Source organism: Podarcis vaucheri (genome assembly GCF_965113315.1).
Source record: "Podarcis vaucheri genome assembly, chromosome: 14".
In the NCBI taxonomy this organism is placed as follows: Eukaryota; Metazoa; Chordata; class Lepidosauria; order Squamata; family Lacertidae; genus Podarcis; species Podarcis vaucheri.
The window spans coordinates 1,484,700-1,628,878 of record NC_138752.1 but is presented as its reverse complement, the minus strand read 5'-3'; the positions used below and the strand labels follow the sequence as shown (position 1 = coordinate 1,628,878).

General features: G+C 44.7%; 1 protein-coding gene across 5 annotated transcripts; it reads right to left on the bottom strand.

The window, feature by feature from the left end:
* Window positions 1–51,921: 51,921 nt before the first annotated feature.
* CHRFAM7A (CHRNA7 (exons 5-10) and FAM7A (exons A-E) fusion) lies at window positions 51,922–134,565 on the bottom strand. 5 transcript variants are annotated; one of them, XM_082198085.1, is made up of 10 exons: window positions 133,377–134,563; window positions 127,807–127,946; window positions 83,714–83,758; window positions 77,258–77,367; window positions 68,832–68,911; window positions 65,613–65,780; window positions 61,973–62,167; window positions 55,901–55,987; window positions 54,802–54,911; window positions 51,922–52,692 (listed from the first exon to the last, which is right to left on the bottom strand). In XM_082198085.1, the coding sequence occupies exons 1-10, from the start codon at window positions 133,429–133,431 to the stop codon at window positions 52,174–52,176; spliced, it is 1,509 nt and encodes a 502-aa protein (XP_082054211.1). In that variant the 5' UTR covers window positions 133,432–134,563; the 3' UTR covers window positions 51,922–52,173. The 5 variants fall into 5 exon arrangements, with proteins under 5 accessions (XP_082054211.1, XP_082054213.1, XP_082054212.1 ...); XM_082198087.1 differs by having other exon boundaries at window positions 133,939–134,560; XM_082198086.1 differs by lacking the exon at window positions 65,613–65,780 and having other exon boundaries at window positions 133,377–134,565.
* Window positions 134,566–144,179: the final 9,614 nt, after the last annotated feature.

The following is a 144,179-nucleotide window of genomic DNA, read 5'->3' as shown; positions in this document are numbered from 1 at the left end:
TTAAATGGTTTTTGTTTTGTTTTGTTAGTTGTATGTTAGTGTTTTGTAGTGTTGTTTTTTGTATTGTATTGTTGTATGTTTTTTCTCTTTTGGTTTTTTTGTAGTGTTGTGTTCAATTTGTTGGAAAACTAATAAATATTATTTTTTAAAAAAGAAGAAAGAAAAAAAAGGCCCTCACGATTCTAAACTCTTCTTGATCCAAGTCCAAGTCCCAAAAGTCAGCAAATTCCTGTGTGAGAAAGTCTGTCAAACTTTCCTTCTCCAATTCAGGTAAGGTTCTGATCCTCAAATTCGTCTGTTTTTCTTTCAGTTCAATCATAGCAAGTGTCAACTTATGCTCATCAAGTTGCCTCTGCAGGGCTGGGACTCTCTCTCTCTCTCCAGTTGTGTTACTTTACTTTCCGCAGCGACAGCTTTCTCCCTGTCCTCCTCCGCAGTCTGCCGTATCAAAGTAGATTCCTGTATCAATTTCTGGATGGTCTCTGTATTGGGATTCACTTTTTGTCCCAGATTATTTATACTTTCTGTATTTAAGTCAATTTTAGTAGTTGCAGCATCCACTTTCACATTTGTCGCATCTGCTTTCTTGTTAAGCTGTTCCAATGAATCATTTATCTTAGTTAATGCAACCTCTAAGGCCTCTTCTGTTGACATTCCTCTTGATTTGGATTGTACTGGTGCAGAAGCAGCTGCCGAGGAGGCAGGGAGACCTTGTGTTGAGCCTCTCCTGGATTGCTGCCAAGTCCTCCCAGACCTTAATGTTTTTTCCCCAGTTGACTGATCTATTTTTTCCTTTCCATTTGCCATAACACTCAAAAGATTCAAGGTCAATCCCAGAGTCTCACAAATTTTATCTTGCACCTGGAAATTCCCCCAGCCCGGCTCTTGTAAGACAACCAGTTTCAAAGGCTTCCACTAGGGGGAAACAGTTTCTATTTATATTAGTCAATAGTGTCCTCTTTTAAGCACAGTTCAAACAGTCCAAAGTTAGTTTCAATTTTCAGTTACTTTCAGTTACTTTACTCCTTTTTTAAAAAGCAGCCGGAGACAGTAGAAACAATGTATTTCTCTTGTTCAGTTAGCTGTTAATGAACATTCTAAAAACTGTCAATGAACATTCCACAAGACGTCAGTCCTGCTAGCAGCCCGTTCCCAGGGTCAGAGCGGCGGTATTTTAACTCTCTTCGCTCTCTCCTGCAGGCATACTCAGTCCACGACTTCCCCCCCCTTCTCCTGCCTCCAAGGGGGGGATTCAATGTTCTTTACTGATGGAAATTTAGTCTTTTGCAAAAGGCTTTCCAAGACTTCAGCTTGCAACCTTACTGCCTCAGTCTATTTACAAAAGGGGAAGGCGGACTTCCTGTTTTGAGCCTCCCCGTTACGATGCCCAATTAAACGTTTAAGCATCCAATTCTCCCACTCCAGCTCTACTCACGGGTAATTACTTTAGAGTCGAATTGCCCACAGGAAAAAGTCAGCGCTCTCCGACAACAGCTATGCGGCTTCGCTCCGTGGAAGAAGCAGACGATTCGAAGCACCGCACCGCTCACCCCACGTCGCTCCGGATCCCCGAAACCGGGTTTCCCCGCGAGTAGGGGAGGCACAAAAGGTGCCTGCCGAATCCCACACTCACAGGCTTCCCCCGCCTGCGATTTTTACGGGTCTTCGCCTTCGCCGTGGCGGCCAGACCCAGATTCCCACGGAGCAAATTCCTCCCGGTCAGAGGAATTCCGCCATTACCGAAGGCACCTTCCTGGAAGTCCCCTGAGTTTCCTGTCAAGCAGGATATATCACTGAGAATTGTAGCTCTGAGAGGAGCTCTCAGCACCCTCAACAAACTAAAGCTCCCAGAATTCTTTAAGGGAATGTGGCCTTAGACCTACTGAGAAATGCCTGGGATGCATGCAAAACAGATGCCCTAGCTTCATCTCTTTCCTTAGGTCTTCCTAAAGTGGGAATGAAGATTTAGAGAGGACTCTCAAAAGGGAGAGGGAGAGACTCTCTGGTGCTTCAGGAGAGTGTTACAGACATGAAGGACAGCAGCAGTAAGACAGTTTTGACCTATGAGGACCCTGTCAAAATGAACATAAGCTGCACCAGAATAATACAATTGATTTCAGAGCTGATGAATTCTGTGAAACCCCACTAATAATCACATATCATTTGGTACCCACACCTCACAAACTTGCAATGCCAGCAGAAAATCAATAGCTAGAATATGAGAAAATAAACTTAACAATGATGTATTTTGTCATAATATACTTTTTGCATGTTCCGCGGGTCATAGACTGCTGCTACTACAAGATGACACTTCCATCATTACAAAGCAGTCTAGAGGTGCAGCGATAGATTATTTTCTACACATCATAAAGCACGGCATTTCAATAGGCTTGGATAGTACTACAGATTAGTTTAGAGTGTGGAAGTGGTCATCAAGGATATAATGAATTTTTTAGAGGCCATCTTCAAGCCTTGTAAATATGCCAGTCTTGTTGGTGGTGAGATGTGATAATTAGGAAAGAAAAAAAATTGGCGATTGTGTCCCCATCTATTTTAATGTGATTTGTGCAGGATAAATTCCTTTGTGGTTGTTTTTTTTTTTTGTTTGTTTGTTTTGTTTTGTTCTGGCAACTGCAGCTTGCAAATAGAATTCATAAGAAAAAAGTAAGATGGATTTCTCTCTCAATTTTAGAAAAAAACCTTTTCTTATATCATGAATTGGTCACCTTAGTCTTTTATCACTAAACTCACCCTTTTCCCCATTGCTAAGATAAACATTTTCTTTCATCTATGGGCTGCAAAGAAAGATGGAGACAATTAAAGTCAGCATAGGGCAAAAGAAAAAAAAAGAATGCAAGTCCTTTAAATGGGCTATCCTGTACATTAAGATGCTGTACAATTGCAACACTTTGGAAGCAAAATGCAGCATGACAGAGGTGGGGAATCTCTCCCACCTTAGGCCTGCGTTGCCCTTGGGCAGGCGGTGGGCAAAGTGACCAGACTAAGGAATGTGATTCTTACCTGTGTACACCAGGTGACATTCCAGTCGCACAAAAGTAAGAGGTTTCAACACACCCAGAACCTTCATTCCTGCTAGCGAGAGGCATTACATTCTCCCTGTTCAATAACACACCCCAGCCAAGCCAAAGCACTCAAGGAGGGCAGAGAACAGGATTGAGGAGGGCTGAGCCTTGGCCAGAAGGGTTGTGGTCAAGGCAGAATCCAAGGGGGAGACAGAGAGACCTGGAACATCTTGTTCAGTACCTACTCCTGAGGTCCACTACCCTTTCGTCTATGAATTTACAGATATGTCTGTTTTAAAAGACAAGGTTGGAGACAGAAGGCAGAATCTCAAAGCTGGAATATATGGTTTGAATGCAGAAAGTCCTTGGTTCAGTCTCTGGCCTCTCCTAGGGACTGACTCCCCATTTTATATCACCATGGGGCTTTTATGTTCTTAAGTAAATCCTGGTGAAATATGGGAGTCATAGTTTGTTAAGGGTGCTGATAGTGGTTAGGAGGTCCCTGTTCTCCTCCCAGAGCTACAATTCCCAGAGTTCCCTATGGCTATGGATTGATTGTTAAACCACTCTGGGGACTGTAGCTTAGAATCATTGAATTGTAGAGCTGGAAGGGACCACAAGGGTCATCTAGTTCAACCCCCTGCAATGCAAGAATTTTCTGCCCAACATGGGGCTCTAACCCACAACCCTGAAATTAAGTCCCATGAGAATAGGAGCCTCCTAACAGCCCTCAGCACCCTTAACAAACTACAGCTCCCAGCATTCCTTGGGTGAAGTCAGGGCTATTTAAAGTGGTATCCTAGTGCCTTCAATGTACAGTATGGAGGTGGCCCTGGTGTCCTCAGCTCCACACTATGGAATGCTCTTCCCACAGGGATTTAGCAGGCATCCTGGCTACTGTCGGATGTCTCATGGAAACCTTTTTATACCATTCAGTGGTTTAAACTTAGGAAGGTGAGGCAGTCAATTTTATAATAATTCTAAGTTATGTTTATAGGAGTTACACTTTTTGTAATTTTTTTGTTGTACACCAACCAACATCAGGGGTGAGGGGTGGTATTCTCTTTCTCTCTCTCTCTCTCCACAAACACACACACACATTTGGAATGAAAGATTGAGGTTGGCTGCATTTTGGGAATATTTCTGGTGAACTTTGATAATCAACATAATCAAAAATGGACTCTTCTGATAAAGTTTGAATGAAACTCCAAATCTTACTATCCTGAACTGCACTGTACAGTCAATCTCCTCTGTTAATAGTTCTCTGAATTCTTCAAATAACCTGAAACTGGGTACTTAAAATCAGTTGCTAGACATGAACAAGGTTGACAGCTAAGGCATTTGACCTTCAAAAGAAAAGAAAAAAACACCTTGTGGGTTACATACTGTGGCGTTCGCACAGGGCCCCCAGTCATTCCACGGACTATTTGTTGGAAAAACGCCGCCACCTTCCCAAGACACCGGGCGTCTCTCCAGTGGTCACTCTCTGGCTGTAAATCTCCCTCAGTCCAGAGAGACCAGTGATAAGCGACCCCTCCCTCCAGAGAGGAGCACGCTCGTCTTCTGGCATCTCATTGCAGAAGAAAGAGACAATCAGTAGCTATAAACTACTTTATTTCACAGTCTATATACAGAGCATATCTGCTCTCTCCCAGCAGCAGTACAGAACAACAACTCACAATCAGAAGTGAAAGTAACTTCTCACAGTACTGAGACTTCCTTTCTCATGCTCTCAGACACTCACATGATATAAACAACCATAGTGATACTTGCTGAGCAACTGGTGAGATAAAAATCCTAACACTAAAGACCCTGCACCACCACAGCTTATCTTTTCCACTGCCATCACCCAGGTTTCCCGGTAATATATTCAGACTCAGTCAGGTTGTAACGTATTAACAAAGATTCCAGTTTATTGTGAACGCGAACAAGCTTTAAATACTTTGAAACACTGTAATCTGATTCCCTCTCTCTGTCTCCCCTCTGTCTCTAACTCACTCTGACTCCTGTGCCTCCCACCTACAAGAAACCAACCCACCTAACTGCCAAAACCCCTGTGTTGAGCCTTAAACACAGTTCGGCTCCACCCCTGGGCTTTCTTATTGGTCAGCCTATTAACCCTTTCTCTCCCTCCCCAAGTACGACATCTCCATAATGAGTGGGCAAACGCCACACATACTTCCTCAGAAATAGTTTCCAGATTATCATGAAGCCTCACAGATTCTCTGCTCAGCCTGGAAATATTTACCCCTCCCTCATAAGTGAACATTTGTAGATCTACATAGCTATGTTGGTGTGTGAGTCAAGACGCAGCAAACAGTGCTGTTGGGTGTAACCCTGATGGGGACAAAATGACTAGGTCAAAGATGGGGAACCAGTGGCCCTCCAAACGTTGCTGGACTTTCTCAGTCCCAGCCAGCACAGCCAATGTCCATGAAGGATGGCAAGGGCAGTCCTACAACATCTGGCAGGACATAGCATCCTACCTCTGAGCAAAAAAACTGAAATTTGGGGTGAGCTAGCAAACACTGTGAGCTGCAGCAGTGCAGGTAGAAAAGAAAGAGGTCCCATCACCCAATATCAAAATTGGAAGGTGAGTTTACCTTCCAGCAGGGGAAGCTCTCAGACTCATACCACCAATGAAGAAGAGGAGCAGCCACAAGACTGAGAGAAGTTAATGGTATCAAGATGATTTCTTAGTTGCATTTTGAATTTATAGCCCATTTTTTTTACTCTGAGGAGCTCAAGACAGTGTTCATGGTTCTCCCTCTACCCATCCTCGCAACAACCCTGTGAGGTGTGTTAGGCTGAAAGGCAGCAACTGGCCCAAGGCCACCTTGTGAGCTTTGTGGCTGAGTGGGGACTAAAACCCTGGTCTCTGGGGTCTTAATTGAACACTGTAACTGCTGAGGAGTGCTGGGCTCTGGGCTAGAGGACGACTCTGTCAAGACTCTTCCATCTTCAGTAAGGGTAATCCTCTGCCTTGGGAGGGGTAGCCAAGCCCAAAACAGATTTAAAAAAAACTCAGTTGTTCAGTTGCTAGAGCTGTCCCAGATCCTGAAACCTGGTTTGACTATGCCATGCTCAGGTAGCCCCATCACTTGTGGTCATGGTCAGGACAAGACAGCCTTCCTTTATCCCAGCAGAGAATCATAGAAACCTGCAAGGCTCCTCTGACCTCCACCTGCACCGCCAATCCTAGAGTTGGGGTCTTGGGAAGGGCTTCTAGACAGGATCGCCCCCTCATCTCTCCATGTAACATTTTGTCATGGAAATACCTCAGTCTGATCAACCTCAAATGACACTCTCCTGGTGACAACAGAGGGGGAGGGAGGAGTCTCCTGCCCCAGGCTCTTTATTCAAGCAAAACTGAAGCAAATTCTAATTCCCTGTTTCCCTGTCTTCTTGATGTACTGGTTTTTATATTGTGTACTTCAGGAGGACCCGTGTGTGGCTGTCTGGGGACTTTGAGGGATGCTCTTTACATGTCTTCTTCAATCAAATGATTGTGGAGATGGAATCCTCCCATCATTTGTTTCGTTTAAATGGAAACACCTCTAAGGCATGCAAAGTTGAATACTGAACTTTTTCGGTCAGACTCTCATGCAGCTCTCAGGGTCACATTTGTCAAGAACAAGGTGTGAAATGCATACAGTGAATGCTAATTGCATTATGTTTCTGAGAAGATCTGCTTAGCAACTTCCTTTCAAAAGAAGGCCCAGGGACTTTCGTGAGTGAATTTGTCACAGCAGATACTGAATTTCTTCTTGTTGAAAACATAGAGAATACACCAGAAAGATGAAAGGTACATCAGCTTCTGCTACTGCCCCTCTCCCCCGCCCCCCAAAATGGTAGAAGTGCATATGGTGGAGCTACAAAGCTGCCCTCCCAATACCTAAAAACATAGAATGGTAGAGCTGGAAGGGACCTCCAGGGTCATCTAGTCCAGCCCTCTGCAATGCAGGAATCTCAGCTAAATCACCAGCATGACAGCTGCTTGCTTGGGCAGAACAAGGGTGGGAGTGGGACATGAGCTTGAGGCTGCATGGATGCCCTGAAGGGAGTGCTGGAACCATTTAATGCGCTGGCCTTGCCTCTGCCCTGCTCCACCCCAGCCTTGACGAGGGAGCTGCTACTTATCATTTAAAAGAGGAGTGGGGGTGCTGGACCTGTTTGTTTGTTTTTAACTGAATGTTAATAACAAACAGGTGGGTTTCAGAAAAAAAGAAATGACAGAAAATATAGTTTCAAAATGTTAAGTTGTCACATTTGCCAATAAGGAAATAGAGGATCCAGCTTCGCCATTTACCTTTTGCTCTGCTCTTTCCAGGCACAGTTCCATGCCTTAATGCTTTGTGTCCAAATGCCCCACCCCTTTTTTATCCTTCAGAGCTTTCCCTGTGAAAACCTGCACTTTAAAGCTGAATCAGAGCAAACGGCTACTCGGGTTTTTGCTGTTTGCTCTGATTCAGCAGGCAAAGAGCAAAAAAGCACAAAAAAGCACTTGGACACAAAGCTTCAAAGTGTAGAGGAAAGGTGGGTGTGGCTAAGCCCTGAGCCAAGAATAAAGCATACCAAAAGTGAGAGGATGTCTTGTCTATGGTTAGAAAGTCATTACCAGTAAAGTGTCATTCTCCGGTGTAGATTGAAATAAATCCAAAAAATATATAATGAATTCAAAAACAAGATGAAATGATAACCTTGCACTGTACTCAGTCCAGACATAGACACATAGACCTGTGGTAGCTGATGCTCAGATCTGCACAGAATTCAGTGGCGAAATGGAGGAAGATATGAATAATGAAATCTTCGTATGAATGAACTTCCTGGGTGGGGGTGGGGTGAGGGAATAAAGATAATTTATCACAGCAAAGTTCACCTTGTATATTACTCATTTTTCATTGGCTAATACCTGAACTTCTCCACCCTCCACCCTCCACCCTCTCCCCACTCATCTGTTCATTACTCTGGAAACATCATGCCATGTTACGGGACATGTTTTACATTCCATGTTTGGGTACCAGGCACCCATTTGGGGCGAATAGGTTCAGCCACCTATTGAGATATTGTCCCCAAACTCATCACAAGGCTTCCTGAGGTGAGGGCAGCAGTCTTTATTTAGATGCCAGGGGCCATTATGAATCAATATTTCAGAGGAAAATGTGACTTTGGCATGGCATCAAATGATTTTTTTGGTGTATGGATTCTACACATTACTATGCAGCACTAGTTGTGCGTATTAGTGAAATTCTTCTTCTTCTTCTTCTTCTTCTTCTTCTTCTTCTCCTCCTCTTCTTTTCTTCTTCTTCTTCTTCTTTGGCAATCCCTCGTAGCCGAGTAAGATTGTCTTCCATAAACACGGTTTTAACAATGAGTCCATAAGTGACTGTGGAGGCTAATTCTGGATCCACACATCCTTCCATAGTGGTGTTAGGGAATGGGAGGGGGCATATGAATAGAATCTTACTCCTGAGTAAGCGATGTAGAGCCTGAGGCGATGACAGGGAGACAGTGCTCCTGAAGGTAGGAGTCTATCAATTGATGAAGATGGTCATCCAAATGTCATAGACCAAATGGAGCAAACAGCACGCAGACCTAGTGGTGGGAGGAAAAAATCCTTAAATAAGAGACACGGGGGAATGATTAATGGACTTCAATATCTGTACACTAATGCGCAAAGCATGGGAAATAAAGAAGATGAGCTTGAGCTCTTGGTACAGCAAACTAACTATGACATAATAGGCATCACTGAAACCTGGTGGGATAAGTCCCACGACTGGAATGTAATAATGGAGGGATACAATATATTTCAGAGAAACAGACCAGACAAGAAAGGAGGAGGAGTGGCGTTATATGTCAGGGATGTGTATACCTGTCAGAGCTGCCCGAGGTCCCAGCTCACAAAGGACCAACGCCGGTTCGTTGTTATATACAAAAGTCTTTATTGAAGTTCAGTTCTGCTTTCACAGCCGCAGCGCGCAGCTCTACGTCCGAAACTCTAGACCGCTGAAGCTCCGTCTGAATCTCCTCCCCCCAGACACCAGTTTAAGACTCTGGCCTTGCTCCACCTCTTCCTTTGCTCTTTCCTCCTCTGGTTCCGCCCGTCCGCTGGTGTCTTGCCGCTCCTAGACTCTTCTGATGCTGAGTCCCCTGAATCTTCCCCCTGCCTCCGGCGGGCTTTAGGACCTGGTTCCCAATCCGGGTTTTCTGCTGTCTCACATGCCTGTACATTCGAACTTGGCGCGCGCGCCCAGCCGGCAACCTTCCTCCTGACCGTTACACTGCTCCTGTCACTGCTTCCCCCTTCGGGGGGGCTAGCTGGACCTGACCTCCCCTCCGTTCCCCCACTTTCCGATAGAGGCATGGTCAGCCCTGACTCATCTTCTCTCCCTGCTGGAGGAGACGCTGGCCCTGACACATGGGACTCTTCCCCCCCACTACGCTCTGGTGGGGAAGCTGGTCCTGATCTCCCGCTGCTGCTTTGGGAGTCCCCGCTGGCCCCTTGTTTCTGGTGCGTCCCCCCTGGGACCCCCCCTTGCCCTGACCATCGGCACCTCCTTCTGGGAATCTTCCGATCCGCTGGAGAAGCTCATGGAATCTCTCGGGTCACTGTCATACTCCCCTACGCTGCCCTCAGATTCTTCCCCTTCGCTCTCCATTTCCTTCCTCCCCTGTGCCTCTGTTCCTGAGCCCCTGACAATACCTGTGAAGAGATCCAAGATTTAGAACCTCAAAGCCAAAGTGAGAGCATTTGGGTCAAAATTAAGGGAGAGAAGAATAACAGAGATCTCATTGTGGGAGTTTATTATAGATCCCCAAGCCAAACGGAGGACATAGATCATGCCTTCCTGGAACAGATGGCCAAGCATGCAAAAGGAAGGGAGGTAGTAGTAATGGGGGACTTCAATTACCCAGATATTTGTTGGATGTCAAACTCAGCCAAGAGCATAAGGTCAAACAGATTCCTCACTGGCCTTGCAGACAACTTCATTGTCCAGAAAGTGGGAGAAGCAACAAGAGGAACAGCCATTTTAGACCTGGTCCTAACCAATGTTGATGACCTGATTAGTGGGGTAGAAGTGGAAGGATCATTAGGCACGAGTGATCATGCTCTTCTGAAGTTTACTATACAGCGGAAAGAAGCAGCCAAGCATACTAAGACTCAATTTCTTGACTTTAAGAAAGCCGACGTCATAAAACTTAGGGAAGTGCTAGGTGAGATCCCATGGACAGTAATACTAAAAGGAAAGGGAGTTCATGATGGCTGGGAGTTTGTTAAGAGGGAGATAGTAAAAGCATAACTTCAGGCAATACCAATGAGACGGAAACATGGAAGGTGCCTAAAGAAGCCAGGGTGGCTATCTAAAGAACCTTTAACTGAGTTAAGATTAAAAAAGGATGTGTACAAAAAATGGAAAAGGGGGGAAACTACCAAAGAGGAATTCAAACAAATAGCCAGCACGTGTAGACACAAAGTCAGAAAAGCTAAAGCACAGAATGAACTCAGGCTTGCTAGAGAGGTTAAAAGCAACAAAAAAGGCTTCTATGGGTATGTCTGTAGCAAAAGGAAGAACAAAGAAACAGTGGGGTCACTCAGAGGAGAAGATGGTGAAATGCAAACAGGGGACACAGAAAGGGCTGAACTCCTCAATGCCTACTTTGCCTCAGTCTTCTCCGATAAAGAAAACAATGCCCGACCTGAAGAATTTGGAGCAAATGATTCAGCAGAGGAAACACAGCCCAGAATAACTAAGGAGATAGTACAAGAATACTTGGCTAGTTTAGATGTATTCAAGTCTCCAGGGCCAGATGAACTGCATCCAAGAGTATTAAAAGAACTGGCAGATGTGATCTCAGAACCACTGGCAGTCATCTTTGAGAATTCCTGGAGAACAGGCGAAGTCCCAGCAGACTGGAGGAGGGCAAATGTTGTCCCTATTTTCAAAAAGGGGAAAAGAGAGGACCCAAATAATTACCGCCCAGTCAGTCTGACATCAATACCAGGGAAGATTCTGGAGCAGATCATTAAGCAAACAGTCTGTGAGCACCTAGAAAGGAATGCTGTGATCACCAATAGTCAGCATGGATTTCTGAAAAATAAGTCATGTCAGACTAACCTGATGTCGTTTTTTGACAGAATTACAAGCCTGGTAGATGAAGGGAACACAGTGGATGTAGCCTACCTTGATTTCAGCAAGGCATTTGACAAGGTGCCCCATGATATTCTTGAAAAGAAGCTGGTAAAATGCGGTCTTGACTATGCTACCACCCAGTGGATTTGTAACTGGCTGACTGACCAAACCCAAAGGGTGCTCATCAATGGTTCCTCTTCATCCTGGAGAAGAGTGACTAGTGGGGTGCCACAGGGTTCTGTCTTGGGCCCGGTCTTATTCAACATAGAATCATAGAATCATAGAGTTGGAAGAGACCACAAGGGCCATCCAGAGAAGCGGACACGGAGCAATGGATCCAAATTACAAGAAAGAAGATTCCACCTAAACATTAGGAAGAACTTCCTGACAGTAAGAGCTGTTCGACAATGGAATTTGCTGCCAAGGAGTGTGGTGGAGTCTCCTTCTTTGGAGGTCTTTAAGCAGAGGCTTGACAACCATATGTCAGGAGTGCTCTGATGGTGTTTCCTGCTTGGCAGGGGGTTGGACTCGATGGCCCTTGTGGTCTATTCCAACTCTATGATTCTATGATTCTATGAATCATGCCATTTGCAAACTATATGCTGGGATAAGATAGGAACTTTTAAAATTCCTTGTCACCCCGTTCTCGGGGTTCAATTCCTCTTTGAACCTGTTGCACAATAAACTTTGATCTACAGCTTTTTGCTCTGGTTGGTGGCTGGACTCCTTCTTTGTTCCGCAGGGACGCATGGGCTTAGCCCGATGAGCTGGGTGGCTGAGCAGCCTCGCACCCTGATTTTTTTCATAACATTGGGAACATTGGTTTCTGGGCGGGAATTGATCACAGTGTGGATTTGCCAAGCATGCCTTCCTCTTAGCACGTTTCTCCCTTGCATCCTGAGTTCGAGTGTCTTCAAAGCCCAGGACACCTTTGGTAAAGGCTGTTCTCCAATTGGAGAACAGTTCCCAGATTTGTTCCCAGAGTTTCCTGTGAAGCAGATTTGTTTATTTATTCGGAAAATTGCTTACACAAATGCATACATTCAGAGAAATGTGCGTGAAAATGCATAAGATTTCTGTATAGCTAACAAAAAAAAACCAAGTTGATGCAGAAATGGGACAAACTGAAATAAAGATTGGAGAAATTTAAAACTGAGAGAAACTGAAATTTGTTTGTCCCTAAAACCTACCATCAGCTGCTGGTCAAGTGTGGAAGGCATAGCTGAAAGGGCTTTTGACATGGCAAAGTAAGTCGTGGCATTACCACGTTCCGAACCATGCAGCTTTTTGATAAAATGAAGCCTTGTTTGCAGGATTTTATTATCCCTTGAGTACTCATACATTTCCACATAATCTTAAAGTGATGTGTGGCAAGTCAAGTCCCACAGCCACAGCCAGAAACCCTACTTTATTGATTTTGTTTAGGATTTTTTCTGTCTCCAGTACTGTACTAACTAATCTATGACAGAGCGCGCTCTCTCCCCACCCCCTCCCCATCATAATCTTTCTGCCGGATAAAATATTTTCTGCTGATAGGAAACAGTTGGTTTATTAAAGGGAAGATCAATATGAATTTTCTCTAGCATGACATCCCACCATTTATGAGCCTGTGATTTGTGCATTTATTTAGTTTGCTTTATCAACTGCCAAAGATAAATCACCTATTCATCTCTTTTCTTTCTGTGTCTTTGTAATTGCATTGTAATGGGGAAGGAGAGCTGGAAATAATGCCAATATATTTCACATCTGGCAACCATGAGTCCCTTTGGTTTCAGATAGTACATGGGTAGATGAACCTAAAAAGCCTGGGACAGAAATTTTCACAGTCCTCTGGTGGCTCTGGTGGCTCATTTACCAGCAGTAATGTACTGTATTTAGCGTTAACTCTGGAAGTGTAGACTCAATTCTGACCAAACTCACCCTCCTTGTGCATATTTTGCTCTCCCCCCCCTTTGAAAATGGAGAGATTTGCCTGTCTCCAGTCTGCAGGGACCTCACCTGTTCCCTAAGAATTCTCAAAGATTAGACTGAGGTTCCCAGATAACATCCCTTGGATGCAGCTTATCAGGCCCTGGTGATTTGAATTCATTTAAATTAGCTAAGTGTTTCCTTACTACCTCTTTTCCAATCTTGGGCTGCAGCTTCTTCCTTCCATCATTTATTCTCTTATCTCCAGGCTGGGCATCACTTTCCTTTTGAGTAAAGACAGAGGCAAGGTAGGTTTTGAGCATTTCTGCCTCCCTCTGCCCCCAGTAGCATTTCTCCATCTTCTACAGGCAGCGGATCTACCACTTGCTTGTTCTTCCTCTTGCTTTGCATATAGCCAAAGAAACCTTCATTATTATTTTTTACCTCTCTTGCAAGCCGGAGCGCATTCTGAGCTTTAGCCCACCTGACATTCACCCTGCAACTGTTGGCTACTGGTTCCTATTCCTCCCATGTGATGATTATGTATTGGCTCTTTTGCATGTGATGTAAATTATTTAAAATGTGACACGTCATGCAGAAGGCAAAAGCATGACTAGGTCAATGAATTTTTTAAAAATGCCAGATGGCAGGGCACATCAAAATGTAAATTTCCTCAAAGATCCCACTCATGTGTTAACTCAAAACTGGTTACCTTTGCAAGCTCTATTAAAAAGAAGAAACCTTCACAGAATGATTAATCTCTCTTGAGAGGCAGAGAGAGGGGTCTATTGTGCATGATAAATATATATTTTCTATGAGGGTGTTGTTCATGTATCCAGGAATTTTTAGTTGATTAATCATCTAGATACACAGGTGGGTTGGGGTTGATAAGTCCATTAAGACCAGGATTTGAAACTGCCTTGCTACATCACTGCCATTGGCCCAGTATTGCCTGCTCTGACTGGTCTTTCCCATCACCTGCCACCTGACCCAGCTGACCATGCAGAAGATCAGACCCACCACCTTGAATGTGCAAAGGACGTGCTTTACTTCTGAGCTCCTCTCCATTCATCCCCCTCTCCATCCCACATGTTACATTCCTGCACCTGCCCTTTCCTCCTCCAAATACTTATTTTGCTTAAAAGCCCTAGAGAGGTGGCAGGTGATTCTTATACTTGCCACTTGACAATGCTCAGATGATCACTTTCTCCACAGAACTATGCACTACAGTCATTTTAAACATCCCCCAATTTCTTCTGTGGGCTTTCAAATGCATGTTGGGTTTAATCCACATTTCAGGAGGTTCATTTATTCAATAATACAGTTTGAATAGACTTTTCTTATTTCCCTTCAGAAAAGAGGAAAGATCTTTTTTCTAGGAAACATCTCTGAAAAGATTCTTTAATTATGAAGCATTAATCCATATTTGCTACCACCATCATCACCCCAGTGTCAGATTAGGAATTGTAAAAGAATTGCTAAGAAGGCACCAAGAGTAACGGCTTTGCCTTCTGCCTCCTTTCAAAGTGCTCCATTAGTTCACCCTGATGCTCATGCAAGTAACTTCTCTTTTTAAAGGGCATTCGTTGCCAATGAAGTCTTACGTTGGTTGGAGAGTGATTCTCCTAGGGAGATAAAGTTGCAGGATTTATGTGTGGGAGAGGGGGTGGGGGCGAATTTGTGTGAATAAGCAAATACATCTTTGCATTGCTGGGTTTTAAAATAACAATATAGCAACAAGATTTGCAGGATTCACCAGTGACATTGTCTCACTTGGTCACCAACCTGACCCACAGTAGGGGGCATACCCTCAATCTGATTTTTGCTTTGGTGTTGAGGTTAATGGTCTGGAAATAGGGAGGGTTTCGGTGACCCCATTGTCATGGACAGACCACTTCCAGTTGACGTTTGGGCTAACAGTACCAACTTTCCCCTGTGTGGATGGGAGACCTGTCAGGGTGGTCTGTCGTTGGAGACTTATGAACTCCAACGGATTCCTGAATGCTCTGGGGGATTTTCCAGCAGATACAACTAGTGATCCTGCCCAGATCCTGCCTTGCTATGGAACAGCAAGATGTGGAGGACCATAGATGCGGTTGCACTGTGGAGCTACATGTGATGAAACACACTAGGGTGCAGGTGACGGAAGTAACACTATGAAGATGACCAAACACATGCTAGAGCCCATACGGGTACCTACTGAATGGCAAGAAGAGGGTCTTCTTCATTTCTTCCATCCATTGGCCAGTGAAGCTCTTCAGGGTGTCAACAAGTATATCAGAAGATGGCGCATGGGACACCTCTATGATTTGCTTCCTGGGCACTTTGAGGACAGAGTCATTTGTCTCTACAGAGAGTGAGATACTAAAACTGATGCAGCCCCAAATGAGCTGTCCAGTCCATTCCATAGGTCAGGTGGCTTGAGAAAGTAAGTTTGCCATCTGTTCAAAATTTGCCAGAGACTGGACTTTCGGTGCTTCCTGCCATAATGGAGGCAGCCCCCATGTTAGCAGAGACTGACAGCGGATCGCAAACAAGGATGAATGAGGGTAATTGTCCTTGCAAGCCCCCTCCAGGGTCGAGGGGGGTGAGCTTCACTCGCAGATCTTCTGATACCTGACCCTCGTCCCGACACGGAGACAGGATGCAGGAGGCACTGAGTGCAAAGCAATTTGCTTATTGGTAACCCTCCAACACAGCCATTATAGGCAGGGGTTCTTCTGTTTATTGGAAAGAAACTGGATCTAATTAACAGACATGTACTGGACTAATGAGACAAGATAATCTACTAAATGAATCAGCCACTGAGCGGCAACATTTTGATCTGGAGAGAAGAAGATTTTCTTCATAATGAAGTGCGGTATGTTGGGGGAGGGGAGCCTTTACCCTGTCTTTTTATATACCATGTTTGCTGCTTTAGTGATTTGGCAAACCTCCTCCTGAGAGTTAATGGAGTGATAAAAAGCAAGAGGAAATCACTGAGAACAAGATAATATTTATGGATTATTACAAAATATATGGAACCGTGAGATAATATTGATATGGTTAAAGCATCAAGCTCCTAATGAATCACAATGAGGGTTTTGAAGATCTACCATAGCTTTGCTGGGATGCCAGTTTGTTAGCTGCTGAATGTGGGATGAGAAAGATAAGCTGGAGAACTACCCGGGGTTATGGCGGGATGCCAGACCTTTTGTTAGGCTTTGACAAACAAGATGGCGTTTGACACGGAAAAATGCAACACTTGTGAGCAAAGAAGAGAAGAGAGAGAAAAAGTGGAAGCAGAGAGCCGTATATGGATTACAACATGAAGAATGAAGAAATAAAGGGAAAATAAACATCTCACAAAGAAATTTGCAGGACATAAACTCCTCTTGCAGAAATAAAATTTATTAAATATGCAGTTACAAATGAAAGTCATGGAACTAGTGGTTGTAAAATAAAGAATCAAGATCAGAGCTGTTCTAATTGGAATAATCAAGACTATGGAATCAGAAAGAAATAATAACTTTGTACCCTTCAATCCAGCACATGGGAAGTCACCCAAAATTGTTTAATTTGTTATTTGCATAATTGGCTGTTTACAATTACAATTACAATTACAATTGCATTGTAATTTGGTATTGTGATAATGTGGCTATTTTGGATCATTGTACGAAATTAATTCATTCCAGAGGTCCGTTCTTAACCTGAAACTGTTCTTAACCTGAGGTACCACTTTAGCTAATGGGGCATCCCTCTGCCGCCGCTCAATTTCTGTTCTCATCCTGAGGTAAAGTTCAAAGTGTTTGTAACCCGAAGTGTTTGTAACCTGAAGTGTTTGTAACCTGAGGTACCACTGTAATTAAAAATTAATAGAAGTTGTTATACAAAATTTGCCAGAGACTGCTAATGTTTGGTACCAGATCCAATCTCCAGAATCTCCAAATATTGCCAAGAAAAATCCCTGTCTGAAACTCTGGACAGCCACCATCAGTCACTGTAGACAATATTGCGCTTGGTGGACTTGGTTTAAGGCAGCTTCCAAAGTTCCTATGAGATGCTACACGCGATGCTTTCTATTTAAAAGAACAAGAAAGCAAACAGGGCAACCCTGTGCCTGCTTCCATTGAAGCAACTTGCACTGGGGTCAGTACGATTTACTCCCATCTGGGCATCGGATGTTGCAGCCATATCCTCACAAGATGCTTTCAGATACAGTGGTGCCCCGCAAGACGAACGCCTCGCAAGACGGAAAACTCGCTAGACGAAAGGGTTTTCCGTTTTTTGAGCTGCTTCGCAAGGCGAATTTCCCTATGGGCTTGCTTTGCAAGACGAAAAATGAAAACGTCTTGCAAGTTTGTTTCCTTTTTCTTAACATCGTTAATACAGTAGCGACTTGACTTCAAGGAGCAACTCATAGAACGTGTGTGGTAGCCTTTTTTGAGGTTTTTGAAGACTTTGGTGATTTTTGAAGCTTTTCCAAAACTTCTTTTAAACTTTTAAAACTTTTTTTGGGGGGGTTGGATTTTGGGTTGGGGTGTTTGGAATTCAAGGACTTGGTGTTGGGGAGGGGTTTGCAAGAATCTGGAAGCTTGTGTGTTTTTCCCCTGCATTTTTATGATTTTCTGTGACCATTGGGCCACTCTGCTGTTTTTTTAAAAAAAATCTGGATTTGAATTTCTGTGTGGTGGGCGGCTGGGGGAACAGTTGGGGAGGGGGGTTCTTCAGCAAGAAGCAAAAAGTGGAAGAGGAACCTTCTTTGAGTTGTCCCCCAGAGTCTTAGAAAATGTACTGTACACTTTGTTGATTTTTAAATGTTTTTCTGTCATGTTTAGAAACTTAATTTATTGTTCCTTCAGTTTTTGAAATGCTCTTTACAGTATGTGTGACTTTAAAGAGCACTTAATAAACTCTTGTTGTACCAAATTTGGCTTTGTTTGGACTTTTTTTTGACCATAGGAACACATTAATTGAATTTCAATGAATTTCCTATGGGATTTCGTGCTTCGCAAGACGAAAAATTCGCTAGACGAAAAAACTCGCGGAATGAATTAATTTCGTCTTGCGAGACACCACTGTACCGATATTACTTGGGAGGGTACATCAGTGCCTGTAAAAGGAATGAAAATACTGAGTGCAGTCAGAGTCAATCCACATTCGTTACTGTGAGTTATTATAAGCATCCAGTAAGGGAAACTAATCCATTTTGAGTTTCACAGTCTGTGTGTGTTTTGTCATTCAGAGCCCTGATTATATACTTTCCTGGTTTTGACAATAAATGTTCCCTTAGTGAACAGTCAAAGAAGCCTGTGATACCATAAATAAATTCATGTCTTTGGAAGTATTTATTGTGTATGGCAAACTAAGTAGCTGATTTAAATTCACAAAACTAGCAACCTGTTTTATTATTTCTCTCTCCACCCCCCACCCCCAACTGCTCATCTCAGTGCATTGCAAAATTATTATTGCATCTGTCAGGGGCTCAGGGACAGAGGCACAGGGGAGAGAGGAGATGGAGAGCGAAGGGGAGGGATCTGAGGGCAGCATAGGGGAGTATGACAGTGACCCGAGAGATTCCATGAGCTTCTCCAGCGAATCAGAAGATTCCCAGAAGGAGGCGCCGATGGTCAGGGCGAGGGGGGTCCCAGGGGGGACACACCAGAAACAGGGGGCCAGCGGGGACTCCCAAAGCAGCAGCTGGAGATCAGGACCAGCTTCCCCACCAGAGCAGAGTGGGGGGGAAGAGGCCCAGGTGTCAGGTCCAGCTAGCCCCCCCGAAGGGGGAAGCAGTGACAGGAGCAGTGAAACGGTCAGAAGGAAGGTTACCGGTTGGGCGCGCGCGCCAAGTTCAAATGTACAGGCGTGTGGGACAGCAGAAAGCCCGGATCGGGAACCAGGTCCTAAAGCCCGCTGGAGGCAGGGGGAAGACTCAGGGGATTCAGCGTCAGAAGAGTCTAGGAAGGGCGAAATCCCAGCTGACAGGCGGACCCAGCGGAGGAAAGAGCAAAGGAAGAGGTGGAGCAAGGCTAGAGTCTTAAACTGGTGTATGGGGGGAGGAGACTCAGACGGAGCTTCAGCGGTCTAGAGTTTCAGACGTAGAGCTGCACGCTGCTGATGTGAAAGACAAACTGAACTGCAATAAAGACTTTTGTATATAACAACGAAGTGGCGTTGGTCCTTTGTGAGCTGGGACCTAGGGCAGCTCTGACAGCATCCTATGAAGGGAAGCCCATTTTTAAATTTCTATTATTCAAGCCTATGTAGACTCTGCTGCAGGGACAGGCAACCATTCTCAGGCACATTCACCTCCATGCAACCCCACAAGGGCAACAGGCGCATGGTGGGCATAGTTAAACTGCAGCAGTGCAAAGTTAAAACTATGGAACTCACTGCCACAAGAGGCGGTGATGGCCACCAATTCAGATGGCTTTATAAGAGGATTGGACAAATTAATGGAGAAGAGGGATCAGTCCATGCTAGGAAGCAGCAATGCATCTGAATGGCAGTTGCTGAAGACCACAGGAGGGGAGGGGGCTTGGCGGTTCCCTGTGGAAGCATCTGGCTGGCCCCTGTGAGAAGAGGATGCTGGGCTAGATCGGCCCTTGGCCTCATCCAGGAGGCTCTCCTTACGCTCCTGGTCCTGCAGCCAGCAGGTGGGCTTAGCAAAATGGAAGGGCCCTCTAACTCAGCCGTCAGATGAAACGAGTGAATAGTAAGAGAACCCATACAAGTAACGCTGACACAACCCCCCCCCCCCAGTAGAATAATAGAAGCATAACCTCCCAACCCCACCCCATTCACTATTCCCCCCCCTCTGCCCCCTTTCTCCTTTTTCCTACTTGTTTAAATCAATTCATGAACCAAGAACTTATACATTGACCACTAATAATGGAACATAAGTTGTAGATATTTTTCCACATTTATTATGCTATTTTTGTGATATACAAATGACATGAGAAAACTTGGTATACTTATTTGCATAACATTATTCTTGTTTATAAAACCCAATTAAAAAAAAAAAGCTCTTTTTTTCAGCAAGCTCCCAGTTCATTTCCTTCTTTGACTCTTCTCATTCTCCCTGTTCTTAGCACTTCTGCCTATCATACCTTTCCCCCTCAGGGCACCAAAATTCTTCATAAAATTTAATTAAGGCTTCATAATGCTCCATACAAGATAACCCAAGTTTATTTTTACAAAAACCTTTAGGATGAAAGACTCAATGTGCTGAGTCAAAGGGGAATAGCCCTTTCTCTGTGAGGAGGCCACAGATACGGAGACGCCAGGCTAATCAACATGCCTGCAAAGCCTCAGTCAAAGCCTTGCTGGTATCCTGCCTGCCTGCCCCACATCGCTGGCTGCGTATTGTCACTCCAATCTGACACTTGCAGGAGTTGGTCTCACAGTAAACCTTTGCTCATCTCCAGCCGCAGGAGAAATGTGGGTGTCTCAGCCGTGCCAAAGGGACTGGAACCTCGGGAAGATGGGAGAAGCCTTGGATTCAGCTGTGGAACACTGCGAGTGCTTGCATTCTTGTTAAATGTGCAGGGACTACCTCACCTGTTCTCCATGTGCTCACTTGCTTTTTCAAGGTACCCTCTAAAGTTACATGTATAATAACATTTTTTCAAGTTAAAATTATAACAACCATTTCACATTATTAAACATGAGTCATCATCTGTTGAATTATCTCTGACAAGACAAATAACGCCATTATCATTGATATTTTCCCTCCGCAAATATGCTTTTAAAAGAACAAATAAGTTTAAATGAAATAACCTCTTTTTGACATTGATAAATAGGGAATAAACAAAGGAGAGAAAGTCTTGGCTGTGTTTGCTATGTCCTTCCTTTTTTATCGTAATCTCTGCTATTATTTCCTTTTGCTAACCTGCTGTCTGAATGACCCTGAATAACATATCCCCGTGGTTTTTGTGTTACACAAAAGAGTAAATCAAAACAGGTGGACCTCTGATGGACAACCCAATTTGCCTGCTGCCTGAAATCAGTTCTTCAAACACCATGAGGCTTCCTATTATGCATTGCTATCTTCCTTTCTCTCTCTCACTCTCCTTGCTTTGCTCCACTAAGGTTGGTGGACAATTTTGTGGTACGTGTATAAGCTGACGTGGTTGGATTCCTGGAGAAGGGGGGAGAGGGTGCCTGGAGGATATATATACTGCCTGAAATTTCTCATTTCTTTGGACTTGCTGTGGACTGACCATGCAATTGCCTTCTGCTATCCGGAGAGCAGAATAAACTCTTTCTCTGAACCAAACCTCGGTGTCATTTGACTTCCTTCCTCCCGTCTGAGAGCAACGCTCACCAACCAATCGGTAAAGTCCAATAAGGCTACATTTCAATTTTGTTAGTTGCTCTGAGCCCGGTTTCAGCTGGGGAGGGCGGGATATATATATATATATAATTGTTAGTATTTATTAAGTGGGGAAATGGTTGTGAGAGCTGTCTGGTGTTGAATTCAGTCAGTTTCAAATATATAATTGAATTTGGTGCTCAACTTGTATTGGATGTAGGATTTTGAAATTCTGAATCCATTGACATTGTTGGAATGAACTGTATCTGAGGCAACTATCACGCTATAAACAACCACCAACACTTCAATCCTATGTACAGTTATTAATGGGACATATTATTTCATCCCATCAGGGTTCCTTCCTGTTTGTTTCCTGCTTAATTTTCTTAATGTTCAGCCGAACTTCCTGGACTGTTCAGTTGGTTGGAGCAGGTGCTGATACATTTGATTCCCATATGGGACAGCTGCATATTCCTGTATTTAAGGGAGTTGAACTAGATGATTCTCAGGGTCCCTTCCAGTTTTACAGTTCTATTATCCTAAGTGCCCTCCTTTCTTTCTAATTTGAGAACAAGTGGAAGGGTCAGTATTTTATTTTATTAAACATGGATTGATTTTTTATAATAATAAAAAACACCAATGATCATAGAGCTTGGGGAAAAGAATAAACCCCCCCCCCAAAAAAAAAGCTGTCTGAGAACAAATTGGTAGACTTCTGCTGTGCATGTGTGTGTGTGCAGCACACTAAATTTAGAAAACAATTACTTTCACCTGCTTTTGTCTCTATTCTTATAGAGAATCCATGGTCAAAACTGAAACAGAGCAATCTTTATTCTGGATGAGTCCTTCCAGAACCCTTTGCCTCTGGCCCCCTGCTGGCATGCAGCCCCACAACTTCCGCCTGGGGGAATGGGACCCTTGACAGCAAAAGGCTGCCCATTCTTAAGGAAGGGCTCGACGGCTGAGCGTATTGCATGCAGAAGGTCTCTGGCTGAGTCCCTGGCATCCCCAGGCAGAACTGGGAGAGAACCCTGCCTGAAACCCCGAAGAGCGGCTGCCACTCCGTGTGGAAAGTGCTGGGCTAGTTGGATCAAAGATCAGACTCACTAGAAGGCCACTTGCTACATGTTCCTATGTTATCATAGAGCAATAAACCCTATTAGTTTAATTTTTAAACTAATCAGGATATCTATCAGAGATGCAGCCAACCTTTTACAGACATCAATTTTCACAAATGAATGAATTTTCAAATAAAGTTCTGGAAAGTTTATAAATTTTGGCTACATTGTGTTCTGACATTTTAATTTCATGAAAGTATTTCTGATACCTTTTTGTTATAATAGCTTCCCTCTAAAAAAAGTGTTAAAATGTCTTCTAATCCTCAAAATAGCAATCAGTGTCAAGGGTTCCCGAATTGAAATATCCCTGACTGTATTTAAGAGATGATATAATAAAGGAAAGCAGTATATTCATGGTCTGCAAGCTGGCTGAACCACAGAGACACTGATAATTCCCTAAGTTTTGGAGAAAGTTGCATTATTCATCAGGTGGCTGATAATGAGCTCACATTACTTGAAACTTTGCATCTGTTTATAAGCCACATTGCACTTTATGAGACTTATCATGATACTCAGGGCGGCTCTTCAGTACAGAGCCCTGGGCCTGACCTCTGATTGTCTAACATACGCTACCACAACGCAAATAATGAATTCCTCACTATGGAGATAAAAGTGTGGTGCAGAGTATATTTTTTCAGTTATAAAAAGTTCTTTGTTGCCAAGCTAATAAAATGTGATAGCTCCCCCACTCCCAAGATTCTCTCGGTAATTTTAAAATTTTATGAATGCTCGGATGTCTGAAAAGGAATTAAATGGAAATTGTGAAAAAGGAATCGGATGTGCTTTGTGTACCAATCAGCTGTTTTTCATAGCTGGGAGGATCTGGTTTAGGGCTCTGAATGCAGACGTGAAATGAAGATTCATCAGCTTCTGATGTTGCTACGGCCACTCAAAAGCAGCATAAGTGACTGCACCATAGAACTTGAGCTAAAGAGACTTCACCTTAGATTGGCCTCCCCTACCCAATGTCCTCCAGCGGTTGTTGAACTGCAACCCCATAATCCCAGACCACTGGCTAATCTGGATGAGGCCAATGGAGCTGGCAGTCCAACAACATCTGGAGTTGGGGAAAGCTGGGTGAGATGCCATTCAAGAAAGGACTTACAAAAGTTGACAGATTTAGCAATGGTTGTTTAGCAATGCCTTATCCAATGTTCTCTGCTAATCATAGAATCATAGAGTTGGAAGAGACCACAAGGGCCATCGAGTCCAACCCCCTGCCAAGCAGGAAACACCATCAGAGCACTCCTGACATATGGTTGTCAAGCCTCTGCTTAAAGACCTCCAAAGAAGGAGACTCCACCACACTCCTGGGCCGCAAATTCCACTGTCGAACAGCTCTTACTGTCAGGAAGTTCTTCCTATTGTTTAGGTGGAATCTTCTTTCTTGTAATTTGGATCTATTGCTCCGTGTCCACTTCTCTGGAGCAGCAGAAAACAACCTTTCTCCCTCCTCTATGTGACATCCTTTTATATATTTGAACATGGCTATCATATCACCCCTTAACCTCCTCTTCTCCAGGCTAAACATGCCCAGCTCCCTTAGCCGCTCCTCATAAGGCATCGTTTCCAGGCCTTTGACCATTTTGGTTGCCCTCCTCTGGACACGTTCCAGTTTGTCAGTGTCCTTCTTGAACTGTGGTGCCCAGAACTGGACACAGTACTCCAGGTGAGGTCTGACCAGAGCAGAATACAGTGGCACTATTACTTCCCTTGATCTAGATGCTATACTCCTATTGATGCAGCCCAGAATTGCATTGCCTTTTTTAGCTGCCACATCACACTATTGGCTCATGTCAAGTTTCTGGTCAACCAAGACTCCTAGATCCTTTTCACATGTACTGCTCTCAAGCCAGGTGTCACCCATACACCCAGGCGGCGTAGAGAAAGGAGGCAAAAGTGGGGTTGTCGGGCTGGCGTCCTGGTAAGATTGCAGAGGAGTCCATCTAAACCACCGCTCCCTAGCATATTTCTTGCTAATGTGAGATCTCTTACCAACAAGATGGACGAATTGAGGCTGCAGGCAGCAAAAAACAGCCTTGTAAAAGATTGCTGTGTTTTATTTGTCATTGAGACATGGCTTCAACCATCCATACCAGACACAGCTATTCAGTTGGAAGGCTGTGCGGTACATCGTCATGACCGAGGCATGGACTTCGGAAAAACCAAAGGAGGGGGGCTGTGTGTATATGTGAACAAATGCTGGTCCAATAATTCGAAGACTGTGGGCAGTCACTGTTCACCGGATTTGGAATATGTGGCTGTTAAATGTAGACCAGTCTATCTCCCTAGGGAGTTCACAGCTGTTATGTTAACTGGTGTGTACGTGCCACCAGATGCCAATGCCAACTTGGCTTTGGGATGCCTGCAGGACCTTATCAGCAGCCAGCAAGACAAGTATCCTGAAGCTGTGCACATCATTGCGGGAGACTTCAACCATGTTGAACTTAAAACAGTGCTCCCAACGCTCTATCAGCATGTGAAATGTCCCACAAGAGGGGACAAGACACTGGATAAAGTTTATTCGAATGTAAATCACGGCTATAGGGCTTTACAGCTGCCACACTTGGGCCAGTCCGACCATATGTCTCTGTTCCTGGTACCAGCATATATCCCACTCAGGAAACGGGCTCCCACAATATTAAAATCTGTTAAAATCTGGCCTGAAGGTGCTATTCACCAGCTGCAGGACTGTTTTGAGAGAACCAATTGGGATATTTTCGATAGTTCAGACCTGGAGGAGCACACGGCGGCAGTTCTGTGCTATATCAATCACTGCACAGACACTGTCACAGTAAATAAATCCATCCGGTTTTACCCCAATCAGAAACCCTGGATGAATAGAGAGGTCCAGTGCCTGTTGCGGGAAAGGAACAGGGCTTTCAGGTCGTGCGAGGTGCAGCTTTACAGTGTAGCAAGAGCTAACTTGAGGAGGGGTATTCGACGGGCAAAATTGGATTATAGGCTGAGGATTGAGGATAATTTAAGGAGCAACAACACAAGACAGATGTGGCAGGGGATTCAGCATATTACCAACTACAAACCTAACCTTGGTGCTGTCGACGGTGACCCCTTGCTGGCAGAGGAGCTTAACCTCTTCTTTGCTCGCTTCGAGAAGGAGCCACCTGAGACGCCGGTATTACAGCCACCAGCCCATAGGGGCCCCTCATTCACGGTAGAGGAACATGAGGTGAGACAGGTTTTGAGGATGGCGAATCTGAGGAAGGCGGCTGGACCTGATGGCATCACTGGAAAGGTGTTGAAGGGCTGTGCGGATCAGCTGGCGAGGGTCTTTACTAAGATCTTCAATAAGTCCTTACACCAGTCTATTGTCCCACCCTGCCTGAAGTCGTCAACTATTGTCCCTCTGCCTAAAAAATCCACAATCAGTAGTTTGAATGACTATAGACCAGTTGCACTGACTCCAATCATCATGAAGTGTTTTGAGAAACTGGTGCGCCGTCACATTATCTCCTGTCTTCCATCAACTTTTGACAACTACCAGTTTGCATACAGAGCAAATAGATCCACAGAAGACGCCATCAATACCACTCTCCATGCTGCTCTGTCCCATCTGGAGCAGCCGGGGAGTTATGTGAGGCTGCTGTTTGTGGATTTTAGCTCTGCTTTTAACACTATCCTCCCCCATAGACTGGTGTCCAAGCTAGAGGCGATTGGACTCTCCAACTCCACCTGTCTCTGGGTTTTGGATTTTTTGTCAGAACGTTCCCAGAGGGTTAGAGTAGGGTCACACATGTCCACAGCCCTTAGCCTTAACACCGGCTCACCACAGGGTTGTGTGTTGAGTCCCCTGCTCTACACTATCTATACGTATGACTGTACAGCCATCTATTCCGGCAACAAAATCATCAAGTTTGCTGATGACACTACGGTGGTAGGGCTCATTTCAGGAGGGGATGAGTCCGCCTATCGGGACGAGGTGGAGCGGCTCTGTGTTTGGTGTGGAGAGAACAATCTGGCTCTCAATACGGCTAAGACCAAGGAATTGGTGGTGGATTACAGGGAAAAAAAGGCGGACATTCAGCCCTTGTATATCAACGGGGAACGGGTGGAGAGGGTGGCGGAATTCAGGTTTTTGGGAGTAGCTATCGATCAGGGCATGACTTGGAGCGCACATACCACTGCTCTGGTGAAGAAGGCCCAGCAGAGAATTTATTTCCTCAGACTTTTAAAGAAGAAGAATCTGAGTGAGAGACTGCTGGTGTCCTTCTACCGAGGCTCCATAGAGAGCATTCTTACATACTGTATTTGTGCTTGGTTCTCCAGTTGTACAGCTAGGGAGAGGAAGGTGCTCCAGAAGGTCATAACCACAGCCCAAAGGATTATTGGTCATCCTCTCCCATCTTTGGAAGAACTGTACGGTTCCCGTTGTCTTAGGAAAGCAAATAACATCCTGCAGGATTCATCTCACCCGGGACACTGTCTGTTTGCACTACTGCCTTCTGGCAGAAGATATAGAAACATCAAGTCAAAGACAAATAGACTGAAAAACAGTTTCTATCCAAGAGCTGTGGCCCTTTTGAATGCTGTAACTCGTTAGTGTGACCTGGGAGTTTGATGGGTGTGGTGTGGGTGTGGCTGGAATGTGGTTTGTTTGGTTGTTGTTGTTGTCTTGCTTTTGTTGTTTTAAGGGATGGCATCCAATTTCGTTGCACTTTGTGCAATGTTGCACTTGTGTAATGACAATAAAGAATCTATCTATCTATCTATCTTGTATTTGTGCCTCTCATTTTTTTTTGCCCAAGTGCAATACTTTACAATTCTCCCTGTTAAAGTTCATCTTGTTTGTTTTGGCCCAGTTCTCTAATCTGTCAAGGTCGTTTTGAAGTGTGATCCTGTCCTCTGGGGTGCTAGCCACCCCTCCCAGTTTGGTGTCATCTGCAAATTTGATCAGGATGCCCTTGAGTCCATCATCCAAGTCGTTGATAAAGATGTTGAATAAGACCGGGCCCAAGACAGAACCCTGTGGCACCCCACTAGTCACTCTTCTCCAGGATGAAGAGGAACCATTGATGAGCACCCTTTGGGTTCGGTCAGTCAGCCAGTTACAAATCCACTGAGTGGTAGCATAGTCAAGACCGCATTTTACCAGCTTCTTTACAAGAATATCATGGGGCACCTTGTCAAATGCCTTGCTGAAATCAAGGTAGGCTACATCCACTGCATTCCCTTCATCTACCAGGCTTGTAATTCTGTCAAAAAACGAGATCAGGTTAGTCTGACATGACTTATTTTTCAGAAATCCATGCTGACTATTGGTGATCACAGCATTCCTTTCTAGGTGCTCACAGACTGTTTGCTTAATGATCTGCTCCAGAATCTTCCCTGCTATTGATGTCAGACTGACTGGGCAGTAATTATTTGGGTCCTCTCTTTTCCCCTTTTTGAAAATAGGGACAACATTTGCCCTCCTCCAGTCTGCCGGGACTTCGCCTGTTCTCCAGGAATTCTCAAAGATGACTGCCAGTGGTTCTGAGATCACATCTGCCAGTTCTTTTAATATTCTTGGATGCAGTTCATCTGGCCCTGGAGACTTGAATACATTTAACTAGCCAAGTATTCTTGTACTATCTCCTTAGTTATTCTGGGCTGTGTTTCCTCTGCTGAATCATTTGCTCCAAATTCTTCAGGTCGGGCATTGTTTTCTTTATCGGAGAAGACTGAGGCAAAGAAGGCATTGAGGAGTTCAGCCCTTTCTGTGTCCCCTGTTTGCATTTCCCCATCTTCTCCTCTGAGTGACCCCACTGTTTCTTTGTTCTTCCTTTTGCTACGGACATACCCATAGAAGCCTTTTTTGTTGCTTTTAACCTCTCTAGCAAGCCTGAGTTCATTCTGTGCTTTAGCTTTTCTGACTTTGTGTCTACACATGCTGGCTATTTGTTTGAATTCCTCTTTGGTGGTTTCCCCCCTTTTCCATTTTTTGTGCACATCCTTTTTTAATCTTAACTCAGTTAAAAGTTCTTTAGATAGCCACCCTGGCTTCTTTAGGCACCTTCCATGTTTCCGTCTCATTGGCATTGCCTGACGTTGTGCTTTTACTATCTCCCTCTTAACAAACTCCCAGCCATCGTGAACTCCCTTTCCTTTTAGTATTACTGTCCATGGGATCTCACCCAGCACTTCCCTAAGTTTTAGGAAGTCGGCTTTCTTAAAGTCAAGAAATTGAGTCCTAGTATGATTGGCTGCTCTTTTCCGCTGTATAGTAAACTTCAGAAGAGCATGATCACTAGCGCCTAATGTCAGGGAACTGCCATCAGTGTCCGAAGGAGAGAGCAAGCTCCAAAGGGGTCCCAGAGAGTGTCCCGGGATTGGGAGAGGCAGCCCATCTTCTGGGGAAGGGAATCAGCTCAGCTCCAGTGGAGAAGGGGGGCAGATGGGGGAATCTGAGAGGGAGTCACAGGACTCCTTGCCGGGGACCAGCGGGGAGAGGAAGAGTCCTCCGCTGCCTATGCCCTCCTTGCGCAGAAGGCTTCCACGCAGGGAGAGTAGGAGGAGACTGGGCGTCGAAGAGCTTCTTTGCTGGAAGAAGTTTAAGAAACACCCACTGACGGATTCTGCCAGCGATTGAGACAGCCATGGGAGAGTGGCTGTCCGGACAGAAAAGGTTCACTTTGGCAACCCAGCCAGGTGTTTGCACCGGCTTACGCACGAGTAACCCCTAGAACCATTACAGCAATCCGTCAGTCCCTGACGTTGCTTGTGCGCAGCCCCGGGAAGGCAGCACGATGAGCCAAACAGAGCCGGCCGGAGGGACAGAGCAAGAAGCCCTGGTGCGAGGTCTGGTCGAGAGGAACCGAGACCTGGAGGCGCACGTAGCTACCCTGACGGCGCGGCTGGATGAGAGATGGGCTCAGGATGCACAGGTCAGAGCCACCCCGATAGGGAGGAAGGTTCAGGGGCTGGTACACAAGTTTGGTGGAAAGCCCCAAGACTACAATGCCTTCTGAACGGAAATTCAGTACACTTTGGAATTGCAGAAAAATGACTTTGCTGATGACGGGGAGAGGGTGGCTTACATTGTTTGACATCTGCAAACACAGAGCGGGTGCCACTACCAAGAAGGCCCTCTGCCTGGTTCCCTGCAACCTCACATCTTCGAGTGAGGGAACTACCAGAAGACCCTCGGAGCTGGATCTCAGTGTCCAGGCTGAATGATGGGGGTAGAGATGCTTCTTCAGGTATACTGGGCAGAGGCCATTTAGGGCTTTAAAGGTCAACACCAACATTTTGAATTGTGCTCAGAAATGTACTGGGAACCAATGTAAATCCTTTAGGACCAGTGTTATATGATTTTGGCGGCCACTTCCAGTCACCAGTCTAGCTGCCGCATTCTGGATTAGTTGTAGCTTCCAGGTCACCTTCAAAAGTAGCTCCATATAGAGCACTTTGCAGTAGTCCAAGTGGGAGATAACTAGAGCATGTACCACTCTGATGAGACAGTCCACAGACAGGTAGGGTCTCAGCCTGCGTATCAAATTGAGCTGATAGACAGCTGCCCTGGACACAGAATTAACCTGCACCTTCATGGACACCTTTGAGTCCAAAATGACTCCCAGGCTGCGCACCTGGTCCTTTAAGGGCCCAGTTACCCCATTCAGGACCAGCAGTGTCTGGGCCCCCTTGTAATTGGAGAGGGCACTTCGGAGCCAGACAGTCAATAGCCCTGGTTAACTCCGCATTCCAGTGGGCCACCAGGGACTCAGATGAAATACCATCAATATGGGATAAAGCATCCCCTACCACTCTCTGGAAACCATTTGGATCCATTAAGTGGCAGGGGTGGACTATCTGAATCGATCCCACCTCACTGCAGAGGGGAAGGGTCACGGAGAAGTCCAGTTGTACCAGGAAGTGATCTGACCATGACACTTATTTTGTTTCTCTTTTACTTAATGTCAGATCACCCACATCAATAGAGGTGAACACCAGGTCTAAGGCAACTATGAGTTGGACCAAACTCATTCAGGGACAACCCCATGGAGGCACTGCTTTGCACGAAGTCCCGAGCGGCCCCTTGTAAGGTTGTGTTGACATGGATGTCAAAATCCCCTAGGACAACCAAACTAGGTGTCTCCAGGAGAACATCCGCCACGACCTGAAGCAGCTCGGACCTGGTGCAGCGGGGAGGTTGGTACACCAAAAGGAATCCCGTACTATCCCTATTGCCCAACTTCCAGAACATGCACTCAGAAAACTGGGTCTCCCCGACAGGACGCCTGGTGCAAGCTAATGACTTCCTAAAAATCACTGCAACCCACATCCCCACGCTGCTGCCCACATGACCTGGGTTGCTGTGCATAAGAGAAACCTGGTGGACAAGCAGCAGTAAGGACAGGCCCATCTGCTTCATCCAACCAAGTCTCTGTTACACATCAAAAGATGGGGCTGCAGAATTTCTGGTTTGAAACCCTGGAGAGTCAATAATATCAGACCTCTCAAGGATTACTCATTCTGACACATATCTGGTCCTATTACCTCACTCTCATGTTTACTGAGGCAGGTTGCCACACTTGCCACAGGCTTCTTCCTATGTTCCAACACGAAATGCCCATTATCCCTAGAAGCATCTGTCTGGCCCTTGTGAGAACGCTGAACAACACAGATCTCTGTCCAATCTGAATAGGCAATTATTATACCTTTCATAACAAAATATCCAACTGTCTTCCATATTTTACTTGTCTGCCTGACTTAATCTTGACATCCTGGATGAGCACCCAAATTTGAATATATTTATCCTATGGGTTTCATGCCAAATGCATGCACTGGAATAAGATACATATTCAACTGTAACATGCATATGTAAATCTGGTTTTTGTTTTTGCTTTGTATGGACTTTTGTTTTTAAAAATGACAGATTAATGCAGAAGGACAAAATCAATGCAAAACTGACTGGAAATGGACCACTTGTGGGATCAACAGGGCGAGCTTGCAAATTTCTGGCTTCAGCATTTATGAACTTTGAGAGAAAGATTCTCAAGCACTCCTGAGACCTAAATGTATCAGAATTTATAGAATGAAAGTACCTGTCTCTGCACATTTTAGGCTGCCAGTATCCAACTCAGGTCACCAAGAAAAAAAAAAAAAAGAAGCTTCCATTTGAGCCTCTCTATTAGAGCTGGAGATTGTTTTCATTAGGTTGCTGGATGTGTTTAGCCAGAGGAAAGTATTGCTCTCACCCATATTAAGTCTCTGCCTGAAATGAACATCAGAAAATGCTATAGTTGCTGGCCAGAAGCAAGGCCTCTCCCTTCCCTGCGTTTAGAGCTACACTAGAGATCTATTGTAGCTCAGCTGTAGGTGTGGGTGAGGATTATTCACTCACCAGAAGACAGGGTGGTAATGAACACTCCATGGCTTTTTGTGATCCGTGTCAGAGGTTCTACAACCCCTGTGGGGACCAATGAGGTGGGGCACCAATTCCTGTCACACTCCCTGATGGGCTGCAGTGAGGGACCAGTTCAGGTGCTAAAGCTCAGGAGGGCAGTGAGAAGTGACCCACAGATGGGCTGGAAGTTAGGTAACAGGTCAGGCGGGTGAGAAGCAAAGACCAGCAATAAGGACAGAGTCAGAACAGAGTATGTACACAAAGGGGCATGTTCCTTCACCTTCAGTGGGAGTGCCTGGAAATTAAGACATTCTGAGATTAAATTGGCTCCGAAATACAAAAACATCATACTTGGTCATGTTGAACTTACACCACAACTCCTTTTACTACCTATCTTTGAGGGTGCTAATAAACAATAAACAAAAGAGCTGTTAACTTATCTGTTAACTGCAACCTGTCTATCCATTGCTCCAAAATGGAAAGAATTCAAAAGGATTCATACAAAAACATCTGGAAATGGGCTAACACACAATCTCCATGTTGCTATAAGCACAGAGAAGCCAGACACTTTCTTTATGATTTGGTGGCCTTTTATTTCATATATTAATGACAATCATGGGACAGACAAATTATCATCCATTCAGCCACAGATATGGATATCATAGCATAAACAAATGAACATCAAATAGCATTGCTGTGACAGGCTGCTGGCCTTTCTCTTCATTTCTTTGGGGAATTGTAGTCAAACATAACTATGCATGTGTGCTATGTTAGTGCACAAAGTAGTTAAGACAATACAGCTGGATTCCTAGACTCAGCTAAGTCACACACCCCTTCTCTGACAAGGGAGGAAGTGAAGCCTTCTTTTGCTACTCCCTCTCTCATCCGTGCCATGTAACTCACCAAGGAAGATGTGCCTAAGCAAGCTCCAAGCTTAGAGCATGAGTTTGAAACTATCTTTCTGTATTTTCTAACCAATAGTTTCTGCCTATGTTCTCCTTGCTGCTGCTTGGATAAATGCATGAATTTGACCTTCAAATCTGTAAGTAAAGCATTTTTTAAAAATATTTTTTATTAAGTTTTCAAAAGTTTAACATATATATTTCAATACATAATTTTGTCTTTTTCTGAATTCCCATCCCATTTTCCATGGTGTTTCAATTTTTCCCTTCTGCTGCATAATACCTTCTAAAGCATGTTAAACTCACTTAGCATTAGAGAGTGAGTTTACCCCCCTGTGTTTTGAATCCAGGCACCCAGCTGATTCTTTTGTTATTTACTCCACACACAGTGATTCATATTTTCCACCCACAATTTCCACTACGATGGCATGTGAAACTCTACCCAGACTCATTCTGATTACTTGTAGTTGCACAATGAAATGAAACCAACAAGCATTAGAATTTTTAAATGACTTGTATGTAATTGAACAGTACCACCGAGGGCTACAGAGATAACCTCTCTAGCAAGCCTGAGTTCATTCTGTGCTTTAGCTTTTCTGACTTTGTGTCTACACGTGCTGGCTATTTGTTTGAATTCCTCTTTGGTGGTTTCCCCCCTTTTCCATACTCCAGGGATGGAGAACATCTGGCTCTCCAGACGTTGTTGGACTCCAACTCCCATCAGCCCCCACCCAGCATGGCCAATGGTCAAAGATGATGGGAATTGTAGTCTGGAGGGATCATCACTTGGCTTAGAATTCCCATCATCTCTGAACTGCATATCCAGCTATTCAGTGTTGCTGATAGTGTTTAGATTTGCAAATAATATATAATAAGCACAATCAGTTTCATTCTGAGGCAGAACATTCTATTAAATGTTTTCCCCCAATTTTTTAAAAGCTATTTTTGAAGTTGTCGATACACCTCAATCACCGTGAAGAAAATGAAAATGATTTGTTATTTATGGCTAAATGCTATATAATTATTTCCCACAAAGGGCATCAAAGTTCATTCCATAACTACTACTCTGCCATGAAAGACCCTCTTTTTGCTTGAAGAGCAGGAAACAGATAATTTAGGTATTAATAAGGACTGCATAATAAGTACACCAGCTCTTTGACGACAAGAAGGTTACACATCCAGATGGCTGGCTACCATTTCATGATAGCACTGAGAGGAGGGGGAGATATATTCCCCAAATGTTTATACAGACAAAATCTGAAGTGAAGGTAATGAAACATGAAGAATTGACAGGAGTAATGAAAGCCAGGGGAATATGAATGAGACTAGTGAAGGGCATGGCAGCCAGTTCTTCCCCCATATCACCGTCAAAATACTTACACCAAACGACAGAGAACTTGGAAGAGGGCGACTGGTTAGAGAAAAGATTTATGCTTTGCTGTACAAGTAATATAATCTACCTTCTTTAAAACTCAGTCATAAAGGTATCATAAAACCCTTTAAAGCCATCTTCAAAAATGCGTACAGAATGATCATTATGTGGCCATTGTTAATAATTTCTCTTCCACCTCCAACCCTTTCCTTGCACTTCCATGTGTCAGCAAAGGGGGAGTGATGTCTCTTGAAAAGAGGAGCATCAGCAGGTGACCATGTCAGACCACTGGACCATCTAGGCAGGTTTTTTGTATTCTGACAGGCACCTGTTCGCCAACCCATTAGGCTAGTGGAACCCTTTGCCGCAGGTGGCAGATTGTGAGGGCCATGAGTCAGGGTCCCCTGGCTCATTCACATCTGCCACCTCCACCCACCAAGAGAACCACTCAGTGCTGTTTTGCCAGCTGGCCAATTAAGTGTTGCTGTGGTGAATGGAACTGCTGGTCAACCAGCCACTACTCCAGCCCAGATACAGCTGCCTAGGACTCTAAGAGCAGCAGCACCCTTCCACTGAAGCAGAGTGGCTCTAGTGCTCATAAATCCCTGCCTCCCTTACCCGTGCCTTGGTCCAAGGAAGGGACCTTCTGTGGAGTGAGGTGTTTGGAGTGAGGCAACCCTGGAGAGCAGGAGGAAGGATACCATGTCTTTCAGAGCAAGACAGTACTGAGGTTGGAGGAGGAGGTGGGGGCAGGTGGTTAATGGGGGGGCTATAGCTGTCACTGTGTATAGGGAAGCGGAGGCAGCTGGTCTGCCTCTGCTCAGGTGGCAGAATGTCTTGTGCCAGCCTTGGAGGCCTTTATAAGCATCATCCATTTTAACTGAAGGTGCCTGGCATTGGATTTGGGTCATTTGGCACACAAAGCATGTGCTCTGCTACTGAGCCAGGGTCTCTCCCCTTGATAGGAGTTTGAGCTGAAGGCCAGGAGTTGAGGTGCTGCTTCTTCTCATACCGCGGCTAAGCACTTAACTAAAGAGGAATGTCAACAGCTGCATCTGTGATTAAAAGAAATGTGAAAGTTGCTTTGGTTTCTCAGACCCCCTGTTCTAGAGAATGGAATCTACTGAAAAGATTTTTTTCTCTCTGCTCCAACCTAACCTTGTTTTCTTGTTTAAGAAAACCAGAAACTTAAACTGTCATCAAAAACCAATATGGCAAGGCAGAATGAAACTCTAGAAAGAGAGAAAAATATTTCCTTTGGTGCATGGGGCTTAAAATAACCTATTTGCTTGTGCAATTTATTTCTCTATTTACTCTGTTTCACATGCCTCATATTGACAAACCAGAGTGAGAAATATTAAAGACTATAGTGTGTAAATCGTTTTACACTCCATCTGAAATGTAAATGTGTTTTAGAAAAGATTTCCCTGTCTGACAGCAAAATATAAAGCCACTGATTGTTCCATTGCTGTGGAGAGCAGAAGGCTGCAGAATGTAAATACTTATTTACATTCATACTAATTATATGAGTCTTCAAGATATTTCTGATACAGTTGTGCTCTGTTTTCATGTGAGGGAATCAATACTGCTGTTTTTATTTTTCCTGCCTTACAGAGAATTTGGGGGGTGTCAGTAGGTCTTGGGAGAGATTGTCCCCATCTGTTGAAGCATCATCAGAGGGCACTTGAGCACCTTCAGAGACAACCAGTTTAACTAAGGCAGGAAGGACTCCTTTCATCCCCAGCCATTTGTGATCTCCCCACCACTTGTGGGGCAGTCCTATACATATACTCCCCACTGAGTTCATATATGCAGCCCATGTGGTTCACAGGGGGGAGAAGAATGAATCCCACCCATCTTGTAAGTCCCCATACACACATTGAACATCTCTGCAAGAAGGAGGCCTATCTCCATACAGTTCAGTCATGCCACACAAGGCAGCATTTATTTTCATGTGCAGCCAAAAACATGGAATATGGGGAGTGTGTGGTTGCAGTGAAGACTAGCTGTGCCCTGCCCTCGGTGTTTTGCTGTCTTCTTTGAATGCCCCAACGACCCTTTCTCTTCTTGCTAGAGACAACACTTTCAAATCTTCCTCTATCTTCAACACCATTTCTTGCCTTTGACCACTGCCCCCCATGATGGTGGTGGTGGTGTTATTTATACCCCTCCCATCTGGCTGAGTTGCCCGTCCAGTTCAGCACTCTGTCCTCACAGTGGCCACCCAGATGCCTCTGTGGGAATTCTGCAAGCAGCACCTGAGCCCATCCGCATTCCCTTACCTGCCTGAAGTTCCCAGCAACTGGTATTAAGAGGCCTGACACCTCCAACAGGAGAAGATTCAGGACAGGTAAAAGGAAATACTTCTTCATACACCACATAGGTAAACTATGGAACTCACTCCACAGGAAGTGATGACCATTAACCTGGAGGATTAGACAAACTCATGGAGGAAAGCCCCGTGAATGGTTACAAACCAGGATGGCTCTGCTCTGCCTCCACAGTCAGAAGCCGCAATGCTTCTGAATCCCAGTTGCTGGAAGCCGCAGGAAGGGACGTCTGCTTTTGTGCTCAGATCCTGCTTGCGGTTTTCCCAAAGGCATCTGGTCAGCCACTTTGAGAACAGGATGCTGGACTAGAGGGGCCAGTGGTCTGGGCTCCTCCCAGGCTCTTATGAGACAGTGCATGAGGTTGAGGTGCTAGACCACCCTTGTGGTCCCACCCCTCCCTGCTTGAAGACTACATCCTAAAACCTTGTCCCATCCCATGCCCACCATCCGCATAGGAAGAGATCATGCCTCTGAGGTGGGAATGAAATTTCTCCTAATCCCATTACCATTTTAATTTTTCTGCATTTTAACTGTATTTCTGGTCCAATGAGAACTTGTCACTAGAGATTTGTTATCATTCCCCACCCCCACCCCGGCGGCCTTCATTTATTTTGCTTAAGCAGCTTGATTTTTAAGAAAGGACAATCTTCAAACCAAATCCCTTCAAATGATTCTCTACTTCTCCATGCCTTCTTTCCCACTCCCCCCTATGCCTCATTACATGAGATAAAGTTAGAAAGTCAGAAATGTCTATTTTGGCAAACGCTATGAGGTAAATGATAAAAGTTCTGGTAATATTGTGACTTCAAAAAGAATAAAGTAAAGGTAAAGGAACCCCTGACCGTTAGTTTCAGTCGTGAATGACTCTGGGGTTGCGGCGCTCATCTTGCTTTACTGGCAGAGGGAACTGGCGTACCGGCGAGTCATGTGGCCAGCATGACTAAGCCGCTTCTGGTGAACCAGAGCAGCTCACGGAAACGCCGTTTACCTTCCCGCCGGAGCGGTACCTATTTATCTACTTGCACTTTGATGTGCTTTCAAACAGCTAGGTTGGCAGGAGCAGGGACCGAGCAACAGAAGCTCACTCCGTCACGGGGATTCGAATCGCCGACCTTCTGATCGGCAAGTCCTAGGCTCCACCCGCCACCCACATCCCTCAAAAAGAATAGATCTGCCTTAAAACATAAGCATAAAATTGTCATTAATGGGCTGGATTTCGGTTGTTAAGATGAATGTATTGCCAAGGATGTTCTTTCTGTTCTAAGCCCTCCCAATTATAGAGAATGTGAAATGTTTTAAAGAACGGCAAAAAGTTTTATCTAGATTCATCTCGCGGGGGGGGGGCGACAAGAATTAAATATAAATTACTTATAGACTCTAAAGAAAGATTTTCTCTGCCAGATTTGAAAATCTATTTTGAAGCTGCGGCGCTTTGCTGGATTAAGAAATGGATACAACTAGAAGATACCAACATTTTAGATTTGGAGGGATTTGACAATGTGTTTGGATGGGATACATATTTATGGTATGATAAAGTAAAGGCCCATAATGCTTTTAAAAACCATGTAATTAGAAAATCTTTGTACAATGTATGGATAAAATATAAAGATCTCTTGGAAAGGAAGACACCCAGATGGCTTTCGCCAATGGAGGTGAAGGCCCAGAAAAAGTTAAATATAGACACCACGTGGATGAGATATTCAGATTTGCTAGTGGAGGACAAAGAAAGTTATAAATTAAAACCATTTGACCAAATTAAAGACAAGTTAAATTGGTTACATTATCACCAGATTAATGAATTGTACAAATTAGGTAAGAAAAATGGTTTTGCTTCAGAAAAATCTAAGTTGGAAATGGAGTTGTTGGACTCTAAAGTTAAAAAAATTTCTAAAATGTATAATTTACTGTTGGGGTGGCATACAAAGGATGAACAAGTTAAATCAGTAATGATAGACTGGACAAGAGGTGGGGGACTTAATATAATGTTTGAAGTGGGAAAGATTGTGGAAGATAGGGGTCAGGTTCACTGCATGTACGGTGTTAAAGGAGAATATAATGAAAATGATGTATAGATGGTACTTAATCCCTGTAAAATTAGCAAAGATTTATCACAATAGTGATAATCAATGCTGGAAATGTAAAGAAAAAGAAGGTGCCTTTTTCATATGTGGCAGTGGCGTAGCGTGGGTTGTCAGCACTCGGGGCAAGGCAAGTAATTTGCGCCCCCTAACCCGTGGATTTGCGCCCCCTAACCCGTGGATTTGCACCCCCTAACCCTAACCCCCAGATGTTGCGCCCGGTGTGGCCGGCCCCCCCTGCACCCCCCACGCTACGCCACTGATATGTGGTGGACCTGCCCCAAGGTGAAAGACTTCTGGGAGAATAGTTATAATGAACTGGAAAAAAATGTTGAAATATACACTAACTAAGAAACCAGAGGCCTTTCTTCTTGGAATAACAGGTTTGGAATTGCCCAATAAAGATGTTAAATTATTTTTGTATGCCACAACTGCAGCAAGAATTTTGTTAGCGAAGAATTGGAAAACACAAGAAGCACCAACAGTGAAAGATTGGCAGATGAGAGATTTTTTGGAGCTGGCCGACCTGACTGGAAGAGTCCGTGAACAGAAGGAGGAGGAGTACCAGGAAGAATGGATGAAATTTAAAGACTATTTAGCTAAATATGTTAAGATAACTTAATTGGAAAAGCTTGCAAATAATAGATAGGTTTAGGATTTAAATATGTAAGGATAGGATTTAAGATGTTTAAAGCTAAATTAGAAAGAATGAAAGATGTTAAGTGATCAAGTTAATATTATGAGAAAATCGATTTTGGAAAACTGTTAAAATAATATATAATGAAATTCAACCAAGGGGATTTGAGGATGTTTGTTTGTTTGTTTGTTTGTTTGTTTTAAATTTTTGGAAAATCAATAAAAAATTTGGGGGGGGAACCATAAGCATATGAGAGAAACAGCATGGATATTACTGTAATATGCTATTCAAGCTGCTATCTGGGTTTTTAAAGAAGGATAACAAGTTTGAATGATATGAAATGCATTTTGTAGTGATTCTACAGTACAAGCTACCTGGTTTAATCCTCGCCCTCCCCACCCCCTATGACCACCATCCAGGCAACATACTCTGAGCTTAAATTTTAATTTTGTTTTTCTCCTAGAAAATTGGAAACATGTATACAGTAAGGCAATCTATGTGACCTTTCCAAAGCAGCAGTTATAAATAAAAAATTTCCCATTGATTTCCTCACTGGAAATTAGTACATTATTACCAGTCCCCCCCTTGTTTTCCACAAAGAAGAGCATGCATTGGCAGATGAGACATTTACGGTCTATGAAACTTTTGCATGTGATCAGTCATTAGAAGGGCTTTTTTCAGCTGGAACTCACTGGAACTCAGTTCCGGCACCTCTCAGGTGGGCACCATTGCCATTCTAAGAGAACAAGGGAGGTGTTCAGGGTGAGTTCCGGCACCTCTTTGTCTAGAAAACCCCAAGGAAGGGGAACCTTATGCCCAGAGGTGAAATGCCACCCTCTAAGTCTAAGCCTCTTCATCTGGCTCCCAGGACTTCCCCGAGGCTATAAGTCCGCCTCAGCCCCACCCCTTACCCCCAGGCCATGCTGCTCACCAGCCCCACTTTGCAAAAGCAAAAATGCTACCTTTTAGTGTTTCTTCCTGGCTGCACACTTTCCCTGCACCTCGGAACACTTTCCCTGCACTCCGATACTGACTCTTGTTTGCCTGGATGGGCACCTCACCCGCCTGACCCTGTTCTGCTGCTCTACTGTCCTCCTTGCCAGGCCCCTCAAAGGCCATTTTAGTGGCAGGGATGTGCATTCCAAGTCACTGCATTTGGGGTAAATAAAAATGGCAGATAAGCATTGTCAATGGCAGTTGAACCGGCTGCCCATTCAAAAGTGTTGCTGGCCCCCCTGCTAAAATGCTGCCCCTTGTGGAGGGCCATAAGTGATCCTGCTGCTGTGGTGAGTGAGATGGTGGGAGGGGTTGACAACACTCCCCCCTCCCGAGACATGCCAGTGTGGTGTAGTGGTTAAGAGTGGTAAACTCGTAATCTGGCGAACCGGGTTCGTGTCTCCACTTCTCCACATGCAGCTGCTGGGTGACCTTGGGCTAGTCACACTACTTTGGAGGTGCATTACCCATACAAGTTTTCTCCAAGGACATCTAAAAAGTATAGTCAGAATTGAGACTAAGGACTGCAGTTCATGAGTTTCCCTTGTGCCATAATTAGTGACCTTGTTTTATGTGTTTTTCTTACCACTGGTGGCAAAGCCATGAAATTCAGAAAAGTGTCTCCAAAATGAATAATTGGTTTATGTCAGTACATAAGTTCTTTAACCCTTGTAGGAGTTTACTGAGCACATGTGGATTAGTTGAGCTTTAACTGTTATTTTACTAGGCTGTTTAAAATTCAGCCATTGTCCAATCTGATATACATTCTTTTTATGAATCACAGATGTTGGCTGTCCTTGTTCAAGTGATACATCATTGCTGCACACCTCACAAGAAGGCAACTAACTCATTGTTCTGAATCTCATAGCAACTTGGGTGAGAGTGCTAAGAATTACATTGGTGAGCACAAGTGCCATCTGAATGAGTCAATGCAGTCTAGTGGTCAGTGTGCTGGATTAAGAGCAGAGAGATCTGGGCTTAAATCCAACTTGTACATGAAGCTTGCAGGAAGATCAGTCTGACCTCTCTGGCAGGGTTGTCTTGAAAATTGCATGGAGAGAGCACCTTGTCCCTAGAGGCCCTACAAGAGCAGAACAAAGCCAAGGCCAGTCTCCCCTAGGCTGGTGTCCTCCAGATGTTCTGGACCACAACTCCCATCCTCCTTGGCCATTGCCCATGCAGGTAGAGGTTGCTGGGAATTGGAGTCCCAAGCAACTGGGCTGCACTTAGGCTGGCCTAAGACCTGAATATTTTCTGCTAGCTCTCTATTTTGTATCCATCCCCTGGAAAGAGCTCTAAAGCCATCTGGAGTTATTGTATGGACTGTGGGAGACCTTTGTCTTCTTTGATATATTTAATGTAATTGTCCACCCTCTCTTTCCAAGCAGATTTAGTCAATGAGCTCTATAAATAATGGTTCCTGGTGACTAACTGTCATTTCCATCCTCACATATTTCCAAGGCTTTGCTAACTCAGCAAGGACACATTCTGCACTTCGCCAGAAAATAACAGCCTGATTGCATCCTTTTTTTTGTAATGTGATAACTGAAATATATTAGCACATGGTTTCCTCTGGACCACTCTTCTGATGAAAAATAGAGCTGGCATCCATGGGTTTTTTCTAAATGCAACCTTTGGACATCTGTTTCTTGTTCCAACTGTCTCAGCCATTTTATCATCCTCTGTTAAACACAGCACAAATCAGAGACATACCGAAGGATTGCAAGTGTTTAATTCTTATGGGGCTGGGAAGAAAGATCACAAGGAAGATGAAATAATGGCTTTATATGGAGGGGCTCATAGCATCAACGCCCCAGCAGAGATGGCTTCCTGCCTAGTCACAGCTTAGGAGGCAACATACAGAGCAAGCCTGCTTTCTAACCCAGCTGTCACACAACCAACCTAGCTGTTGTCCTTCTATTTGCCACCCAGGGGGAAGGGAGGAGCCCACCTATTTATCCTCCAGCACAGGGTAATACTAATGAAGGTACTTAGCTAGCAAGCTGAGTCATTATCTTAGAATTGCCTAGTTCAACCAAAGACTCTTCCATCAGATTTTAACCCTTGATGAGTACAGGACCCCAAGAATTGGGAGGGACTCAAAGCATCATGCAGCCTGACCCCCTGAACCTACAACACTCTTTCTGTGTGTATCTCTGTTTATATTCTGCGATAGCTCAGTTGATAGAGCACGAGACTCTTAATCTCATGTTTGTGGGTCCTGCATTGCAGGGGATTGGACTCCATGACCCTTGTGGTTCATTCCAACTCTACAACTCCTTGGTTCTATGATTATATCATTCTGCCCTGTCCCAAGATAACAAAAGCAAAGCAGCAAACAACAACCCTACAGCAAAACACAGCACAATTCAATTTAATCTGATGGCATTTCTCCTTTGTTCCTCTACTTCAGGGGTCGGCAACCTAAGGCCCATGGCCGGAAGTGGCCCACGGAGGCCATTTAACCAGCCCACAAGCCACCCCCGAACCAAGCCACCCACTCGGCGAGTCCCCACGTGCTGCACTAAAGCAGCCCAGCACGGCGTGAGGACTGTCTTCCGTGGCACCGGAAATCACTTCTGCGCATGCCCAGATGCCAAAAATCGCTTCTATACAGGTGCAATTTTTGGTGTCTGGCCATGCACAGAAGCGATTTCCAGTGCTGCGGACATGCGCAGATGCACTGGCCTGGACCACAGAGGATCTCTATGGGAGTGATCCGGCCCATGCCCGGTAAGCCTTGCTGACCCCTCTTCTACTTCATCCTCATAGGTCAGACTCTGAAAAACCAGTTACTCAAATCTGGACTTTGGTGGACCTTTGGTGGGAAGAATTTCATAATTTGGGGTGGGATAGTGTAGCAGCCACTGAGAACAGCTGCTCCTCCCCCCTCCCCATAACCCTTCAGGGTCTGATTCCCTGTGTATGCAAAAGGGACCCTAAATTGTATCCTTTCTCATTATTCTTCCAATATTGTCAAGGGTGGACCACTAGAATTTTTAAAACAAGTCTCATTCCAGCCTCAAGTCAAGGCTTAAAGTTAGGTTCCTCTGCCATGGGCCTTGATCTATTGCATTCACTCATGCCGCTTGAGTTTCAGTCAGATGAATAGATTTGACATATTCCTTATTTAAGGAGAAGGGGAACATTTTCAAATGGTTTTTATGGCATGTCTAGTTTCCTCCCCTCTCCCCCCGAGGAGAATGGGAAATCAATGTTGCTACCATCTGTGGAAAGGGGCTATAGATTATTTGTAGACTTGTGACAGTTCCTGGCATACATCATTTCGCAATTCAATTATGCAGTTTGTGACGCTGCAGCAAGGGATATTGATGGCTTCTGAACTCAACTCATGGAAGGGATCCGGGCCAAAAGTTGGGCCAAAGAAGCAAAAAATATAGCAGGGGATTTTGGGGGCCTGGTGAAATCCTGAGGTCAAGAGACTGAGTTCTCAACTACATATCTTGTTCGACATCTTTATAAATTACTTAGATGAAGGAATTGAGGGAATGCTCATCAAATTTGCAGATGACACCAAACTGGAAGGGGTAGCTAATATGGCAGAAGACAGAATCAGAATTCAAAATGATCTTAACAGATTGGAGACCTTGGGCCCAAACTAACAAAATGAATTTCAATAGGAACAAATGTAAGGTTCTGCTCTTAGGCAGGAAGAACCTGATGCACAAATATAATATGGGAGACACCTGTCTTACTAGTGGCATATGTGAAAAGGATCTAGGGGCCTTGGTGGACCACAAGCTGAACATGAGTCAACAGTGTGATGCAGCTGCAAAAAAGCTAATGCTATACTGGACTGCATCAACAGAAGTCTAGTGTCCAGATCAAGTCATATTACCTCTCTATTTTGGCTTGTTTCTGTCCCCATGTGGGAACTATGTCCAGTCATGGGCACCACAGTTTAAGAAGAATGTTGCAGAGGAGGGAAATCAAAATGATAAAGTGTGGGGTAATTGAGCATTATGATGAATGGTTAGAAGAATTCAGTATGTTGAGCCTGGAGAAGAGAAGATTGAAAGATGAAAGGATCTTGTTTTCTGCTGATCCAGAAAGTAGGACCTGAACCAACAGATACAAATTACAAGAAAGGAGATTCCAACAAAACATTTGAAATAAGTTTTAGTTGGTAAAAGCTGTTTGACAGTGGAACCAGCTCTCTTGGAAAGTGGTGGACTCTCCTTCATTGGAGATTTTCAAACACAGATTGCATGGGATTCTTTAGCTCTGATTCCTGCATTCAGGGGGATGGACAAGTGACACAGGGTTCTTTCCAACTCTACAAATTCTATGATTCTGTGAAATCAAGAATTCCAGGTTCAAATTGTACCTCAGCCATAGACCTACTAAGGAAACTTAAACCTGGCTGCCCTTCTGTAATATTAGGAGAAACTGTCGTGTTTTACGAGTTTATTGTAAAGATTAGAAATTAATATTTCAATGTTAGGTTTTTTAAAGAGGTCTTTTACACCTAGAATTTTAAATTTTTGATGGCTGTTGAAATCTTGACTTAAAAAACCCAACAACATCCAGCTTCCTGGTGAGTGACTGAGGCCGTTTGAACTGTGCTTGGAAACGTACTGAGAGCCAATGTAGGCCTTTTAAAACCAGTGTTATGTGGTCTCGGCGACCACTCCCAGTCACCAGTCTAGCTGCCGCGTGACCTTAGACTGCAATTTGTACTGTGATGTATGGAACATATAAAATTGTCTTATACAGAGTCATACCATTGGTCCGTCTAGTTCATGGGTAGGCAAACTAAGGCCCGGGTGCTGGATCTGGCCCAATCACCTTCTAAATCCAGCCGGCAGATGGTCCAGGAATAATCATTTTTTACATGAGTAGAATGTATGCTTTTATTTAAAATGCACCTCTGGGTTATTTGTGGGACATAGGAATTCATTCGTGTGTGTTTTTTCAAAATATAGTCCCCCCCCCCACAAGGTCTGAGGGCAGTGGACCGGCCCCCTGCTGAAAAAGTTTGCTGACTCCTGGTCTAGTTCATTGCTGTCTACAATGGGGTGAGGTCCTGTTGCTCTGTGCCAGCTCCTGCCAACCTAGCAGTTCAAAAGCATGTCAAAGAGAAATAGGTGCCACTCTGGAAGGAAGGTAAACGGCATTTCTGTGAGCTCTGGCACTTGTCATGGTCCTCTGTGCACCAGAAGCGGTTTATGACCCGGAAAGCTGTCTGTGGTCAAACGGTGGCTCCCTCGGCCTGAAGCGAGATGAGCGCCACAACCCCATAGTCACCTTTGACTGGACTTAATCGTCCAGGGGTCCTTTACCTTGTTTACCTTTACCTAGGGCGGTCTAGTTCCCAAAGTTGTCAATGGAATTTCAAATCAGACTTGGAAGCATCTCTTTGAGCAAAATCTTTAACGAATATTGAGGAAAGCCAAAAAATTATTGAGAGTAAGAATATTTTTTCAGTAAGATTTCAAATGCCACATCAGTTATTTATTCATGATGCATTTATATCCTGACCTTCTTATAGATTAGAACTCAGGGCAATGGACATGAGGTTCCTTCCCATGTGGTTGACTTGACTTCCCAGGCATTGACTTGAAACAGACATGCTTTGCTTCAGAAAGTGTGGTTAGATATGCCTTCAGACCATAGCTATCCTTTGTCATCAATAAGATTTTTATCATGAACCAGGACAAAATTCAGGATACGAAGCCATGTACATGAGTGAAGTGTCAGAGGAGGAGGAAGAACCAGCTTCAGTGATGAGCCCAAGTGACGCCTCTTTGCACCAAGAGCCCATCTCTCTACCATCTCCCAGTGTGAGGAGGTTGTACTCCCATCGTCCAAGGCTTTTTGCCCAGAAGTCCCAATGAAGCCACAGGGGCCACCATCCCAGTGAAGCTGATGGTTGCTTAAGCAGGCTAACCATCCAGACAGGTATCACTCTGGGACTCTAGCTGAAGCAACATTTGAACCTGCTCATGCAATTTTCCAACTCGAGAGCCTGCATGGGAGCGCTCTCCAGGGCACTAGCTAGAACCTGAACTAACCTTTGCATTGCTTTGCCCTGAGCTTTGCTTTAGTTTTGTTTGCTGAGCCTTCAGTACTAGTCTGTCCCTCCTCAAATTGCTTGGTTTAAGGGAGCTGTTTGCTTTTGCTGTTGAGTCTGTGTACATTTTTCCACCTGCTGTTCAAACACTGTTTTTATTTGGTTGTTTTATAGTTATTGTACTATCCCTTTTATGTTCTCTACACGGCTTCCAGAGGCCTTTCTGGGGTGGTTTATAAACTATAATGTCAACTATCAAATAATAAATAAATGTGATGTGTCTGACCTAATGTAGGCCCATTAGCATCTGGTTCAACATGAAGGTGTTTTGACAGAGCCAAATAGCATTATTGAGCCAAAAAGAGCTGTTAAAATGTGGTTTTTAAGAAGGCTGAACAAAAGATTATCCACAAACAGCTTCACACCTAAATTTGAGCACAAGAGACATGGAAAAGCGGGGCTGAATGCTACCTGGCAATTTTTAAGGGGGTAAAATTGGGAAAACCATTACTTCACATTACTATTGAGCTCCTCTCAGAAGCCCCATTGGTGACCACACTTTTCTCACCTCAAAACCCCTCTGATGTTACATTACTTGGTGATGTAGTGTCACTGTGATGGAGGCTTCTGGGGACAAAAAAGGGTGCAGCCATTTTGTTACAAGAGTCCCCACCAGATCATTACTTTGTCATGATGTAGCATAGTTCCTGGGAGGGGGAAGGCAAAGAATATCTCAGTGCTGGACATTATTATTATTATTATTATTATTATTATTATTATTATTATTATTATTATTACTACTACTACTACTACTATTATTATTTATTATTGTTATTATTTATATCCCGCCCATCTGGCTGGGTTTCTTCCAACACTCTGGGTGGCTTCCAACAAAACACTAAAATACAATAACCTATTAAACATTAAAAACTTCCCTAAACAGGGCTGCCTTCATATGTCTTCTAAAAGTCAGATAGTTGTTTATTTCCTTGACATCTCACAGGAGGGCGTTCCACAGGGCGGGCGCCACCACCAAGAAGGCCCTCTGCCTGATTCCCTGTAACTTGGCTTCTCACAGCAAGGGAGAAGGCCCTCAGCGCTGGACCTCAGTGTCCAGGCAGAACGATGGAGGTGGAGACGCTCCTTCAGGTATACTGGGCCGAGGCACAGAAGAGTGACTGGTGGGGTGCCACAGGGTTCTGTCTTGGGCCCGGTCTTATTCAACATCTTTATCAACGACTTGGATGATGGACTCAAGGGCACCCTGATCAAATTTGCAGATGACACCAAACTGGGAGGGGTGGCTAACACCCCAGAGGACAGGATCACACTTCAAAATGACCTTGACAGATTAGAGAACTGGGCAAAAACAAACAAGATGAACTTTAACAGGGAGAAATGTAAAGTATTGCACTTGGGCAAAAAAAAATGAGAGGCACAAATACAAGATGGGGGACACCTGGCTTGAGAGCAGTACATGTGAAAAGGATCTAGGAGTCTTGGTTGACCACAAACTTGACATGAGCCAACAGTGTGACGCGGCAGCTAAAAAAGCCAATGCAATTCTGGGCTGCATCAATAGGAGTATAGCATCTAGATCAAGGGAAGTAATAGTGCCACTGTATTCTTCTCTGGTCAGACCTCACCTGGAGTACTGTGTCCAGTTCTGGGCACCACAGTTCAAGAAGGACACTGACAAACTGGAACGTGTCCAGAGGAGGGCAACCAAAATGGTCAAAGGCCTGGAAACAATGCCTTATGAGGAACGGCTAAGAGAGCTGGGCATGTTTAGCCTGGAGAAGAGGAGGTTAAGGGGTGATATGATAGCCATGTTCAAATATATAAAAGGATGTCACACAGAGGAGGGAGAAAGGTTGTTTTCTGCTGCTCCAGAGAAGCAAACACGGAGCAATGGATCCAAACTACAAGAAAGAAGATTCCACCTAAACATTAGGAAGAACTTCCTGACAGTAAGAGCTGTTCGACAGTGGAATTTGCTGCCAAGGAGTGTGGTGGAGTCTCCTACTTTGGAGGTCTTTAAGCAGAGGCTTGACAACCATATGTCAGGAGTGCTCTGATGGTGTTTCCTGCTTGGCAGGGGGTTGGACTCGATGGCCCTTGTGGTCTATTCCAACTCTATGATTCTATGATTCTATGAGGCCGTTTAGGGCTTTAAAGGCACCAGCACTTTGAATTGTGCTCGGAAACGTACTGGGAGCCAGTGTAGGTCTTTCAAGACTGATGTTATATGGTCTAGGCAGCCGCTCACAGCCACCAGTCTAGCTGCCACATTCTGGATTAGTTGTAGTTTCACCTTTGTAGGTCACCTTCAAAGGTTGCCCCATGTAGAGCGCATTGCAGTAGTCCAAGCGAGAGATAACCAGAGCATGCACCACTCTGTCAAGATGGAGCTGATAAACAGCTGTCCTGGACACAGAATTGACCTGTGCCTCCATGGACAACTGTGAGTCCAAAATGACTCCCAGGCTGTGCACCTGGTCCTTCAGGGGCACAGTTACCCCATTCAGGACCAGGGAATCCTCAAAACCTGCCCACCTCCTGTCCCCCCAAAACAGTACTTCTGTCTTGTCAGGATTCAACCTCAATCTGTTAGCTGACAACCATCCTCCAACCACCTTCAGACACTCACACAGGACCTTCACCGCCTTCACTGGTTCTTATTTGAAAGAGAAGTAGAGCTGGGTATCATCCGCATACTGATGAACACCCAGCCCAAACCCCCTGATGATCTCTCCCAGTGGCTGCATGTAGATGTTGAAAAGCACGGGGGAGAGGACAGAACCCTGAGGCACCCCACAAGTGAGAGCCATGGGGTCTGAACACTCATCCCCTACCACCACTTTCTGAACACGGCCTAGGAGGAAGGAGCGGAACCGCTGTATAACAGTGCCCCCAGCTCCCAGCCCCTCTAGATGGTCCAGAAGGATGTTATGGTCAATGGTGTCAAAAGCCGCTGAGAGATCCAGCAGAACTAGGAAACAGCTCTCACCTTTGTCCCTAGCCCGCCGGAGATTATCGACCAGTGCGACCAAGGCAGTTTCAGTCCCATGATGAGGCCTGAATCCCGACTGGAAGGGATCCAAATGGTCCGCTTCTTCCAAGCATGCCTGGAGTTGTTCAGCAACCACTCATTCAATCACCTTGCCCAAGAATGGAAGATTTGAGACTGGGCGATAGTTGGCCAAATTGGCAGCATCTAAAGATGGTTTTTTAAGAAGCGGTTTGATAGCCGCCTCTTTCAGCGGGTCTGGGAAGGCTCCCTCACAGAGAGACGCATTCACCACCCCACGAAGCCCATTGCCCAGCCCTTCCCGGCTAGCTATTATAAGCCAGGATGGGCAAGGATCCAGGAGACAGGTGGTTGGTTTCACTCGTCCAAGCAGCCTGTCCACATCCTCGAAGGTAACAGATTGGAATTGATCCCACGCAACTTGACTAGACAGGACTCCAGCACTCTCCCTCCCCAGCCCCGCTCCCACGGTGGAGTCTACCTCTTCCCGAATCTGAGCGACTTTATCTGCAAAAAACTTTGCAAAATCATTGTAGGAGATCATGTGGCCCGTACTAGGCCCCAATGTAGCAGGTGGTTCCACTAAATTGCGAACCACCTGAAAGAGTCTCCTGCTGCTGTTTTCTGCAGATGGAATAGAGGCGGTGAAGAAAGTCTTCTTCGCCATCGCTACCACCACGTGGTAGGCTTGACATTGAGCTCTAACCCGTGTCCGGTCAGCTTCAGAATGAGTTAGCCGCCACCAGTGCTCTAGCCGTCTCATTGATTGTTTCATTGCCCTCAAATCTGTGGAAAACCACAGGGCTGTCTGGGCTCCATGCAATCAGAGAGGGCGCTTCGGAGCCAGACAGTCGATAGCCCTGGTTAACTCCGCATTCCAACGGGCCACCAGGGAATCAGCTGAAAGGCCATCAGCATGGGATAAAGCATCCCCTACCACTCTCTGGAAACCATTTGGATCCATTAAGTGGCGGGGGTGGACCATCCGAATTGGTCCCACCTCCCTGCAGAGGGGAAGGGTCGTGGAGAAGTCCATTTGCACCAGGAAGTGATCTGACCATGGCACTTCTTTCATTTTGCTTTTACTTAATGTCAGACCACCAACATCCATAGAGGTGAAAACCAGGTCTAAGGCATGTCCGTGGCTATGGGTTGGGCCAAACTTATTCAGGGACAGCCTCATGGAGTCCATGCTTTCCACAAAGTCCCAATCGGTCCCTTGTAAGGTTGTGTCGGCATGGATGTTAAAATCCCCTAGGACAACGAAACTAGGTGTCTCCAGGAGAACATCCGCCATAACCTGAAGCAGCTTGGGCAGGAAATCCTTGGTGCAGCGGGGAGGTCAGTACACCAAAAAAGGAATTCTGTACTGCCCCTATTGCCCAACTTCCAGAACATGCACTTGGAAAACTGGGTGTTCCCAATAGGATGACTGGTGCAAACTAGTGACTTCCTAAAAATCACTGCAACCCCCCCTCCCCGCCCACATGACCTGGGTTGCTGTGCGTAAGAGAAACCTGGTGGACAAGCAGCGGCAAGGACAGGCCCATCTGCTTCATCCAACCAAGTCTCTGTTACACATGACAGGTCAAGTCCTCCATCCATGATGGCAGTGGATGGCAGTGGTCTTATGAATCAATGACCTGGCATTGCACAGCAGCACCTTCAGGTCATGTGGGTATCCCTTGCTGATTCTAGTATCCGTCCAGTCAGGACCAGACCCGGAGGCAGGGATAGTCCTCAAACAATGACTAAACCTGCCTCCTCTGTAATGACACGGTCTGGTCTTAGCATAACTCCTCCTCCTACCCGTGATCACTGAGATCAGTTGTCCCAGTGCATCCCCCCTTGTGGAACATGCTCCAGCCATTTTGTTAGCTGGGACCCACTCCCCGGCAGCCCTGACCCCTCCCCTTAAGAACAAAATAAAACTCTTTTTAAAAAACACAATAAAACAATACTAACAAAAAACTAAAAATTACAAGCACATCAAAATCAAACAAATTCCGGAGCCCAACCAAACATCCATCCCACCCACCCCCCAAAAAAAATTCCAAAGGGAAAAAGAAAATTTCAAAACATTTTAAAAAGAACTCTGCGCCCCTCCGAGTCCTTATGAGGCAGGTCCCGCCCTGGGCCAAGTGGTGAGTGGCAGGAGCAGGGCCCTTAGGCACTCACGCAGGAGTCCTTCCTATGCACTGGAGATTGCTGTCCATTGGGATTTGTGGGGTGGAAGGAGGAGAGGCCAACAGGATGTGGAGCCAGAGCCAATGACAGGCAGAACCAATTAATAGCTTTGTCCCAGTCTTCCTCCCTACTGCTGAGATGTAAAAGGGGCAATACTGAGATCAAGGAGGATGGAGATGGCAGACAAGGCAAGCCCCTTGACTACTGTAAGTAGGAAGGAAGGCAGGTGGGGCTGGCTGAGGGCAGGCTGAGGTTGGTGGGGCAGTTCCCCCTGCCCCCCAGTGGGCCAGCCTCCACTGTTCCTATCAGTGGTCATCAAGACCAAATCTGGTAACCATTTGGCAGGAACACAAATGATCAGAGTTGCCTACATTCTGTATGTACTCCAGGTATGCTAGCTTTCCATGTATGGAAATGAGGACCTGGCCTCTGGTTCTCATCTCTTTTGAAATAAAGACAGTGTCTAACATGTGGGGTGGGAAAGTGTGAAGGCATATAGGAACATAAAAATAAACAATGCAAATAAGATGCAAATAGACTTAAATAATTTATTCTGGGCACCAGATTTGGTAAATTGGTGAGATGGTGCAGTATACAGAAGGCCCCAGCAGTTGCCAAGGCTATTAACACTGATACTGTCCGTTTCTTAGACTGTACCTCCCAAAAGAAGTTTGCATCCAATCATCCTATATAAGCCAAGTGCACTGAATATGCTATTGCTACTTAACATATTTTAATAGATTGCCAACATAAAAAAAAACTTTTTTGCAAGTCCACAAGTGCAGGTCAAGCAAAATCTTTAGAAACAGCCTCTACAAAATTGGGGGCCGACATTAAGATGCCAATGGTACAAATTATTGTGAAGACCGAAAAAGCCATCAAACAGAGGCGGTCCACAACAGAAGCAGCAAACTTCCATTCATTGCAAATGGCTTCTGCCTCATCCTGGTCTCGGAACCGGTTGGCAATATATCGGACCTCCTCTAGGATCTTTGCCAGTTCTGGGTCAGTTTCAGACGGATGTCCACTGTGAAGGAGGTTGTCTTCGTCAGTCGCGGAGCAAGTCATTCTCCCACAGATCACACCGGAATCAGTGGTAGGGGTGCAATGGACACCTTCCAGGCCTCTGAAGCCTATGTAGAGCATATTCCCATTACTGGATTGCTGCCCACTCACAGTGTTTACATCTATGCTGGACATACTGCATCGACGCTGTTTATGCTGGCATGCTGGTCGCACTTTGTCCTCCCCTGGTCTTTTCATTCTCAGGAACCAGGCACACCAGTTGAGAAGGATGATTCTGGTCTGGGAAACATGTATAAAAACACACCGTAGCTATTATATCTTGGAAGATATCTGGCCCCTTGCATGTTACTTGCTTGTCTAGCAATGGTAAGGTCATTGACCAATGAGCCCTGTGCCTGCACTCCACTCTGGTTCATACATTCAGTTGGGGGCTAGCACTACAAGAGTGTGGAGGAGGAGCAGTCTTTAAAGGGGAGCCCAAAGCACAGTGGAAGAGCACATTCTTAGCATGCAGGAGGTGCCAAGTTCAATGCCTAGAATATCCAGCCGAAACAGGGATGGGCGCCTGTGGCTCTCCAGATGTTGCTAGATAACTTTAGGAAGAAAGTAAGTGCTGTTGGACTATGAAATGGACTACTGTAGAGGGTGGTGGACCCTCCTTCACTGGAGGTTTTTAAATGGAGGTTGTATGGCCATCTGCCAGGGATTCTTTAGCAGTGATTCTTCATTGCAGGACATTGGGCTGGATGACCCCTGGGGTCCCTACCAACTCTACAGTTCTATGATTCTTTCCATCCCTACCTGTGACCCTCCAGATGTTATTTGACTCCTGCTTCCATCAGCCAACATGGCCAATGGTAAGGGATGATGGGAGTTTTAGATCAGCAACATCTGGAGGGCCACATGTGCTAGTTACATGACTAGCCAGTCACATGAAGGTCAGCTTACACAATTCTCCCCTCAAAAGAGTGAGGGAAAGATCATATTAATTAGGTACACACTTGGATGGCCCGGGTTGTACTAGATGCTACAAAAAGGCTCCTGTTGCTTCTCTACTTCTTCTACTGCCAAACTGTCCTAGCTGAATGTATGAGCAGGGCCAGCCCACCCATGAGGCAAGATGAGGCAACCGCCTCAGGCAGCAGCAGGATCCAATTTAGATCTTTCTCTCCCCTCCCCGCCCCATTCCTGATGTAGTTCTTCCCTCACCCTTTCTTCCCTAGTGAGGAGAGGGGCTCCATTTTGGGGTCCACCTCAGGGGCCAAAATGTTTTTGGCTGGCCCTGTGTATGAGCCAGGGTCTTGTGAAATCAAACCTCCCCATTGGCTTCTGAGCCACACATGTGCAAAGTGTCTTCCAGATAAACTACTTTACAAAAACCTTTTTGTTCAGATCTCTCTCTCTTAAGACAATAATGTCTAGGCTTTGCAATTTGCCCAGTTTCCTCCTGTTTTCATCTCAAACTCTCCAAAATCAAAATACTGTTTTCAATCAAATTTAACACACTATTTTTAATCATCTTCAGTTTTACATTTTTTATTGACAGTTCAAACTCTCTCGGTGCAGGAATGTTTAAAAGCTATTCTTAAACCAGATGTTGGGGATATATATATATCACCTAATGCAAAAAAAAAGATCTCACAGAAACTCACAAACCACTTTTGAATATCCTGTCTTCATCCTCTTTACTGTTTGTTAAGAAACTACCTGGTGATTAGCAAAATCAATGCTCCATCTTGCCTAGCACACTCAGCCCTGACTGGTAATAGCTCACAAAGGTCTCAAGCAGAAGTCCTGAGATCATTTTTATGGGAGGGCATCATGATGGACCTTGATGCCTTATTCCATACAGCCTAACATACTGCCTTTCATTTGACAACATAGGAGTATGTATTTAAACATAGTGAAGTCTGAAGACACAAATGCATACATATGTTTGTTGGGGATGAGTAGAATCTGCTCCAATGGCTGAGATCTGACTGCAGTTTGAAGCACGTCCAGCCACTTCATAAGTAAAGATTTTTAGAAATGTTTTTTGAAGTTAGAAGGATAGGAGACCAGGGACCAGGCAGAAAAATCCAAGGTTTAGGTCCCCTGAGCCACTCACTAGCAATGCTCCTGACCTGTTGCCTCCAGAACTCCACCTCCCATCATCCTTGACCATTGGCCATGGTGGCTGAAGGGCCACATGTCCCCCATCTCTGATGTATGGCTGAACTATGCTTGCAAAGACATATGTGCTATCAAACCATTTCCGTTTGCTGCCTCATCCAACTAATATCTGGGGAATAAGAATGACTTGCCTGCTCCTGTAGCAGGACTGTGATCTGCAGGGTTTCAGTTATATAGAGACAGGGAGGGGAAAATATGCATCATCTGGGCTCTTACCCACTTGGGCATTTTCCCCCCATCTGGATCATGGTGGTGATACTGCAAAACGATCACGGTAACCACAACTGAAAGTCCGACAATAATCATGGTGCTTGCAAAATACTGTGCTGCAAATGGAGAGGAGAAGAAGATGAAGAGGAGGAGGAGGAGGAAATAATGACCAGGTTATGGGGAGAATTTAGGCTGCAATGCCACTTCAAATAGCTGTCATTCACCTAATAGTCTAACATTGTAGTCCAAACACTGTTGGACTACAACTCCCAGCATTCCTGGCCATTGGCCATGCTGGCTGGGGACTGATGGAAGCTTGAGTCTGGAAAGCCACAGGAGAGAGGACAGTGCAGTTGGTAGAGCATGAGACTTAATCTCAGGATCAAGGGTTTGAGCCCTACATTGGGGAGATTCCTGCATGGCAGGGAGTTGAACTAGGTGACCCTTGTAGTCCCTTCCAACTCCACAATTATTGGATAGCCCTACATCCTGGATCCAAAGGATGGAGTGCACAGAGCCCCCTGTGGATATGGGCATTTTATTCTATCCTGCCAGAAAGTTAGCACAGGATGAGTGCAAGACAGGAAATACTTCTGCACATGTGCAGTATTTAATTCCTTTTATTTATTCATTGCATTTATACCTCACCTCTCCTCCAAGGAGCTCAAGGTGGTGTCTCTGGTTCTCCCCTTCTCCATTTTATCCTCACAACAAATCTGTGAGTTGGGTTAGACTGAGAGGCAGTGACCCAAGGTCACCCAATGTGGATTTGAACCCTGGTGTGACCACACTGACTCTCTTTTTATAGAATGAATGAAGAGATTAGAAGCCCCTACATGTTGGAGGCTCTGGGTCATGGCAGTAGAATTAACCACTTAATTGGCTCCCAGCACCACAGCATAAGCCTTTTACTTTTAAACATTGTAATTTCTTCCCTCACCAAATATTTGCCAACTGTGCAATTTCCTACCCCCAAACCATAAGCCAAGACTTCTAAACCAGTAAATCTACTGAACACACACAATTCCTGATCTATATTATTGTGGCCTTGTTGCAAGTTTGAATATAAAATTGCTCACTGAACATTAATACTGCTGTTACTCACCTATTAATGGCACTGAATCAGATGTCGCTGGCATAATTTCGGCCACCAGGAGCATAAACACTGTGAGGGAGAGTAAAACGGTGATTCCTGAAAGGCAAAGTATTGGTATGGAATCAGGACATAAAGGCACTCTCAGGGTTGAGGAAAAGAGGAATGAAATTATTAAGAGGCTCACATACTAATGAAAATATGTATTTCTTCCCCTACAAGGAAAGGTTGCAGAGCTTGGGGCTTTTTTATTTAGAAAAAAAGGCAAGTAAGAGGTGACATGATAGAAGTTTATAAAATTATTCATGATATATAGAGAGAAGATAAAGAAAAGCCTCACCCGTGGGTGAGATCCTGTGGTCAGAAATAGTCAAAAAGAAGGGAGTCCAAGAAGGATGGGAGTTTCTACAAGGAGAAATATTGAAGGCAGACAATTCCAAAGGCAGGCAATTCCAACAAGGATGTGTAAGAAATGGAAGAAAGGGGAAATCACAAAAGAGGAGTAGACACAACTAGCCAACAGTTGCAAGGTGAAGGTCAGGCTGGCTAAAGCTCAGAATGAGCTTGCAAGAGAGGTTTAAAATAATTTAAAAGGTTCCTGTGGCTGTGTTTGAACCAAGAGGACCAACAAGCAAGTGGTAGGTCCTCTGTATGGAGAAGATGGAGAAACGCTATTGGGTGACAGAGAGAAAGCAGAACTGCTCAACATCTGCTTTGCCTCTGTCTTCACCCAAAAGGAAAGTGATGCCCAACCTGGTGATAAGAGAATAAATGATGTAAGGAGGGAGCTGCAGCCCAAGATAGGGAAAGAGGTGGTAAGAGAGCACTCAGCTACTTTAAATAAATTCAGATCTCCAGGACCTGATGAACTTGATCAACCTGATGAAGAAGCTTGCGGGTGTAATCTCAGAGCCTTTGTCTATGACCTTTGAGAATTCTTAGAGAACAGGTGAGGTCCCTGCAGACTGGAGGCGGACAAATGTCCCCAACTTCAAAAGGCGGGAGGCAGAAAAACCAGGTAACTACTGACCGGTGAGCTTGACATCAATACCATAAAATGTCCTAGAACACATAATACAACAGTCTATCTGTAAGCACTTAGAAGAGGATGCTGTGATGACTAAGACCCAGCATGGGTTTCTCAAAAACAAGTCATGTCAGATGAATCTCATTCCTTTTTTTGAATTTGCTGCCAAGGAGTGTGGTGGAGTCTCCTACTTTGGAGGTCTTTAAGCAGAGGCTTGACAACCATATGTCAGGAGTGCTCTGATGGTGTTTCCTGCTTGGCAGGGGGTTGGACTCGATGGCCCTTGTGGTCTCTTCCAACTCTATGATTCTATGATTCTATGATTCTATGATAGAGTTACAAATTGGGTGGATATGGGGAATGCTGTGGACATAGTGTATCTTAACTTCAGTAAGGCTTTTGACAAAGTCCCCCCTGAGGAAGCTAGTAAAATGTAGGTTGAACGAGGTAACTTTTAGGTGGATTTGTAGCTGGATGATTGACTGAACCCAAAGAGTACTCATTAATGGTTCCTCACCATCCTGGGGGAAAGTGACAAGTGGGGTGCTGCATGGTGGTGTCCTGGGCACATTGTTGTTCAGTGTGTTTATTAAAAAGACTTGGACAAAGGAATTAAGGGAATGCTCATGAAATTTGCAGATGACACCAAACTGGGAGGGGTAGCTAATAATGCAGAAGACAGAATCGGGATTCAAAATGACCTTAACAGATTGGAGAACTGGGCACAAGTTAACAAAATGAATTTCAATAGGGACAAATGTACCGTTCTGCATTTAGGCAGGAAGAACCAGATGCATAAATATAAGATGGGGGACACCTGGCTTGCCAGTGGTACATTTGAAAAGGATCTAGGGGTCTTAGTGGACCACAAGCTGAACATGAGTCAACAGTGTGATGCAGCAGTGAAAAAAATAAAAAAATCCAATGCTATTCTAGGCTGCATCAACAAAAGCCTAGTGTCCAGATCAAGGGAAGTAATAGTACCACTCTCTTCTAACTTGGTCAGACCACATCTGGAATACTGTGTCCAATTCTTGGCATGCACCACAATTTAAGAAGGATGTTGACAAGCTGAAATGTGTGCAGAGGAGGGCAACCAAAATGATCAAGGGTCTACAAACCAAGCCTTACGAGGAGTGCTTGAAGGAGCTGGGTATGTTTAGCCTGGAAAAGAGGAGAATAAGAGAGATATGACAGCCATCTTCCAATATCTCAAGGGCTGTCACATGGAAGAGGGAACAAGCTGTTTTCTCCTGCTCTGGAGGGCAGGACTTTCTGACAGTAAGAGTTGTTCAGCAGTGGAACAGACTCCCACAAGTGGTGGTGGACTCTCCTTTCTTGGAGGTTTTTAAGCAGAGGTTGGATGATAATCTGTCATGGATGCTTTAGCTGAGATTCCTGCATTGCAGGGGTTGGATTGGATGACCCTTGAAGTTCCTTCCAACTCTACGATTTTATGATTCTATGAGTTGTTGGAGGCTGAAGGGGCAACAGGATTTGGTGAGCAAGGAGAGCCTGTGACAGAGAGCAGTTCTGACTCAGAGGCTGAAGCAGAGGTGGGGGTGGGGCAAAGGCTGCAGAAGAACACAGATTGTCCTACTGTGACAAGCTCCCCTCCCCACTTGTCTCCAAGGACACACAGAGTGATGCACAGAGTGGAACAGAGATTGGAGATGCCCCGTTGCAGTTTGAGACTGCTTGGGAAACTTCTGGCAAAGTAGGAGGCTTAGAGGTGGGTGAAGGTGGGGAACCTCAGTCCTGGCAACTGCTCTACTGGGGCAAAACTTGCTGGGATGTATTGCTGAGTTGTATGCCGTTTCTTTGAATAAAGAGTTAGCTTCTCGGAGAAACACTTGTTTCTTGCTTGCTGACCTGCATCTGACTCCAGTCCTGACAGCAGGCTTCCTTTGTTTCCTATATGTGCAGCCTTAATTGCATTACTACTACTACTATTACTATTATCATATTCATTATTGACTTGGAAAGAGCCCAGAATGTTTCTCCTCCCTTCTGTGTATTTTTGTAGGGTTGTGAATTGTGACCTTTGGCACTTTTTTTTCATTGCTCATCACTTGCACAGGGAAAGATGCCAGTGTGAGCCATCTTTTGCAGATGTGTCCTTTCCCAATAATAGCAAACAAAGCAAGAACAAAAGTTTAACCCTGAACAAATGCCCATTGTTGTGGTTGTTTAGTTGTTTAGTCGTGTCCGACTCTTCGTGACCCCATGGACCAGAGCACACCAGCACTTCTGTCTACCACCGCCTCCCGCAGGCTGGTCAAACTCATGCTAGTAGCTTCGAGAACACTGTCTAACCATCTTGTCCTTTGTCGTCCCCTTCTCCTTGTGCCCTCCATCTTTCCCAACATCAGGGTCTTTTCCAGGGAGTCTTCTCATGAGGTGGCCAAAGTATTGGAGCCTCAGCTTCAGGATCTGTCCTTCCAGTGAGCACTCAGGGCTGATTTCCTTCAGAATGGAGAGATTTGATCTTCTTGCAGTCCATGGGACTCTCAAGAGTCTCCTCCAGCACCATAACTCAAAAGCATCAATTCTTCGGCGACCAGCCTTCTTTATGGTCCAGCTCTCACTTCCATACATCACTACTGGGAAAACCATAGCTTTAACTATACAGACCTTTGCTGGCAAGGTGATGTCTCTGCTTTTTAAGATGCTGTCTTGTTTGTCATTGCTTTTCTCCCAAGAAGCAGGCGTCTTTTAATTTTGTGGCTGCTGTCACCATCTGCAGTGATCATGAAGCCCAAGAAAGTAAAATCTCTCACTGCCTCCATTTCTTCCTCTTCTATTTGCCAGGAGGTGATGGGACCAGTGGCCATGATCTTCGTTTTTTTTGATGTTGAGCTTCAAACCATATTTTGCTCTTTCACCCTCAATAAAAGGTTCTTTAATTCCTCCTCACTTTCTGCCATCAAGGTTGTGTCATCTGCATATCTGAGGTTGTTAATATTTCTTCCAGCAATCTTAATTCCGGCTTGGGATTCAGTACTTTTATTTTTTTACAGAATAACTGTTTCTCTACAATATATTTTTGAAAGTTATTTGTTCACTATGGATTTGGACACTTCTTAAAAAACCAGAAGCAAATTTTACATGATTGTTTTTGAGATCAAGAAGCAGGCTTTCTTCTATGTTGGGATACGGTTGGATGCCATTTTGAACCAAGATGATGGACTGGGGCTGTGTATACACCATACATTTTAAGTACGACTCCTCCCCCCCCCAAAAAAAAAAATCCCTGGAAACTATAGTTTACCCCTCACAGAGCTTGAAATCCCAGACTACAGCTCCCAGGATTCTTTTGGGGATGTCGTGTACTTTCATGGTATGTACACAGTTTGGTCCTTTCAAAACCTGCAATTTTTGAGGGGGCGGGGAGGCTGCTGTTCTTTTCCTACATCTATATTTCCCTGGGTTCATGGCTGTTGCAAGAAGTACCTGTGGGGCACTGAGAGCCTGGGATTGTTTATTTGTTTGCTTTTTTCTTAAATTCAGCCACAGTAGACTTTAAAAAAAGAATTAAAGCTTCATCTAAGTTATATAGAGAGAGATAATATAGATATAGATATAGATATAGATATAGATATAGATATAGATATAGATATAGATATAGATATAGATATAGATATAGATATAGATATAGATATAGATATAGATATAGATATAGATATCTTCCATTCCTCTGCTATAATGATGGTGGTGGTGATGATGATGATGATTGTGATAAAAAAAATCCACACGAAGAGCTCTTGTGAACTCCACAAGGAGAATTCTAGACAATTGAAAGGCCTATATCAGAGGACTGTGGTCTTTGGAGGACAATTACAAGGCCTCTACAATCCATCATAGAGATGTAGAGTGGGAAGGTATCCCAAGGGTAATGCACTTCAACCCCCTGCATCGCAGAAATAATTATAACCAAAGAACCAAATCTCTTCCCATCTGAAAGTTATTCCTATTGTTGAACCCAAACCTCCTTTCTTGTAATCCATTGGTTCAGGTTTTGCCCTTTGAAGCAGCAAAAAAGAAGCTTGCTACATCTTCCATATGGCAGCCCTTCAGATATTTCAAGATAGTTCACATCTCAGTCTTCTCTTCTTCATGCTAAACATACCCCGCTCCCTTAATCATTTCTCATAAGGTTTGGTTTCCAGACCCTTGATCATCTTGGTCATCGTGCTCTGCACACCTTCTAGCTTGTCAATACCTTTTTTAAACTGTGCACGCACAGCCGCCAGAGAATTTTGAGGAGGTCCCTTCCTTGAAAGAAATTGGGGGGCTCAATGGCACACCTGCCCACACCCACACAGCCCTCTCACACCTTCCCCTAATTGAAGGCGGTTGGAGTATCTTGACTTCTCCTGTGGTGGGACTGAGTGGCTGTGCAAAGAACAAACAGCAGCACCATGTTTCTGGGTCAGAGGGAGCAGGTGGTGGAGGTACGGGGTGCTGCTATTGCCTGGGTTTAGGGTTAACGAGGCATGGAATGGGGTGCAGCCAACATCATCCTAGGAGAGGGAGGGGAGACACTTTATGTCTGTTGTCCCTACTCAGCCACACATCCCAATACATTAGCAGAAAAATAGTACAATATCCCTCATGAGGGTGGGGATACTTGAAAAATGTCTAGCCATAATTCATGCAACAAATGGATGAATTTAAAATCTGCATTAGAACTACAGACACATTTCCTTCTTTTTAAAAAATGCAAACTGGTGCAGAAATGTAGTGAACTGAACTTCAGAATGGGGGGGGGATGAAAGTGAAAGAAATTGCATTTGACAGATTCATCCATCCGATTTCCAGGGTACATATACAGTCTGCACTGCAGTATCCCTCCTTCTGTGATTGTGCCATGAATAGGTTCTGTCCCCTTTTCATTCATCTTCCTTCTCTCTCTATCCCTGGGCCATGCATTCTGTGACTTCTTGAGAGTTTCCACTTGTAACTACTTTCTCCTTGCCAGAAACTGGCTGTGACATTTAAGCTGAAAATGCATGCAAAATAGCTTTGCTTATAAACAAATAAAATAATATGTTTACCGAGTGAAATCTTCTCCCCAGAGTCAGCTGGAAGCAGGAAAACGAGAAGGGCAAGAGCTGAGATCAGCACACAGGGGATGAGAAGATTGAGCCCATAATACAGAGTCCTCCGTCGCATCGTCACCGTAAAGGTCACATCTGGATAAGGCTCTTTGCAACAGTCATAGAAAGATTCGGTTCTTTTCCCGGGAACACCTGTGGGGGTGGGACAAAAGGTCTCCTGTGAATTTCACCAAAGCAATTACTAAGAAAAGTCTCCCAGGGTTATTGCTGAGAGCAGATGTGGGCACCTCATGGCTCCCAGGCCATCTGTGGCCCTGGCAGAACTTCACTGAAGCCCACATGGATCCTCCAGCTGCCCCTCTGTTACCACCAACATCACTACCTGCTTCCAAAGGTTGCTGCCTCCCCATTCAGGGAGCTTAGCAAAGGACAGCAACTGATACAAATAAATGATTATCTGTCACCAGAAATTATCGTTCTCCAGCCTACCAAATACTGCTTTGGTTGTGTGATACTGGCACCCTGTCTGGTAAGCCATTGAGGCTACAAGTCAGAGTAGCAGTATGATTGTGATGGGGATGACAGTGTGTGTCAGGAGAGTCATCCCATGTGCTTCCCCCACATGTAAAACTGCTCTGCCTCCCATCACCCCACCAAGCAGAGGTTTAGCAGCTGAGGGAGCACATCTGTAAGGGGGAAGATAAGGCTAGCAGTGACTACTAGCCATGATGACTATGTTCTGCTTCCACTATTGTCGGTGGCAGGCCTCTGAACACCAGTAACTGTAAATCACAAGTAGGAAGAATGCTGTTGCCTTCATGCCCTGCTTGTCTGGCATCTAGTTGGCCACTGTGAGAACAGGATGTTGGACTAGAGGGGCCATTCAGCAGGGTTCTTCATATGTTCTTAGGAGGATGCAGAGGTAGCAGGGCTTAACCAACACTCTCCTCCCTGCATATCTCCTTCGTGTGTGTGTGTGTGTGTGTGTGTGTGTGTGTGAACCCAGGTCCCACTCACTGCTGACTCCAATCATAGCACCCCTGATCACTCAGCCACTACCTAGTAGCAAAAAAATGTTACTCCTTCCTGGTCAAAATACTCTTGAGGTATCCACCTTCCTGAAGCTAAGCAAATCTAGCTCTGGTCAGTGGTTGGTGGAGGAAACTGCCTGGATTTTGTCAACCTTTGCTGCCGCTATGTGTAGGCCATCCCTTGGTAGAAGAGGCTTCTTTGTTCTGTTTTAATTTGTTTTGCTAACACAACAGGCAGTGCTGCTTGTAATGGAACAATTCCACTTTCGCTGTCCTAACCACCATATTGTTAACCCCCAAATGACCAAGATTTGTCCTGAGACGTATTGGGGAAGGCAAACTTTTGTGGCCATCAGTGGAGGGTGATCACCCAGATGTTACTCCGACTTGTAGCCTCAATGGCTCACGAGACAGGGCATCAGGATGAACAGTGGTCTCCTCTTCCTCACCCTGGTAACTCACTCTCTTTCCTCAGAGTTAGAAACACCTGGGAGATGTACTTCTACAAGAGACTTCTCAGCACCTGCACCAGTCTACAGCTCCCAGGTCTCCTTGGGGGAAGGCCAGGTCATTCTGGGTGTGACCTGCACACAAGGTGACCAGAAGCCAAGAAAACAAGAGGGAGGTAGAATTACATCTCCTTGGCAGTACACTTCTAAGGTCTTGCAGAATATGGATCCCCCTGTGAGATCTCATGAGGAAAGGGAAGGCTGTTTTGCCATGAGAATTACAATTTCACTGGGTCTTCTAGGCCACTGGTTGACAGGGTTAGAAAGGATTTCCCCCTCCCAATCTCAGTTGGCCCCCTGGTTGGGATGGGGGTCACCTTTCCCCAAGTGGACTTATGTTTAGCATTGAATGAATTCTGTATAATTTGGCAGAAATGACATTGGGCAAGAATAGCATTGGAAAGGTGGGCCCCCATAAGGGGCCTGAGGGGAGTGCTGGCTGAGGGATGCCCTAAGCTCATGCTGGGGCCTCTGCCTGACTGGAATCTCTGTCTCTGGATGCCCAGTGGGAACCTGGATGCTTGGCTTACACCTCAACAGGGTTCAATGCTGTGTGATTCCCATGGAGCGAGGCTGGCACTTCCCCAACCCAGTAAGGTGCCTTTGCAATGGCAGGGGCTGAGGGGAAGGAGGAAGTGATGCTTACCCTACTGCCATGCCAACTCTGCTTACCTTCTGTATTCAAAAAAGATCGGGTCTGATTTCACCCAACACCTGTGCCCTTTCTCAGTTATTACATCACTCTCACTGGGCTGCAGTTTGCATCTACCTGGGCAATGCAAACTCCAGGTAAGTGTGTGGTGCAGAGCAGCATGTTCAAACTGTTTAGCCTGTTTTGAAGACTTGTATAATGCAAGGGGCTAAATTCATCTTCAGGCTTATGAGAATTAAACACTGATAATGCAGGCAATGTATAAGAGCATTAACTGAGATTCTGCTTATCCTTTAGGTGCTTTAGAGAAGAAAGGCCCAAATCCCTTAGCCAATTTTTGCAAGTCTTACCCCTAAGCCCTTTCATTCAAACAGAGCTGTAGCTCTGCAGTAGAGCATCTGCTTTGCACAAAGAAGGTCACAGGTTCAATTCCCAGTGGCATCTCCAGGTAGGACTGGGAAATCCCCTCACCTGAAACCCTGGAGAGCAGCTGCCAGTCAGTTTAGGAAACACTGAGATAGATGAACTAAAGGACCAACTCAGTATAAAATAGCTTACTGTGTTTTAGTTTACTTTCCTTTAAACTGTTCTGAATATTTCATTATAAATTGCTACAATACATTCTGGGAACTTATGGTGAAGGGAGAGTAATAAAACAATTAATAAAGTTTCTACTCTGCCAGACTCATGGACATGAAGCTGAATGTTGGAAGAAAAAGTACTTCTTCATCATGCCGCACTCTGAACCTTCTTCCCCCAGGAGGCAGTGATGGCCACCAACTTGGATGACTTTAAAAGAGGATTAGATCAATACACAGAAGAGGGCTGTCAGCAGCTGCTAGCAGGGAGGGTTATGCTCTGCCTCCTGTCAAGGGCAGCAATGCTTTTGCATATCAGTGGCTGGAAATCACAGGCGGAGAGAGGGCTCTTGGGGTCAAGTGCTGCTTGAGGGTTTCCGACAGACATCTAAGTGAAGAAGAGCCTGGGCAAAGAGAAACATGTTGACATGACACTGGGTGAGATGGGCCATTGACCTGATCCAGAGGCTCTTCTAAGGTTCTTCCAGCAAAGCACTGGACCACGGAGGGCTAGCGTCCTATTTTATTTTTAAATTAAACATGTAGGAGAGAGGACTGGCCCACCCTCGTATTGTTCAAGGAATATTATGATCCTTCCCTAATCCTTGGAGCACTCTCCCACAATCTGAAAATCCAAGGAACAGAAATGTGTGTGAACATGATGACAATGATCTAACACTACTTGTGTTTCAGATGGAATTGAAGATTGACATAAAAAGGCTCAGCTAAACATTTAAACAGGACCCAAGAGAGTATCCCGATGCCACTGACAAGGTTCATTCTAAGGCACATCAGTTCCATCTCTGGAAGCGAATCTCCCTGACTGAACTGAAGGCAACTGCATTTAGGAATATCCATACAGCTTACCGACTAAATCCCACTCGCCATTTGAAATGTATCCAGATATTTCTGCTTCTTGCATTTGCAAATCCAAAGACCATCCACCGTAAGTCCAGGATCCAAACTTCAATTTACATTTCTGGACATCAAAAGGAAACCAGCGCACATCTATGGAGCAAGAACTCTTGAATATTCCTAGATGGATGTTTCGGATGAAGGGAATATATGTATATATATGAGCAGACATTTCTCAGCAATTCTCTCTCTCCCTTTTGTATAGCTGCTCGCAGGAAAATGCCCCCACCCTCTGACATTTAAAACAACTGATCTGCTTGAAAGTGTTTTTTCCCCAAAGCTGAATGAAAATAAGGGTATCAAGGTCAGCACCGTCGTTATCAAAACAGTGACATTCTGTACTCTCTCATTTGAGGATTGTTGTTCATTTCGCTTTTATTTCACAAAACAACATTTCCACTTACACCCAGCCAGCCAGCCACCACTGAATTATTTCATACGCACATAAATGCTCAACCTCAGGTATTTCCAAATGTGAACCTCACAGATCCATTGCAGCTGCAGGAACAAAGGCATCACTTCACATGATTATTTGCAGTTGTGACTAATTCACACCTTCAGTGAATTCAACACACTGAAATGATCTTGTGTGAATTGAGATGCCAGAAAAATTCATATGGTTAGAAAATGAACTCTCATAAGATTTATTTATGTATGTTTATTGCCTGTCCATCACTGAATGGCTCATGGAATATCACAATTTAAAACAACATACAAACTGTTCAAACTATTTCATTGAAACTACAAGCTTGATACCATTGCAAGGGCAGCAAAACTGGAGGGCAACCCAAGCATACCAACAGGGTAAACATCCACTCACCCAAAGCCCTGGGTAAAGAAAAACACTTTGACATGATGCCAAAAATGGTTCCATGATGGTGCACCTCAGAAGGGAGGGCGTTCCACAATCTGGGGGCCACCACCACCAAGAAAGCATTCTCACTTGTGCTGAAATCTGTCCTCCAATTTCTCAAAAATGTATTCCCCTGAGAAAGAGGCTTCCATTTTCATTATTAAAGAACATAATATTCTTTCTAGCTTCTTTTGAATACAGTATTGGGGATAATGTTGAATTCATCTGCTCATTGCAGATGAATTCTGTGACCAAGGTATTTGCATGTGTGTCTATTTCCAGGAAGCTGCTCTGGTCTGGTCAGACCACACCTGGAGTACTGTGTCCAGTTCTGGGCACCGCAATTCAAGAAGGACACTGACAAACTGGAACGTGTCCAGAGGAGGGCAACCAAAATGGTCAAAGGCCTGGAAACGATGCCTTATGAGGAACGGCTAAGGGAGCTGGGCATGTTTAGCCTGGAGAAGAGGAGGTTAAGGGGTGATATGATAGCCATGTTCAAATATATAAAAGGATGTCACATAGAGGAGGGAGAAAGGTTGTTTTCTGCTGCTCCAGAGAAGCGGACACGGAGCAATGGATCCAAACTACAAGAAAGAAGATTCCACCTAAACATTAGGAAGAACTTCCTGACAGTAAGAGCTGTTCGACAGTGGAATTTGCTGCCAAGGAGTGTGGTGGAGTCTCCTACTTTGGAGGTCTTTAAGCAGAGGCTTGACAACCATATGTCAGGAGTGCTCTGATGGTGTTTCCTGCTTGGCAGGGGGTTGGACTCGATGGCCCTTGTGGTCTCTTCCAACTCTATGATTCTATGATTCTATGATTCTATGAAGCATTTCCATCACACCCATAAAGGAGACCCAAGGCACAATGACTAAAGTGGGGAAAGGTTATATCCATTTAAAACATAGCAATATAGAGGATCTGCAGGAAAAAAAACCATTCACCAAAATTGAACATAGTCCAAGCAGAAAAGTTCCCTAAGGAGGGAGGAATTAACATTAGGAAGAACTTCCTGACAGTAAGAGCTGTTCGACAGTGGAATTTGCTGCCAAGGAGTGTGGTGGAGTCTCCTTCTTTGGAGGTCTTTAAGCAGAGGCTTGACAACCATATGTCAGGAGTGCTCTGATGGTGTTTCCTGCTTGGCAGGGGGTTGGACTCGATGGCCCTTGTGGTCTCTTCCAACTCTATGATTCTATGAATCATCTCCCTCCCAACTCCTGGGCATGTTTCCAGGTGTCCCATGTGGCCACACAGCAAGGGCTCAAGCGAATTCTTCCTCCCTGCTGCCAAGACCTTGGGTCTGTTAACCTGACAAGTGCATCATGGCTCTGCTGGCTTATCATTCATCCTGTGCACATGCAAAGCCCACAGGGCATCCCCAATAACCCACCAAGCAAATGCTGTGCAGGGTGGTCAAATAGTGCCCTCACTGCATAAATGCCTAAGGATTTTAGCCCACTAGATCTTTAATTTCTCTTTCCTACCCAAACCAGACACCAGATGTAAAGAAATTAGATGCCATTCTGAATACATTACTCCCAACTGTATGAAGCAGGCAAAAAGAGGAATTCCAAGGCCAATGAGGAGCTATAAAAAAGAAAATCCTACTCAGTCCCTTTTACGGGTGACTAGCAAAACCCACACTGCATAGGGAGGGAGGGTGCCACAGTGAAGAAGAGGGGGAAGTTTGGGGAAGAACTGGCTTATAAATTCACCCCAGGAGTGGGAGTGGTCTTTCCCCAGCACTTTGCAGCCTCCCTGGCTGTCTAAACTTCCTGATCTGAAAAAGGAGGCACTTCATGATTTGACTGACACATGGGCACCAGGAAGGCTGCATAGAGCTGGCGAAATGATTTGAAGAATGAAAGGAAGGACAGTCACAAACACCTCTTGGCCACCTCAAAAGAAAAAGAAAAACACGACACACACAAACAAAATATTCCACCCAACCCAATCAACTAAATTTTCTCTCTCCTTGCATAATTTTTGAATGCAATTTCATTTTTCATTAAATGATGGGGAATGGTTGGGTAGGAAAGGGGGGGGGTTCAGCACAGGACTACCTTCAATAAAAAGGCAACCACTGATGCTTTGAGTTTTCTCTATCTTGGGTTGCATTTAATCTGAGCCAAAGAAGAATGTCTTTCTTCTTCCATCCTGACATTGCTGAGGTGGTGGCAAAAGCTGTTATGGCTGTATAAGGGACTTCTGTCTGCCTATTGTCTGACTGATTCCTGATCTCCTCTCCTCATCTATGAAAACACACCAGGTTCCCTGCAAAGCAGAATTTTCACACGGCAAAATAACATTCTTACCTGGGGGGAGATACTGGCAGTATCCTGACGAGTTCACCAAAACATTGGTATGAAACGTAGCATCAAAGCGCTCATCGGCACTAAAATGAATAATGAAGAAAAGCAAATTTAGTCCTTCAGTTTAAAAATAAAACATGGTTTACTGCAAGGTGTGAAGCCTGGGTGGTATAGCAGTTTGAGTCTCAGACCAGGAACTTGGAAACCAGGGATCAAATCCTCCCACTTGGCCAGGAAGCTCAATGCCTCTCACCTTTGGGCAGTCATAGAATCATAGGATTGTAGAGCTGGAAGGGATCTCAGGAGTCATCTAGTCCAATGCAGGCAATGGAGGAATTTCAATTAAACTATCCCTGACTTGTGGCCGTCCAACCTCTGCTTAAAAACCTCTAAGGAAGGAGAGTCCATCACATTCCAAGGGAGTCCGTTCCACTGTCAAACAGCTTACAGCCATAAAGTTTTTCCTTTTTAATTTATTTTTATTGAAACTTTTCAGCATATATTACAATAAAAAACAGACTAGTCTAAAGAAAAAAGAAAAAAGAAAAAAGAAAAAAGAAAAAAGAAAAAAGAAAAAAATACAAAGCCCTCTGTCAGAGGTAGATCTTAACCCTTGTCTCACACAAAGGGTGTGGCCCCTCCCACCTCTCACCTGGGAGCTTCCCTTTCTTCTCCCACCCTGGGAAATCTTCCCTTCCCTGCCTCTCACGCAGGGTCTTTCACCCAACATTCATCACCTTCCTGTGTGTACTCTCCTTAACCCAGAATAGAGGACCTCAAAAAACAAAACATAGGCAAATAGAATGCATAGGAGAAAGAAAAGGCACAAGAAATAAAGAAAAGGGAATAGAAAAGGAAAGCAAGAGAGAAGGAAAATAAATAAAGAGAACTTCCGATTCACCATCTGTCAATTATGTGTGTAAGTTATTCAAAGTTTTCACTCCAGAATGGCATCCAGCTATATTCCAAGGTAATATCCAGCTGTTCCTCAATCTGCTAGACAGTATTTTCCTAATCTTCAACCCCATTCATTTTCTTTTCCACACAAAAAGTCCAAAGGGGGCTCTTCAATTGTTATTGTTGCTAAATGTTGAGAATAGTCTTTTTCCAGTCCAATATAATGGCTTTATCTTCAAGGAATTCCAACACCCATTATTAGGATAATAACCAATAGTTATTTATTTGTTGTATATTCATTCATTCATGCCATATCTTCCAATCCCATTTCCTGTTGGTCATGATTTCCCATCCTCATTTAGAAAAAAGTTCCTCCCCATTTCCTGTTCTTCCATTATTTTTCCAGAATAATTGCCAGAGGCTTGCCAGGTTTTTCCTCTGAAGTCACTCCAACTTGTACACAGGATCCTTTCTCTCTCGGCTCGATCTCTGCCATCTCAAGATGTTTCTTACTATCTCTGTCAATAGTTTCATCTCACTCCTCTGGCATCACAACTCTGTCATTTGCCTGTTTCACTCCTCCAGGCAGGTGGAGGTCTTCTCCATTCCATCCTCTGCTACCATTTCACTCTCCTGCCCAGGCAATCTTGATCAGTATTTTCCCCCAAAGGCCCGGTTTATTATTTGGTCTGAGCATTTTACACATCTTAGCTCTGAGCTCTTTCAGTTGCTCATCGTATAATTGTCACATGATACCAACAGTGGGATATTGGGCAATATCTTTGCCATATTGGTCTCCACCTTAACCGTCTCTGCCTTGAAAACTTGTGTCTGTCTCTTTAAGACAGAAGTGGCTTCCCATGCTCAGGAATGTAGCTTCACTTCTGTAGCCAGCATCCCAAAGAAAGGATGGTTTTCAAAGTAATATAAAATAACCATTCTTAATAAGCAGAGAAACCTTATCCATTTGTAATCTTTCTTACTCTCAAATAATTAGATACACTTTCGCATTATTTTTCAGCCTGCTGGTTAATGTTAGTTCATGTATGTTTATGCCAGCATTCAATTCGCTTTCTAGGTGAAGTTTAATTGTCAGACAGATTACCCAAATCACAGCTAGTCCCAATTCCAGAAGTAGTTAAAACAGTGGAGGCTTAGCTGACCTGATGCTAACCTTCAAGACTATTGGTGTCTGGGCACAAACCTATTGTCCTCAGTTTGAAGAACAGTCTTCTTCAGAGCATGTGAGGTTAACCCTTTATCTCCCTATCTCCCTTTATGTCTTGGTTGTCATTAATCACCACATAATTACCGTATCTCTGCCAACAACTAGCCAGGGATCTTTTCCTCCTGGAAGTACAGTCAGGAAATTCTCCCTGGTGCCACTCATTGTAACCCACTTCACAGGGTTGTTGGGGGGATTAAATGAGGATGGGGAAAGCGGGTACAGTGGTACATGCGGAAGTTGAACAGAATTCGTTCCAGAAGTCCGTTCGACTTCCAAAACGTTCAGAAATCAAGGCACAGCTTCCAATTGGCTGCAGGAAGCTCCTACAGTCAATCAGAAGCCACAGAAGCCCTGTCAGATGTTCGGGTTCCAAAGAACGTTCAAAAACCAGAACACTCGCTTGGCGTTTGGGAGCCAAAACGGACAAGTACCAAGGCGTTTGGGATCCAAGGTATGACAGCATTGCACTTGAGCTCAGTCAGTAGAGCATGAGACTCTTACTCTCAGTGTTGTGGGAACAAACCCCATATTGCACAAAAGATTCCTGTGCTGCCATCCCATCAAGTGCCTTTATCCTCCATGAATTTGTCTAATCCCCTTTTAAAGCCAAGTTGTTGATATCCATTAGTACATACTGTGGTGGAAAATTCCATGGTCCAACTATGCACTATGCAAAGAAAGTGCTTCCTTTTGTCTGTTTCATTGGATGACATCCACCCCCCTTTTGAAAGATAAAAACTTATTTCTGCCTACTTTCTCCACACCATGCATGGACACTTCTATCATGTTCCCACTTTCTTGCATTTTTTCTAAATTAAAAAGCTCCAAATAAAAGAATTATTGTTGATGTAGTTGCTCCAGCATCCTGATAATTTCTTTTGCATTTTATGCAACTTTTCCAGCTCTCTCTCTCTCTCTCTCTCTCTCACACACACACACACACACACACACACACACACAAACGAGCTTGACCAATGCACAAAGCCCCTATGGTATTCCTTCAGTTTTCTTTAACTTGGAGAGAAACCAAATTTACAAGGGGCAAATGATTTCAACAAGATTAATCTAGAACAGAACACCTGCTCTGAACATCTGCTAACCCATCTCACACCTGAAAGGTTTCAGAGGACTCTGATTTCCTCTCCTCCGAAACTTATCTATGCAGAACCCAAGCCATGACCCAAATGCTTAAGCTTAAAACAGCCATTGGACTTGACAGATGGATGTGGTAGGCACAGTGAACCTTAGAGCAGGGTTCATCCCAAATCATTTAACATAAAGCACACTGCAGGGAGAGGTTCTCAGAGTATATCAAAAACAAAGTGGGTTTGTCAGCTTTGAGAGAAGGAGCATTCAGGAGGGTGACAGAAGATCCATCTTCTCCACACACAGTGAAAGCAATATTACGAGTCAACACCACCTGGAAGAGCAACATTAATCAAGTGGGTGGATGGAAGGAGGAGGCAGGTGCAGCTGTAGCTGACATATTGGCTATTCTAAGTAGATGGGAAACCCAAAGAAAGATGCTCTTTGAGATGGAGAGAAGCAATGTGGTTTCTTTGTACCCAGCAGGGACGCATTCAATCAACAGACATATGGCAAAGAGAATTGAAACCTCCACAAGGCAGCAGGGTGACCACAGAGTTGTGTTGCACCACAATGGATGAAAAACGGTGGAAGAAAAGCATACTTTTGATGTGGTGCAAAAACAGATGTCCTGATTGTTTTATTCTTTCAGTCTTGGACCTGGGACATGACAGGAGATGGGAAGATAGTGTCAGTTGCTCAGGGCCTTTGGCGTGGTTCCTCAACTGCAGTGTCCAATCAACAGTGCTTCTAGTCTTGGACACAGATCCTAGATAAGATGTGCAGCATCTGCTTCAAAGCCCTGTTGAGCCAACGCGGTGCCAATGCTAGAGGGTTGGGCTTCGATGGGAGAAGGGGATAGGTAGAAATGCCCAGTACCAATTTGAAAAGTTTTAGCAGAGGCAGGAAGGAATCCATCCTCCTCTATCTAAAACAGGGACAGCTTATGAACATCATCCCTGACCATCTGCCTTGACACTGGCCATGCTGGCTGGGAATGACAGGGTGTTGGAGCATCTGGAGTGTCACTGGTATTAACATGGCCTGGGGAACCTGTGGCTCTCCAGATGTTGCAGGACTCAAGGTGCTATACATGGTTCTCCCAGTCCTCATTTAATCCCCACAACAACACTGCGAGGCAAGTTAGGAGGAGAGAGAGTGACCAGCTCAAGGTCCCACCTTGTTCCCAGGGCCCCCACATTCACATTTGCACTAAGTAGCTTGTTGCCTGACTGCAGCTGAGGTTTTTTTGTGCACCCCACCAAGCTGAAAGGAACTTGTTTCTCTGTTAGAGGGCAAGGGATTGCTGTCCAATCCACTCACAGCCTAAGATGAAGGATGAATGGGAATCTTAAAGCAGCCTCACCCCCACTGGCACTGTGGCACTTTCGCTTTCACCAAAGGTAGCAAGTAAAATCATATGAAAACTAACAGGGGCTTTTGATCTTCAGCTATTCAAAGCCAGTAATAAATTAAAAAACGGTTCAGTGCAGAACACAGACTCCAGATGAATCAAGGGCTATGCTGCTATGGAAATGTGTTGAATTGCTAAAGAGAAGCAGGGATCCCTTTGATCCTGCAAAGGCTACCCAAGAAGAACTGACATCCCCAAAAAGCTTATATTATTCTATGTTTTTACTCTAGCCAAGGCAGGACCAAAGAAAGCAAATTTTCTGTATCCTCACAAAGGCAGGCTCCAAATTATAATGCAGTTCTGGTAGTTCACCTTTAAGGATGTTAGCCAGGCAGTGTCTGCTCCGGGTTTAGGGTGGTCCTTGTCTTCAGGGACCTCCCTTCCTGAGCAGACTGTAGCTGTAGCTCAGTGGTAGAGCATTTGCTTTGCATGCAAAAAGTCCCTGGAGAGTGCAAAGGAACAAAAGAGTGAAAAGCAAGAAGACAAGCGACCTGGGAATATTTAAGCACCCTGTCAAGCTTAATCCCACTCTCAGACATGCAGTCACAAGGCAGGCACTTCTCTCCAGCGCATAAATATCAGTCACTGTGCATGGATACAGTGTCCAGCTTGGCAAGATAAATGAGCATTGACAGCCATGAATGCAGAACATCATTTCCAAAGGGCAATTTGCCAGCTAAACAGCAGGAGATGAGAAGGCAGCTTTGGGGAAGCTATGGCATAAGTTTTTTAATGATGTGCCTCAGATATTTTTATATATGTGCGCACACACAGAGGGAGGGAGAGAGCTTTGCCATTTCTCAGCATTCAGCAAGGAAGTTTGAAAGAGCACAGGGGTTCCATGCTGAGCACCCAACTCTTGCATCCCAATAACTGCACTTCCCATCTACCAGTATTTGCAGAAGCACAGCCTGTACACGGTGGCGGAGAGCACCTGTGGGGGCAGCCACTATGGAACCCCACCGGGATCGCGCTGCCCGGGGCAGTGTGCTCCCCCCATCCCCTCTTCCTCCACCAGTGCCTGTACATGTCACAGGAGCGATCAGTATAGATCTGAAAGGCTTAGAACTGCTGTAGCTGCCCTCCAAGCTAAAGGTTTGCTGCCTCTATAAGGGATTTCCAACTGCCAAGGGGGGGGGGTCACATACATAAGCTAACATAAGTCCGCATGCAGATACTTGCAGATATATGGGTATACAGTGGTGCCTTGGGTTACATACGCTTCAGGTTACATACGCTTCAGACTCTGCTAATCCAGAAATAGTACCTCGGGTTAAGAACTTTGCTTCAGGATGAGAACAGAAATTGTGCTCCGGTGGCGCAGCAGCAGCGGGAAGCCCCATTAGCTAAAGTGGTGCTTCAGGTTAAGAACAGTTTCACGTTAAGAATGGACCTCCGGAACGAATTAAGTATGTAACCAGAGGTACTACTATATGTTTTTCATTTATTTGTGTTTTCTTTTGTAGTTTTGCCATTTGTTTTCCACATGCCGTGTGTGTATGTGCTGTAATAATAAGTTAATAAAAAGCATTTACAAAAAACCAAAAAAGCTACATGAGAATCTATGAAATTTCATGCACATTTCTCTGAACACACACGTTTTTGTCCAACAGATGCATTTTTGCAATCCATTTCCCCCAATATTATTCATTTTTGCACACCAGTGGCACTAGTATACATTTTGTGCATTCTTTCTCCTGAACTACTCATTTTTGGTTGTCGAACTGCATCAGAAAATTCAAAAAAGTAAGAATTTTGAACAGCAGTTCCAGTTTCTCTGGACAACCTGTTTATTCAGCTTTCATCCAGAACTGCTTGCATGAAGTTTGCATGGTGAGTAGGCTTTGTCTGGTTGTTCTTGAGAATTCATTGTCATTTGTTTGTAAGGAACTTATAGATCCTAATTTGCTTGCAGGTATTTATCTGGGTTCCTGATCATCATTCATTCATCCATCCCACACTTTTCAATGCATTTACTCACCACTTTCAAAACCAAAGTGGATTTGCTGTGCTAGGTTGAAAAAGCACACTTAGGACTCTTCCACACAGGTCTCAGCTTTATAGCTCCTTGTCCAAGCATTGTTGCTTTTTATCCTGGTGCTTTCCCTGGGAAAGCCCATGTTTTACCACTGAATCAGAGCAAATGGCAACCAGGTTTTCCATAGATTGCTGTTTCCACCAATTTAGTGAGAAAATGAGGGTTTTCCTAGGAAATCACAGGGATAAAAAATTGCTTGGACATAGCGCTTCAGTCTGGCTTGGAGGTCTATAGCAGACACCCCCCCCCCCGTAAGCACACCATTTTGATTATTTATTTGATTTGATTTATTAGATTTCTATGCCATTTTTCATTCAAGTGAATCCCTAAATGGCTTACAAAGAATAAATAATAACAACATGATATAACATAATTTTTACCCATACACTCTCTATCTGCCTTCCATGCTGCAGGTATTGGATTTCTTCACAAGCGTACACATCCCTTACATATAATGCTGCTGCTTCTCCCTTCCTGTTTGGTTGACTCCTTTTGAACAGATTATGCCCCTCAATTCCTACATTTCAGTCACGAGTCTCATCCCACCAGGTTTCAGCAATGCCTCCAGGTCATATTTGCCATCCTGTAATAAGAGCTCAAATGCTTGTTTCCCATACTATGTGCATTTGTGTAGAGACAACTGAAACCATGAGTTGTTCCCTCCAGCTGCCTCCTTCTTGCAGTTTCCTCCCCTTTAGCAGGTTTCAGCAGCACCACCTCACTTTCCTGTGCATCAAAGAAGCTATTATTCCCGGTACCAGGTACTCCCCTTTTATCTGTAATACTGTCTCTATCCTCCTCAGGATTTAGTTTAACACTCTCCTGATCAGGTTCACAAGAGTCTTAGCAAACACATTCTTGCCAACCATTGTGAGATACAACCTATATCTTGCCAGAAGTTGTTCCTCATGGAATTGGGACCATGGTCCAAGAAGCCAAATCTTTTCTGACAACATCACCTGGAAGCATGGATAAAGCCAGGAGGCAGCTGCCCCCCCCCCATCAAGTAAATAAATAAAAATACCGAACTAACTGCTGTCCTTGCTCCTCAGCAAGGTGTCTGAGGTGAAATCGATTTTGAAACTACAGTGACATAGCATGGCTCCTGACAGTCCCACTTCTGCGTATCACATTCTTCCAGGGATTTGTCTCCTGCATGGAGTGAACGCCCTCCTCCCTAGAGGCATCCCCCCCTGCATCTCTGTCCCAAGAGAGTCCACTCTGGTATCGTGATAATTTCTGCATCTTGCCCAGTAGCTCGAAATGTGGGTAGGAAGACCTCAGGTTGCTGTACTTTCTCTTCCAGCAAGGCAACCAGCTTGCACTTGCTGCAGGTATAGTTTTGCACTTTTGCCAGCAGAAATAGAAACATGGCACAGGTGTGGAAGGTCACTGCAACAGCTCCCTCACCATCCATGTTTCTTGGCCCTGTACACACAGTGAGGCCTCCTTCTCAAAACGCCCTTGCAAATGCCCTTCGTACAAGTCCTGTTTGTGAGCTCCCAGAAGCTGTATTCAGCTCAGTATAACATAAAGAGATGGTACTTATTACTTGATGCTGCAGATTTGTGCTTAAAGTGTCTTTGATCATGGATTTGAGACTGATTTTATTGTATATTTTTGCACTCTGTTGCATATTCTATGTCATCAGCTATCCTGTGTTCCTATCTTGGAGTAAGGGCAGGGTATGAAAACTATGTATAACAACAACAACAACAACAACAACAACAACAACAATTCCCACCTTTTGCACCATGTAAGCCTACCTGTTATATAGAAGGATATCCGGCTTCCATATCTGGCCATCAGGAAAACGGACGTTCTTCACTCCAGGATATTCTGACATATTCCACTGTAAATAGTAGTCTGTCCAGTACTGGAAAATTAAGAATAATAAGCAAACACGCACGGGTTAATTTAATTTTCTACTAGCAGTAGCTTTTTCCTTCCAGAGTATGGCAGAGTTAGGACTCAGATGAGTGTCTTGCCTGGAACTCTCAAGAAGTGGCATTTTACTTGCAAAAAAGCCCCAGATTCTACAAATTGTGCATTTAGCAACTGAGGCGGGGGTAGAGGGTTGGGAGAACAACTGAAGGCATTACAATTTCATTTTTAGGTCACCCGGTTGCACACAGCAGCCTGTAAAAGAAATGCCACTCTGCTTGTGACTTACAGTTTGTGCCATCTCAAGCGTGAAATTGGAATATATATATTAAAGGTCCCACAGAGGAAATAGGAAGCTTCCTCAGATGGTTCATCTAGCTTCTCTCCTGCAGCCTTCCCGAACAAGTGTCATCCAGGCGTTGCTCAGTTACAGTTCCTATCAGCCCCAGTACGACTACTGGTAAGGGATAATGGGAACTGTAGCACGCTGGAAGTGGCTGGCACACCAGCCCCCCACTCATGACGTCAGCCTGATGGTCAGCTGTAGAGAGATGAACCAAACAAACCAGGAGAGGCTAGGCAGGTTGGCCCTGCCAGAGAAGAAGCAATGCTCAGCCAGCTGGAGGATGAAGGTGTGGTGCGTGGCACATTAATAGAAGGACTCAAGCTGGGCGGAGGAGAAAGGTGGAGTGGTAGAATAAGGAAAGAGGAAAGAGCTAGGCTGTTTAGCAAGCCTTGCCACAGTGACTTAGGACACAGCAGGAGAGAAAGGAAAAGCCAGCAGTTCTGGAGCTAGCCAGCCCAGTGGTGAGTCAAAGAAGAACATAAGAAGAGCCTTCTAGATCAGACCAATGGCCATCTAGTCCAGCATCCTGTTCTTACAGCGGCTGACCAAATGCCCCAGTGGGAAACCCACAGGCAGGATTCAAGTACAAGAGCAGTCCTCTCCCTTCCTGTGGCTTCCAGAAGCATGGCTGACTCCCACTGTGGAAGCAGAGCAGAGCCATCCTGACCAGGAGCCATCACTAGCCCTCTCCTCTTTGTCTAATCCTCTTTTAAAGCCATCTAGGTTGGTGGACATCACCACTTCCTGTTTAACCATGTTTAACCATGTTAGCTGAAGAATGCAAGTGGCTTCGTACACACCTGATAGAGGGCTTAAGGGGGAAGCAAGAGTGCTTAGCTAAGCAGATCTCAGAAGGGCATCTGAGTGAAGAGCTCACGTGTTGTTTTCTGAAGGAAAGTTAAGTCCTGGGGCTCTGAAGACCCTTGAGATCCCTAGTGGGAGAGTGGAAGCTCTTACATAGTCTGACTTCATTCAGAGAGCATCAGGTGGAGAAGACTGGTCTACTCTCATCAGCAGTGAATCTCCAACATTTCATACAAGGGTCATTTCCCAGCCTTGCCTGGACCTTTTACACATCAGGCCCTCCCATTGTGGCATGTGATGTCACACATGTGTGAGATGTCACGTGTGTACGCTGGGCACCCACAATGATGGGTGGAACCTGGTGAGCCTAACCTGAGTTGCTGTGCTCATTAAGCCTGACACTCCTGTGCAGATCCTGTTCTGCTAATAAAGAGTTAACTCCAGCTTGCTTGGTTATTTACTGCTGGCTCACCCTTGTTGCTATAGGAATGTTAAGGATTGTAGGAAAGGATATATTGAATAAATATTATCCTTCCTTCACTCACACTAGTGAGTGATGTAGCAAAGCAAATTCCCCTTAATTTAGCTGGAAGCTAGTTTGCAGATTTGTTTGAATCTCTTAGTTAAGATTATTTCCTGGTGTCCCCTTTGATCCCTCTTAAAAGAATAAAGACACAAGAGTCTTCCTGAGTAAAATAACAAAAAGTTTACTCACATTTCGGTTCACGATTTGATCCCTGAAAGGCAGGCTTTTCTTAGCAGTTACAGAAACAAAGGCAAGCAAGAGGCCACCTTCCAGCCGGCAAGAGCACTTGAACAGAGCATGGTGTGGGGCTCGTGAGGGGCAGGGCTTGAAGAGAATCCTGTGGGCCAGAAGAGGAGCCTGGCAGGCCACATTCCCGCCCTAAACGTTTGCAAGGCTCCTCCTCCTTTGCATTGTGTTTGTCTTGACTGCAGCCTTGTGAGCTACCAACCTCAAACAACGGGGGACAAAGAAACATGGTGGGCTGAAGATCCTGTACTGATTTGCACTACCCAGCCAGCCTCTGCGCAAGGTTAAGTGGAGATCACCTAAGGCAGGTTCCTATAATTTCACACCATAGAATCATAGAATCATAGAATCATAGAGTTGGAAGAGACCACAAGGGCCATCGAGTCCAACCCCCTGCCAAGCAGGAAACACCATCAGAGCACTCCTGACATATGGTTGTCAAGCCTCTGCTTAAAGACCTCCAAAGTAGGAGACTCCACCACACTCCTTGGCAGCAAATTCCACTGTCGAACAGCTCTTACTGACAGGAAGTTCTTCCTAATGTTTAGGTGGAATCTTCTTTCTTTTAGTTTGGATCCAATGCTCCGTGTCCGCTTCTCTGGAGCAGCAGAAAACAACCTTTCTCCCTCCTCTATGTGACATCCTTTTATATATTTGAACATGGCTATCATATCACCCCTTAACCTCCTCTTCTCCAGGCTAAACATGCCCAGCTCCCTTAACCGTTCCTCATAAGGCATCGTTTCCAGGCCTTTGACCATTTTGGCTGCCCTCCTCTGGACACGTTCCAGTTTGTCAGTGTCCTACTTGAATTGTGGTGCCCAGAACTGGACACAGTACTCCAGGTGAGGTCTGACCAGAGCAGAATACAGTGGCACTATTACTTCCCTTGATTTAGATGCTATACTCCTATTGATGCAGCCCAGAATTGCATTGGCTTTTTTAGCTGCCGCATCACACTGTTGGCTCATGTCAAGTTTGTGGTCAACCAAGACTCCTAGATCCTTTTCACATGTACTGCTCTCAAGCCAGGTGTCACCCATCTTGTATTTGTGCCTCTCATATTTTTTTTGCCCAAGTGCAATACTTTACATTTCTCCCTGTTAAAATTCTTCTTGTTTGTTTTTGCCCAGTTCTCTAATCTGTCAAGGTCGTTTTGAAGTGTGATCCTGTCCTCTGGGGTGTTAGCCACCCCTCCCAGTTTGGTGTCATCTGCAAATTTGATCAGGATGCCCTTGAGTCCATCATCCAAGTCGTTGATAAAGATGTTGAATAAGACCGGGCCCAAGACAGAACCCTGAACCAGTGCTCCAATCATTGGTTTTAGCTTCAGAAAGTCACACATTTCCCCCAGATGATTGTTTTGCTCCACGCAATGCATGAAAGCCTCATTCCGGGGAAATTTGACCTCTTCTTTAGCTCCAATCTGCACTATGCTTTTTCCTTTTGTTTGTATTGGGCAGTTCTTTTGCAACTCAGTATGCTGTTTACAACCCTGTCAAAGCAGCAAATGACCAAAGCGGTTCTCCTGTGTGTCCTCCAGCTCTACAGATGTCAACTGCTGGAGGTCATCTCCAGTCAGGATGCCCAGTGATTAGCTCTTGTCTCTCCCAGTGCTTGTGACACTGATAAATCTGTACTTGATTAAACTGCCTGGGTTCTTCTGGGACCAGTTTTTAAAGCTGATGAAAAGTTTTCTTACTTTTATAAATAACTTGTGCCTTTTCCACATCTTCTTTTAAAATGCAATGGCAGCAAAAGACAAACTTCTTTTTTTGTCTCATCAGTATCAATCAGCCAATATGTTTAACTATGCAACACATGGTTAAACCTTGGAACTCACTGCCGTGGGAGGCAGTAATGGCTACCGAGCTAGATGGCTTTGTAACAAAAATAAATATATGAATAATATATGTGAGGCTGACATAAAAACCCTGCAGAAGCACTATGCAACAGAACGAAAGATCATTATTCCCCCTCCTCTCACTTTCCCCCCCAATAACGTACAGTATATAACAGTGTCTCATACTGAATGCAAATGAACTGTGAAAAAGACTATGAATTGAAAGTGGAAACACTATAGGTACCCCTTTTTGTTTATTTGTTACAGAGGAAAATCTTTAATAAAAACTATAAAAAAGAGGATTAGAGAAATTCATGGAGGAGATGGCTGTCAAAGGCTCCTCTCCAGGATGGCTCTGCTCTGGCTCCACAGCGAAGGCAGAAATGCTTCTGAGAGCCAGTTGCTGGAAACCACAAGAGGGGCAGAGAGCCCTTGTCTTCAGATCATGCTTTCCCCCTTTTCTTCCTAATGTCTCAACAAATGAAACTGATATGTAGAAAATGTAACTTGACATTGCACACACTTTTGTAAACCAAGAAATCTTTAACAAAAAAATGTTTTTTTAAAAAAAATCCAGCTTGTATACTCATATTTCAAATAATCTAATTCAAAGTAGTGCAAAAGCCTTGTCTTCATTTTTCAATAAATGCTTCCTAGTTTGTTTCAAAAATATCTTGCCACTGTCTTTTTCTGGTTTATTCTTATAAAATGTGTTAATGCTGTCATTGACACAAATTCCCAGTGTTTATCAATCCATTCTATTGATTGGTTGGTTTGTAATCTTCACTTGCTTGCATACAGTAACCTTGATGCTTTCAACATATAAGAGACAAGTTCCTTGTGTCCATTCCTTATAATGCAGTGTTTTTTTAAAATCATACGTTGATAAAAGTGCTGTGAGTGCCAGCACAAAATGGCTGCCATGGGCAACAAAAACAGAACTTGGTACTGGGGAGGACTGTAAAAAGAAAGGGGAGGAACCTTGCATATATGTAGCTGGTCTCTTATTAAACTACAACTTTTCCCCATTTTTAAAATATACTGGTGTTTCCACCACATATGAAAATAATTCCCATTTTTTTGGCATTTCCAGTTGAATAGTTCTTTATCTTCCGCAGTGTCCCCTGTTCTGCATCCTGTAACACTCCCCTCAAATTGTTTAAAATGGAGTTGTGTAAGTACACTTCATGTCAATTTATAGTAACACCGTTATGTCACTGTGTCCTGCTGCTCAAAGCACCGTGCAACATCTGAAATACAGTCAGCTGTGAGCAAAGAGCTCTTTGATGTAACTGATGGTTGATACTGAAGGTGTTATGTACTGAGCTTGGATCCTAGAACAATAGGCAGGTAAGTTCCTAGAAGGCAGCAAGTTGATTGGTCTGCAGGAGCTGCCCAATCTGGGTCCAGGAGGAAGTCAATCAGCAACCTGACTGGGCTGCAGGAGCTGCCCAATCAGGCTCCAGGAGGGGAATTGAATCAGCCAATCATGCGGGACCCATTGTGTAAATAATGTATATATAGCCAGAGGTTTTGGGGGAAAACTCATTCAACTCACTGATGACCATGAGCTGAAATAAAGAGCATGAAATCAACACTCAGCTCCAAGTATATTTCAGAAAGAAATGAATGCAGTGAAAAAAGTGGAGGGATGGGAAAAGAGAGTAGAAATTTATGAAGTTAACTTCCAGATTCAGACGAATTCAGGAGTCCTTGTGAGCACTCCTCGCTTTTGATTAAGGGATGTTTGCTCATTTGATGTGTGTACTATCCATGTCAGTGGCAGACCTTGGGGTTTCAAATTTCAGTGGTGCTCTGTACAACACCAACATTTGGCACGCCCCCCCCGCCTCTCACCTTCCATTAGACATCGTAGTTGTGGCGCCACCAGAGGAAGGTGAAAGTCAATACTGTCCATTTGGGACAACATCTGATAGTTGGCCTACCATAGTATTTGGGATTTCACAAGAGTGGACAGCTGACTTACTGACACACGCAGCATGTCTGACCATATTTGACAGCTGGCATGCAGTAACAGTTAATGTCTGACACTCTCTGATATATATCTTACAATGGAAAGGAATCAATATTTTATTAAATGAATTCATTCACTAAACCAATCACAAGGAGCAAATATTGGGCTTGTCATGTTCTGTTAGCCTTTAAGGTCTTTTTGCTGTTTTTACTGTAGAACATCTGCTTTGCACGCAGAAGGTCCCAGGTTCAATCCCCAGCATCTCTATGTAGGACTGAGGAAACACTCCTGTCTGGAAAACCGGAAAGCTGCTGCAGGTCAGTGTGGATGATATTGAACTAGATGGACCATTGGTCTGGCTTGATATAGAGCAGCCTTCTGGGTCTCTGCAGTTTCACTTTCCATGGTGCCCACATGTTTCTTTTAAAGGGAGGAGCTGTAGCTCCATGATAGAGCCTCTGCTTTCATGCAGAAGGTCCCAGGTTCAATCCCCAGCATCTCTGGGAAGGATCTGGAGCTAGATCTTGGCATATGAGAACTTCCTAAGTTACTGATAAAATCACCCTCTTAAAGGAAACTTCTAAACTTTAACACTCACCATGTGTAGCCAAATGTTGGTGGTTAAAACTTGGTTCTTTTCATCCTGCCAAAGGAAAGGAAAGGAACAAATCAATGTTGGTTGTTGTTCTTTTTATTTTTATTTTTAAAAAGCTGTTATGAAGAGTTATTGAAATAGCTTTCCTCTGCTATGAATCTCAAATAGCTGCCTGCTCAAAACCAAAGGATCCTGTTTGAAAGGCATCTAGTTCCTTCATAATACCTTGCATCAAGCACTTTCAGAAATAGGTCACTGACTAATGTGAATTATCATTCTATTTTATTTTTTTTAATAAAATTTTATTGGTTTTTCACAGTTTTTCTAAACACAAATACACAAAACAAACAAACAAACACACAAACAAACATGTATAATTTCATATCCTTTTTTTCTTAAACTTACTTCGCCGACTTCCCCATACCTCCCCTTTCTACATCCCAATTTCCGAACCTATTTCAGCAAATCCTAAATGTGAATTATCATTCTAGTTGATACAGTTGATACAGGGCATCAGGCTTATTTATTGCTTATGGGTTATCCTGTGTAACAGCTCAACCAGATCCTCTAGAGCAGGGATGGGTTCAGGCTTTTCAGATCAACTCTGGGGTTTTTAATAGATCTACTGGAGGTGCAAAAAGCACACAGCTAGAATGAATTAACTGGGTTCCTTTGCACACATTCTGAACCTAAGTTATTGTCTGCCATGCCAGAACTAAACTGGGGCCACAGTCTTTGTGCACAGAAAGCCCATTCCTGGTTAGCATTCTTCATTTCAGCTGCTTAATTGCAGTGGCAAAAGTCATATCATTGTTAAACAATTTGGAAGTCCAGAAACACTCCTTGATCAACTGTAAAGCACCCAGAGATTCCACTCTGCCTCCTGCCCAACCCTTCTCTGGAGAAGTCATCAGGTGAACTTGGAGACCAGAAGCAGCCAGCAGGGTGCGCTCCGGCTGTTACTGGAGTACTGTTCCCATCATCCTTGACTGTTAGCCATGTTGGCTGAGGCTGCTGCAAGTTGGAGTCCAAAAACATCAGGAGAGTGCCATGTTGGCTACCCCTATCCTAGGCTGAGAGTTGCTTTCAGACATTGAACAAATTAGCTCCCCACCAGCTGAATCCACAAAGCCCAGGAGAAATTAGGGATGTTTACATGTGTTAAGTGAAGACATGAGAGGGACTGGAACTCAAACTGGAATGTGTCCAGTGGAGGGCAACCAAAATGGTCAAAGGCCTGGAAACGATGCTTTATGAGGAACAGCTAAGGGAGCTGGGCATGTTTAGCCTGGAGAAGAGGAGGTTAAGGGGTGATATGATAGCCATGTTCAAATATATAAAAGGATGTCACATAGAGGAGGGAGAAAGATTGTTTTCTGCTGCTCCAGAGAAGCGGACACGGAGCAATGGATCCAAACTACAAGAAAGAAGATTCCACCTAAACATTAGGAAGAACTTCCTGACAGTAAGAGCTGTTCGACAGTGGAATTTGCTGCCAAGGAGTGTGGTGGAATCTCCTACTTTGGAGGTCTTTAAGAAGAGGCTTGACAACCATATGTCAGGAGTGCTCTGATGGTGTTTCCTGCTTGGCAGGGGGTTGGACTCGATGGCCCTTGTGGTCTCTTCCAACTCTATGATTCTATGATTCTATGACTGGTGGTGCTCACCCATCCTGTACTCTAATGCTGCTGTGTCTACTGGCCATACACCCTTGCCAGGTATACACTTGACATTGCTAAGAAATAAGGATCACTTCCACATGTGTCCACTTATAATTCCATTCCACTACATTTCTGTATTAATAAGATTTATAAAAAAACAACTGCACAATTTATTTAAATAGGTAAATTTCTAAATACATTTTCTCTTAAACTGCACATTTTTTTAAAAAAATGCAGTTTTCATTTTCTTTGCTTCTTCACTGCATCAGAAAAGCTGAATCAGTTCTACTCTAGTCCAGAAGGTGTGGAAAGAGTCAGTTCATAGCAGAATCAGAAGATCAAAATCCTCAAGAACTCTTTATAAAAAGGGGGGTGGTCTTAGATGGTGGGAGGGAGAGGCTGAAAGATATGTTGATGTATCTCATCCCATAAGATACAAAAAATGTCATAGGAGAACTTTTGGTTCAACTCCAGTCTCACCACCTGCCTCTCAGGACTAGCCCCAAACTAGAATGAGAGCAAACAGGTCATCCTCTGAGGCCTTTGCTGTCACCAGCCCTACATGTGGGGAGACCAAGTGAAGACAGAGGCCTGACAAAAAGAAGAGCCAATCTAGACCCATCATAATTAAGACGGAGAAATGTTACAGAGGAGTGATGGCAACAAGTGAATACCGACTGACCCATCCACAGCTGGGTCCAGCATCTGCCCATGCATACCTATGTATAGCTGGATCTACCCACCCACCCCGCCCCACCTAACAATGAATAAAAATACAGAGGTTCCATATGGGCAACAGACCAAGAAAATGAGCCTCTGGATTTGGGTTTGCAGGTCAATTTGGCATCTGTGCCTCACAGCTCAGGTGTCCTCTTGGGTGGATATTTTGTCCACGAAGGTTAACAGCAGCTGTACCCACAGTCCATCTGTCACAAATAAGCACTGCCTTTCAGCCAAATGGTTATTTAAGAACCTTGGTGAAAATAGACTTTCTTTACCACCAGGACTCCCACTGATGCCTGAGGAAAACAATCCATCACTCTTTATCTGTGTTCTGTTTCCTTGAAGGCTTTGTTCATAATGGCTTCCTAAAGGTGTGGCTTGTTACCACAGGGATTCACAACCATACCTCATCCATGTTAATGGCAACATTATTACTTTCCATGCATACAGAAATGTGTGTAATTCATCAAACAAGCAAATGGCTATTGAAGGGAGTAAAAAAATGGAATAAATGAAAACGCTGCTTCCCAAGGGGATGAATCCATTAAGCCTTGAACACCTGCCTGGTTAATGACATCCTCAGAAAAGCTCCACGTTGGCTGCCCAGATGCTTCTGAAACCAATTCAAGGTGCCAGTGCTAACTTTAAAGCAGAATGGGAGGGGTGAGCAGCCCTCCAGATGTTCTTGGACTCCAGTTTCCAAGAACATCAGACAATCTGCCAATGGTTGGGGGGGAGGAGTTGGCTGGCATTCATCTGTCTTGGGAGACAATGGAAGAGTGTGGCTTTGGGGGTGGAGTCAAACTATTGGAGAGTTACAGAACCTGCTGGGGCTGTAGAGACTGATACGGGAGAGAGATGTTTTCTGGCAGCTGGGGCAGGTGAAGGCATCCGGTTGTGCTGATGCAGTTGTGCTGTGGCATTTCTTCTTTCTGTGCTCCTCCCACTAGTCATTCCATCTCTGGTCACTGCTGTAGATACATGACCTGACTGAGGCACTGCGTCTTCTGCAAGGCATTCCCACATGGCAGTGTTAATGTTGCCAGCTGTCATATCTCATTTGCAGATTTTTTTTATAATGCAGAGGTGGTCTGTCAATGGGCTTGGTGCCTAAAGCCAGCTCCCCATAGAGCACGTCCTCGAGGATCCTGCCATCTTCCATTCTGTGGACATGAGCAAGCCAGCATAGATGTCACTGAGACAGGAGTGTGAATGTGCTGGGGATGTGGGCTTAGGGGAGCACATCTTGGTTTGAGACTGTGTTAAGATCAGTTGAGAAGGCCCTCCTGGTCATTTCACCATCCTCAAAAGTCTGTGGGTGGCAGTTAAGGACAGGGCATTCTCTGTGGCAGCCCCTAAGCTGTGGAATCTCCTCCTCGTTGAGGTGCATCTGGCTACTTCATTGTATTGCTTTGCTCATACGTTCAAGACATACCTCTTTAACCTGGCCTTTGACACCTAGGAGAGATAGAGCCGAGCTGATGTCCTGGACTGGCTGGATGCAGAGGAGTGGGGGGAGGCACCAGGTAGGGAACCCCTAGGGGAAGAAGTGGTGGTGGGATGATGATAAGTGGTCAGAGGGAGAAGAAGGAGCAGACTGGGAGGAGAAGGTGTTTGAAGCAGAAGAGGTAACAGGGTTTATGGAGCAGGAAGAGGCTGTGACAGAGAGCAGTTCAGACTCCAAGGCTGGAGAGGAGAATGGCCAAGAAGCAGAGCTGAGACAGCCTGCTGAAGAATCCAGGGAGTCTCCCCCTCCAGCTCCCCTTCCCCCTGCTCTCCCAGAACTGCATCCAAGAGTATTAAAAGAACTGGCAGATGTGATCTCAGAACCACTGGCAGTCATCTTTGAGAATTCCTGGAGAACAGGCGAAGTCCCGGCAGACTGGAGGAGGGCAAATGTTGTCCCTATTTTCAAAAAGGGGAAAAGAGAGGACCCAAATAATTACCGCCCAGTCAGTCTGACATCAATAGCAGGGAAGATTCTGGAGCAGATCATTAAGCAAACAGTCTGTGAGCACCTAGAAAGGAATGCTGTGATCACCAATAGTCAGCATGGATTTCTGAAAAATAAGTCATGTCAGACTAACCTGATCTCGTTTTTTGACAGAATTACAAGCCTGGTAGATGAAGGGAACGCAGTGGATGTAGCCTACCTTGATTTCAGCAAGGCATTTGACAAGGTGCCCCATGATATTCTTGTAAAGAAGCTGGTAAAATGCGGTCTTGACTATGCTACCACTCAGTGGATTTGTAACTGGCTGGCTGACCGAACCCAAAGGGTGCTCATCAATGGTTCCTCTTCATCCTGGAGAAGAGTGACTAGTGGGGTGCCACAGGGTTCTGTCTTGGGCCCGGTCTTATTCAACATCTTTATCAACGACTTGGATGATGGACTCAAGGGCATCCTGATCAAATTTGCAGATGACACCAAACTGGGAGGGGTGGCTAACACCCCAGAGGACAGGATCACACTTCAAAACGACCTTGACAGATTAGAGTACTGGGCAAAAATAAACAAGATGAATTTTAACAGGGAGAAATGTAAAGTACTGCACTTGGGCAAAAAAAATGAGAGGCACAAATACAAGATGGGGGACACCTGGCTTGAGAGCAGTACATGTGAAAAGGATCTAGGAGTCTTGGTTGACCACAAACTTGACATGAGCCAACAGTGTGATGCGGCAGCTAAAAAAGCCAATGCAATTCTGGGCTGCATCAATAGGAGTATAGCATCTAGATCAAGGGAAGTAATAGTGCCACTGTATTCTGCTCTGGTCAGACCACACCTGGAGTACTGTGTCCAGTTCTGGGCACCACAATTCAAGAAGGACACTGACAAACTGGAACGTGTCCAGAGGAGGGCAACCAAAATGGTCAAGGGCCTGGAAACGATGCCTTATGAGGAACGGCTAAGGGAGCTGGGCATGTTTAGCCTGGAGAAGAGGAGGTTAAGGGGTGATATGATAGCCATGTTCAAATATATAAAAGGATGTCACATAGAGGAGGGAGAAAGGTTGTTTTCTGCTGCTCCAGAGAAGCGGACACGGAGCAATGGATCCAAACTACAAGAAAGAAGATTCCACCTAAACATTAGGAAGAACTTCCTGACAGTAAGAGCTGTTCGACAGTGGAATTTGCTGCCAAGGAGTGTGGTGGAGTCTCCTTCTTTGGAGGTCTTTAAGCAGAGGCTTGACAACCATATGTCAGGAGTGCTCTGATGGTGTTTCCTGCTTGGCAGGGGGTTGGACTCGATGGCCCTTGTGGTCTCTTCCAACTCTATGATTCTATGATTCTAACAGAGATTGGTTGTGCACAGACACAGTTTGTGAATGCTTGGGAAAGACCCTGGAGAGCAGAAGCCTTAGAAAGTGGTGGGAAGGTGGGGACTTCAGTCCTCACCACTGCTTTGTTGAGGCAAGACCTACTGGGAAGAGCTGCTGGGGTCACTAGACCTGCGTTGTTTTGGTTCCTTTGAATAAAGAGCTGCCTTCACATACACCATGCTTTTCATTGCTGACCTATACCTGACTCCAGCTCCTGGCAGAAGCAGAGATATAGTGATGGGCAGGGTGGGTGTATTTTTATATTGTTGTCCCCTGCCCTGGAGCCTTGTGCTTGAAGGGCTGGTAAGTAAGTGAAGTGGGACTCAAATAGCTGAAGGAGCACCTCTCACAACGCTAGCCTGCCCATGTCTTCAGATCCACCATGGGGGTTTTGCCCCGTCACTGGGTGAAGTTTGTGATGTGGCCACAATGACTGCTCCACGCTTAAAACGGGGGGTGCCCTTTGCGTGGACGCGCGCAGCCCCTGGATCTGGAGCGGCTCCAACAGCATAGGCTTGGTTTGCCTTCCCTCAGGTGGGATACCTGGAGGTCTCCGCCTACCTCAGTCAGTTGTCCAATCCCACCTGGGGGAAACGTTGCCAAGGAGACCAGGCCAGGTAGGGGAGGGATTACCTGCCCACACAATAGAGGGAGGATCTTACCTGGGAATCCTCACTTGGCTCCAGAGCTTCTCCCACCCTACCCACCCTCAGTTAATATCTTATTTGCAGGTTAACTTTTCTTCACAGGTTTTGCAGGTTAACTTTTCTTCACAGGTATGGGAAGCTGCTACGTTAAGGTTGCTGTTAAAAGGCCAGAAAGGAATTTCCCTGCATTGGCAGGTTTCGCCTTTCCTGTAGCAAAACGTCACAACTTTGGCGGTATCGGGCCTTGGGCGGAATCCTTTAGTCCATCTTCCTCTTTGTGGCGGTGATATCAGGATTCCCCGTTAAAGGGGTTTCTGAAGGGAGGCTTTGGCCGTACGCCGAAAGGTCATCATTGCTCTCTGCTTGAACATATGTTCTCTAGAGCCGGCCCATTCCCCCCCCCCACTGGATAACCCTGATGCTTCCTAGATCCCCGGCTGGGGACTGGGGAGGGAGAACGCCCAATGCCTGAGCCAAGGTCTACCCACATTTGAAATTTAATAAAGTTGTGGCCAATTTAATCCCATAGCACGTTGTCATGAGTCGTTATTCCACATGACGGGGGGGGGGACCGCGCGGGATCTGGGGACTCCGCCTGTCCACGCAAGGGAGAGAGACTTCTCATCCACTGGATAATGTTTGTGATGTTGGTGCCAGGTCAAAACTCACTTATTTGTCCAGGTTTTGTGCTTAGTCTGACCTGTCTGCCGGCTGCCTGTAGTGTTTTTATTTACAAGAATGCTGCTTTGTTTTAAAATGTGTTATATTGGATTCATTTTGTTTTTCCTTTCCCCACGTACTACTTGCCCTCTGGGGAAACAGGAGAGGAGGGCAGGCAAGGAGGTGAGGACCCCATCCCATACCTGCCTGTGGATCAACTCAGAGCTGGCCCTCCTGCTGCTCTTTTCCTTCTCCATTCATGTCCTCCATTTTCCCAGGAAGAAGACTTAAGACAACTTATTAGGAAGTACGGGAGGAATCAATGATGACATAAGAGGGAAGCTGGGTTTGTAAGCCAGCTGGTTATTTGCTCCTCAGCCAAGGGTGGGGAAAGTGCCTCCCTGCTGTCCAGGGTTCACCGTGATGTGCAGACCAAGTACCTGCAAGCCTCCACCTGTGCGTGATGACACAGGAGTACCCCTTACTCTCCCCATCATGCCTCAGGGGAGCTGTGAATTAAGGGCTCACCTTTCCTCACCTGCTGCACTGAATGCCAAAAAAGGCAAAGAATGCCAAATCAGCACAAACTGAACAGTGTGAAACAGGCAAAAGCAGGAAGTCCCAAGTTCCAATTAGGAGCTCCCCACCCCCCGTTTCTACTCAGCACCATAAAAGACGGCTAGCCAAAGTCCACACTATAAAGGGAAGGAGGGAGGGCAGTGTAGAAGAGTGGGCACAGTAGCCTGCACACTCCCACTGGTCTCTCAGGCCCACCTGGTTTCAGGCCCTGTCCCAAAGAAAAAGACCACCTTGAGGTCTCTTTCCCCAAGTGGGGGGGGGGGCATGAGGCAAATCCACATGCACCACTGAAATCCCCACTCAGCCATGACGCTCATTGCGGTGAGCTTTGGCCCATCACTGCCTCTCTCAGTGTAAGCAACCTCACAGGGTTGTTGTGGGGATTAAATGAGGGAGAGAAGCATGAAAAGCTCCTTGGAGAAAAAGGTGAGAGACAAATAAAATAAATAACACAAGTGTGGAAAGCCATTAACTTTCACTTCTTTCTTCTTCTTCTTTGCCTTTTATCATTCTGTTTTTCAAAGGCTCTCGTCTCTCCCCACCCCAATGCATTTTCTTGTGGGCCCATCCCTTACATGGCTTTAATTTTTAAAATGAAAGATTTGTAGCTTAACCACTGCATTTTAAAAATGACTGTTGTACATTGCTTTGGGGGCTTTGGTCCAGCCAATGACTGGGATATAAATCAAATGACTGTCTGTCTGCCTAGCTGAAAGAATGAAGACTCAAGTGCCTAGATTATTGTTTTTGATTCTCTCGGGGAGTTATCCTGAGTTTACATGAGCTCTTAAGAGCCCCATGACTCAAATGTCATGACAAGGCATCAAGAAAAATGGGAGTGGAGAACCATGTACCTTACTCTTGTTCCTGAATCACTAATTTGTACAGTTTGGCAGAGCTCACAACTGAGCATCAGTGACAAAGAAGCAACTCCAGGCAGTTGCTGCTCACTCTCTCCTGTAGACATGTTATTTCTATGTGCCTAGTATAGTAAAACATTGGTTCTTTTCCTCCTGCATTCTGGGAATTATTTCTATCTTCTCTTTGCTTCTAAAACAGACTATAAGGCCTGTTTATAATCAATCACGCTTCTCTCTCTCTTTCACGCACAAGGCTAAAGGTCTGTGCCTGGCACAGATCTTTTTGTATATCATTCCTTACATACCACACTTGTCTTCTTTAGTTCACCTTTAGTTCACAATGATGTGTAAATCACAATGATGTGTTAATCCTCAATGTATAATTAATTGTGTGAGTTTATATAACAATCTAAACATTAGTAAACACCTTAGTCATAACATTATCAATCTTAGTCATAGGTGGATTAAGAGCTTATATGCCTGTCTAAATACAGCTCTAACATTCTGTCTTTCATGTGCCAAAGATCTATGGAGCTATGTAAGCCCGCCTTACATACAAATGAGCCAATAGGATTTCAGTTTCTTTGTCTTGTATTGAGCCAATCAGCCACTGGCACATTCGTGGCCATGCTTGTTGTAACTTTGAATAAAAGGAGATGCTGTGAGGCTAGAGAGAAAGAATCTCTCTCTCACTCACTTTCATCTGGCACACACGCAAGCTCTCTGAAAGAAAACATCTCGTTGTCTGTCTTTATTCATCTCTACAAACCCCCAAAATCCACATCTGGTGACCTCGACGTGATCCTGAAGAAGGGTAAGTAATCAGATCCCAATAGAGATCCCTTTAGAGCCAAAAGCATTCCTCATACTAATCCGACTGGGAAAAAGTCTAAAGCGCTTAATTCGTTAGTATGGGAGGGGATTTAAGTAAGGTGCAAAAGGCTCACGCGAAAGAGCTTCTTTCGTTAGTAAGACAGACAATAGACAAAGTCCAAATTTCTCTAAAAGAGATTGAACAGCTGCTGCAGGAGATAAATCATCAATGTCCTTTTTATCAAGCAGAAGGTTCATTGCAAATTAGCACATGGGAGAAAATCGGCAAAATTTTATTTTCTGAGCCACGTGCTCAAATCAGCTGCCTACTCACATGGCAAAAGTGTGCTACCGCCATAGCAAAATTAGAACAATCTTCTCTTTCAATTTCTTCACTGCTGGTAACTGAAGAAATCCCTTCCCCCCCCGCCATACCCTCTGATTTTGCCTCCTTTGTCTCCCTCATCACCTAGCCAAAATCCCCCTCCCTTTTCTCCTTCCCTTGCTCCTGCGTCGTCTCAGTTTACAAATTCCCCCCCAATCCCCCCTCACCCCCCTTCTCTGCCTGAACAAGCAAATCAGCATGCCTTTGTCCCTTCCTCTTTGTCTTTAGACCATGCTGCTTTGCCAAAACAATATGGAGCCGTCCGTGCTGGGCTTTTACAGGCTAAGCAAGATGGGCTTTTTTCATTGGAAGAAACAGTTGCATGGGCTGGTGAAATGCCATTAATTTTTCCTCTCACTTATCAAAATGCTCCTGGAGGTCAGCAATTACAAGTTTATCATGAAAAATTGCCTTATGCTGTCATGAAAGATCTCAGGAAAGCCATTAGTGATTCAGGTCTTAAATCTTCTTATGTAATGGGAATTATAGAGGGAATTTCTACCTCTTTTACAATGATTCCGATTGACTGGAAAGATTTGATGAGGATGATGTTATCTCCAGCGCAATTTTTAGTTTTTGAAAATGAATTTAAACATGCCGCCATAGCTCTGGCTGATCAAACGCATACAGCAAGCCAGCTTTTCGGCGCTCCTCCATTTGAGACCCTGGCTGCCCAAGCCGTGTTGTCACCTTCACACTTTCAGCGCACTGCAACTTGCGTGCAGCGTGCATTTCGTAAAATTCCTGTCTCAGGACAGCCACTGAGTTCTTTTGTAAATGTTAAACAGCAGAATACAGAGCCATACCATCAATTTGTGGATAGACTGAAGGAATCTATCTGTAGACAGATAGATAATGAAACGGCTCAGAATGAGTTGCTAAAAAAATTGGCTTATGAGAACTCTAACACGGACTGTAAAAAAATGCTGCAATCAATCATAAGCCGTTCAACATATTCCCTTGCAGATTTGATAAAAGCGTGTTCGGAAGTAGGGAGTCAATCTCATACAATGTCTTTGTTTGCCAATGCACTTCAGGCTTCCGTGATACAAACAGGAAACTGTTATAATTGTCACCGTCCTGGTCATTTTGCAAAGCAGTGCAAGGCCCAAGGTGGGACTGCACAGAAGAATAATAATGCAAATACCACAACCAGACCTTCCAAAAAATGTCCAAAGTGTGGGAAAGGCTATCATTGGGCGAATCAATGTAGGTCACAGGGAAACTTCAGTGGGCCCAGACTCTCGGGCCCCAAAGAATAGAGAGATGTCAGCCTTTGGTTTCTGCTGCTGCAAAAGTTACTAAAAATATGCCTTCTGAATTTGCCATTGATTTGATTAATCAAGAGACCAAAAACACTGCATTGCCTGGTGAAATCATAATCATGGCCAGCCAAATGGCAGGTCCACTTCCTTCTAATATCACAGGTTTAATTTTACCTAAATTTTCTGCTGCAAAACAAGGCATTCATGTCATCCCAGGTGCCTTGCCTCCTGACTATGTGGGCACAATCATGGTTCAATTTTGGAGCCATATGCCCATGCAGTTAACAAAGGGTGAATCCTTTGCTCATTTGGTGATGCTGCCTTCACCACCTGATGTTGTTTATGCAATTGACACTAATCTGCACAAGCTCTCTTTATCTTTTTCCCCTCAGCTTCTAGCTGTGACCCAACGTATTGGAAGAGAGAAACTCCTTCGTAAGTATAAAATCAATGGAAAAATATTAGAGGGTCTGATAGACACTGGTGCGGATGTTTCGGTCATTTCGAGTAATTTTTGGGAACAAACTTGGCCGCTTGAAACTTCTCCTGAAGTGTGGGGCGTGGGAGGTAATCAGGCTTCTTGCAAAAGCGCACAGTGGCTGCCTGTCTCTTTGCCTGATAGCTCTGAAGTTATTGCATATATTCAGCCCTGTGTGCTCAAAATTCATCTTAATTTGTGGGGAAGAGATTTGTTGCAACAATTACAAGCAACGATTCAAATAAATGAGTAAGTTTGTGCTTCCACTTACTTGGAAGTCCACTGATCCTATATGGATTCCGCAATGGCCTCTTACTACAGAGAAATTGATTGCTTTGAGACAATTGGTCGATCAGCAATTATTAGCTGACCATATAGAACCTTCTGTCAGCCCTTTCAATAGCCCAGTCTTCGTAATTAAGAAGAAAAATGGGAAATATAGATTTTTGCACGATCTGAGGTCCATAAATAGCATCATTGAACCCATGGGGCCTTTGCAATGTGGTATGCCTAATCCAAATATGATTCCACATTTATATCAATTGGCTATAATAGATCTGCAGGATTGCTTCTTCTCTATTCCCCTGCATGAAAAGGATCGCAAATTTTTTGCTTTTACAATTCCAGAATTAAATAATTGTAGACCATCTGAGAGATATCACTGGAAGGTTCTGCCACAAGGAATGATAAATTCCCCCACTATGTGCCAATATTTTGTGGATAAGGCACTTCAATCCTTTCGTCTTAAGTACCCACATCTTAAGATTCAGCATTATACGGACGATATCCTTTTTTATTCTCCAGTCCTTCCCCCTAATTGGAAACATGATTTAATAACCTGTTTGTCTTTGTATGGTTTAAAAATAGCTCCAGAGAAGGTTCAGGAATCTCCCCCCTTTCAGTATCTAGGACATAAAATGATAGCTAGCTATTCTATTCCAATAATCCCAGAACTTCATGTTTCAAAAACAATGAAATATGTACAACTGCAACAATTGCTGGGAAATATTAACTGGATAAGGCCTTATTTTAAAATCCCTCTTGAAGTGCTAAGGCCACTGTTTTCAGCCTTAAAAGGCCATCAATCTCCAGGTGAGCAAATCACCTTGAACTCTGATCAACTCAAAACTGTTGCAGAGTTGAAAGCACTCATGCGTATTCATTGGGTGGATCGAGCGATTCCTAATGTTATGCCTGATTTGGTCATAATGACGGATTCTGTACAACCTTTTGCTGCAATTATTCAGAAAGGTCCATCAAAAGTTCATATACTAGAATGGCTTTATTTACATCATGCACCAAGAAACACAGTAAACCCTTTAGTGGATCTCCTTGCTCAGCTCATTAGCAAGGGACGACGACGTTGTAAGCATCTTTTTGGTGTTGATTGTAATCAAATTATTGTCCCTATGCCTTTAGAACAATGGGAAACAGCTCTTTCCACTAGCATGGATTTACAGTGTGCGTTCGCTGATTTTGTGGGTCAGGTGGATTGTCATATTCCACCCGATACGCGCCTGCAAATGAGCAAGCAATTCCCTATGTCTTTCTCTTCTATCATTTCCCCTGTTCCTTTGAATGCCCTGACTGTTTTCACTGATGGGGCTCCTTCTAGAGGAGTTGTTGCTTGGCAACAGAATGAGGAGTGGCATAGCCTGTACACTCTCCCACAAAAGTCTGCTCAGCGTTCTGAACTTGCAGCTGCTATAAAAGCTCTGCATTATTTTTCCTCACAACCAATTAACTTGATTGTTGACAGCTTATATGTTTCAAACGTCATATGTAGAATGCAAGGCAGTTATGTAAGTCCTTTATTAGATGATAACTTGTTGAGTCTCTTCCTGTCTTTGCAACTGCTTCTTTCTAATCGTTCTCACCCACTCTTTGTAGTGCACATTCGCTCTCACCAACCTTTTCCAGGTTTCATTTCAGATGGAAATGCAAAAGCAGATTCTTTGCTAAAGATTTTGCCTGTCTCTCCTATAGAAAGTCATGCTTTTCATCATCAAAATGCAAAAGCCCTTAGCCGCCAATTTCAAATTTCGTTGGAAGCGGCAAGAGCTATAATTCAGCAGTGTCCTCAATGCTCCAATCAGATTGGCCATCCCAGCCCTGGTGTTAACCCTCGTGGACTGGAAGCCAATCAATTGTGGCAAATGGATGTAACCCATTTTGCCCCTTTTTCACCCTGGAAGTTTCTGCATGTCTCTGTCGACACATACTCTGGCTACCTTTGGGTTACGCCTCGAAGAGGAGAGCAAGTAAAACATGTTTGCAATCATCTTGTTCGTGCAATGTCAGTTATGGGCAAGCCTCATTCTATAAAAACTGACAATGCCCCAGCGTATTGTGCAAAAGGCTTTGCTAAGTTTTGTGAAACTTGGGATATTCATCATCTGTTTGGCATCCCTTATAATTCTCAAGGTCAAGCTATAGTTGAACGCTCTCATCGTACCCTGAAAACTGCACTGAACAGGCAGGAAAAGAAAGCAGGCATTCCAAACTCACTTTCAGAAAAGGAAAGTTGGTTGTCAAGTGTACTCTTTACTCTTAATCATTTGAATATCTCCATACAGGATCACCAATCTTACACACGTCTTCAAAAGCATTTCCAGCAAAAGGAAATTCTTCCAGCTCCACTGGTGCGCTATAAAATTCTACCCTCCAATGAGTGGAGTGAACCAGTGAAATTGATTACATGGGGTAAGGGTTACGCTGCAGTTTCTACTCCACAGGGTGCTCGGTGGGTTCCTGCACGTTGTATTCGGCTGCACCATGGCGTGGCGACAGGTTCTTCCGGATCCATTGCCTCAATTCAACCACCAACTCCAGATCACCCGCGATGTGACGTCCAGCCCCCCCAGGACTCGTAAGCGGGGACATCGCAATCCCCCAGTGACGTGGGGCCAAATAAAATCGCTCTCTCTTCAAGCTGAACAGTATAGGAGAGAACAGCAACTGGAAGCAAGCCCTACTAACCAGCTTCTATCCCTCATTGCTTGTCTTAATATGAATTCCATGATAATTCTCATTTTCAGTATTTTAATTTTGCCTCTCTCTACTTCAGCTCTTCCTACTGGTGATTCCACATCGTTAAATGTATGGGAATCGTTTGCAAGGACGCTCAATGTCTCAGCATTTTGCCTTACTCAGCAAGTAGCCATTGGTGATATCCTTGGCTCTTGTCTCATTCCAGTTTGCCATGATCCTCATGACATACAGAATGATACTTGGTTTTTCTCATTCCTACCTCAAAATGATTCACTTCGTACCCTTGGATATAAAGGTTATCACAATTGGGGCACGCAAATGCGTGAACGCCCACCTTTAGCTATTGATTTGACAACACCATATGTGGCCTCTTATAATGCTATTTGTGCACGTATGGTCAACTGTACGAAACAGAACTGCGTGAAAATGGGCAAAAATAACTTCAATTGCTCTGATTATGTAAACATTTCTTATATATATAAGTACACAGAACTGCCAGCAGGCTGGTTTTGGTCCTGCCCAGGTTACACTTTCAATTACATTCCGGCAAACATTAGTCACGGCACACCTTGTTGTTTAAGCCGTCTGTCTATCATATTGCCTGAAAAACATCATTTCTCTTACTCTAGACATCAGCGTAGTGTTGAATTGTCTGATGACTGTGATGATCTTGTCTCTCTCCCTAGCAGGTCTGAATACATCTCTTTAGCTGTCTCTCTCTTAGGTGTTCCAGGTTTGGCTGTGCGTAATAGCGCAAATATTAATTCTTTAGCTTGCTCTGCAGCAAAATCCCTGAATATTACGTCTAAGGCGCTTCATCTTCTCAACACAGAGCAAGCCGAACTTCGCAACGGTTTATTAAGGTCGAAATCTACCTTGGACTACCTACTCATGGTACATCATTATGGTTGCGAACAATTCAAGGAAATGTGCTGTTTTAACATCACTGACAATTCTAAGGCCGTTCAAAGGCAAATTTCTCATTTGCAAAATCTCACTCATCACATTAAAAAGGATATCGGATTTTCTGGACTCTGGGATTCCTTTTCCTTGTGGTCTACGGCATGGCTCCCTAATCTCGATTGGCTACGCAATGCCTTTTTTTATGTAATTATTATTGTATGTATATTAATTTTGTTTTGTTGCTTTCTCCAATGCATTTCTAGCCTTACAAATCTTTTTTCTCGCCTTCTCTCTCCTCCACCACCACCTAGCGCGCTCCTTGCAGCCTATTATGCGAAATGGCAACGCCACCAGTAAGTAAAAAACAAAAATAAAAGGGGAGATGTGGGTAGGATTATTTTGAGATTCGTTGGCACACCACTAATCTTGAAGTACTTTTGCCCCATCAAGCCTAGCAGTATTATTTCCGGCATTTGATGGCAAACCACTGATCCGGAAGTATTGTTGCTTTATTCACCTAGTTGCCTTACCTCGCAAAGAAGAAAAAAAAGGAGGAGATGTAGACATGTTATTTCTATGTGCCTAGTATAGTAAAGCATTGGTTCTTTTCCTCCTGCATTCTGGGAATTATTTCTATCTTCTCTTTGCTTCTAAAACAGACTATAAGGCCTGTTTATAATCAATCACGCTTCTCTCTCTCTTTCACGCACAAGGCTAAAGGTCTGTGCCTGGCACAGATCTTTTTGTATATCATTCCTTACATACCACACTTGTCTTCTTTAGTTCACCTTTAGTTCACAATGATGTGTAAATCACAATGATGTGTTAATCCTCAATGTATAATTAATTGTGTGAGTTTATATAACAATCTAAACATTAGTAAACACCTTAGTCATAACATTATCAATCTTAGTCATAGGTGGATTAAGAGCTTATATGCCTGTCTAAATACAGCTCTAACATTCTGTCTTTCATGTGCCAAAGATCTATGGAGCTATGTAAGCCCGCCTTACATACAAATGAGCCAATAGGATTTCAGTTTCTTTGTCTTGTATTGAGCCAATCAGCCACTGGCACATTCGTGGCCATGCTTGTTGTAACTTTGAATAAAAGGAGATGCTGTGAGGCTAGAGAGAAAGAATCTCTCTCTCTCTCACTTTCATCTGGCACACACGCAAGCTCTCTGAAAGAAAACATCTCGTTGTCTGTCTTTATTCATCTCTACAAACCCCCAAAATCCACACTCTCCTTTGTGCATTTCATGACTTTTAAAATTCGGGATGTGTAAGAGAGCATTCTTGGGCATAATAGCTCCCTCTCAGATTACTGCACCAAAGATTCCCTTCCCTCAAAATGAATCTTCCAGCCCCTTGTTACCCAGATGTAAAAATAGCACAGCAGGCCGAAGTGCAACCAATAATGCTGCTGCCTGCCAAACAATGAACAGGATGGATTCTCCTTTTGCAAAAATATCAGTCTTCATATTGGCAACAAATAAGATGACTATTGAAGGGTAAATAATTCCAATGGGTTGTTGTTGTTGTTGCCAGTGGGAGGGGAGCCCACAGCTGCATACAACATCTTAATGAGCAGAAAAACCACAGTGCCTCAGTGTCAGGGAACTCCCATCAGTGCCGGAGGGAGAGAGAGAGCTCCAGAGGGATCCCAGAGAGTGTCCCGGGATTGGGAGAGGCAGCCCATCTTCTGGGGAAGGGAATCAGCTCAGCTCCAGTGGAGAAGGGGGGCAGATGGGGGAATCTGAGAGGGAGTCACAGGACTCCTTGCCTGGGACCAGCGGGGGGAGGAAGGGTCCTCCGCTGCCTACGCCCTCCTTGCGCAGAAGGCTTCCGCGCAGAGAGAGTAGGAGGAGACTGGGCATGAAAGAACTTCTTTGCTGGAAGAAGTTTAAGAAATGCCCACTGACGGATTCTGCCAGCGATTGAGACAGCCACGGGAGAGTGGCTGTGCGGACAGAAAAGGTGCACTCAGGCAACCCAGCCAGGTGTTTGCACCGGCTTACGCACGAGTAACCCCTAGAACCATTACACTCAGGAAACCATCTTCCAAAGGCCAAACCATGTGTTATCCCTTTGCCATAGAACATCAGCAACAGTTTCAATACCAAAAGAACATGTGAACTGAAATGCAGCCATCCTTTGAAATTTGCATTTCTCTGAATTGCAATTCTCCTGCCACATAATGTGTGCAAAAAATACTTCCCTGCAAAGTTAGATAAATGCTCAAATAATCTTCTTTGGAAAGGTTCTGATGAAGAACAAGATGAGTCAATTAAAGACTTTGTGAGGAAACAGAATGTGGAGTTCAGTACAAGGTGACACAGGAAAGGGAGGGATCTGCTATACAGGACTAGCTCCTCATGCTACAGATTCTACAGATACAACTTCTATAAAAAATGGCCTGTAGTGAACACATACTGCAGCACACACACACCATGCTGGTGTCAAAATGGCTGTTCTGTTGTGGTTTGGCAATCTATTGTGGATGCTTTATTCAGAATTCCCTGCAGGCACACATAGTAAACAAGGAGGTGGGTGAAGCTAAAAACGTAGGATAAATTGCTTTGTGTAAAGAGGTATTCATTCAGAATAACACAGTGAATTTATAAGCTCAAGAACAGGTCTCACTTCATGTATCACCCACCAATCTACCTGCAAGGCAGAGTTGCAAATACCCAGGTGACACCATTAGAAAAAAGTATATGGTACAGATAGGGATGGAATGTTCTAAACATCTTGATGTGGGCTAATCTGCACATTTCATTGGAGATGTGTTAAAGCTCAGTGGTTGAACATCTGCTTGGCATGCAGAAGGTCCCAGGTTCAATCCCTGGCATCTCCAGATGGGGAAATAATCTCTGTGTGAAATTGTGGAGAGCCGCCATATAGACAATAATGGACCAAGGGGTCTAAATCAATAAAAAGCAGCCTCCAACATCAGCTGGACTCGTTTGGTTATCTTAAAATCTACATTTCTTAAAATGAACAATTACAGTTGTTGGATCACATATCAGGCACATGAAATGTATAAATATAGGGCACTGTTTGTGTGTTGTGCAATATACAAATTCTGTACATAGTTCAATATATACATTACTATTTTTCTAGGAAAAAAGAGGTGGCGGAATGCCTCCCTCATTCTCTTAGAATGGCAATGGCACCCACCTGAGAGGTGCTGGAACTAAGTTCTGGTGAGTTCCAGGTAGAAAAAAGCCCTGAATATAAACTCACTGGTTTTTGTATTCCCAACCACAATAACTTCAACTCTAACTCTCAGTGGCGTAGCGTGGGGGGTGCCAGGGGTGCCGGCCGCACCGGGCGCAATTTTTTGGGGGGCGCGGGTCCAGAGGGAAGGGACAAGCAATCGAGGCTTGGTTGGGGTGGGGGTCGTCGTCTCCGCCACTGCTTCTGTTTCCCACGCGCCGCGCTGAGGCAAGCTGTGCGCGGCCAGCCGTGCAAGCGCGGCGCCTGGCCAAGCGCTCCAGCCTGGGGAGCCGGCGCCTTAGCGCCTCGCCGTCAGCCGCGCAGCTGTTGCCCAAGCTCGACAACTCGTGGAGGCCGCCCTGGCGGGAGGGCTCGGCGGTCGCCCTGGAGGAGGAGGACGAAGAGGAAGACGTGGTAGTCGGCGTGGAGGAGGACGACGACGACGACGAGGCGGAGGCGGGCGGCGGAGGAGCGGGAGGCAGCGGTAGCCCGCCGGCGGCGGCGGAGCACGCCGGGCCGGGCAAGGGCCACGTGGCCGCCCGGGGGAGCCTCAAGGTGCGTCGGCATCGCTGGGCGGGAAAAGCGCCGTCGAAGCCGCCGCCTGCCTGGGCCGGTGGGGTCGTTGTTCGTTGCTCTAGTCTCCAGGCTGCGTTCCGGAGGGGCTTCGTAGGGTGACCTCTTGGAAGTTTCGCGGGAGGCGGGCCTCGCTTGCGCCCCCACACCGGGCACAACATGGGGGGGCGCTCCACGGGTTAGGGGGTGCAAAATCCACAGGTTAGGGGGCGCAAATTACTTGCCTTGCCCCGGGTGCTGACAACCCACGCTACGCCACTGCTAACTCTCCTCCCGCCCAGTCCCAGGCCACATCTACTGATCATCACCAGGCTGAGCTGACAAAGACCTCATCCTGAAACCTTAGCGCATGGATGGGGAACCTGTAGCCCTTCAGATGATACTGGACTCCAGCTTCCATTATCCTAGACGATCAGCTATGCTGCCTGGACCTGATGGAGGTTATAGTCCAAATGCCTGAATAGCTCAGTTGGTAGAGCATAGGCCTCTTAATCTCTCAGGATCATGGGTTTGAGCTCCAGTTAGGGCAAAAGATTCCTGCATTGTAGGGATCCCTTCCAACTCTATGATTGTATGAAATTTGGAAGGCATCATGCTGCTTCCCCCTGGCCAAGAGTGGATTGAAGGACATTTTCCTCCATCCCTATCAAACAGACAGGAAGTAGCAGTGAGTCCACATCATCAGTCAGAAGTCTCAAGTGGCAAATATAATTTCAGGACCACTGACTGAGGCTAACATGCAATTGAACAAAGAGCCAAGAGCAGGGGGAGCTAATGTGGTCTGTCCAGATGTTTTTGAACTACAACTCTCATAATACCTGATCATTTGCCATACTGGTTGGGGACAATGAGAGTTCTAGTCCAGCAACATTGGGAGATGCTACATTGGCTACCCCTGGCCTAGAGTATAGCTCCAGAATTGATCAGAACCCTACTGAAAGTTTAAATAGTAATGCACAGGGCAAGGGGGTGATCTTGGCCCTGCATTTCTGGAGAAGAACCGTCATTTGAGGGGGAAACACTTGGGAACTTGTAGCCCTCCAGATTTTATTAGACACCAGCTCCCATCATGCCTGGCCATTGGCTATGCTGTCTGGAGCTGATGGGAGTTGGAGCCTAAGAACATTCCCGGCTCTCAAAGCAGACAAATGTGTGCAAGATGGATTCAGTGCTCTGGTTCAGTTTGAGGAAGCTTCTTTATGACTTCTTGGCTCCCTGCACTTATTTGTTTGTTTGCCCATAGGATGAAAACTGTCGTCTTTGGCTAATGCATGCCATAAATCAAGGAAGAAGAATTATGGATGCAAGGGAACTGCTGTGAAATTATCAGTGAACCCATTTAGCTGATGAGAGCAGCTTTTAATTTACTCTGCTTTTATTTTCTGCTTTCTTCCAGCCCTTCCAGAAGCAATGCTAACCCTTTCTCCTCCATCAGTCATTGACCAAGTAATGACCCTCCAACTTGCAGGTTAAATTGTTGCACAGTTAATTGCAGTAATAGGTTAAGACCAAATAATTAATGAAGGGATGTTCATTGTGGCCAGTCAGGCATGGGAGGCCATAAATTCTGTCTAACAGAGTTGAGTGCCAGCATTCTTGCATGGACAATAAAATGAACTCTGGGCAGGAAAGAGGTGTTTAAGCATTAAACAGTGTGGCCTTTTCCAGCGAAATTCTCATACATTGCTACTTCATCCTTCACTTAAATCAGAATAAAATGAACAGGGGAGGGGTTTCTATATTTCTGAGCAATAAATAGAAGCATCTTGCTAATATTTGCTTTTTGAGGGGTAATTAAATTCAAGGTTTGGAATTGAAAACAAAACTGCAAATATGGTAGTGCCATTATAAAAATCATTGGTACACATTGGTATAGTGTAGAGTTGAAAAAGTTTCAGAAGAGGGCAAGCTCAGTGATCGAGGCAATGGAGCAACTTCCCATTGAGGAAAGGCTGCAGCAGTGGGAACTTTTCAGTTGAAAGAGAAGCAAGTGAGAGCTGACATAAGAGAAGTTATAAAATTATTAATTGCATGGAGAAGGTGGATGGAGAAAAGTTCAGAACACTAGAACACACGGCCATCCAATGAAGCTAAATGCTGGAAGATTCGGAACAGATAAAAGAAACATAGCACATAGATAAACTATGGAACTCACGCCTACAGGAGGCACTGAGGGCCAACAACTGGAGAGGCTTTGAAAGAGGGCTGGGCAGATTCATAGAGGATAAGGCTGTCTATAGTTGGAGTCAGGATGGCTCAGCCTCAATGGTCAGAAGCTCCAATGCGTCTGAATGTCTGGAATCCATGGAGGGGAAAGTGCTCTTGTGGTCAAGTCCTGCTTGCATCTGGTTGGCCATTGTGAGAAGAGGGTGCTGGTCCAGATAGGTCATTGGCCTGATCCTGCAGATTCTTATGTTCTTAAGTCTCACTGATTTCAATGGTGGGGGGAGAGAGAAGCTGTGCATTTGTTTAAGGCTGCAGTTCTATGCACTCTTACCCAGGAGCAAGTCCTATTGAGCGCAGTAGACCTATGTAGCATTGCATTTTCACTCTCTCCCTCCAGAATCAGGTGTCCCAATCTGGTCAGATTATTTATATATATATATATATATATATATATATATATATATATATATATATATATATATATATTGCTTTTTTAAAAAAAAACACACACATTAAGGTGGTCTGATAATGAATGGCCAAAATGAGGCTGCAGTCACACCCAAAATGCTACAAGCAGAAGATAAAATGATTAAGGCAACAGCACCACTTAAAAGGATCAGTGGAATTAAATTGATCAAAAGCAGATTATTAGATTCACAGTATAGAATCACAGTATCATACAATTGTATATTTGGAAGGGGTCCCTAAGGATCATCTAGTCCAACCTGTGTAGTGCAGGAATCTCAACTAGATTATACATGACAGATGCCACCCAACCTCCACTTACCGTATCTCCTCACAGTCTCCTCTTTTCTAGGCTAAACACACCCAGCTCCTTCAACTGTTCTTCATAAGGCTTGGTTTCCAGACCCTTAATCAACTTGGTGGTCTTGCTCTGGGCACATTCCAGCTTCTCAATATCCTTCTTAAATACTGGGCACAGTATTCCAGGTGTGGTTGATCCAACAAGCAACACACGCCCTTAGGAAATGGGGTGAGCACAACTTCCATGTGGCAAGCGTGGCTGTTCTCTGAAATGGGTAAGCAAACAGGAACTGCTTCTGGAAGGCTGGGCGTGAGGTCTCTGTTTATGCCTGTGCTGGTGTCCCTGTGTTTCAGGCTTTACTTTTGGACAGAGTTTTTCTTCCCCAAAAACCTATATCATATCACCTTCCATTTGTTTAGCACATTTAAAGAAAGCTTCCCTTCTCTATTTCATTTTCTAAAATATGTTTTTATTGATTTTCCAATATTGTTCCAATATCAGCCTCATTATAACAGTACCAATTTTATCCAATTGATGCAATTATTAATGCCAATTAGTCCAATATAAAATTATATAATTTAATCAAACTGGCCTCCCTGCGTGCTAGATTTGTTTACAGTGGAAGCTGATAGACACATTTCTTGCTTACTGCTGATTTATGGCCAATTGTCCTTATCTCAAACACATTCCTTTGTGGATAATGGAGGTTAGGGAGGACCTTGCTCCTTATTTTCAAAGTGTAGTGCCCCCCCCTTCCCTCTCAGTTCCTTTCTCTCACACACATAGTTCCAGTTTTGTTAAATTCCATATTATATTCCAATTTCTTCCTTCCTCACTTGTATAGATATTTTTTTAAAGAACTTGTATTCCAGGGAGAGTTGCTGTATCATAAATGTAGAGAAAATCTTTGATATAAGCAAACTGTAGGCTCCCCTCCTCCCATCGTCTCGTTCACTGAATGAAAACCCCTCTCAATCCAAACTTTTTAAATCCTTGTCGCTTGGTTCATTTTTGCAGTTTCTTATCTCACTGTCTCTAGCACATACCTGTAAAGGTAAAGGTAAAAGGACCCCTGACTGTTAAGTCCAGTCGCAGACGACTTTGGGGTTGCAGCACTCATCTCGCTTTATTGGCCAAGGGAGCTGGCGTACAGCTTCCGGGTCATGTGGCCAGCATGACTAAGCCGCTTCTGGCGAACCAGAGCAGTGTACGGAAACACCATTTACCTTCCCGCCAGAACGGTACCTATTTATCAACTTGCACTTTGACGTGTTTTCAAACTGCTAGGTTGGCAGGAGCAGGGACCGAATAATGGGAGCTCACCCCATTGCGGGGATTTGAACTGCCAACCTTCTGATCGGCAAGCCCTGGGCTCTGTGGTTTAGACCACAGCGCCCAATTAAAAAAACCCAATTATCAGAATAACCTGTGCTTCCAAGAACGGGATTGAGGGGTCACGGCAGCCAGAGTGCTCCATGCACTCAGTGCCTTTGCCTGCCCTCACATTCCATAGGGGAGCAAGCAAGTGCCAGGCCACCAGGCAAACTACAGGTGAGAACCAGGTTCCTCTTCCAACCAAAGAGGAATTCAGAAAATGCAATTCCCCCATCATTTTCTGATTATCGCCATCTGTCTCTCTCCACAGTGTTGGAAGAGGCACCCATCCCCTGGTCCACAGGAAATAGGAAGCCTTCCCTTCTCTGTTTTGTAACACTTGGAAAAGTGCTCTGACAAGAATGGATGTTGGCTTTAAGACTGACATAATGGCTAACCAATCAGTGTTATGCATAGCCCTGCTCTGAGAAGGAGAGGTAGCTTCACAGTTGATACAAGGACCAGCCAGATAGCACTGTGAACAGCCCACATAATAATTGACACAAGGACTAGCCAATTAGCACGGAGCAGAGTCCAACTCTGAGAATGAGGCAAGGTAGCTTCATGATTGACACAAGGGGCCAACCAATCAGCACTGTACCAATTTAGCTTCCACTGACTGGAAAGTCAGGTCCTTCCTCAGCTTGTTTGTGTGCTCTTTGAGTCCTAGTGGAGGGTGGGGGACAAGGCAAGCTGCTCAGGTTCCTATTTTGATTCAGTATAACAAGAATGGAGAACCTGTAGCCCTGCAGTGCCCACCCAGTATGACCAATGGTCAACGTAATGGCAATTGTAGTCCAACACTATCTGGAGAGGCAAAGGTTCCCCATCTCACTACCTTCACTACCACACTGACTTGGTTAATGTCCATCTTTAGCCACCCTATATCATATAAACCTGCTTCCTGGATGGGTGTAATGAAAATAAAATGCCACTCTGAGCTCAGTAGGATTAGATGTAAATGCACCAATAAATAACCATATGCAGGCTTCTTAGAGGGAGCCTTCTAGCCTCCAAAACAACATCCCATAATGAGAGCAGTGTGAGATGTTTCATTTGAGTATTAAGAAAATGGCAGGCTGCCAATGGTACAGTGGCTCTGTCTCACCTCATATAGAGAGCTACTGTTACTTACTTGAATGTTATCGTGCTTAAAACCAGGAGGTTAATCAGTTCATTATCTCTTATCTGCTTTTTCTGTGTACTTTCAGTTTAATTATTCTCAGCATCTTTAGATATAAAATGTTCATTTATTGGTTCCTGGTGGAGGTTCCTCTGGCTCATGAGTAGGCAAACTAAGGCCCAGGGGCTGGATCTGGCCCAATCGCCTTCTAAATCCAGCCCACGGGTGGTCTGGGAATCAGCATGTTTTTGTTAGGGGACATTCGGCACAGAAACATGTGTGTATACCTTTAAGAAGTTTCTAGGATTAATTGGCTGCAGCTGCCCATTGCTATAAAAGAAAAAAGCTGAGTTTTGTAGCCTGCCTGCAGGAATAACACCCACCAGAGTTTGTGTTTATTGTTTTGTAATAAAGTCTTCACTTTAGTTTGGGTTTTTACACCTATGTCTCCTGGAGTCACTCTGTCCTCTGCCACCGGCTGGAACTCCCCCTCCAATAGTTTTTCCATGAGTAGAATGTGTGCTTTTTTTTTAAATGCATCTCTGGGTTATTTGTGGGGCATAGGAATTCGTTCATTTTTTTCCAAAATATAGTCTGACCCCTCCCCCACACACAAGGTCTGAGGGACAGTGGACTGGCTCCCTGCTGAAAAAGTTTGCTGATCCTGTTAGGGCTTGTACCTGAGGTGACTGATGTTTACTCAGCTACTGAATACCCTTAAGGAATGCATTCTGTATCCATTTTTCTTCAAGGTATTCCTCTGCTTTGAGGATGCTTCTGTGCATTACAATGGATTTTGGGATATCCTCCAGAGTAAAGGTAGCCAACATGATGCTTTTGAGTTGGAGTCCAACTCCCATCAGCCCTGGCAAGCAGAGCCAATGGTCAGAAATTATTTGAGCTGGAGTCCAACAACATCTGGCAGATGTTGGAAGATTCAGGACAGACGCATTAAAGTGTTACTTCATGCAGCCAATTCTAGTAGGAATCTGCTCCCACATGAGGCAGTGATGGCCGCCAATTTGGATGAATTTAAAATAGGATTAGCCATGATACCACCACTGTATGCCTCTGAATACCAATGGCTGGGGAACTGTAAGTGAGGAGTGCAATATCGTACTCAAGTTCTAGGCATCTGATTGGTCAATGTGAGAGCAGAATGATGGACAAGATTTCTCTTTGGTCTGACGCAGAAGGCTCTTCTTATAATCAGTGTTATTTTTCTAGAAAAAGAGGTGCTGGAACTCACCATGAATACCACCCCTTTTCTCTTATAATGGCAATGGCGCCCACCCAAGAGGTGAAGAAAGCTATATGGGATTTATCACAATGGCAGTCCTGTTCTAGAGTGTGGGATCAGTTCAGTGGATCCCAGCCACATTTGTTGGGAAATGTGCTGAAAATTGTGTGTGCCCTAGAATGTACCCTCTATTTAGAAGCTACTGCTATTCAAAGGGGAGATAGCGAACAACCTTTATTTGCTAACTATTATTTGTCTTCTTATCAATGATCCCCTGATAAGTTTTTTAAAAGCCACAGGAGTCCACTGAAAAGTATTGACTAGGGCAGATCTAGGAAACTCACAGATGTTGCTGATCTGCAACTCCCATCAGCCTCAATAAGCATGCCCAGTAGCCAAGGATGATGGGAGTTGTAGTTCAGCATAGGTTCTCCACACATGAGGTAGGGTATGACTGAGGAGGGGGAAGATATTTGTTCCCTGCTTTAATTTGCACCCAAGCTCATTTGCACTTCTTGAACTGCAATTCTATTTCATTGCATTTTTCTGACATTTGCAGTGCTGTTCCCCCTTTTTTAAAAAAAAATGTGCATATTAGCAGAAATGCACCCAAAAATATGTATGTTTGTTGTTGTTGTTGACATCCATCTGCCTTCAGAGACAATAGAGTATGCCTCAGGGAGATGAAGTCAAATTGCTGTGTTAGCAGCACCAAAGTGACTTCCTCAGGATGCAAGTCTGGACAGTGTGTCTGGAGGTCCTTGATTGCCCAGACAATAAGACCACCCTCTTGGCCTTGCTGATGTGGTCTAAAGGCAAGCAGAGCAGTATGTTTGGCACCAGCTTGGCTGCAAGAGTTGCCAGAAGGATGTATACAAGGAGCTATCCAAACCTCTTAGGGACTCCACTCCAGATTTGTGTAGGGTTTACTCCTTAGCCTTTTCTTTTCCCAAAGATATCTTGCAGGCAGTGGAGGTTTAGGATCAGAATTTTCCTTCTCCTAGATGAGGTACCTTTCCAGGTTGACAAGCCCCATCTGCCCATGTCCCTCTGTAGCACCTGCAGAAACTGTCTTCTATCCCACTCTTGGTCTCATCCACTCCATCCACTGGAGCCTGTCTTCACATGCTGGGGTAGTCCCTAACTCACCGAGGGTTTGAGACCCATTGGCTACCTTCACCAGGTCTGGCCAGCCAGTCAAAGCCATTCCGAGGTGTGGCTGCTGTCACATGCTGGCAGCTTCCAGGAGCCACAGGTGAGAGATGAGTGCAGGGTGCCAACCAAAGGTGGGCAAACTATCCCAGAAGGTGCACAATGTGTCCCCCACCAGAGGTGCTACCCCTCCCCTAGCACCCAATACACCCCATGATTTTTGATACACACCTAAAACCCCAAAGCTCTGACCAATGTGGAAATGGGGTAAACTGAACTCATGACAGGAAAAAATAGGAACTTAAAACTGACATATCTGTCTACCCCCCCCCCAATGTACGTATAGCATGGAAGATATGTTTAATCAATGGCTATTAAGATGGCAGCCAAATAGAAACTCTTCTCTTTTCAGAGTCCAGCCTGTGATTCTGCAGGGGGAAATGACACCATCCAAGGAAGAGAAGTGGGACTGCATGGAGACTTGTGGCAAAACCTTGAAACCCCTCCCTTCCTCACAACCAGAAACAAACAGGAACATTTCCATCTACATGTTTGCAAGAATGCATCAGCTAAGCTTTGAAGCGGCTTCCTTGCCTTAAAAAAATGACAGGTTTTGCTCCTTCTAGGTCAGACTTTCATTCCAGAGTGGAGACACCTGGAAGGTGTCAGGCTGTGTGAGACATATGCAAATAAGGCTCTTCTACTAGTCAGGAGTGGGAGGCAGCAGGCAGAAACCCTTGTTACAAGTTCTGCAAGGAAACTCGAATGACTTTCCTTGACTTGGAAGGGTTTTGCAAAATGAACTGAATTTTTAAAGCTGCTAAAGACACAACAGCTTTTGCACAATAAACAAAAGTTTTCAATAGCCATCTCTAAAATATTGTTTTAAAAAATCATATGAAAGCAGGGCAACAATGGCTCCTAGACATATTTGCATATTTCATGTCTGCATTTGAATATGAAAATCTGTGCCAATGTTGTTGTCTCACAAAGCAGAGCAACATTGTCATGGCTGATCCCCCCTTCCCCCCCCCACCGCCCTGCATGCACTGCCAAGCACTGCTCAGAAGATTTTAAGGACGTTCAGATCATCAACATCTACAGATCTCCAGTGTTTGAAAATTTCCCACATTCTCTCGAAGACCATAGTTTATACATTTTAAACAAATAATAAAGGTTTGATCTGCTACATACTAATGTATCTTTTTTACTGCTGCAAGGCAAATTATCTTGCTTATTAGGTAAAAAAAAAAATAGTAAGGCAGTATCTGTGGAAACTGTATTTGCACTTCCACACATAAATTGAAAGTTACTATTGAAAGCTAAACTCATATTTTCATTTTGAAGTCAGAAAGTTTCAAATAACTATAAGTGTATGGGTATTAATAACATTTTTTAGAAGTTGCAAAGAATGTTTTGCAAAGCAGATGTGCATGTATAATACTATATAAAGCAGCCCTTCACAGCCTTGTTCCTTCCAGATGCTGCTAACTACAACTCCCATCAGCTGCACTCATCATGGTCAATGGTCAGGCATGGTGGAAGTTGCAGTCTACAACATCTTGAGGTTACCAAGTTGAGAAGACTCCTGTAAAGAGCATGGTGTGCTTCATACATAAGTCTTGCTCTTGCAGATGTGTAGATGGATGGTGTACATGACATATATCTGTGTGTTTGTGTGCATCCAGAGTGAGCATGGAGCATATCAAAGCATGATTTGTTTCCTGTTCTGTGATGTGGAAATGCAAGGCAAGGTCCAACAGGGGTATAATGAAAGATGTGGTTTCGGTGGGGTTAAGACAGCGCTCCAGGAACACAGAGCTCCAAAGTTGTTCCAGCGAGCAGCTACCTGAAATGGAGTCCTTATATACACCTGCAAGCTGCTGATTGACCTCAAGGAACTCAATGTCCTCCTGCAATCTCCTGCTACTATGGAGCAGGATGGGCAACATATTTACAATGGCTGTAATGTCAGCTTTGGGGGCAAAGACCTGACTGAAAAGATTTTCACCAGTGAAAGGTCAGCTGATGGTCAGGGCTTGCATAGCACTGTGCTCAGAAACTCTAATGATCCACTGATTGTTTTTTGTTTTCAAACCCCACTTTTGGCTCAGTTGTGTCTTTACCTGCTCCACACCTAACATAAAATGTGACATCAACAGTGATGTCAGGTTTACAGCAGGTGGGTGTGGCTTAACCATAGACCTGGCAGGAGGCTTGGTGGGCTGAATTAGGTCTGTGGGTTGGAGGTTCCCCACTGCTGATATATGGTAGGTCTTAACTAGTACTTTTAATGATGCTTAGAAACATACTGGTAAGTTTTAAAATGGGAGCCATCCATTGCTGGTATTTGTCTGCCTCAAGAGACAATGGAGTGAACCTTGGGGGGGGGGAGTCAAACTGCTGCATTAGCAGCAGCAAAGTGACCTCCCGAAGGCACAAGCCTGGGCAGTGTGTCTGGAGGTCCTGGGCTGGACAAGACCCCCCTCTCATGGAGTGCTAAGTGTAACTAAGAGTCCTCTGCTAAGTTTGCTCTTTTTTCTTTTCTCTTCACATCCCTTTTTCCTTCTGTGTCATATTTTATTAGACTGCAAACCTCCAGACTCTCTTTATAATTCCTGTACAGTGCTTACAAAATTGTATAGACTTTTAACATGTTTTATAACACTAATTGAGGGTGGCAGGTGGTGCTGTGGTCTAAACCACTTGGGCTTGCCAATCAGATGCTCAGCAGTTTAAATCCCCACGATGGGGTGAGCTCCCATTGCTCTGCCCCAGCTTCTGCCAACCTAGCAGTTCAAAAGCACACCAGTGCAAGTAGATAAATAGGTGCTGCTGTGGCTGGAAGATAAATGCCATTTCTGTGCACTCTGGTTTCCGTCACAGTGTCCTGTTGCATCAGAAGCAGTTTAGTCACGCTGACCACATGACCCGGAAGGCTGTCTGTGGACAAACGCCGGATTCCTTGGCCAGAAAGTGGAGATGAGCAACATACCCCATAGTCAAATCTGACTGGACTTGACCAAAAGGTAAACCATCCTTTACCTTTTACCTTTTTTACTTTTGATAGCAATAATAATACACACAGCTCTGTCAACAGTTTTAGCTTTCAGAGAGGTAAGATGTTTCTAGGCACACGACCCAAGGGAACTCTGCTCCAAAACCTTTGTATTGGGTCCCAGATCTCCTGCCTCTCCCCCATTTTCTTTCTTTCCTTTTTAAACCTATTTTATTATTATTTAGGTATTTATTTAATTTGCTTACAGGGCAGCTGGGTGCCCTGCAAAATACAGTGCCAGTGAGATCCCACCCACCTGACAACTTAAACTGCCCAGAGGCTAATTAACCCCTGAGAGTTTGGCTTCTCCCCCTCTGAAAGTCAGCCTAAATTGGCATGTATATCTCATGCAGATTTGTATCATGGATCTGTGACCTCAGATCTTTTAAGTACCTGGACAGGAGCCATCAAATCTTGCACCGCTAACCAAAGGTGGCTGCATGCCCAGAAAAGCAAATCCAGGAGGTAGCATCCCTGTTCTGTCAGTCAGTGATTGTTTGCCTGCCCTCCATTCATCATCCTTCCATTACCTGCTTGGGCTACATTTAACTGGTGCCTTTTAGCAGCGCAATTATCTCATCAATCTGAACAAGGATTTTGTTCTCAGACAGCATGATGGAAGATTCCCTGGGAACCTTCCTGAGGCTTCAGAGCTAAGTAACACTAGAAAACAGTTCTACGCAAAGAACAAACCTATAAAAAGATTGTTAAGCTGCTCTGGAGATAAACATGTCCTGCAGTGCATTTGCCCAGAGTGTTAAGGAAGCTGATCAATCACTTTGTCAGAAGGAACATCCACTCGAAATGCAGTAAGAAAAGAAGAACCGAGAGCCATTTTCACAGAGGAAACTCCTCCATACATGCCTGCCTCGAAAAATATTACCACCATCCTGTTGTTGTTGTTGTTGTTGTTGTTGTTGTTGTTTTAAAAATCCCACTTTAGGTTAGATCTTTTCTTGTTTAGTGTCAAAGCCCACAGAAGAAAAACTTCCCAGCAGCAAAGACAGAACTTTAGAAATTGTCCAGACTCCTGTTTCATGATAGGAATGCAGAGCTCAACCTACCCCGTTTTCTGCAGTTTTTTTAGAAAAAACATTGTACTTTCACATTTAAATTGTTGATCTTTCCTTTAAAAGGTCACATTTTTGTATGAATTTTTCTGAATAGACACATTTCGCATGTCATTTCCATCTACAATATGTATTGTGCATGCTTCTCTATGCAGTCTCCTAAAATACATTTACACTGTAGAATATATACATTTATATATGCATTTTAGAAACTTGAAAACAAACCTGAAACAGCACTGCAAATTATATTATATTAGTATTATATGAGTAATCTGATCAATACTGTGTTCTGATTTGCAAATAGGATTGGAAATTGCAAATTAGCTTAGTTCATTTTAAATGTGGGTTGAATGAAATTCTCCTCCATCCCTATAAAACAGTCAGGAACTAGCAGTGAGTCTACAGCATTAGTCAGAACTTTCAAGTGGCACAGGTAACTTCAGGACTCTGGACAGAGGCTGGCATGCAAGAGAACAGAGTGTCCAGAGCAGGGGGAGCTAAGCATTGAGCAGAACCATACCAAAAGTTCAAACAGTTAAAATTACAATTGTAATGCTAACAGTATTCCTGCAGTAGTGTCCCCATTTATGGGAGAAACACTTTGGTTGTGGAAATAGATCTGACATATCTGGAAATGTCATGGTGGTGTAATTGGGGATGAGGGGGATTATGTAGGCAGGAAGTCATTTAGGAGGCAGAAGCTAGAGGAAGCACAGTAATACTAAATGTGGGGGTTGTCTCCCTTGTCGTTGATGCAAAAGGCTCCCCAGTGGCTGCATCCTAAGGTGGGGGGAATGCGTGTATGTCTATGTCTTAGGGTCCACAGATCCCTCTTAATCCAATGCTAAGATTTGTGAGTCTGGACACTGGACCATAAGGGATCCCTTTTGTTTTAGATTTCTGTTCCACTTATTTTCTAGTGGGACACAAAGGCTCCAACTCTGCCCACTGTTGCTTCCCAAAAATGAGTATTCAATGACACACTGCATCTGAACATGGAAACTCAGGCTGCCGCCAAAAGACCTCCTCCATGAAGTTGTCCAAGTCCCTTTTAAATCCATCTCAGCCAGGGGCCACCATTGCTACATCTTGTGGAAACAAGCTCCACAAGTTAATGGCACGTTGTACAAAGGAGTCCTTTTTTTCTCTGTACTGAATCTAGGGAGGACCAATTTCGCCTGGTGACCTTGAGTTCTCATGAGCTGAGAGAGAGAACAAAACTTATCCCCACTCACGTCCACCACATGTGCCATTTTAGAAGCTTCTGTCTATAGCCCCCTGTGTTTTTCCTAAATTAAAACAGCCATAAATGGGGGTTTTTCTACCCAGTTTGCAAGGGGACAGCTCTCCTCCTCCTCTGCCTTGTTTGCCACAATTACCGTATTTTTCGCTCTATAACACGCACCAGACCATAACACGCACGTAGTTTTTAGAGGAGGAAAACAAGAAAAAATGAAATAGTGGATATATGATTTTTGTGGTTCATGCTGTGGCCACAGACATGTGATCTGACAGTGAGTTTGGAGTAGCCCAATGCAAAAATCCTGAGGAGCCATGTGGATCCATGCTTTGTAACCACAGAGGAGGGAAGGAAAGGGAACCATGGATCCTCTGCTCACGACTGCAGCAGATCCCCCCTGCCACCCGCAGGCATTCGCTCCATAACACACACAGATATTTCCCCTTACTTTCTAGGAGGAAAAAAGTGAGTGTTATGGTGCAAAAAATACGGTACTATTTCCCAGCATCAGTTGAAGGTCACTGGGAAAGGTCTTACTCCCCAGCAATGTCCAGATTGCAACTCTCCCCATACATGGAAATAATGTGTAAATGTTGCATGCTAATTAGCAGCTGCCCTCCACTTAGTTTTTGATGTGGTAGCCCACTCTGCTATTCCTTTGCAATTGGATATATTTAATCCCCCCAAAAAACTTATATAAAATGGAACTGACATGAGCAAGGGACACTTGAACCATGCATGCCCGAGGCATAAAAATTACACACAGAGCAGTAATTCTATTAAGCATTAGCTGCTTAATGGTGACCATAACTATTCCATGGCATGTGGATTTGCTGATTCTGTTGTTTTAGTAAGAGTTCTAGTGTTAAATGGGGAAGTTTTATGATCTGGCCCCAGTAACCTATGGCAATCAGTCATGTACAATCTGTACAATGTGCCTCTGTACCTGCTTAGGAAATGCACAACTAGAGAACTTTGCAGCCTGATCATTTGCAGATTTGCTGCAGATCATACCTTTACCATTAAGGATTATTAGCAACAGAAATAATTATTTGGAAATTGTGAAAATAGTCCCTTTGCTAACAAAGTCAGCTTTATTCCATTAAAAAAACAATCAAAGTAATTGATTCACAATGTCCACCTAATTTTTTACATTTTGAATAGCTCTGATGAGCTACTGGAGGGAATTGTGTCCTCAGTTACACTGACCACATTTAAGATCCTCCTGCCAGAGTGATCCAGTTTCTGTTGGCTTCATTTGCAGTACAGGCCGGATTTCCCAAAGTGGTCGTCATTAACCCTGCTGGGGTTGATGGGACCGCACAGGGCGGGGATAAAATCCTAGGTGTCAAAAGGAGGTGAGAAAGGAGTTTACTAGGTATAATGTAAAAAATAAAATAAACTCTGAGCCTCAGAAATGAAAGGCATGGACATTTACAGGGTACATCAGCCTTGTCAGTGGTGTGTCTATGTTTAACAAGTTGATTCCACAATACAACAAAATCCCTGTTGGTTGGTTGGTTGGTTGGTTGGTTGGCTGGTTGGTTTTACATTTTATGATTTGTCATAATGGCAATTGACTATTAATGTTTATTATATATTTATATTTCTTGACTTTTTTCTTTTGCATTTCTAGGTTTTTGCGTAATGGTCACTGACAATTTTATAAGGAGTCAGTGAAACCCAGGTCTAAGTACAAAGAAAGAAGTGGGCCTTTTCAAGGGCACAGGAAGTTGCTTGCAGGATAAAACTGAAGAGTCACTTGTTCCAACATCCTACTTGCCTCATTGACCAGCTGGATGTTTCTCAAAATTCTTGAGTGGGGTGTGAAAGCATTTGCCCAACCTTTCTTTTTCATATGTACTGGACCCTGAGATCCTCCTCGGAGGCCCTTCTTCATGTGTCTCCTCCACAAGAGGTCCATAGGGTGGCAACATGAGAACAGGCCTTTTCTTCAGGGCTCCTCATTTGTGGAATGCTCTCACCAGGGAGATTCACCTGGCACCTTCATTATATATTTCAGGGTATCAGGAAAAACACCTCTGCAACCAGGCCTTTGGCTGATTTGAAAATATCAGGGGCAGGTTATTGGATTGTTTGTTTTTTTATTATGTATTTTCTGTTTTTATATTGTGATTTCATGTTGTAACCGCCCTGAGACCTGCAGGTATGGGGCAGCATACAAATTTAATAAATAATAATAATTTCTTTTTACCCCTGGAATCTGGTATTTGCACCTACACTCTTAATAAAGAGGTGAGACACTTGCTATAAGACAAACTAGGAACACAATTATATTTGCAAAGCATGGAGATATGCAATGATTTGGAAAAGGCAACCAGTCAGTGGCAGAGCACCTGGTTTGCATTAAAAAGCTCCTGGGTTCAGTCTCTGGCATTTCCAGGTAGGTTCTGATGTGTCTGCAGTCTCAAACTCTGGATATCTGCTGCCACTCAGCACTGACAATACTGAGTTAGATAGGCCGTGAATCTGACTTGGTCTAAGGCATCTTTCTATGCTCCTCTACTCCTATTCAAACATTGTGTGGGAACCTACCCAAAACAGGAGTCACCGCTGCAAGTCTGATGCCATTCTGAGCTGAAAGCAATAAACTAACTGCTTCTGTCCCATCTGGCTCCCCTTCTTCTGGCTGGGTTGAAGGATGCCTCACAGAGCTCACACACACTAGCCCCAAAACTCTGGCTGTGGGTCCCTTTCCCTGCCTCCAAGTCTCAAACCCTAGATAAGAGACTTGGGGACTCCCTGCTCACCATCCTGGTGCTTTTGAGTGTTCATCAGTGACTTAACTGCAACTTAGTTCCTCACAATCTATTCTTTTATTGACTTACTTACTTAAAGTTAAGGGGACCCCTGGCCGTTAGATCCAGTCGTGGCCAACTCTGGGGTTGCGGCGCTCATCTCGCTTTACTGGCCAAGGGAGCTGGCATACAGCTTCCAGGTTATGTGGCCAGCATGACTAAGCCGCTTCTGGCAAACCAGAGCAGAGCACGGAAACGCCGTTTACCTTCCTGCCGGAGCGGTACCTATTTATCTGCTTGCACTTTGACGTGCTTTTGAACTGCTAGGTTGGCAGGAGTAGGAACCGAGCAACGGGAGCTCACCCCGTTGCGGGGATTTGAACCACCCACCTTCTGATCGGCTAGCCTTAGGCTCAGTGGTTTAGACCACAGCGCCACCAGCGTCCTTACTTACTTACTTATACTGCCCTTTACCAAAAGATCTCAGGGTTGTTCACAACATAAAAATACAAAATAAAAACCCAAAATACATAATAAAAACAAGCACAAAGCAAACCAATAAATACCACCCCTTCACAAACACATTTAAAAGGACATAGATCCACCATAGGAAAAGGCCCTGCTCTCGTGTTGCCACCCTCCAGACCTCTCATGGAGGGGGACCACAAGGAAGGCCCTTGGAGGATGATCTCAGGGCTGGGTTGGCTCATATGGGGAGAGGTGGTCCTTCAAGTATGCAGTCCTGAGCCATTTACATCTTTATAGGTCAAAACTAGCACTTTGAATTGGGCCCAGAAACTATTTGGCAGCAGTGCTGTTGAGCCAGGATCCGTGTGAGATGCTCAAACTGTTTTGCCTCAGTGAACAAGAAATGCCTGCCAGTTGTGGTCAAGGCCCTTGTCTATTTAGTGTCCCCCCCCCCATCATTAATCTCTAATCCCCCTTAAACATACAGTACGAAGGCAGAGGGAGGTGGAACCTCGGCCCACTGGCCAAAGGCAGCCCTCCAGGCCTCTTGGTCAAGCCCTTCAGACTTCCTGAGCTAAGCTCCCTCCCAAGCCCCACGACTCCCCAGCCCTGCCTTGCACTGCAGATGAGAGTTTTTAATAGGCTGGAATGCATCCTTATTGTTTTATTTTATTATTTGAAATAATAAAATAATCCATGAGGTCCCAGAGCAAGTGACAACCATTTAAACTCCATTCAAGCAGAGTCCTCGGATGCTGGCGAGCATAGAGAGGTGTGCAAGCACATGTAGTAAGAGGCCTGTGGGCAGAGGCTAAAAATGCCACCCTTGCTCTGCCTAGTTTTGCCTCTGGTGCTGCCCACCAATGGCCTGTGGCCCCCAGAAGGTTGTCCAGAAGGGAATGTGGCCCTTGGGCTGAAAAGGGTTCCCTGCCCTTGGTGTAAGGTGAGCAGCAACAAGAAAGAGCTCCATCCACCCCACCCCCAGTGGCTAATTTGGGAGACACCCAAAGCCAGCCACCCTCCTGGACCTTTTCAGGACCAAGTAACCTTGCCTTGTAACCTGGGCAGAAGGCCAGAAGCAGAGCTCAAATTGCAAAGAGCAAAGTAATTTGGGGTGGGAGTTATACACCCTGGCCTGACCACTCCCTCACATTGGCTACAACGCTCTGAGTCCTACATATCCTGCCCCTGTCCAGAGCCAAGCACTGCACAGCTTCCTCGTCTTTCACAGACGGGGGTGGGAGGGGATAGAGAAGCAGTGCTCAAGGTATTCTTCCTTGATGCATGGAGGGCCCATTCCTGTCTTAAGGCTAAGAAGGATAGAAAAGGAGTCCTGCTGGATCCAGCCAGGAATGCATCCCATCCACTGTCCTGTTTCCCACAAGAGTCAATCAGATGTGCAAAACATGATGCTGAATGAAAGGTGGTTCCAATAAAGGTGCCAGAGCATAAAAGGCTTAAGGATCAGATATCCAAATGCCAACCCCTCGGTTACAACACATTTACTTACTTTATGGGGTTTTAAAATTACCAGCCAAGAATTATGCAGCAGTACCTGGTTAGCTGATAAATACTGAAAATACAGTAATAATGGGTGAAATATGATTCAGGTGATGAAGCCAGCTCTGTGAAGTTTTGCAATTATTATTTTTACATGGATCAAGAAGCTGTAAAATTCTCAGGGATCAATATTTTGCATAAAACAGATTATTTGTTGACCAAGAATTTTATGCTGTTAAGGAAGGAAGTGAGATGAAACTTTGGTACATGGAGTGGTTGTAACCTGTTTTAAAGGTCACGTGTTTCTGTTAGGATGAAATCTTGATACATGGAATAATTATAATCAGATTGAAAGGATGTGTGTGTTTTCTTTAAAAGGGAATGCTCCATTTGTTTCTGCTTCAAACATTTCCAATTAAAGTGACATATACAATTTACGAATGCTTTTTAAAGATGACCATTTAAGACTATTGTGTTATTTCTCAATAAAAAGAGCTCAGCCTCCTGTTCTCTCAGTGGCCTGATCCCGGGGGGGGGGGGGAGAGCACAGAGGCACCCTTCCCTTGCATGCTTTCCAACAAGTGGCATTCGAAGCATTACTACCTGCAACCCTGGAGGCAGAGCCACTGACGTCGTGGTTCGTAGCTTGTGATAGCCCTCTCTGCCATGAATTTGCCCTTTCCACTTCTGTAGCCATCCAGGTTAGTGGCCAGCACTGCCTCCCACGGGAGTTCCACAGTTTAACTATGTACTGCATGAAAAAATACTTTCTTCCATCTATCCTGAATCTTCCAACCTTTAGCTTCATTGGATATCCCCAAGTTCTAGTGTCATGAGAGAGAAACTTTTCTATATCCACTTTCTTTATGCCTTGCATAATTTTATAAACTTCTAGCATATTGCCTCTTACTTGCCTTTTCTTCTAAACTAAAAAGTCCCAAATGTTGCAACATGATTTGATTTTATGATTTTATATGTGTTGGAAGCTACCCAGAGAAGCTGGAGCAACCCAGCCAGATGGGCATAGTATAAATAATAAAATTATTCTTATTATTCTTATTTTTTCATATCCCAGTGCTCTTTATTCTGGATTAAGGGGGTGGGATAAACAAATGACAATGGTGCCCAGAAACCTCTCCGTCAGCTGGGTGGCACAAAATATGTTCTCTTCACATGAATGGCTTTCTGAGTACCAATGCTGAACATCACTGCCAGTTCTGGAGAGGGAGAAGGGGAGGTACAGCGACCTCAGCATGGTGCGGGTGTGGCAGCAGGAGCATTGGACTGGCACTGCCACTGTAGCCACACTGCGCGGAGATCCCCTCTCAGGATCCATCAGGACATGTTTGGCCTTCTGAGGGCAGGTGAGCAACAGCACCCGGTGTGGCTAGCTGAAGGAGCACAGAGCAGGCTAGTCCATGTGAAGTAAGGCTGAATTAGGCTCCTGCCACAATCCCTAGCATCTGCCACTTGAGGCCCCTGCCTCACTCAGCCTAAGGACAGGGCCAGCCCTAGCCATGTGAGCTGCAAATTAGCAAAACCAAGGAAAAACCTCTTGGGTGACCCTTGTCTTGGGTCTTCTGCTATATCAAGTCTAAGTTGTATCTCGAATGCAAGTTTTTGTATTAGTATTATTATTCTTTAATATATATTTATAAGTTTTACAATTATTATAGAACCTCAGGGGCAGGTAAACAATAAAAAGTCTCAATAATACATCCAACTAAAGGCAGGGTGTGCAAAACCTAAACATCCAACCTAAAATAATGACAACCATATTTCTCTAGGTGGCACGGAGAGAGATACCTGCAAATCTGAACACTATATGAACTATATGAACACTATATGAAATGGTCAAAGGCCTGGAAACAATGCCTTATGAGGAACGGCTAAGGGAGCTGGGCATGTTTAGCCTGGAGAAGAGGAGGTTAAGGGGTGATATGATAGCCATGTTCAAATATATAAAAGGATGTCACATAGAGGAGGGAGAAAGGTTGTTTTCTGCTGCTCTGGAGAAGCGGACACGGAGCAATGGATCCAAACTACAAGAAAGAAGATTCCACCTAAACATTAGGAAGAACTTCCTGACAGTAAGAGCTGTTCGACAGTGGAGTTTGCTGCCAAGGAGTGTGGTGGAGTCTCCTACTTTGGAGGTCTTTAAGCAGAGGCTTGACAACCATATGTCAGGAGTGCTCTGATGGTGTTTCCTGCTTGGCAGGGGGTTGGACTCGATGGCCCTTGTGGTCTCTTCCAACTCTATGATTCTATGATTCTATGAAAAATCTCCCCATACTGAATGCAATTGAACAGGATCTTCCTGTCCCTTAGAGGCCAGTAACTTATGTGTTACTTTTTTCTGCAATAAACAAATTCCAGGTATTTTTATAGCATAAGGATATAGTCAAGTTTTTAAAATGGCTTACACTGCTATGCTACAGAATTCCTGGCAGCATCCATGTCAAAAGTTCCTTTTGGCAAAATATCTTCAAAGTACACATCCACATATTTAGTAGGAAAAACTGGGAATAAATTTGAATATGTGTTTAGTATTCTTTGATAACTCCTGATAAATTTCATTCCAGAATAAAACAACCCTGTGATCCTTCCTATGAGGGGTGAGGGGGAAAGTGCCTTTATTCCAAATTGTATTGATAATGTTTTATAAAAAGGTGTGCCTGTAGAATATTTAACTGCTTGGGATGGACCATTAGTTAGAAATATGTTTGAATTTTAAAAACAACAACAAAACTGATAAATCTCAACTTGCCTCCTAAGAATGCCATTCCACCATTGGGGGGTGCAAATTTTCCGCACCCATCCTCTCCTGGAAGATGACAAGACAAGATGGAGACAGTTATTGCCTGGTGGCAATTTTGCCGAATGGGGAGAGGCAGGGCAGGGGATTTAAGCCTGTTCCACCTGTACTCTATCTTCTTCTTAATTTGACACCCATTTTGCAGTGTGGACCTTAAGGCAAGTTGTCTGTTTCCAAGGGGCTGAGTAGTGGATTTAAGGGAGGGGAGATCCTGACCGGCTTTGGGTCTTCTCTTGTTTGCCTCCTCCACACTAATTAGCATGTAGACTAGGAAAGATTAATTTCCTACCTGAGGTAGTGTTGGGGTGTGGGTATCTCTTAGTTGCTGTTGCTCCCCAGGTGCTGGGGAGGGGTGCCCTCTGACCAGGCGGACACATGGGGTGAATGTTGGCCAAGGGAGACATGATGTGCCTGGTGGGCTCATATACCCCAACTATAGCTCTTAACTTGCACAGGTGATGTGGGTTGAATTACCCCCATCTATTAAAAACTACCTGCACAAATTTGATTTGGTTACATTGATTGAATTTGGCTAATCAATTTTGTTTTGCAGGTCCTCAAGTTGTTAAATTTTAATAAAATACCTACATTTCATTGTCTTGGGTCTTCATCCTGGTGTGGTGGCAAATTGAAGAGGATTGAGGTTTCACAAGGGAAAAATCTCAAAATAGAATGGTGGATAGGAACGATAGGTCCCCCCCCCACTCCAATCTGCTTACAAAACTCAAACAATTAAAAGAACAATGTTGATTTGATGAGCTTCTCCTAAGGCTACTGTAAGTAGGAGAGGCTGCAGAGTTTTGATAAGCAGCTTATATATCTTTTGGGTTCCACTGCCAAATGTGCCTGCTACTTTAGCAACGGTTTGCTTTCCCATATTTTCTTCTCCTTTTGAAGAGGGGCATTTTCCCCACAGAAGCCATTCTCATCCATGTGAATGCCTGGCACATCCAGCTGTGAATTAACAAGCAAGTGGATGAAGGAATGAGAAGGCCAAAGGACATTTGCTATGAGAGAACCAGATGAGCAATGGAGCAGGATCCATGTCAGAGGAGGCATGCAATACCTCAAGTCAATGATTCCTTCTAAGTATGCAAAGCAGAGAGATAAAGTAATTGGGAAGTTTATGGCTAGCAGTGGATTCTACTTTGGGGGGTCTTAAATGCTGAATTATTAGGGACTGCTACATTCCACTTCAATTTATTCCTAAAACTTGTCTTTAGAATCATAGAATTGAAGACTTCGAAAGGATCCTAAAGGTCGTCTAGTCCAACCCCCTGCAATGCAGGAATCTCAGCTGAAGCATCCATGAGAGATGGCCAGCCAACCTCTGCTTCAAAACCTCCAGGAAAAGAGAGTCCTCAACCTCCCAAGGGAGAGAATTCCACTGTCAAACAGCTCTTACCACCAGAAAGTTCTTCCTGATGTTTAGTCAGAATCTCCTTTCTGGTAACTTGAAGCCATTGGTTCAAGTCCCACCCACCAGAGCATTAAAAAAAAAAATCTTGCTCCATCTTCCACGTAACAGCCCTTGAGATATTTTAAGGTAGCAATCATATCTTCCAGGCTAAACATACACAGCTCCCTCAACCTTTCCTCATAAGGCTTAGTTTCCAGACAATTGATCCTCTTGATTACGTTACTCTGCACACGTTACAGCTTGTTAACATCCTTCTTATGTCAGGAGTGCTCTGATGGTGTTTCCTGCTTGGCAGGGGGTTGGACTCGATGGCCCTTGTGGTCTCTTCCAACTCTATGATTCTATGATTCTATGATTCTATGATTCTATGATTCTTAAACTGTGGTGCACAGAATTGGGCACAGTATTCCAGATGTGGTCTGACCAAGGCAGAATAGAGTGAGACTATTACTTCCCTTGATCTGATGCAGCCTAGAATAGCATTAGTGCTTGTTTGTTTGTTTGTTTGTTTGTTTGTTTGTTTGTTTTGCTGCTGCTGCTGCTGCTGCATCACACCGTTGACTCATGTTCCAGCTTGTGGTTCACTAAGACCCCTAGATCCTTTTCACATGTACTGCTAGCAAGCCAACTGTCTCCCATCTTATATTTGTGCATCTGGTTCTTCCTGCCTAAGTGCAGAACCTTCACATTTGTCCCTATTGAAATTCATTTTGTTAGCTTGTGCCTAGTTCTCCAATCTGTTACGGTCAGTTTGTATCCTTATTCTGTCTTCTGTGGCATTAGCTACCCCTTCCAGTTTGGTGTCATCTGCAAATTCGATGAGCATCTCCTCAATCCCTTCACCTAAGTTGTTTATAAAGACGTTAAACAACAACAGGCCCAATACAGAACCCTGTGGCACTTTTAAAAATGTATCTGTTACTACCCCTGTGCATGGCTGGGATGGGGAAGATGTTGAACTATTGGTCCCATCATCCCTAGTCATTGGTCATGCTTGTGGGGCTGATGGGAGTTGGAGTCTGACATCTGGAGGGCCACAGCTTCCTGCATCCCTGATGCTTCGCCACCTGCTCAATTTAGTATGCAAAAGATGCCATTGTTAATGGATTTTATGAAGTACATAATGAAACTCAGGTGCCTTTCAGGGGGTTTAAATATGATGTGAGCCAAATTGAGCATTATTTTGACAATAGAATGGTGGTTGAATAAAAATTATCCAGATAAATATGTGGGTGCAGAGTGTTATCCTAATCAGCTGACAACCTGCCCTTGATTTCCATCTACTGTGGCTATTGTTAAATTTTGCAATCCTATGTCTGATATACCCAGGAATAAGGAATCACCAGACGTTGCCCTTGCCTGTTGGTCATTCACATATCAAGCAGATCAACTGCAGAATTTCTATTAGTGTCACACCGGGAGGAAAAACTTCAGGAGTGTTTTTCCCCCAAAGTGTCTGAAAAAACAATTTCACAGCTTTAGACAACAAAAACAGTTACATAACTCTAATCATTTTTCTTAGATTGTTCCCCCCACCCACAAAATATTCTACTTAAAGGAGCAAAATAGCTTAATCCATCCTATAAATAACAGAAAGTTTATTGCCTTGCTATTAAAGCACAAGAGTATTTGCTATGGAATATATAGAGCAGAAGCCAGAGGACGGAAATGCAACGTTTTAGCAGTCTTCTTTAAAGTCATAAACCAGAAATGGAGGAGAGAGGAGGCCTCTAAAGTATGGTTACCAGATGTCCCTGTTTCCCAGGGACAATCCCCGGATTTACAAATCTGTCCCCGGACAAAATCCGTCCCCAGATTTCATTTAATGTACCCGGATTTATATTTTAAGTGTTGTAGATTTATTAGTAGGGAACGAATGTTGTGATTGGTCAACGGCACAAGACACATCGTATGGGGACTTCTGGCAAGGCAAAATGGCAGGCGCCACGGCAGTGAGCAGCCCCTGAAGCCAGCCAGAGCCAACTGCACTACCAGGCTGGCTCCGGGCTGCTGAGACTGCCACTGCTGCCACCACTGCCGAGGGCGAACTGGGGATGCCTGGGGTGTCAACTAGGAGAACCACTGACCCTCCCCCCCCCTGACCCAAATCAAGCCGGGAGCGAGAGCACCCGGCCAACTGCCAAGCGGTGCTCCAGGGTCAGGAAAACCCCAGAGCTGATGCAGGGAGAAGGAGGAGAGGAGAAGGAGAAGGAAGAGAGAGAAAGAGGAAGGAGAAAAAAGAGGAGAGCCCTGACCTTGCCGCGCCACTGCCGCCGCTGAGGAGGAGAGATAGGAGAGCACCGGGAGGGCAAGGACGTGTGGCTGAGCCCAAGCCCGACCCAAACCTACTCCACAGTGGCTAGTACTCCAAGAGAGCAGGCCGGGGCCCAGAGGAAGGCCACACGACAGAGGAGACCACAGAAGAGAAGATATTACTTCTTTTAAAAAAAAAAAATAACTTTTTCTCTCTCTCTTTTTTTTAAAAAAGTGTCCCCGGATTCTTTGAAAAAAATCTGGTAATCTTACTCTAAAGGTGTACAATGGACAATTTATTATGGCCCAATGCATTTCATAAGGTGGCATGGGTGTAGCCAGGGGGTGGGGGGGCAACTAAATCAAGTAAATACATAAAAATACTTAACTAACTGACCAGTTGCATTGCAGGTAATATCTCAACCCTGCAATGAAGGGCTTCAATTTTGCCCATTGACTTTGTGTGGCCCCAGTACCACAAATGTATTATTGTGGATGCCAAAGCACCCGCTGCCCCCTGGAATTGGTTCTAGTGTTTGCCAGTGAATCTGCTACTACATAAGACCTTATCAGTCACTGAGATCTGGATTATACAAATGAAAAGACTTACCACATCCATGATTTGCCTGAGGCTGAGGCTGAAGGAGACAGTGAGCGGCTGGGAGTCATTGGCCACAGGCCTTTCCAAAGGGTTGTAATTCTTCAGGAGTTCCTTGTAGAGTTTCCTCTGGTACTCTCCCTGCAGGGACACTGGAGAAACAGAGGCAAATAGAGAGGAGTTTACAAAAATCTCACTGTCAACTCAATGACATTGACAGATTCAAAACTCTGCTCAAATCAGCAATGGGTAGAGCCAAACAGCTAAACTGCCATGCTACTGAAAAATCTTACTGAGATCTGGTGACAGGCAAGAGCTCAGAGTGCAACCCTTCAGCCAGAAAGGCTCCATTTAAATCTCAACTCCACAAAGCACTCTGTAGGTAATGTCAGGTGTGCTTCCACCATGGTGTTTTGAACCACAATTCCCATCAGCCCCGGTGCAGGCAAAACAAATGGAGGCTGCCAGGGTTGGCAAAGACTGCCTTAGGCAATCCACTGCTTCTCAGTCTAGCCTGGCATCTGCCTTGTGAGAGTAATAAGACACAGTGTGGTATAGTGATTAAAATGAATAGGGAGACTTGAATTCAAATCCTTGCTCAGTTCCAAAGCTCACTAGTCATCTTTGGATGCAGTGCCCCGTCTCTGTCTCTTCGCCTGATCTTGGCAGTTTTCCCAAAGTAGTAAAAAATCTGATTATCAAAAAAATGAAAGAAATATGCAACTTTGCTCAGTTTTAATCATTCATCTTGATTGCAGAATTCTTCTTTTCTTGGTGCAGAATCTGGATGTGGACTTTTAATTTTGCTTTAGTCCAAAGCAGAGAGAGAGAGAGAGAGAGAGAGAGAGAGAGAGAGAGAGAGAGAGATTCGCCTAGGACCAGATCACTTCCTTGGCCCTTCTAAATCAGGCATCTTTGGAAAGGCGCAAAGCTTCATTTAATTGAGAGTTGTATCAAGAATGAGGGTTGGGTGAGATGCCGTGGCTTTAAAAAGATGAAGAAGACTCCAACCATAGATGTAGACACACACACACACACAGAGAGAGAGAGAGAGAGAGAGAGAGAGAGAGAGATTTCTTATTCCTGCAGCCAGGAATATATTACAAGCTCAACTACACCACTGAGGTCCAGGAGGATGACCAGGGAACACAAAGTATGCCTTCAGCCAGAGATAATTTGGGAATTACCAGCAAAAAGAGCCCTAGACAAGAGTGGGAGTGTGAGGTTGGCTAGAGTCAAAATGACCTGTCAAGATCCATTTAAAAAATCATCCTGGCTTCTATAAATCCATCCAGTAGGGTCTGGACAAAGTGTACATTATTCAGGGGAAAGGAAACAGAGCCAGATCTCACAAGTGCACATGATACTAAATATTTAGGTGGTCAGTTGCTGCTGCTGTAGACCCTGCAAAGGTCACTTCTCTGGGTTGCTGCTGCAGCTGTTGTTATTAACCTGAGTTATTACCAGCCCTTCTCTATAAGCTCCCGGGGGGGATCACAATCATTATGGGAAAGGAATCCTGCAATTAAGGGCTGCAGCAGAGAATGCCCTATCTCCTGGACCACCACCAGCACTTCTGCCAAGAGGCCCCTCTGGTGATCTCCGCACCCAAGAAGGCCTCTAGGGAAGGAGGCAACATTTCAGGTATTTGGGGCCCAAGTGACTTTGGGCTGTAAGCACTAGCATGAGCACCTTAAATTGAGGCTGGAAACCAACTGGCAGCCAATGCAGCAGTTTTAAAATGGGGGTTATAAGAGTTCTGAATGCAACCGCTGCCAGTAACCTGGACACTGCATTTTGCTTGTGGGCCTGGTGGGGGTCCAAATTTGGCCAATAAGTCAATTTCCCCCAAAAGCACGCCTACTTGCCCCTCACACCTGACTTCATATGTGTCATCAAGTGTGCATCAGGTGGTGATGTGGCTTCTGAGGAAGAATGTTCAGGACAAATAAAAGCAAGTACTTATTCACACAGTACATAGTTAAACTATGGAACTCTCTCCCACAGGAGGCAGTGATGGCCACCAACTTGGATGGCTTTAGAGGAGAATTGGCTACTCACCACGATGGCCCTGCTCTACCCCCACAGCTGGAGGCAGAAAGGCTTCTGAGTAGCTGTTGCTGGCAAGCACAGGAGAGGAGAGCTGCTCTTGGGCTCAGGTTCTGCTTGTGGGTTTCCCACTGGGGCATCTGGTTGGCCCCTGGGAGAAGAGGATGCTGGACTCGATGGGACATTGGCCTGATCTAGCAGGCCCTTTCTATTTTCTTATAATGTTCCCAACTCTTCCTTGGCAAGGAATGCTTGCAGTCAGTGCCAGTCAGCTGGCTGGAGGCAACTGCAAACAGGCTGGAACTGGGAACTTCATAGCACAGCTGATGCTTGCCCAAAGCAGCCTTGCTAGAAGAGCCAAAAACTTGATCTGCTGTGCTATAGAGTTCCCAATGAAAACTTTGTAGCTCAGCTAATGCTTGCCCAAAGCAGGCTTGCTGGAAGTGCCAATCAGCTGATCAACTATGATAACAAGCCCGCTGGGATTGCTATTGAGTTTCTCACTGGGAACTCCATAGCATGACCAATATCTGCTCAAAGCTGATTGGTTAGAAAAAATTGCGCTTAGAGCAAGCCCACTGGGGGGATTGGCATTTATAAGAAGCCCTAAAGCACAGCTTGCTGTAAGTACTGTACAAACATTCCTTGTCATTGGTAGCTTGAATGAAGGCCAATGACGCAACGGATCTCTCTCTGCTCAGGGTTTTTGGCTACCATTGGATACTAGCCTTTCACCAGTTTGACATTTCTCTAATTAAGAAGATAGCTTTGGCAAACTGGTGTCATTCCTCACATTGTGTTCCTGTATATGCATTGACTTATGCATTTTGTAATGTTTGTTTATTTATTTAGAGCCTTGTACTCCTCTGCTGAAAAAGCTCTCAGAGCAGATTAGATATGATCAATTAAAGTAAGACTGTTCTTGCCCACAAGCTTACACTCTAAGGGCATGACACAAAAGGAAAAAGGGATGGGGAGGAAAAATATGAGGGACCACACATTTTATTTGTCATCCCGATGCATATGTTAGAAAGTGCTGCTGCTCTTGTATCTCCATCTCCTTCTCTTCCCCATCCTTCCTCCTTCCCTTAATTATTTCCCTCTGCTTCTGAAATTCAGATTGTATTTGATTTTATGACTTCTACCAAATGTCATATTCATTGATGGGGCTATTATAGAAAATAACAACATCAATCCTTACATCAACTCACATGTCACAAATGCACACTAGCATAACCATGTACACACAAATGCATGCATTTTGATAAGGATCTGCATATGTGGAAATATCATGTCAGAATTAGACCCTCACTCAAGGGCTTTGAGCCAAAATTGAAACCTTTCAATGAGGAAGGTTGATTTGGTCCCAAATGGGTGTATGAATAATTTAGACAGGGAGAGTGAGGATTCCCCACAACCGTCCTGCAGTTCTTTAGGGGGTTGGGTGCGCTGCTTGGTCACTGGTTATCTGACGGGAGAATCCTTTCCCAGAACACTTCATGTGCTCACCTTTTTAAAAAAATTGCACACTTAAGCAGGAGCATCAAAAGCTGCTGTGAGGATAGGAACTGAAATGAAGATTCACACAAATTTGAAAACTGGCAAACTTTTCAGCATTCTTTTTTCTTTTTAATGTCCACATTTTCAAAGTTTCCTCTTGAAGTATTGGTGTCTTTATATAGTTTCACAAAACACACACACACGCTCACACACACAACCATATAAATGAACATAGCTCAGTTGATAGAGCATGAGACTCCTAATCTCAGGGTTCTGGGTTCAAGCCCCACATTGGACAAAAAGATTCCTGCATTTCAGGGGGCTGGACTAGATGACCTCATGGTTCATTTCAGCTCTATAATTCTATGAATCTATTATTCTAATAATACATATCTTTTATGTTAAACTTCACAGAAATGCTAAGAATGGACCAACTGTATCTTTGTGGAAATTCAACTTTTGAAGGATACTTTTTAAAAAGGGAATTAGTCTTCCTAATTCATTTTCACACAGTTGCACTAACAGTGCAATCTTTTGTATGTCTACTCAGAAGTAACCCCTATCAAGTTCAATCAGGCTTCCTCTTAAGTTAGTTTTTCAGCTTCACAGCACAACTACAACCTGTGTGGAAATAACTAAGTCCCACTGAATTCAACAGAACTTTACTCTCAAGTACTGGATTTCAGGCTTTGTATCTATTTGATGAAGCCAAGATTTGTACACCTTGGGCTTGATGCAAACTCAAGTACTTCAGGAGAGGTTAGTGCATCCTCAAATCTCTCCAAGGAAAATCAATGGGACTTAAAATGCTTTGCTGTAGCCCTTAATCTATGGGGGGGGGCTAAATCCAACAGTATCTGTCACTGAGAATGTTACCAAAAAATCATATTAGAACAACATAACATTGAAATGCTGAAATGCTTTAGTGACTTACTTCTGTTAGTTACATGATTATCACTACCTATACTTTTCTGCATTCAATTTCCCACTGAACTCCCGGTTTACAATCACCCACCCACCTCCAAAGCCATGTGTATGTACACTCAGTGCTTATATACAGTTAATGCCATGTGTGGTGAAGCAGTTAAAGTATTGGCCTAGGACCTGGGAGACCAGGGCTCCAGCCATTCAGTCAAAAGTTCACTGAGGGGCCTTGGTCAGTCACTGCTCCTCTCAGCCTCACCCTAGCTTGCAGGGCTGTTGTGGGGATTCAGCAAGGAGGAGGAAGAACCATGCACACCATATTGAGCTCCTTGGAGGAAAGGCTGGGATATAAATGCTATAATTGCAAGAAAGATAGCCTGACAAGGTGGACTCGTCCATGGAAGTTTATGGCATCATAAATGTGTTGTTCTTTAAAGTGCCAAAAGACTCTTGTCCTTTTAAGCTCTCATGTTCTTAAGCTCCTAATGATCTTCAAGCTGAATTAGGAGTTGATAATACAAATCTTTCACCTTACCTGCTGGTGCCCATTATCTTGAGCACCTTCCTGATACCCTGCAATTATCAGGTGAGCCAATTCCAGGCTTTATCCAGAGCAGGTCCAAAATCATGCATGCTGAAAGCAATCCATACTTTGTCCTTGTTTGGCTAGTATATTATTTTTGTGATTCTTTCTTTACTTACATCATTACTATGGAGGTTTTTCAGGGAGGGATGGGTTCTCCACACCAAAAACCCTATTAAAAGGCAGGCTCTAAGGGTCTTAAAATACACACCATACATAAATAACATAAATATCATCAAAGTACGCCCTCTTTTCTGGAAGCCACACAAATACCAATATGCAGGGGAAATATCAGGAGGTGGAAATGCTCCCACAAGCTCAGAGAAAACTTCCTCTCTATCCAGACTAGATCATCCAAACTAAGACAGAATGCATGTGTTTGGCGATGTGGGGGGGGCGGGGGCGAGCAATGCCTGTGAGACGTGTGCGGTCCAGACCAAAAGTCCTGGCCGGACACTCCTAAGCCACCCCAGCAAACTCTCCTTCAGCACCAAGGACGGCTCCTCGCTCGGAGGCAGCGGCTCACCGTGCACGAGTCCCCCGGCGAGTATCAGCACCACGGACAGCTCCCGGGTCCCCATCCCGGGATCCGGGCGGCGGCGGCGGCGGGTCTCTCGCAGCCCCGGCAGCCCAAGCTGGGTCTCCCGCGGTCTGGAAGCGGCGGCGCTTCCGCGCGAGGAAGGGCAGGCGGCCGGCGGGAAGCTCGAGGATGCCTGGCAGGCGGCGGGCCGTGGAGCCCCGCGCTGGCGGCGCCGGGCTAGATGGAGGCTCCGCCTCTCGGGGCTGATCTCCGCTTCTCTTCTCCGCCAGCTGCCGGCTCAGCCGCGGCGCCGGAATGCCAATCGCCTGGCGCTGCTTTCTTTCCTCCGCGACCACCCCCTCCTCTCCCCACGTGACGGGTTTCCCTCCTTGCGAGTAGATCCACCGGCGAGGACCATCCGTTGCCAGAAGGAGGCTGATCCTGCAGCAGCGACAGGCAAGAATGCAGCACCCCAGCCCGGGCAGAGCCGCCTTTATAGGGGGAGCGCCCAGGCTGGCCCCCGCCTCCTCCTCTCTCGTCCCTCCCTCCTTCTCAGCCATCAACCCACCTCTGGTCCCTTCTGGCTTGGCTCCGGCTCAGTCCCTTCCCGCTCCAGAGTCTGCCTGGGGGAGTTGGCGGCGCTTCCGCAGCGGCGTTTGCCTGCCTGCCTGCCTGCCTGCCCACCTCGGTCGGTCCCAACCTAGAGCGGAGCCAGGCGCACATGGCAGGCGCACGCTTCCCGGGGGGGAGGGGGGGCTGCGGGGAGGAAGCCGTTGGATGTGTTTAGGGCTTCCTCCCGAGCCAGCGTGCAAAGGAGACTGGCAGGACTTCGGCGCATTCCTTTTCAGCCTGAGATCCGATTGCACGCCCATCTGGAGTCCCGTTAATGTGACAGCGGCTTCCGAGTAAACGTAAATGGGCATCGAGGATCCGGTTGTCAGAGCTGCGCGGAGGCAGCTTCGTAGGGATGGAGAGGAGCTTCTCACAGCCTCGGAGGCGCTCTCGGTGCGGTGTGCTGCACGATGTAAAGATCTGCTATGAAATAAATTCAAAATTAAATTGTCACTCACACGGACACTTTAAGGCTGCAATCCTGAACGTACGTATCTGGGACTCAACACCCGCTGGCTACTTCATTATAACCATGTTGACAATATAAATCTGCAACTTTTCTTTTCTTCAAAGGAAAGAGTTTATTGTGCCCTTTGGCATGCAGGCTCCACAAATAGACAGGTGAAGTTTTTCATAGAATCATAGAGTTGGAAGAGACCACAAGGGCCATCGAGTCCAACCCCCTGCCAAGCAGGAAACACCATCAGAGCACTCCTGACATATGGTTGTCAAGCCTCTGCTTAAAGACCTCCAAAGTAGGAGACTCCACCACACTCCTTGGCAGCAAACTCCACTGTCGAACAGCTCTTACTGTCAGGAAGTTCTTCCTAATGTTTAGGTGGAATCTTCTTTCTTGTAGTTTGGATCCATTGCTCCGTGTCCGCTTCTCTGGAGCAGCAGAAAACAACCTTTCTCCCTCCTCTATGTGACATCCTTTTATATATTTGAACATGGCTATCATATCACCCCTTAACCTCCTCTTCTCCAGGCTAAACATGGCCAGCTCCCTTAGCCGTTCTTACTTAAAGTGTCTGTCAAGAGCAGACTTGCAAGCAGGGAGTTCCATTTGTCAAAGAGCCTTATGAATCTTTTATTTATACAGATTAGCATCAGCAGGATATTTCACAGTTCACTAAACCACAACATACAGTAAAGCCACATTTCCAAGGGAAACAAACAATTAGGCTGCCATCTTTAAATCACAAATTCCAAGTAATTAGTGTGCAGGGAAAAAATAACATCGACTGAATATGCTACTTTGGATTGAGCTGGCTAAATGCACACACACACACACACACACACACACACACACGCCAAAGGCAGGTGTGAAATCTTGAACATACGGAGTTGTTTTCTTTAATATACTCTGCCTTCTGCACTGGAATTCCTCCCATGAAAAACCCTATGGAGAGGGAGATGGATACAATTTCATAATGCGGCAATATAAACATGTGCATTCTGAGGGTTCCCTGCTCTGCTGTGATGTCAGAGCAAAGTTGCTACGGCTTCTCTGGCTGTTATGGGTGGTTTTGAAGTCTTGGTCCAAAGTCATAGTAGACATTAGTTCTACATCCATCCATACAAACAAATCAAGCATAATTTTATTGATCCAACCAGTAAAACTGCTCTCTGACAACTGGGTCCATTGAAGGGAACTGGAAAGCAAGTGAGAACTAAAGTCTGCTGGGGGATGCTCACAACCTGACAGACAGAACCATAGAATTGTAGATTTGGAAGGGACCTCAAAGCTCATCTCATCCAACCCCTGCAATACAGGAATCACAGCTAGAGAATCCCTGGAAGATGACAATCCAACCTTCAGTGGTAGTCTGTTCCATGTTGAAAAGCTCTTACTATCAGAAAGTTCTTTGCAGGCTGCACTCATAAACCTCCACAAAAAGGACACAGCTGCTCCCTGTATACAACTATTGTCTACTTAATATGAAAGTAACACACACATACACACAGTGCAGCCAAAACCCAATCTCCTTCAAGAAGCCCCAGCTCATATTTCTACATAAAAGCACATTGGTCAACTCAGTAGTGAGGTGGCCAAGGAATGGAGTTCCACAGGCAGGGTGCCTATGCAAGAAAGGCCTTAGATCTAATACTCAGTCACTGGATCATCACCATGTTATGGTGAGTGGGCTTGCACGTTCCTATGACCCTTGTGAGCAAAGCCGTCAGGAATCTCGTACCCCCAGCAGGGTCACCCAAGGCGGTAAGGTCAAGGGGAAGGAGCTAGACAAAGAATGATCCAAGAAGTCCTCCACGGCAGATAACACGCAGAACAGGCGGATAATAACAAGCAGTATGTTACAACAGCTGTGAAGGTGGATGAAGGCTGCAGCAGATAGGAATCTACCTGTTTGTTGTGACTACTCATGCCATTGGAACAGAGCCCTACTGCGAAGACTGCGTTGGTCAGCATGTGAAGTGACAGACATGAGGCAGGAGTTGATAATGCAGGTGAGCTGCACACAGGTGGGCTGCATGCGAGCTGCCAGCCAGCCCTGTGGAGCCTCCTTTTATTGAGACAATGCAAACCAGGCAGATACATTTTGGGCTGTGACCTTTACATATCTTCTGGTCCCAAGATCGTGGGGTGGTACAAAGTTATTTTGGCACCTGTTTCCACTGCGTCATTTTCCCCTTGCACAGTGTATGACAAAGGACATGAAAGGTCTCAGAGACAAAGGTTACAGACAGGACACCGCAGACTACTGAGACCGCAAAACGTTAGACTGAGGCAACGATGTTCAGACAGCCGTGGCTTTGTCTGTGAGGGGTGTGTGTGCTCCACACCCCAAGGTCACGCATGCAGGCAGGCTGAGGCTGCCTGCGGGTGGCGAGTGTGCTCCTTCCGGACCCCACTCCACACCCCAATCCCTACAAGCGTGCACTGATCTACACACATAAACAAAACAGGCATCTTCCAAAAACCCATCCCAAACCCAAAAAGTCCCATGGCATTCGGCAAATGGTAATGGGGGCAGGATTGTGAAATCTGGAAGCCCTAGTCATGAACCAGCACGTGGACGGTGGATACAGATTTAGTCGTTCCGATTCAAAGAACGAGGCAGTTGAGCAGCTCAGCAGCTGTATCCACGACTGAGCAACCTTTTTTAGGATCAACTCTGCTCACCCCAAAAAGGGGGAGGAGCTAGAATAGGTGCCCTAAACATAGTCTGCCTCCCTTTTTCCCTGACTGGATTACCGCGCCCAGTGAGGTCACCACCTAGCAGTCATAAAAGACAATTGAACTTTGCAACATGGAATATACGGACTTTGTCAGATAACACAGATAGTGAGCATCCTGAACGCAGAACTGCCATCATTTTCAATCTCACTCGGCTACTAGTGATCACCAGAGAAGAAGATCTACCAGCATTGTGGCTGGGTTTTGGGGGGTTTTTCCAACTGACTGTTTCGGGGGTGAGTAGGAATTGGGGAGGAGCTGATTGACCCTGGGACTTCCCTTTTGCACTTGCTTCATACTTTGGGGAGTTTCTATCCTGGTGTCAGGGCTGGAGTCAGGCATAAGTCAGCAACAAAACAATAAATCAACTGAGGCCTGTGAAATTAACTCTTTATCCAAAGAAACAAACCACAGCTCCAGCCTAGCGGTCTCAGCAACGCTTTTGAGGAGGTCTTGCCCTGATGAAGCAGTTGTGAGAACAGAAGATCCCTGCCTTCCCAGTGCCCACTAGGACTCCCCCTCTCCAGGGTCTTCCCCACACACTCAGGCTGCGTCTGCATACACACGCCCTCTGCTCTGCCTGTTTCATTTCTCGGTGAGTTGTATGAGACCAGGGGGGAGGGGAGCTGCTCTCAGCAGGAGGGAGAGACTTCCTGGCTTCTTCAGCCACCTGCCTCTCTGTCTTCAGGCTCCACCCCTCTAAAGCCCCTACTTCTGCCTTGGAGCCTGAACTGTGCTCTGCCAGAGCCTCTTCCTGTTCACTAAACCCTGTCACCTCTTCTGCTTCTGACACTTCCTCCTCCCAGTCTGCTCCCTCTTCTCCCTCTGACCACTCATTGTTCCATCACCAACTCTGAGCCTTCTTCCCCTGCAGGTTCCCTAGGGGGCTCCCCCACTGGTGCCTCCCACCACTCTTCTGTGCCCAGCCAGTCCATGACCCCTGGAGTGGCATTCTGATTGATTTAATTGGCTTTTGGCCAGACCAGAAAGAGAATTTTAAGATCTGCTGTAAATACCTGAGGCAATATTGGGTTGAGGGCACTCCTGGGTCATCCAATGCCAGCTTCAGTTTGCAGGGCCTTGGGGTGCCCTTTGGGCTCAGCGAGCACATGAGAGTGAATGCCAAAAGGGTGGAGCTGGTGCACTGGTCAAGGTGCTCTTTGTGAGAAGGGAGAAGCCCTCCCAGACCTTTGCTGTGGGGCCACAGGATGAGCCTGGAAATCTGCCCAGTGAGGAGTTGGTCCTTTCTGTCTTAGGGAACTTCCCTGCACAGACCATATTTTGATTAGTTAATCAGGTTGATCTACAGTTTGCAAACCTTCCAAGTTGTCATATTTGAATAAACACAACCTTTCTCTGAGGATGGTTTCTAGAGTGTTATTTAATGATGTGCTTGCAAAATGCTTGTGTGAGACAATCCTTAGATTAAAGAGAATTGCTGCTTTGGAAGCTGCTACAGCAGTTCCCACTGAGATGCATCAGGCATCTACAGGAGCATAAGAGCCTGAGAAGAGCCTGGCTGCTGGATCAGACCCATGGCCCATCGAGTCCAGCATCTTGTTCTCAGAGTGGCCCATCAAATGCTGGTGGGAAACCTGCAAGCAGGACTGGAGTGCAAGAGCTTTTCACCGCCCCGTGATTCCCAGCATTGCAGCCTCCAGTTGTGAAGGCAGAGAGCAGCCATCCTGGCTTGTAGCATCCAAAGCCCTCTCCTCCTCCATGAATTTGCCTAATCCTCTTCGAAAGCCATTCATTTTATGGCCACCACCACCTCCTGTGGGAGTGAGTTCCATAGTTCAACTACATTGCATGAAGAAGGACATCCTTTTATGTGTCCTGAATCTTCTAGTGGTTCCACCATATGGTTAAAGCATGCTTAATTCTGAGGGCTTCCCAAGCACTGGTTTTTAGCATTGGCCTTACTGGAAAGTTTGGCCATCTCTAATGTTGACTCTTTTAGGATCTTCCTGCCTGTGTGATATTGATTTTGTTCTGTAAACTGCCTTGCAATGTTATAATGAGATGTTTTGATGTAATTGCCACTGCCCTTTTAAAAAGCTAAAACAAAAGCTACAGAATTTGGGCAACTTGAGTCCAGTTCCACTTGAAGGCAGTTTGGAACTTGCTGAGCAAACAATCTGAAGACGGATTGGGAAAAAGGATTCAAATGGTTCTTACATGCTTTTAGCCGGAAAACAAATTGAAATGTAAACACACGCATTCACTGTAATACTGGTGGTATTACTTGAGATTTCTGTTTGGGGCTGCTGACTATTTTCCTCTCCCCCAGTGTAGCTTCTTAAGTAATTGCAGACAAGTAGATTATGAATGCACTTTCATAGCCTTGGTTTTAGATTCCCTTGTGAGAGTGGGTATCTCTATCCAGATTTCTTTCTTTCTCTTTCTTTCTCTTTTTTTCTCTTTCTTTCTCTCTCTCTGTATATATGCACACAAACATAGTGTTTCTGTATGTGGCAGGAAGTAAATAGTTCTGCACTGAATAATACAATAAATTAAGCATTGCAATTTATCAACTGTCATACCTAATTCTGAATAAGAGTCACGGTGTACCTTCTAAAAATGCATATATTTAGACCTGAGTCCCCGGACTCTAAGAAAAATAGTAATAGAGGAGCTTTCTGAGGCTTTGTCGTTTGAGAATTCAAGTCTTACTATTATAATTGAGCAGCACATCTTGTTTCCTGTTCTCTGTAGCTTTGTTCTCATGGAGTGGGGCTCTCTATTAGGCCCTCTATCATGGCAGCTCCTCACCAGTCCTTCAAGGACTTTTCTCTGGCAGCAATGTATCCCTGGAATGTGATGATGCCTCTAGCTTGCTGGTGTGTGTGTAGGAGTAGAAACTGTTGGGTGTTTTTTTATATTAATAAGGTCAATGGTTCTACTCAGAGGTCTGTGCTTGTAATTATAACCTGCATGGCAGGACATCTGTGAGCTTTTGGCAATTCAGCACACCTGAGGTATCTTAACAATTTAACTAATTAGCAGGGGGAGTTTACCTACTGCACCAAATGCAGCGATGTGATAGGGTAATTGATTATTTGAAAACTGTATTTAACTGTATTTAAGTTGATTTAATCCAAGAGTATTAAAAGAACTGGCAGATGTGATCTCAGAACCACTGGCAGTCATCTTTGAGAATTCCTGGAGAACAGGCGAAGTCCCGGCAGACTGGAGGAGGGCAAATGTTGTCCCTATTTTCAAAAAGGGGAAAAGAGAGGACCCAAATAATTACCGCCCAGTCAGTCTGACATCAATAGCAGGGAAGATTCTGGAGCAGATCATTAAGCAAACAGTCTGTGAGCACCTAGAAAGGAATGCTGTGATCACCAATAGTCAGCATGGATTTCTGAAAAATAAGTCATGTCAGACTAACCTGATCTCGTTTTTTGACAGAATTACAAGCCTGGTAGATGAAGGGAACGCAGTGGATGTAGCCTACCTTGATTTCAGCAAGGCATTTGACAAGGTGCCCCATGATATTCTTGTAAAGAAGCTGGTAAAATGCGGTCTTGACTATGCTACCACTCAGTGGATTTGTAACTGGCTGACTGACCGAACCCAAAGGGTGCTCATCAATGGTTCCTCTTCATCCTGGAGAAGAGTGACTAGTGGGGTGCCACAGGGTTCTGTCTTGGGCCCGGTCTTATTCAACATCTTTATCAACGACTTGGATGATGGACTCAAGGGCATCCTGATCAAATTTGCAGATGACACCAAACTGTATTGCACTTGGGCAAAAAAAAATGAGAGGCACAAATACAAGATGGGTGACACCTGGCTTGAGAGCAGTACATGTGAAAAGGATCTAGGAGTCTTGGTTGACCACAAACTTGACATGAGCCAACAGTGTGACATGGCAGCTAAAAAAGCCAATGCAATTCTGGGCTGCATCAATAGGAGTATAGCATCTAGATCAAGGGAAGTAATAGTGCCACTGTATTCTGCTCTGGTCAGACCTCACCTGGAGTACTGTGTCCAGTTCTGGGCACCACAATTCAAGAAGGACACTGACAAACTGGAACGTGTCCAGAGGAGGGCAACCAAAATGGTCAAAAGCCTGGAAACGATGCTTATGATGAACGGCTAAGGGAGCTGGGCATGTTTAGCCTGGAGAAGAGGAGGTTAAGGGGTGATATGATAGCCATGTTCAAATATATAAAAGGATGTCACATAGAGGAGGGAGAAAGGTTGTTTTCTGCTGCTCCAGAGAAGCGGACACGGAGCAATGGATCCAAACTACAAGAAAGAAGATTCCACCTAAACATTAGGAAGAACTTCCTGACAGTAAGAGCTGTTTGACAGTGGAATTTGCTGCCAAGGAGTGTGGTGGAGTCTCCTACTTTGGAGGTCTTTAAGCAGAGGCTTGACAACCATATGTCAGGAGTGCTCTGATGGTGTTTCCTGCTCGGCAGGGGGTTGGACTCTATGGCCCTTGTGTTCTATTCCAACTCTATGATTCTATAAGTGGTGTAGTGTGTGCTGTTATAGAATACTGTTGAGGAAAGGTGGTGAGAAGGGGTGTTTTCCAGCTGTTTGATTATTATTTAAAAATAAAGATAAGCAAAGATATTACGGACAAGTTTTTATTCCATCACCCCAGTCGCTGCACAAACTCAGTTGGCAAAGATGTTCCAACATCTGGTTATGGGCCCAGAGGCAGCGCATGGGCATATGGACTGCTTGCTGAAAGGGCTGCAGAGCTGAGCTGTTTGCCGGTCAGAGGGAAGCTGGAAAAATATCCAGAATGGTCGATGGCGTAAAGACAGTGCTTACCTTTCCCCAATTGATGGATGGTAATCATAGCCTTTGGTCCTTTAGAATGAGAGTATTACTTGACTCCAAGGACCTTTTTGACTACACCCAGGATTCACCTCCTCAATCAGTCACCCCAGAAAGGACGTGGGGAGATAACAAACCCAAGGCAGTGCCAATCTAGCAGTGTCCGATCAACAAGTCGTGTATATAAGAGATAAAACGTTGACTAAAGACATGTGGGAGTGTTTGGCTGGGGTCCATTTAAGAAAGGAGTCCGCATCTGCCTTGGCGTTCTTCCAGCAGCTTTATCATGCAAAGCTGCACCCCCGCGACAACCTTGCAGCTCATCTGAGGCATCTACAAGAGCTCAGGATGGAGCTTTTAAGGAGAGACATTGTGATTCCTGTTAATCAATTTTGCTTTATAATTCTCTGCTCGTTAAATGAAGAGTATGATGCAGTCACAAACCAGCTTCCTTTAGTCCCTCCTGATCAGCTGAACATAGAAGGTGTGACTGCAAAGTTGATGGTGGCAATGGACAGGTGGGACGCCTCGGTTATGCCAGTCCCAAGGGAGCAGAATGGCAGTACAGAAAACTATGGGGATGTTGTTGCTTTAAGGACCAATAAGACATGTTTTGCTTGTGACAGAGTGGGACATATTGCTTTTGAATGCAGAGCAAAAAGTAAGGAGACCTCCTCCAGGTCGCAAAAGGGACACAGATCCACTCAGGCGTGGAAGCTGTCGGAACAACGGCAGCAAGGAAATTGGCCCGAGCCACAGGCATTCTTCGCAGAACCACAGCCTCATGAAGTCAAGAGAGGTTGCTGAGCCCTTTGAAAGGTTTCATTGTGATCTGGTAGGACCATTGCCAGAAACACTTGAGGGTCCCGATTCTGGCTAACACTTGTGGACCAGAAAACCCAGATATGTTTGGACATATGTAATTTCTAAGAACACTTAAGCACTAGAGATGATAAGACAATTTGGGTTAACACACATTGTGGTAAAAATATACCAAATATTTTTTTTGTGAAACCAACACCTGATATGCATGTCATTGAATAAAGATGGGTGTTCAAAGTAAAGCTTAATGATAAGAATAAAATGAGTTATAAGGCTAGATTAGTAGCGAGAGGATGCCAGTAAGTGGAAGGCATTGATTATAAAAATGTGTTTTCTTAGAGTGTGAAATATGAAAGCATAAAGCTAATGACACTGGATGTTGTTAAGAATAAATGTGATGTGTATCATGTAACATTTCTACGGCTTATCTTAATACCGTTTTGTATAAAATATGTACATGAAGGTTCCAGATTGTGTAAAAGCTGCACCTGTGTGTCACGGTCCGAGTTACAGGCAGTCAGAGTCCCAGCTTGGTACATCGGGACCGGGGTAGAGGTCAGGAAGCAGCAGTCCAGGGGTCAGGAAGCCAAGAGTCCACGAATCAGGAAACCAGGAGTCAGGAAGCCGAAGCACAGTTAGGTGGGTAGTGTGTTGCTGTAGCAAAGAGCCAGAGGGAACTGCTAGTCTTATATACCCCTCCCCTCATAAATGGCTCCTGAAAATCTAGGGGAGGGGGTGTAAATCTTATTTGTAAGTTAAACAAGTCTCTTTATGGCCTGCGTCAAAGCAGCAGGAATTGGCACAAAACCTTGAAACAAACCTTGAATGAATTTGGGTTTGCGCAAGGGAAAGCTGATAATTGTGTGTTTACCAAACAAAATGCTCATTCTATTGTAAAATTGGCTGTTTACCTTGATGAGTTGTTATTTTCTTGTAAGAATGTGAAAGAATACCAAAGCATTTTGATGTGAAAAGTTTGGGGAAGTCAAAAAATTGACAGGACTGCAGATGGTTCTTCACTAGTAGACCAAACCTTAAAAATATACGTTTGGAGTTTGAAAATAAATGTTTAACGATAAAGTAGTTATGTTTGAATACAAGGAAAATGCTAGATGTCTCTGCTACGCATCATTGACCAGCAGGGGGTTGTTGGGGGGATTTTTTAAATATTAATGTGGTCAATGGTTCTACTCAGAGGTGTGTGTTTGTAAGTATAACCTGCATGGCAGCACATCTGTGAGCTTTTGACAATTCAGCACACCTGAGGTATCTTAACAATTTAACTAATTAGCAGGGGGAGTTTACTTACTGCACCAAATGCAGTGATGTGATAGGGTAATTGATTTGAAAACTGTATTTAAGTTGATCAAGTGGTG

Coding starts and splice junctions, on each gene's coding strand:
- CHRFAM7A (XM_082198085.1), bottom strand. CDS start 133,431: ATGGGGACCCGGGAGCTGTCCGTGGTGCTGATACTCGCCGGGGGACTC. Junction 62,168..65,612: donor TGGCGAGTGGGATTTAGTCG/GTAAGCTGTATG, acceptor CCACCCCCACAG/GTGTTCCCGGGAAAAGAACC. Junction 55,988..61,972: donor TGGGGAGAAGATTTCACTCG/GTAAACATATTA, acceptor TTTGCCTTTCAG/GAATCACCGTTTTACTCTCC.